General features: G+C 41.0%; 1 long non-coding RNA gene across 1 annotated transcript; it reads right to left on the bottom strand.

Annotated features, from left to right (window-relative positions):
• Positions 1 to 77,629: 77,629 nt before the first annotated feature.
• On the bottom strand, positions 77,630 to 134,382 carry LOC128410365 (uncharacterized). The gene is made up of 3 exons (XR_008329468.1): positions 134,203 to 134,382; positions 132,021 to 132,089; positions 77,630 to 77,819 (listed from the first exon to the last, which is right to left on the bottom strand). It is a non-coding gene; the product is annotated as an uncharacterized LOC128410365 (long non-coding RNA).
• Positions 134,383 to 144,179: the final 9,797 nt, after the last annotated feature.

Genomic DNA, 144,179 nt, shown 5'->3' with positions numbered 1-144,179 from the left:
TAAAAACTTTAAGGTTAACAATGAAAAGTTATTTAAATACATTAGAAACTAGAAACAGTCTAGGGAGGCAGTTGGAGTCATGGAAGACAAGGGAGTCAAAGGAATACAGTGGTACCTGGGGTTAAGAACTTAATTCGTTCTGGAGGTCCGTTCTTAACCTGAAACTGTTCTTAACCTGAGGTACCACTTTAGCTAATGGGGCCTCCCGCTGCTGCTGCACGGTTTCTGTTCTCACCCTGAAGCAAAGTTATTAACCCAAGGTACTATTTCTGGGTTAGCGGAGTCTGTAACCTGAAGTGTCTGTAACCTGAGGTACCACTGTACTAAAGGTAGAAAAAGAGACTGCAGAAAAGTTGAATGAATTCTTTGCATCTGCCCTCACTGTAGAAGATGTAGGGCAGTGCTTGAACTAACTTTCTCAGGAAGGGAGTCTGAGAAACTGAAGCAAAGGCTGGTGACAAAGGAAAAATTAATAATTAAGTTTTGCTGTTTTGACAGGGCTTGTTGAGAGCAGAGTTAAGAGTTCACTAAATTTCCAGGACAAGACTCCCTCACAACTAGTCTATCAGTAAAGATCATGCCGCCTTCCCTGGTTACTATGCAACACCTCCACTGCCCCCTCCTGGCAAGTTGACTTACTGATGGTAGAATTAACCCTTAAGTTTCACACTGTATGATCTCTGCTGCTGCATTTTCAACAGGAGTTTGGTGTGCTGTAAAGCAAAGCACCAGCTAAGGTCCTAGCAACACAGACCACTACATTAGTTTCCCCAGAATGCTTATATCAGCTTTCCCAGAATACTCTGGGAAAGCTAAAAAACAACAGCATCACAAGCCTGACCAAAGACTATCAGAATATACAAAAAGAGAAGAAAGCCTGTATATATGAAAATATGTCTCTGAAAAAAATGCACAGTCTCAGATAAGTCAGCATCTTTTGTTGTTGTTGTTATGCACCACATAATAGCATATTAAAATAGTTCCTTCTACAAACAAGCATTTTAGCTTCATATTGATTTTCAGCTTGTGGATTTAATGAATGTAATATATAATTTCACTGGATTGACATCCCAATTCTATAGGATGAAGTTAAACTGCAGCACTGCAGGTAATAACTGCAGGTCCTTTTCAGAAAGAAGTATTTGTTTTTATGTCACTGGGTCCACAGCATTTAGTCCTTGCATCAAACAGCTTACACCACACCAAGGCTGGAGCTGGCCCTGTTACTACCAACAAAAGTAAATCAGTTATGCCCTCTTGCACTACTCAGATCCTAGAATGCTTTGAGCGGCCATTATAAGCAGTTCCCCCCCAGCCACTAGTCCTCACTCTTTTGTGAGCAGTCCTTTTTGCCACTGCCACTGCTGCCCACCAAGAGGCTTTCAGAGTCAGCAGTGGGCTCCCCTGCAGGTGTGTGGACCTTGGCAGTTGCCCAACAGTGCTAACTCCTTATGCAGGTCCTGGGCTGCTTAATCATTAGAGTGGCTCAGGTGTTCCACTGAACATTCTGAAATGTACAATAGCATTTATTTCTCAAAGCAAAGGGGTTTGATCTACAGGTGTTTCCAGATGGTAGGTTCCAGAAGGCGGCTTTTGTGTTGTAGGTGGCACTGCAGAATTAAGTTTGCTACCTTTCAGAGCCACCATGTCTGCCTGCAATATGGTTGTAAGATTACTGCAAAACTTGTGAGCTGGGATACTCAGTAGGCAGGTGTTTATTGAGCATCACCATGAACACTAGACTCGACCATAAAGATGATTACCTCGATTACAGAAACAAAGATTTCAGTGGTAATATTTTAATGCATTAAGTAAATTGCAGCATAATCCAGTGCGCATTTACTTACCCCATCCTGCCATTCTGAAGAATCTGTTAAATCCAAGTGGAAACGCAAACATGGAAATGCTTTGTCTTACCCACATACGACTGTAATTTAACTTAAGCTGTTATCAGTAATTGTTTTCTTACATTTCTCATGCATATAAACTTTGACTGCAATACTTTCTAGATGCTAGTCAATATAGGTTTTACGCAAAATATGATCTAAAGCTCAACATCAAAAACACTAAGATCATGGCCACTGGTCCCATCACCTCCTGGCAAATAGTAGGGGAAGAAATGGAGGCAATGAGAGATTTTACTTTTTGGGTTCCATGATCACTGCAGATGGCGACAGCAGTCACGAAATTAAAAGATGCCTGCTTCTTGGGAGAAAAGCAATGACAAACCTAGATAGCACCTTAAAAAGCAGAGACATTGCCTTGCCAACAAAGGTCCGTATAGTTAAAGCTATAGTTTTCCCAGTAGTGATTTATGGAAGGGAGAGCTGGATCATAAAGAAGGCTGATCGCTGAAGAACTGATGCTTTTGAATTATGGTGCTGAAGGAGACTCTTGAGAGTCCCATGGACTGCAAGAAGATCAAACCTATCCATTCTGAAGGAAATCAGGCCTGAGTGCTCACTGAAAGGACAGATCCTGAAGCTGAGGCTCCAATACTTTGGCGACCTCGTGAGAAGACTCCCTGGAAAAGACCCTGATGTTGGGAAAGATTGAGGGCACAAGGAAAAGGGGACAACAGAGGATGAGATGGTTGGACAGTGTTCTTGAAGCTACTAACATGAGTTTGACCAAACTGCGGGGAAAGGCAGTGGAAGACAGGAGTGCCTGGTGTGCTCTGGTCCATGGGGTCATGAAGAGTCGGACATGACCAAACAACAACAACATAGGTTTTACATTCACGTATGTGATGGCTACATCCCAGCCACCCTAGGTACTGTGCCATCTTTGGCAAGGGAGTTCCCAGACAACACAGTGTACCATTCTGCCCAGTCCACCCTTCCCTTTTAAAGAACTTGCTGCCATCAGTTAAAGGGAAATTGTTTCTACATGACTGCCCTTTCTCCATCAGTCTGAACACTGCCTTGAGGTCTCCTTGAAGCTTCTCAAAGCAGCGTAGTTTATGCCTTCTAGGTGTGGTGGTGTTTAAAATAAGATGAGATCACAACAGGCTTATGAAACAATAAAGTTTACTTAAACAAAATTAAGAAGTTTTAAGAAAAAGTTGTTGCAATGAAAAGTTGCAGAAAACCAGTGCATCTCTACTGAAGGAAATGAACACATAAAAGGGTTAGAAGCAACACTCTATTCCTAACTATGTACATTCCCTAATGCTAGAATCTTATGCTCCTTTGTTTTCTACAAAATCTCAGCACATATTTCTTGTTGCCTTTCTCTCTGGGGCCTTCAAAAGCCAATGATATCTCATTTCTGCCTTCAAATACTCCCTTGTAGCTACTTGCAGATCTAGACTCTGCCTACCTGCCCACTTTACACTGCAGGCTCCGCTCAGCAGGTTGCAGGCAAAGGGAAGTCTTGGAGCCTTTTAATTTTCCCACCCTCAGACAAGACACATGCCATTTCTTACATACACAATGGCCTTCAGGGTAGATCAGGTATAGCAAGTTAACTGTATAATCCCCAAACAGAGAAGAAAAATATGCATTCCTATAGAATACATAACAGCCCATATTAAAGCAAACTATACAATAAAAATCCACACAAACAAAGCCCATATCTTTCACAATGTGTAATGTGCATTTAGTTTTAAACCTGGTATCTGATTTCTGTCTGATTTTAACAATATCCATACAGCCACAAAAGGCTCAAAACCACTGTGAGTGCTGTGCTTAAAAGTATATTTAGCTTCAAAAGTAGTATTTGTACTTACTTACCCTCGCCTCACCCATATTGAGGGGGGAAATTTCTAATCACACTATAGACAAAACCCCATTTTTAACATTTAGATGGTAAGCATGTAATCAAGAATCAGTTAACTTTACTTTTGTACAGCACCTGGTACAGTTTAGATGATTTTGATGATAGCACTATTTTCAGAAAATGAAACTTTTTCGAAGGTTTTTTTATTTTATTCTCAAAATCATGCTCAAAGTGTATTCTCAAAATAAATATGGCCCTCACTTCCCTCACTCTTCATTGCCCATACTTGTGCTTCGTGAAATAATCAAAGAACTACATTTACTTATCTATGTCACATTGAGGTAGCAGCAATCAGAAGAAACAATGGTTCTGAACAGTTTAGAAAAGGTGAAGATTTGCAGAGCCATGAATATTTTTGGCAGAAAATCGCCATTTAACTTAAAAACCAAACATATTTAGCACAGCAGCACAAAAGGTTTGTCAGAGTGTTTTGAGTCTCTTTGAAGCACAACAAAATATGCTGCAATTCCTTGCACACTTTATTGGGAATAAATTCCACTGAAAACCTGCATAGGATTGGGCTGGTAAGTCAGTGAAAATTGGTTCAAGTGAAGCCTTTGCATTTTCCCATTGTCCTTAGACTGGAAATTAACCCTCCAGGCATACATACTGTTCAATAGCTCTATACACTTTTAATATATCCAAAACTCATACAACCTACACACTTCCCTGGAGAAAGTTGAATTTCTCAAGATTTAATTCAGGTTCCAAGGTCAAGCTGAATAGATCTGAATTCCTTCTTAAAATGGGAGTTTCATTCCAATGAGGACTTGACTTCAATTTACTGCTCCTTCCTAATATGTAACAAAATGGCACAGAACATCGAGTACAGACAGCAAATCAAATGCAGTGACAGTACAAAGACAAAAAGAGTGCCCCAAAGTCACTATCAGATAGAAAATATTTCACTCGTGTATCTATTTTCCCCCATACACTACAAATTGAGCTATTTTACTTTGTTATTAATATCAACAGCTGACACTACAGTCCTATGCATGTCTACTCCGAAGTAAGTCTCAGTGAGTTCAATAGGACTTACTCCCAGGAAAGTGTGTATAATGTATAAAACATAAATGAGCAAAACAGTGGCTGGCTGGAAACTGAGCAGAGAAAACGTTGCAAAAGAGGAGTCCTGCTCTTTAGGACAACATGGACCCCATATAATTCTACATTTTTTGTTTTCAATTATAAAATGTTGCCAGTTCTCTTAAAGCCTAATTGCACATTGCATTAAAGCTGTGATTAACAAATACATCACGGCATATGTGTGTGTTTTTAAAAATAACTAGCAGGGAAGTGATTTCCATGATCTTGGTAAAAATCAACCCACCACCTATCAGCAGTTAGCGTTAGAGGTATGTGTGGAGAAAAATAAGGCTAAGAGACTTGGCCTCCATGCTATTTGTGGGTGGTGAAATCAGGGAGGCAATAATGCCCAATATTTTGGTGAGGGAAATGAAATTCTGCAACAGTTTTTCTACATAATTTCTCTTCTGAGAAATTTTGGCTTACTCAATGTTGAAAGAAACTAATTTTTGTTTATATTGGTGGAGGAAGAAAGAAATGGGCTAAGAGTGGAGGACTGGAAGAAGTTGGGATCAAGTCTGTTTTTTCCTTCACCAATATTCAAAATATTAAAACTGGATACATTGTGGTGCCATTGTGGTGGATGGTGAAACTGAGGAGTCCAAATATTCTGAGGGAGAGGTTGCATGGAGAAATGTTACTTATTCCTAATTGCTATGTCAGGGAAGGGCGTTATTTTAACCATGATCATTGCTAGGGAAAGAAAGCTTAAACCTCCCCTCCTCACACACTGCAGTGTCAATGATAACCCCCACTTTGCCCTAATTTTTAAAACTTCATAATGTGAATTCTAATCACATCATTAATGTAACATGCATTTAGGCCTTTACAACAGGATTTAAAAAGAAGGAATGCATTTGATTAGTTGGTCGCTTGAAGACAATTAATTAAAACACTTCTTATTTTACTGCTTGAAGAAAAACTTCATTTGTATATAATAAAATTGTATGGTTGTCACCATGCTACAGTTCACATGGCTGCCAATAGGCCTGCAACACTGAAGTCACAACACCTCGTTGACATGAGTCAGCTTCTGGTCCATGGGGACCACTAGTAGTGTTCTTAGTGATCTTAGTGATCATCCTGGGCCTAAGTTGTTTAGGGCTTGGTATACTAGCACTAGAACTAGAGAAGGAACAAAAAGGGTTTTCTTGTGTGAGTTTCTTGTGGCTGATTAGCTGCTTTCTCTGTGCAAAGGTCAGAGGGGGCAGGGCTTCTGTTGAGGTAGGGGATTAGCTGTGGGAGGAGCTTGTCAGAGCTTGTAGGGCAGCGGCTGAAGAAGGAACAAAAAGGGTTTTCTTGTGTGAGTTTCTTGTGGCTGATTAGCTGCTTTCTCTGTGCAAAGGTCAGAGGGGGCAGGGCTTCTGTTGAGGTAGGGGATTAGCTGTGGGAGGAGCTTGTCAGAGCTTGTAGGGCAGCGGCTGAAGAAGGAACAAAAAGGGTTTTCTTGTGTGAGTTTCTTGTGGCTGATTAGCTGCTTTCTCTGTGCAAAGGTCAGAGGGGGCAGGGCTTCTGTTGAGGTAGGGGATTAGCTGTGGGAGGAGCTTGTCAGAGCTTGTAGGGCAGCGGCTGAAGAAGGAACAAAAAGGGTTTTCTTGTGTGAGTTTCTTGTGGCTGATTAGCTGCTTTCTCTGTGCAAAGGTCAGAGGGGGCAGGGCTTCTGTTGAGGTAGGGGATTAGCTGTGGGAGGAGCTTGTCAGAGCTTGTAGGGCAGCGGCTGAAGAAGGAACAAAAAGGGTTTTCTTGTGTGAGTTTCTTGTGGCTGATTAGCTGCTTTCTCTGTGCAAAGGTCAGAGGGGGCAGGGCTTCTGTTGAGGTAGGGGATTAGCTGTGGGAGGAGCTTGTCAGAGCTTGTAGGGCAGCGGCTGAAGAAGGAACAAAAAGGGTTTTCTTGTGTGAGTTTCTTGTGGCTGATTAGCTGCTTTCTCTGTGCAAAGGTCAGAGGGGGCAGGGCTTCTGTTGAGGTAGGGGATTAGCTGTGGGAGGAGCTTGTCAGAGCTTGTAGGGCAGCGGCTGAAGAAGGAACAAAAAGGGTTTTCTTGTGTGAGTTTCTTGTGGCTGATTAGCTGCTTTCTCTGTGCAAAGGTCAGAGGGGGCAGGGCTTCTGTTGAGGTAGGGGATTAGCTGTGGGAGGAGCTTGTCAGAGCTTGTAGGGCAGCGGCTGAAGAAGGAACAAAAAGGGTTTTCTTGTGTGAGTTTCTTGTGGCTGATTAGCTGCTTTCTCTGTGCAAAGGTCAGAGGGGGCAGGGCTTCTGTTGAGGTAGGGGATTAGCTGTGGGAGGAGCTTGTCAGAGCTTGTAGGGCAGCGGCTGAAGAAGGAACAAAAAGGGTTTTCTTGTGTGAGTTTCTTGTGGCTGATTAGCTGCTTTCTCTGTGCAAAGGTCAGAGGGGGCAGGGCTTCTGTTGAGGTAGGGGATTAGCTGTGGGAGGAGCTTGTCAGAGCTTGTAGGGCAGCGGCGCGCGCCTAGCGGCGCGCGCAGTTTGATCCATCTTTTAGATTTAGGGGAGCTAGTCTCAAACGTTTGTTGGGGGAGATATAGGTTTATTTGGGGGGATTTATTTGTCCTGTCTTCACGCTTTTTATGATGGAGGACCGCTGTAGTCACCCCCAACGACACCTTCTCAAGATGGAGGGTGAGGGAACAGCTGCAGTCGCCTGTGGTTCCTGCGCAATGTTTGCCATCTTGCCAAAGGTTGCAGGCAGCTTTACCTGCAGCAATTGCATGTTGATTGCCCTCTTAAAAGACAAGTCCAGCAACTGGAGGAACGTGTAGCTACGCTCCAAAGAATTAGAGAGCTGGAGCTCTTCTTGGAAGCAACAGAGCACACCGTCTCCACCAAGGAGGAGACAGGGGACTCCCCTGAGAAGGAGGCTAGTTCACCAACACAGGAGCCAGATATATGGAGAAACGTGACTCAAAGAAGTAGGAGGCCCAGGGTTCGCTCTGATTGTTTAGAAATACGCAATCGCTTTGAGGTCCTTTCCCCTAGCATGGAAGACGAAGAGCAGACTCCATTTGAGGATCTCTCCCTCATTACAGTCGATCAGGTATATGAAGACGAGCAGCAAAGGCAGTCTTCAGGGAATGTGCAGGCGACCTTGGAACGGACAGCTCACGGAAGAACCCCGACCAGACCTAAGAGGAGGCGTGTAGTGGTGATAGGGGATTCCCTACTGAGGGGAACAGAAGCAGTGATCTGTGGGCCTGACAAGATGTCTCGGGAAGTGTGCTGTCTCCCCGGGGCTAAGATCCAAGATGTAACTGAACGACTGCAAGGAATCATAAAACCCACTGACAAATACCCCTTCCTCTTGGTTCATGTGGGAACCAATGACACTGCAAGCAATAGCCTCCAGAAGATCAAAAGAGATTACGAGGCTCTGGGCAGGAAATTGAAGCAATTAAATGCACAAATTGTCATCTCATCTGTCCTCCCAGTTGAACGACGTGGCCCAGGGAGAGAGGGAAAAATAGTGGAAGTGAACAACTGGCTTCGCAAATGGTGTAAACAGGAACGGTTTGGATTCTTAGATCACGGAATGCAGTTTCTTGAAGATGGACTTCTGGCAAGCGATGGGCTGCACCTCACAACGGTTGGTAGGAATGTTTTTGCAAAAAATCTCAGAAACCTCATCAGGAGGGCTTTAAACTGACTAATGTGGGGGAGGGAGACAGTGCTCCTGAAGGTAGGAGTCTATCAATTGATGAAGATGATCATCCAAATGTCATAGACCGAATGGAGCAAACAGCACGCAGACCTAGTGGTGGGAGGAAAAAATCCTTAAATAAGAGACACGGGGGAATGATTAATGGACTTCAATGTCTGTACACTAATGCGCAAAGTATGGGAAATAAACAAGATGAGCTTGAGCTCTTGGTACAGCAAACTAAATATGACATAATAGGCATCACTGAAACCTGGTGGGATAAGTCCCACGATTGGAATGTAATAATGGATGGATACAATCTATTTCAGAGAAACAGACCAGACAAGAAAGGAGGAGGAGTGGCGTTATATGTCAGGGATGTGTATACCTGTGAAGAGATCCAAGATTTAGAACCTCAAAGCCAAAGTGAGAGCATTTGGGTCAAAATTAAGGGAGAGAAGAATAACAGTGACCTCATTGTGGGAGTTTACTATAGATCCCCAAGCCAAACGGAGGACATAGATGATGCCTTCCTGGAACAGATGGCCAAGCATGCAAAAGGAAGGGAGATAGTAGTAATGGGGGACTTCAATTACCCGGATATTTGTTGGATGTCAAACTCAGCCAAGAGCATAAGGTCAAACAGATTCCTCACTGGCCTTGCAGACAACTTCATTGTCCAGAAAGTGGGAGAAGCTACAAGAGGAACAGCCATTTTAGATCTGGTCCTAACCAATGTTGATGACCTGGTTAGTGGGGTAGAAGTGGAAGGATCATTAGGCGCGAGTGATCATGCTCTTCTGAAGTTTACTATACAGCGGAAAGGAGCAGCCAAGCATACTAGGACTCAATTTCTCGACTTTAAGAAAGCCGACTTCATAAAACTTAGGGAAGTGCTGGGTGAGATCCCATGGACAGTAATACTAAAAGGAAAGGGAGTTCATGATGGCTGGGAGTTTGTTAAGAGGGAGATAGTAAAAGCACAACTTCAGGCAATACCAATGAGACGGAAACATGGAAGGTGCCTAAAGAAGCCAGGGTGGCTATCTAAAGAACTTTTAACTGAGTTAAGATTAAAAAAGGATGTGTACAAAAAATGGAAAAGGGGGGAAACCACCAAAGAGGAATTCAAACAAATAGCCAGCACGTGTAGACACAAAGTCAGAAAAGCTAAAGCACAGAATGAACTCAGGCTTGCTAGAGAGGTTAAAAGCAACAAAAAAGGCTTTTATGGGTATGTTCGTAGCAAAAGGAAGAACAAAGAAACAGTGGGGTCACTCAGAGGAGAAGATGGTGAAATGCAAACAGGGGACACAGAAAGGGCTGAACTCCTCAATGCCTTCTTTGCCTCAGTCTTCTCCGATAAAGAAAACAATGCCCGACCTGAAGAATTTGGAGCAAATGATTCAGCAGAGGAAACACAGCCCAGAATAACTAAGGAGATAGTACAAGAATACTTGGCTAGTCTAGATGTATTCAAGTCTCCAGGGCCAGATGAACTGCATCCAAGAGTATTAAAAGAACTGGCAGATGTGATTTCAGAACCACTGGCAGTCATCTTTGAGAATTCCTGGAGAACAGGCGAAGTCCCGGCAGACTGGAGGAGGGCAAATGTTGTCCCTATTTTCAAAAAGGGGAAAAGAGAGGACCCAAATAATTACCGCCCAGTCAGTCTGACATCAATACCAGGGAAGATTCTGGAGCAGATCATTAAGCAAACAGTCTGTGAGCACCTGGAAAGGAATGCTGTGATCACCAATAGTCAGCATGGATTTCTGAAAAATAAGTCATGTCAGACTAACCTGATCTCGTTTTTTGACAGAATTACAAGCCTGGTAGATGAAGGGAACGCAGTGGATGTAGCCTACCTTGATTTCAGCAAGGCATTTGACAAGGTGCCCCATGATATTCTTGTAAAGAAGCTGGTAAAATGCGGTCTTGACTATGCTACCACTCAGTGGATTTGTAACTGGCTGACTGACCGAACCCAAAGGGTGCTCATCAATGGTTCCTCTTCATCCTGGAGAAGAGTGACTAGTGGGGTGCCACAGGGTTCTGTCTTGGGCCCGGTCTTATTCAACATCTTTATCAACGACTTGGATGATGGACTCAAGGGCATCCTGATCAAATTTGCAGATGACACCAAACTGGGAGGGGTGGCTAACACCCCAGAGGACAGGAACACACTTCAAAACGACCTTGACAGATTAGAGAACTGGGCCAAAACAAACAAGATGAATTTTAACAGGGAGAAATGTAAAGTATTGCACTTGGGCAAAAAAAATGAGAGGCACAAATACAAGATGGGTGACACCTGGCTTGAGAGCACTACATGTGAAAAGGATCTAGGAGTCTTGGTTGACCACAAACTTGACATGAGCCAACAGTGTGACGCGGCAGCTAAAAAAGCCAATGCAATTCTGGGCTGCATCAATAGGAGTATAGCATCTAGATCAAGGGAAGTAATAGTGCCACTGTATTCTGCTCTGGTCAGACCTCACCTGGAGTACTGTGTCCAGTTCTGGGCACCACAGTTCAAGAAGGACATTGACAAACTGGAACGTGTCCAGAGGAGGGCAACCAAAATGGTCAAAGGCCTGGAAACGATGCCTTATGAGGAACGGCTAAGGGAGCTGGGCATGTTTAGCCTGGAGAAGAGGAGGTTAAGGGGTGATATGATAGCCATGTTCAAATATATAAAAGGATGTCACATAGAGGAGGGAGAAAGGTTGTTTTCTGCTGCTCCAGAGAAGCGGACACGGAGCAATGGATACAAACTACAAGAAAGAAGATTCCACCTAAACATTAGGAAGAACTTCCTGACAGTAAGAGCTGTTCGACAGTGGAATTTGCTGCCAAGGAGTGTGGTGGAGTCTCCTTCTTTGGAGGTCTTTAAGCAGAGGCTTGACAACCATATGTCAGGAGTGCTCTGATGGTGTTTCCTGCTTGGCAGGGGGTTGGACTCGATGGCCCTTGTGGTCTCTTCCAACTCTATGATTCTATGATTCTATGATTCTATGATTCTATGAACCTTGAACCTGGCCCAGTAGCAGATAAGAAGCCAGTGCATGTATTTTAACACTGCCATCATATGTTGGTAGTAGTCTTGTAGTTCTTGTTCAAGAGTTAGAGTAAGTTGAGAAGTAATAGTAAATGAATGGGAAAAGTAGTCTATGGAAGCATAGTACCAGTTGGACTTTGGATGTCCCCATACTGACTTTGAAGCCTTCAATGACTATGATCTGAAACGGAGCACAATCTTGGAACTTGAAATGGGAGTAAATAGTGGCAAGGGGAGAAGAGGCTTCTTAGCCGCTTAAGTATCTGTTGGGAAAGAAAGCAGCCTGGAGGGTGTGATTTTGAGTGAATAAATGGCAGGATGGGGAAGGGTTAAGCAACTCTTTCCCCATGCCACTCTTTCACTGTGGACTGGATTCCCTGAGGCTACTTTTCAATTAAAAACAAACAAACACTGTTAGGTAACATGTAGTTTGGCCTTCAGGTCAGCACAAAAATATAGGACGGGAGGAACATAAATGGAAATGAACAGAGAACAAAGCTGGAACAGATAGAAGCACTCATCCATGATGGGAATAATAAGTCTCTTTAAGAAAAACCTGTCTGTGCAAGTAATGATGCTAAGGCAGAACCACTGGGGTCATTCCAGAAAGATTTACAATAGACTTTTCCCTGAGGGAACTGGAGTAATGGAACACGAACACGTTCAGATGGACAAAGTGTCTCTGATTTCTGCAGTAACTTCTCATGTTGCTAAAATTACCCAGCACATAAAAATGTCTATGAATTCAGCAGTGACTACTACTTTATATATATGAATGATAACATATGGTTCAAGCCTACACAGAGACAGGGATTTGTGGGGAGAGATAGGGATTTTTCGGTCACCGATGGGAGTGTTTACCAGTGTCTTACTTATTAAAATGCAGACTTTCAAAGTTAGAGATGATATAGAGAGTCTAATCCACCGTGGTGATTGTATGGAATTGGGTGGGTTTCATGCATGAAGAATATAAAAGTATGATCTTGCATAGAGCCATAAATTGATAGAGGGCTTTGAGACAAGAAGTGCTAGGATGGTGGCCTTGGATTGCTCCTAAGTAAGTGAATATTTGATAGCTGCTTTTCTTAGACTCGCTAAGTGAATCGCATATTAAGAGGAAAACCCTTCCCAATAAATTTAGCTGTTATATCTATTCAACGCAGCTTCAGTTCAGCACATTTTAAGTGTGCCAGTCAACTATGGATTAATTTGCTGGCATATACACACAGTGCCATTCCAAACTTGTGTCCAAGGCACAGCATCCCCAAATCAGCAATAAAAGAACTACTGCTGAAGTCTGTATAATGGAACAGTAAGATATTGTCATCCATATTTTCCGGCGTTTTCTTGCGTATTTAGCAAAGTCAGTGATTCTACTCCAGAAGTAGAGTGTTAATTAGAAAGACTGAACTTTGGCTCTCCACTCCTTCTATTTCTGTGAAATGTGAAGGAGGAAGTGGCTGAGAAGGGGATGTTTCAGTCATTTTCAATTAGCAGTAGATTATTTCTTTTACAGTAGCCTGGTTCCTAGTTAGCTGACCAACAGAACGATGATGGCCGTTTTGCACGGCAGCGACAGTGCTGACAGGTGGATAATGAGAGAAACTGTCTCAGATTTCCCTATTAACAAGTTTAGCCAAAGCCCTCATTGGCCTTGCTAATGGATAATAGAATATTAGTCTATTGGTGAAGGCCTTGAGGAGATTACAGACAAATTTGCTTAATTAGTGAGATCTGAAGTGTTACCCCTAATGTTGTCCCATGTCTTTAGCATTCCTTCCTTCAGTTTTTTTTTAATTATTTCCCTTTGAATAAGATCTGAGACTGCATTTCCCAACCTGATTATTCTACAAAATCTGAAAGGATAATCAAGCAGCACTTATTTCAATCAAAATACACTCAAATTGAACCTAACCACAGTTATATGAATACGGCAGATCTGGTATTGATATTGATTTGCCAGTAAATCATCTGAAGTCTAAATGATCAAAAATCAAGACAGGCCAGTGTCAAAGAAACAGGAGTATTGGCATGAAAGCGAGCCCTGTTGATTGGTACAAATTAAAAGATCATTTATTAGTGATTATGCTGTATAATACTGCCATTGCCAAATGAATGCAATTAAGATGAAATGGGCCCCTGCAGCTACAGGGGTTAATAAAGACTGAATTCCTAATGATTTTTCCATTAATTATGAAGATATCCACAAAACAACCTTAACAAAGCAGCAGCTACCTTGGACCAACCTTTGTAATCTGGATGAAAAGTGTTCCCTAATTGACACATTATTGGAACAATGTCAAGATTTTGGTAGTTCTTAAATTATTACATGCCAGATAAATAATTCTCCGCAAAACTGTAGAATGTAGACTCAAGCAAAATGTGTCTGACTACAGTTTAATTTGAAGGGGGCAAATGAACCTTGATTAAAGCTTAAGGAGCTTCTAAAGGATGAAAATGAATGCCTTTTTTTTTTTTACCAGAGCAGGCATTGTTCTAGGCCTGGAAAAGTCACTAAAATGTCTTTTGTCTTCCTAATCTGATTTTTTTATTTATTTAGGTCCACAAAGTAGAAGAGAAAGGTGTATGAGAAACCAAAGGGAGAACATTCACTTTTAGAAATTTTGCCGACACATTAAATATAAGCATTATAGATGATGGCTAAAGAAATATCATTGTCTTTTTCCAGAGGGAATAATGCCATTAATGGCAGCAGCTGTAGCAAATGTTAAAAAGGGATAGAGCGTCATCCTTAGAGTAAACTAGTTCTAGATTCACCTTATTGTGTACCCACTGGAGAAATAAGTTTGGTAGGCAAGCACATAAAACAGAGTTTTCTCAGTGGTGGCTCTGTAAATTGTCGAACTAACATTTACTTGCCCCCAAGTCCTTGTGGTTTGGAAAGCCTTATCTTTGGCCATTGCCTTTTCTTAATAGAATTGGGGTAATCAAATTCAGTTTCTCTCATGCATTGATTTATCCAATCCACTCAGTGCTTCATAATCCACCTGATGTTGTATTGCTTTTATTACACTCTGTATATTGCTTCTCCCTGCATCACATGGCATCTGTGGCCTTCATATCACTAGGCAAGCCAGGAGTTGCACCATCACCTGTCATCCTGTTCTGAAACCAGGGCCCTTTTGGTTCCCTGAATCTAATCAGTATACATCTATTGCTGAACCATTTTTCATGTCTGGGGCTTTGTTGACTGACTGAATGAAGAAAATGCCTCTGCGAGACCCGCCAATACTTGAGCTCAGCAGCATACATCCCACACCTCATTGGACATAAAAACCTATTCAAGGCCAATCTGAGTGTTCTATAGATGCATGTCTACCCAAAGATCAGATAAGTGCACACCATCTGGCTGAATAGCTCTGGACATCTGCTGTAAATCTCTCTGTAATTGATAAACCTTCCCTGCCTTAGGAAATAATCTGTTTACAATTTAATGATTAGCCATCTCTCTGGAATTAATGATTTTCAGTATGTCTGAATATCTCCACAACTTCCCTGAATCCCTGCAATTGTGTAAAACTGGGCAAGGATTTCCTATCAGCTTCAGGAGCCCCTAAAGTACTGAAAGACTTGCCCCCATCACAATCCTCTGACTGCAAAATGGGTACAGAATTGTGTGGGAAGGAGTGGTGTAGCTAGCTCTTGAAACAATGGTGTCCAGTGGAACTCACTTCTTTACACATTTATAGCACAATTCTATGCATGTTAATTCAGAAGCAAGACCCACTGAGTTCAATAGGATTTACTCCCTGGGATGTTTGAATAGAAATTCAGCCTTAACCCTAATAGCAGAAGTAGAGAAACAGTGCTTCCTTGATGTTGTTGGACCATAACTACCATCATTCCTGACCATTGGCCATTCTGGGCATGATGAGAGCTGGAGTCCAATAATATGTAGAAGGCCACAGATTCTCCAACCCTGCTTTATTGGGACTGAGGGGGTGCTTACTGCTACTGCTCGTGCTCTTCAGTTTTCTATTTTCATTTTCCAATGGAAACTCTATTTTCTGTGGCTGCTGTTAAGTTTTCATTGCACTGTTTTGGGCTTTAGGCTCTTTTCATTGATTTGTTTTAAAAAGAAAACATTTCACTAATGCTCTCTGGAGCATGTTGATATTTCCTTTTTTTGGTCTCCTATTTTGGCTCCAGCCCTGTCAGCACCCACCACCAGAGTTCACTATTACAGCAAATGCTTGAACTCACAGACAATAGCTTTCAACAAATGCAAGGTTCCCTTTCTTTCTGTGTTCCTCTGTAAAAGCCTCTGAAGGTCAACATGGAACAAAAAGCTTAAGTGGTGACCTTCAGATAAGGGGATAATGACCCCACATTCTTCTCTGGCTCAGATTTTATTCCTCATACCCTCTACATCCTGTCTGATGACAAGCCCCACCCTTTTGCCCAGAACTCCACCAATCCAGCAAGCACCTCCTCCCATACCCTCCCAAGCCCGGTATGGAGCGTGGGTAGGCAAACTAAGGCCTGGGGACCGGATCCAGCCCAATCGCCTTCTAAATCCAGCCCGTGGGAATCAGTGTGTTTTTACATGAGTAGAATGTGTGCTTTTATTTAAAATGCATCTTTGGGTTATTTGTGGGGCACAGGAATTTGTTCATATTTTTTTCAAAATATAGTCCGGCTCCTGACAAGGTCTGGGGGACAGTGGACCGGCTCCCTGTTGAAAAAGTTTGCTGACCCCTGGTCTGCAGTGTTAACAGCATTCCAGCTGTGTTGGCAGCAGCAGCCATCTGTGGGAGAAGGCAACACAGAATGAATAATGGCGCCCTTCTACACTGCATGCCAGCCATCAGAAATGGGTTTAACCAAAGAGCCATGCTGTCCTTCAAGATAGCTCATTTTCTCTCTTACTAAACCTAATAAATGGAAGCCGTTTGGTTGTGACTACCTGTCTGATTTAACAACAGTGGGACTTAAGGGAAGCTCAGAATTCACTTGATGTTGTGGGACGAGTAGAGCGGCACATGCTAGCCCCACACCTACCATCCCTGTCTTTGCAGTCTTTAGTTTCAGAATATTGTCAATTGGATAGAAGGTCTGGCAGCAGATTGTCCATGGGTTCAGCTGAACTAACTTGAAATCGTCACTACAATGAGGAGCCCTGATCACACAGGGCTACTGATCATAGGGAGGCATCTAAGCAGATTTTTCTTTCTGACCTTCCTGCTAAACACCAAGAGTCAGAGTAGAGCTGGTGGAGCTGGTACATGCCTTTGTACTTTGGGTCAGGGTAACACACTCAGCCCACTCCCCCTACACACATTATCCCCACCCCTCGTGTTTTATTTGAATGCTCAGAGAAGGCTTTCATTGTGGGATTACCTTGTTCCACTAACTTGAGCTGAATCAGAGCCTCAAAATCCCAAGGTATTTTGCCTAGTACCACAGTAAATGGATGAGCAACATCTCCTGTTGTACACACTATCAGTCAGGCATTGACCTGATTCCACATCCAGAGCAGAATGTTGCCTACACAGTATCCTGTATTTTCATCATCTAATATGCCCTTGTAGATAGTACAGTAATGTACAGGCAGTGAATCAACAATAGTGTTCAAGAGAACATGAACAAAATTCACTAAACATAGACTGCTTTTATCATAGAAAGAAAGGGCAAAAGGCCAGTGATGCAATCCAGGGAGAAGAAATGCTAAAAAGTCTCTTTTATTTTGCATTATTCCAATAATGTATCTTAATTGCCCATTTAACCTTGAGGCATGAATAAGGGAGAAAAATATCAGGAAAATGCTTGAGAATTTAAATGGTAGAAGATGACCAATCAAGGTATTTAAAAACAGAGAGGGTTTTTCCCTCCATTAATGATTGTTCAGAAAAGGCCATTTAAAAGAACAAAGAGGACAACATTATAATGAAAGAAATGAACATATTTGACATCAATGTTCCATTGATGTCTAACTCATATATAAAGGCAGATTATTTGAAGTCAAAACTGGGGGTGGAGGGCAAGCCTAATGTACATAGCACAGCTTATATTTGCTTTATTTGTTACCTGGGGTCTGTGTTTAATAATACCATAATAAATGATCATAATAAATGATCCTTTAGCAAATGAAGGTGGTTTAACGTGAAAGGATGAGAACCAAAATGAAGCTTCTGCGAAATGAGGAGGGATGGGCATGCTCATGTGAAGTCAAAGGTATGCAGAAGTACAAAACATTTTAGAAAAAACAGCATCCCAATGACAACTGAGTAAGCTCAGTGGCTCCCAGAAATGTTGAAATGTTCGGTGTCAGTTGCAAGAAGGAATAGAAAACTGGGAATGAGAATGAACAGGCCTAATTGAACAAGTTACAGCTGCTATGTACAATAGGCTTGTCGTGGTGAGTGGGCTTGCACGTTCCTATGACCCTTGTGAGCGAAGCCGTCAGGAATCTCATACTCCCAGCAGGGTCACCCAAGGTGGTAAGGTCAAAGGGAAGGAGCTAGACAAAGAATGATCCAAGAAGTCCTCAACGGCAGAAGAGGCGGATGATAGAAAGTGGTATGTTACAAATGGCTGTGAAGGCGGATGAAGGCTGCAGCAGATAAGAATCTATTGGTCGTCATGACTACTCATGCCATCGGAACAGAGCCTTACTGTGAAGACTGTGCGTTGGTCAGTGTGTACTGATCTGCACACATAAAACAAATTCACGCACAGGAGTCTTCCAAAAACTCATCCCAAAGGATGCAAGGGAGAAACATGCTAGGAGGAAGGCACGCTTGGCAAATCCACACTGTGATGAGTTCCCGCCCGGAAACCAATGTCCCCACTGTAGAAGGATGTGTGGATCTAGAATTGGCCTCCACAGTCACTTACGGACTCATTGTTAAAACCGTGTTTATGGAAGACAATCTTACTCGGCTACGAATGATCGCCAGAGAAGAAAACAAAACCCATCCCTAGCATAGCTAGCTGAGTGGCTTGAACACTGAACAGCCTTTGGCCCTCCTACTGTCTTTAGGCAGTAGCCATTCCATCAACCTATCAGAACTATTTTTGCATCAGAGTTAACTTTTCCTTGTATGTGATGACACTTAATTGGCTCACTACTGAACAGTGCTTGGAAAGTTGGTTTGAAAAAGGAATTACCGTATTTTTCGCTCTATAACACGCACCCGACCATAACACGCACGTAGTTTTTAGAGGAAGAAAATCCGTAGGCATGCCACCCGTAGGCATTTCCTCCATAACACGCACAGACATTTCCCCTTACTTTCTAGGAGGAAAAAAGTGAGTGTTATGGTGCAAAAAATACGGCAGTTCCAATTCCAGTTCGCCCCCTCCAAAAAGGAGCTAATTCCATTCCAGTTCAATTCCCTATTCATTCACATGGTGTTCAGCATTTCCCACTTAATCTTCAGAATTTTGAAAGCTAAAAAAGACTAAGAAAACATCTCAAAGTACACAGAGTAATGTGAACAATTGTTTTATTTATTTCCCCCAACAATTATGATATTTAATCTTAAATAGCAGCATCAATTTTCATATAAGAAAGATGGTAAACTCAATGCCTCCAATAAAACACAGTTTAGTGCAGGGGTCAGCAAACTTCTTCAGCAGGGGGCCAGTCCACTGTCCCTCAGCCGGACTATATTTTGAAAAGGGGAAAAAAAATCCTATGCCCCACAAATAACCCAGAGATGCATTCTAAATAAAAGGGCACATTCTACTCATGTAAAAACATGCTGATACCTGGATCGTCAGTGGACCGGATTTAGAAGGCAATTGGGCCGGATCCAGCCCCCGGGCCTTAGTTTGCCTACCCACTGTTTAGTGCAATGAAACCCCTATATATGAAAATTATTGTATTAAAACTAAAATTGTAAAGTATCACCCAAAGTTTCACTGTAAAAGGAACTTAATTCACATTCAGTTCATTTGACAATTATCGGAACTACCTACAGGTGCAATTCAGAGATTTCTAAAAATTATTTCAGTTAATCCAAATTAGTTCATTCCAAGCACTGCTGCTGAATTTTGTAAGCTACTCTGGGAGCCTTTTCAGCTAAAGAATTGGGTAAAAATGCTTTAAATAAACAAATAAATGGTATGAAGTAAGTGGATTGTAATTTGTGACACAGCTAAAGGGGAAACCTGACCTTTCCCTCCGACACAATCACTAGTGGCCTGTTTAGAGGCCAGTCTCCTGGCTTTCCAGAATGCAGTCCTTTGGCCAATGTAATTGAATAGTTACCACAGATTCTTAAGCAAAAAAATTGCAAAGCACTCTACAACACTAAGGTGGAACCTGCCAGCCTCTCCTGACAATTAACCCAATTTCCACATAATGTGGTAGTAAACAGCATGAAGTTCTGTAGTTTAACATCTGTGCACACTTCAACAGTACTAGAGCGACACAATACACAAGAAACGGCTCAGTAAAAATGATTACATAAAGCCTTGGGCAGACACTGACATTGGTCAGAAGATCAAAGGCCAACAAAAGACTTCAAGAACATGAAAAAACAACAACACAGTTTTATAAGAAACACCACCTGAAGTGTTTTGTTTCTATGGTGAAAGAGAATTTATATTTACAAACCAGAGGAAGGGAAAGAACTGTTACTGGAAGTCCACTATGCCTAATGGAGATCTAACATCAAAATCACATTTAAAATATTAAGTTTCATCTTAGAATAGGGATCAAGTATGGGTCAAGTATATCATTTATAATGGTGGGAGGAGTTGGAAATTTGTGACGAAGGAAGGACAGTGTGCAACAAGGTGAGAAGAGGGTTTAAAAAAAGGCCTTATCTAGAGTGGTATAATTTATGGACAAAGTGTCCCCCCCCTTAAAAAAAATTGTCCTCCTTTCCAATATAAAGAGAAACACATGTGATAATGCCAATCTCCAATTGGTGGCTGCTTTGTTCCTCTTTGAGTTCTACTGCTGTGCAGCACTGCTGTGAGCTGAGGCATGGTTTGGCTAACATGTAATCTGAATCTGACCTCATGGCTTGTCTTCTTTCAAAAAACCATAAGCTTCAACCACAAACAAACCTAAGGTAGAGCTCATGGTTTGTTTGGAGTGAGACAAAGCATGAGCCCAAGTTCAGATGACACACTACATCAGAGTGTAGGCTTAGCTTACAGCAGTACAGCCACATCAGGACTGCAGGAAGAGCAAAGCGGTCACAATCTCCTCTATGGAAGCTTGACCTTTCACATTAAGTCATAGTTTGGCTTAGCATTCTGTGTGAACCTGGTTTTATTTATGATAATATTTCTAATTTCTAACTTGCTAAGAAAAATACAAAAATACAAAAAAATAGAAAATACAATAGAAGCATTAAAACACCATAAAATCATAAAATACAGAATGAATGACCAAATTCATTTTCTGAAATGCTTGGCAAAACAGAAACATTTTCAGCAGATGCTGAGTAGAAGAAATTGTAGGTACCTGGCATCAGTAGGAACAGTGTGCCAATAGGCCAAATGCCTTAGTTTGCATAGAAACTATACCAGCATGTTGCAGGTAATACAGTGGTACCTCAGGTTCCGGAGGTCTGTACTTAACCTGAAACTGTTCTTAACCTGAGGTACCACTTTAGCTAATGGGGCCTCCCGCCGCTGCTGCACGGTTTTTGTTCTCATCCTAAAGCAAAGTTCTTAACCCGAGGTAATATTTCTGGGTTAGCGGAGTCTGTAACCTGAAGTGTATGTAACCTGAAGGGTATGTAACCCGAGGTACCACTGAATAGAGTTCTCTACTGAAACACAAGAGTGAAGGCAAGAGGGACAAATGTAAGATTCTAGAACCAACTGCACAAATATAAAATGGGGAGGCAGTGTGGTTGCTAGTGGTACATGTGAAAAGGTTCTGGAGGTCTTAGTAGACCATAAGTATAACACGAGTCAACAGTGTGATGCAGCAGCCAAAAGGAAAAAGGAAAAAAAGCTAATGCTATTCTAAGCTTTATCAACAGAAGTATTGTGTGGTGATCAAGGGAAGTCGTAGTCCTGCTGTATTCTGCCTTGGTCAGACCACACCTGGAATACTGTGTCCAGTTCTGAGCACCACAATTTAAGAAGGATCTTGACAAGCTGAAATGTGTGCAGAGGAAGGTGTTCAATATAATAAAGGGTCTGGAAAACAAGCCTTTATGAGGAACGGTTGAGGAAACTGGGTATTTTTAGCCTGGTAAAGAGGAAGCTGAGAGGAGATATGATAGCCATCTTAATATCTAAAGGACTTTAGCATCCTATAAGATTTTGCTTATTGTTCCCAGTGGAAACAATTTTTGTTTATGGTGTAGGTTCAGGTACTGGGGGAGGTAGTATCCCCCCCCCAAAAAAAAACCAATCGCCCCTAAAAAAAATAGAGTTAAATTTGTATTTCAAGGATTTTACTGGAGGATTCATTTATGCAGTGCATTTATTAATTGGTGAATGCAAGGGGGGCACAAGAACTATCAATCATGCTAGTGCTGACATTTTGCTCAGAATATACAGATCTTCAGGATTTCATTTCCCATAAAGGTTCCATTTCCCTAAGTTTGAATATTTAGGTATCTTTGCTGACAGCAGACCACAAGGCAAGAAAGGAAATTTAGCAAGAAGACAGCAAATTTCTGTGTTTTTTTCCATTTAAAATGTTCCATTATTATTATTATTGGTATCATTATCATTTGGCAATCATGTCAAGGAGCCAAACAATGCCCCCTTCCCCCCACACATTTGCAAAATATCTACCCCTCTTACAAACATTTGAATGACACTGAGAGTCAGCCTACGAGGTTTTTTTATATTGTTTCATTTGGCACTAAGATCTCAGGAATCCAGCAAACTAGACATTTTGGATACAAAATGATGCTTCTAATGAAAGATCATATTTCAGGAAGAATTAATAGTCACATTCTGGAAAATTCATAAGCAACTATGCTATTTATTTTTTCATTCCATTCCCTCCCTGTGCCCCAATTGGATTTCTGTAACACCTTGTGCTCTATTTTTCAGTGCCGAGACTGAAGGACGGCAAGGCATCAGATGGAAATGACATTTGTTCATGGGTTTGACTTCTAAGAGGTTTACTTTTCTTTGAAAATAATAACAATCCATGCCATATAGCTGTTCCTTCTCTTAGCACACTCCAGTCATGTTTTAATTCACACTTCATACACCTTGAGAGATAACAGTTGTTGGGCTTATGTGTACATGCAAAGAGAAAGTTATAGTGCTCCAGGAGTGCTGTGTTTGTGAACACAGAGAGGTTTCCAGGTCAAAGATTGAAGCTTTTCTTATGATGAAGAGTAGGACTTCATAAGCCTTCTAGTTCCTCAGAAGTAAGTCAGTGCTATTTCAGTGGCAGGTCTGAGCTCTACTATTCTACAAAAATGTGACACATGAAGTCATTCTACTGCTATTCTTCAAAAAGAAAGTGCTTTCAGTTCTTGAACCCTCTTTGAGGGTTGATGAAGAAAACACTGAAACATTCAATCACGAGCCCTGAAATGTTCTTAAGCATCACACAGGCATGCCCAGATACAAGTTGAAGCTTTCAAAGCAAGGGACAGAATGGGGACATCTCTTTTCACTTATTAACTACAGAAGTTCAAAATTAGTTTCAGGTCACAATGTATTCTTATACACACACACACACACACACACACACACACAGTGGTACCTCAGGTTACATACGCTTCAGGTTACACACTCCGCTAACCGAGAAATAGTGCTTCAGGTTAAGAACTTTGCTTCAGGATAATAACAGGTGCGGCAGCAGCAGGAGGCCCCATTAGCTAAAGTGGTGCTTCAGGTTAAGAACAGTTTCAGGTTAAGAACGGACCTCGAGAATGAATTAAGTACTTAACCTGAGGTACCACTGTATACAGCTTTACGGTAGAACCTCCCAACATTCTGCCTTTAGGATTTATTTTTAAAGGTGGTCTTCTTGAGAATGGAAAGATACTCTTCATGTGCTCAGGGGAACAGACTTTTGGGAAATAAAACGATGGCCTGCCTAACATTAATCTCATTTTTAAAAACCCAAAATTGCCATTGGCAACCCATCCACAGAGCCTTCCATGGGAAATTAGATTGTACATCCCTACCTTACAGCACCTACAATTAGGAAAAACCTGTCTCTTCCAAAAGGTGCTTGTTGGGATGGACTGAGTCTGCACAACTTATTATTTCCTCCTCCTGTCTATCAATCTTTGAAGTGACTTACTGTGATGATGTTTAGATTGTATTCTATTTATTGATACTTTGAGCACTTTGCTGGAAGAATTATGTATATGAACGGAAGAATTATGCAAATGAACAAGCAGGTAAAGGTAAAGTGACGCGCGTGGTGCTGTGGTCTAAACCACTGAGCCTCTTGGTTTGCTGATCGGAAGGTTGGCAGCTCAAATCCCTGCGACGGGGTGAGCTCCTGTTGCTCTGTCCAAGCTCCTGCCAACCTCACTTCTTGCAGTGAGGGAACCGCCAGAATGCCCTCGGCGCTGGACCTCAGTGTCTGGGCTGAACGATGGAGGTGGAGACACTCCTTCAGGTATACAGGACCGAGGCCATTTAGGGCTTTAAAGGTCAGCACCAACTCTTTGAATTGTGCTCGGAAACATACTGGGAGCCAATGAAGATCTTTCAGGACCGGTGTTATATGGTCTCAGCGGCCACTCCCAGTCACCAGTCTAGCTGCTGCATTCTGGATTAATTGCAGTTTCCGAGTCACCTTCAAAGGTAGCCCCACGTAGAGCGCATTGAAGTCCAAGCGGGAGATAACTAGAGCATGCACCACTTTGGCAAGACAGTCCGTAGGCAACTAGGGTCTCAGCCTGCATACCAAATGGAGCTGTTAAACAGCTGCCCTGGCCACAGAATTAACCTGCGCCTCCATGGACAGCTGTGAGTCCAAAGTGACTCCCAGGCTGCACACCTGGTCCTTCAGGGGCACAGTTACCCCATTCAGGATCAGGGACTCCTCCACACCAGCCTACCCCCTGTCCCCCAAGAACAGTACTTCTGTCTTGTCAGGATTCAACCTGAATCCGTCAGCTGCCATCTATTCTCCAACTGCCTCCAGACACTCACACAGGACCTTCACCGCCTTCACTGGTTCTGATTGAAAAGAGAGGTAGAGCTGGGTATCATCCGCATATTGATGAACACCCAACCCAAACCCCCTGATGATCTTTCCCAGCGGCTGCATGTAGATGTTAAAAAGCATGGGGGAGAGGACTGAACCCTGAGTCACCCCACAAGTGAGAGCCCAGGGGTCTGAACACTCATCCCCCCCCACCACTTTCTGAACATGGCCCAGGAGAAAGGAGCGGAACCACTGTATAAAATTTCCCCAGCTCCCAGCCCCTCAAGACGGTCCAGAATGATGTTATGGTCCATGGTATCGAAAGCCACTGAGAGTTGGTCAAGTATTTTTGAGCCAGGAGCAGTGTATGCAAATCTTAAAGTACCATTGATATTTACTGACTATGTTGGGGAAATTAATCTCCTAAAACATCTGGATACACAAGATGACATGTGATGTGCAAGATGCCCACTTTAGCCAAGTATATTTAGATATTTATCTCTCCTTTTCCCTTTATTTTGAAATTTTATGTCCTACTTTCTCCCTCAGAAGAGCCCAAAGCAGGTAGGAAACTCTGTTGCAAAAGTAAACTTATCAAACAAGAAGCTACACCAGGCAACAAATACCAATAAAAAGCCAAGCCTCCATGAAAACAAAGAGCAGCAAACAGCATGGTCCAGAAGGGCACTGCTCTATTACTGTAGCTGAAGAAATCAAGCACAACCAACCAATTCCAAAACCTTCTGTAGGTTTTCACCATACATCTTTCACATGTGCCCAACAAAGGAGAAGAGGGGCTCTGTTGCACATTTAACATCTAAAAAGGTAAAGGTAAAGGTACCCCTGCCCATACGGGCCAGTCGTGTCCGACTCTAGGTGGGCAGGAGCTGGGACCGAACGACGGGAGCTCACCCCGCCGCGGGGATTCGAACCGCCGACCTTACGATCAGCAAGTCCTAGGCACTGAGGTTTTACCCACAGCGCCACCCGCATCCATTTAACATCTGTCTTCAGCTTAAAAGAGTGGCTTTATAAAACCCAGGATAGTGTCTAAAATATTTCACACTTCCTTACTGTCCTTACCAATATTCTGCTGATGCTTAGCACTTCAGAAGAGGCACTTGGAACCATTTAAGATATCTCTGCATTTGCTGAATCACACACTTAAAGAGAGTGGTCCTACCATATAAATGTTAAGACAGGATGAAATTATTAGCTTTAACACTGGTGGCAACTCTAGGCTATGTACTTAGTGGATGCAAATAAAGATTCAAGTAAGTTACCCAATTATGCAAGGAAACGAAGCATTAGCAGACATGTAACTGGAGCACTCTCTTTCTCCAGATGAGTCACTTACATAAAGTGCCACAGAATCAGCCTCTACACTTTTTTTTTCATACTACACAATATGTGGTGCCCTAAACAGGGACGCAGGTGGCGCTGTGGGTAAAAACTCAGCGCCTAAGACTTGCCGATCACATGGTCGGCAGTTCGAATCCCCGCGGCGCTCCCATCGTTCAGTCCCAGCGCCTGCCAACCTAGCAGTTCGAAAGCACCCCCGGGTGCAAGTAGATAAATAGGGACCGCTTACTAGCGGGAAGGTAAACGGCGTTCCGTGTGCTGCGCTGGCTCGCCAGATGCAGCTTGTCACGCTGGCCACGTGACCCGGAAGTGTCTGTGGACAGCGCTAGCTCCCGGCCTATAGAGTGAGATGAGCGCACAACCCTAGAGTCTGTCAAGACTGGCCCGTACGGGCAGGGGTACCTTTACCTTTAAACAATGATAATGATATAATGAAATAACTGTTAGAATTGTTAGAATGTTCTAACTGTTAGAATGTTCTAACATCAAGCCTTAAAACAGGTTCCTCCACGTTATTATTTATTATTATTAATTTAATTTCTGAATCAGTTCCTGACAGTACAATCAGTGATTTGACAGTACAATAGAAAGATATATAAAAACAAATGTGTATCCAAAACAGTTAAAACAATTACATTTTTTTAAAAAAATATATATAATATAAATCTCACTACATAGGTCTCTAAGAACCACTTTTCTCCTTTTATTCACACGAGGTCTGCATTTTCATGATATACATGCAGTGCTTTTTTCTGGGGGGGGGACGCAGGGGTACGCATACCCCTAAACATTTTGTGAATCTAAGTTTGACCTCATTGAGGGGCAGTATTTCAATATGAGTAGGAAAATGAGAGTACCCCTAAACATGTTTTTAGAAAAAAGCACTGTATACATGCATAAATATTTTGATTACAGTTTTAACTCACTGTTTTCTTTTCACCGCCTTTTATATTTTGTGGCCCAAAGTGTGCCCCCAAAGTCTGCACCCTCACTTTTCAGTTAAGAATCAGGCCAAAGGCTCATCTAATCATGTTCTCACAGTGGCCAATCAGATGCCCCTCACAACAACTGTCCTTATTGAGCAGCCATTTTGTCTAGTAGCCATTGATAAAGAAATTAATGGAGAATAAGGCTAATTCGCTTTTAAATCTATCCAAGTTGGCGCACATCATTACATTTTGTGGGAATGAATTCCACAGTTTAATTGTGTGAATAAATACTTCTTTCATGTCTCCTGAATCTTCTAACAACCAGCTTCATTGGAAGACCTCAAGTTCTACTTTTATAAGAGACTGAGGAAAACCTCTCTCTGTCCACTTTGTCCATAATGGTGTGGTATAATCTTATACACCCCAATCATGCTCCCTTTACTCGCCTTCCCCCTCCCAAACTAAAGAGCCCCTAATACTGTAACATTTAATCATAGGGAAGTTGCTCAACCCCCTTGATCATTTTTCCTCCCCTTTTCTGAAATTGTTTCTGCTCTGCAATATCTTTTCTGAGGTAAGGCAACAAGAACTATACATAGAAGTCTAAATGTGGGCTCACCCTATAGTTATACAATGGCATTATTACAGTGGAAGCTTTATTCCACCCACATATACCTGTCTATTATATCTTTATTCATCTCTATTATCACCTTTTCTCTCTTCCCCTACTCCTTAGGCCTCTTTGTATTTCTGGATCATTGGATCATAGTGTTCTTAGGCAGACAAGCTTTGACTTCTTTTTCTGAACTTTAAGCACTGAGGGTTGCATGCATGTGAAAGAGAAAATAATAATAGTAAAACAATAGTATAATAATAAACAAACAAATTATATATATTTTACCCCACCCTTCCTCCCAAAGGAGCCCAGAGTAGTAAATAACGAGGCAATGGGATACAAGGCAATTTAAAATGAATTAAAAACAAGCCAAATATTTATTTATTTGATTATGTTCATGAATCACTCCTCATAAAATATTTTGGCTTCAAGAACAAAACGCAATGCAATGTGTGGGAAAAGGTCCTGCACAATATCTCCGCAGCTAAAAATTTTGATTTTCCGCAGAAATCCTATCCTGCATATCCCCACAATACTTGCATTAACGTGAACATCCCAACAAAACATAGGCTTAAAGGAGACAGGATCCGCATTGCTTATGAGTAAATGCCAGAGAACACGCAAACATGCACAGATATGGGACTCTTGTCTTTTGTGGCTCTTAGGCTGCAGTCCTGTGCACGCTATTAGAAGAAAAAAGTCTTAAGTTTAATTTTTGCCTGGCGTCCCTTTGCCCAGCTACCAAGAATCAGCTTTGCCAAAAGACAGCACACACTCTGAACCTTGAGCCTGGAGGTGAAGAAACCTATAATTTATCTCTGCCTGTGCAGTGTGAATTATTGGCTACCTGTTTGTCATTCCTCATAGTTTGAGGAAACTGTGCTTCAGGATTGTTATGTTTAATGCATTTTACTTAAGCTATGCTTGTACTTGATTTTGCTGAATTCCGGGGCCCAGCACTTTGCCCATACTTCTTCTCTTACGGGGCAAGCGCTGGATTTTGCTGAAAAGCTATTATTGTTCAATATGGTTGTCACTCTTGACACTTAGACCCACCTCAGTTTTATTTATAAGACCGCATAGGCCCTAGTTTGTGGAACAAGACATTCAGCAATTTATGCAATCCCAGCTACAGGCGTCCTTTGCTGTCGAATAATTAGTGACACACCTTAGAACATACAGTAACTTGCCCGACTTTTGTGGGGTGGGGGAGGTGAGAGAAGGAGCAGAGAGATTAGAATGACAAATAGTCAGACTCTGGGGTCAAATGCTTTGCCAGTAGTTGCATATGTTTATGCCAAAATACATAAAGAAATGTCACTTCAGGACATGAGTGATGACAAACACTCCAAGTGGGACTGCACTTCATCAATCATTTCAAATGCACAGATTGAGTTTACCTATATAAACAAAAGCTATGGCTGTTCAAAGACTCACCTTAAACTATTAAAGCATGGTATAAATACTGTCTCCAAACAGTCCATCTGTAGAAGGAAATCAGAAAGGATGATTCTGGAGTCACGTGATTTAAGTTCATTAAGCCAGTCTTTTGTTGTTGTTTTAAGCTAATGAGATATCTCTATAAATGCAGTGATTTGAGTCATTCGTTTCTTGGTTTAGGAGTTTTGTACACCAAGATGGAGTATATCCTCACAGCAGTGCTGAAGAATCATGCCCTCTTCCCAGGAAACCAGAACTGCAGTTCTGGGAAATAGAGGTACCAACAGAAAACTCAGCACCTAGAGCAGATTTCAGTTTCCAGGATCCTCTGCAGGAAGCCAAATCACTTAATCTGATATAAAATGAAAATATGCATATAATAATATAATAATAATTTATTATTTATACCCCGCCCATCTGACTGAGTTTCCCCAGCCACTCTGGGCGGCTCCCAATCGAGTGTTAAAAACAATACAGCATTAAATATTAAAAACTTCCCTAAACAGAGCTGCCTTCAGATGTCTTTTAAAAGTAGGATAGCTGCTTATTTCCTTGACATGGGAGGGTGTTCCACAGGGTGGGTGCATCTACCGAGAATGCCCTGTATCTGGATCCCTGTAACCTCACATCTCGTAATGAGGGAACTGCCAGAAGGCCCTCGGTGCTGGATCTCAGTGTTTGGGCTGAGCGATGGGGGTGGAGACGCTCCTTCAGGTATACAGGACCTGCTCAGAAATGTACTAGGAGCCAATGCAGAGCTCTCAGGACCAGTGTTATATGGTCCCGGTGGCCACTCCCAGTCACCAATCTAGCTGCCTCATTCTGGATTAATTGCAGTTTCCGGGTCACCTTCAAAGGTAGCCCTGCACAGAGCGCATTGCAGTAGGCCAAGCAGGAGATAACTAAAGCATGCAGCACTCTGGCGAGACAGTCCGTGGGCAGGTAGGGTCTCAGCCTGCATAACAGATGGAGCTAGTAGACAGCCGCCCTGGACACAGAATTAACCTGTGCCTGCATATGTAACATCAATAGTATGCTCAACTAGCCAGGGTCTGGTTGCTTCAGCAATATCGCAGCTAACAACGGGTACTTGGAGGACATATAAAATTACATAACATATAATAATTGCTTTTTCTGTTGCTGGATTGCTGTTTTGCAATGCTTATTGGTTATATGGTTTCAGTTTTATATCTGTTATATTGCATTTTAATGAAAGGTTTCGTACTACCCGAGAACCTTTGGGATGAAGGACAGTATGCAATTAATAATAAATACATAGAAGCCTTACACTTATTCCATATGATAATAGATCAAGAGTTCTCTGCAAGAAATCACTGCACTGAATTAAACATGTGTTGTCACTTTGACCTGGAAATATTTTGCAGGGCATGAAAGTAAACTTTTGTTCCCCTTGGCTTCGCACCAGACTTCAACCATAACATGATCCTGCCTTTCTGCTTATCTCTGATGTGCGAGGCCATGTTTCTGTGTCTATTCATTCAACTTTTAATTGACTAACTCCAGCTAAAGGTATATTGCATCACTTCTTGGCAATTCCATATGTAATTTTTAATGAATTCAGAATGGGAGAGGATGCATTAGATAATTAAAATAGATATAAGAAGCATGTATAAATAAATAAAAGAATCAGAACACATTAATTTATTTGCTATTGAAAGTGAGAGAAACGTATAAGATGCTGCCATCAATTGTTGCATTTATTTATGTGTTTATTTATTTGTAGTTTAAAAGTTGCCAACAGTATGGAGGTGTTTCAGAACACAGAAACATTCTTTGTTTATTAGTAATCAAAAACTGAAGATAGTAAGTCAAGTAAGTCATTCCTTGACCACAGTAAATTATTTATATATATATATATATATATATATATATATATATATATATATATATCTGAACTATAATGCTTTATTGCATTGACACATGTAGAATGTGTGCTAAAAATAAAATCAAAAAGCACAGACACACCCTTCACACAATGAGAAAGGATCCTCAATTTGCTTTGAAGTGGTACTTCTAATGTAGCATCCTGTGAAAGACTTTAGATGATAATGTTACATTATGATGCAAAATCTGCATGGATTGTTTTTTAGGAACGTAAGAAAAACCCTCCTCCATCAGGCCAACAGCACCTCTAGCCCTGCATCCGGTGGAGACTGGTGCCCATTGGAGCTGGTAGGGCAGAAGGCAGGGAGGCTAACAGTAGGAGGAGCCAGATGAATTAGCTGGTGGAGATGGGGGACAATTATAGGCAGAGGCAACTAATTCTAATTTTGTCCACATTCTCCCCCTTCCTCCTGAATTATGTAATAGAACTGAGGAGGAAGCTGACAGCCAGCACCATGCTTGGACTGCTAAATAAGGAAACAGGTGTGCACTGGTTGGTACTAAGTTGATGGACAAATGCTGCCCTTGCACTAACAGCCTCCAGTGCCAGCATCCTGCCTGTCACAGAGACCAACCAGATGTCCTAGGAAGCTCACAAACACATGAGGGCTTTGTGACCCCCCTCTACAATTGTTTTCATAGGCATGATGGCGGATAGAGCTATGAGCCAAAGGTTAATTTCCTGCTCGGTCCAGTTCTCATATCTCTCCTGAAAAACATGAATTTTGAAAGGAATTCCCATCCCTTTTTTTATATATTTTTTATTAAGGATTTTCTTGTTTTACAGAAGTGTAGTGCCTTGTATTTTTTCTTCTTCTTCCATGTAACATTTTTACAAATCCATTTCATTTGTTGAGGCATTAGGGGGAGAAGAAAAAAGAAAGAAAAAAGAAAGGGGGGGTGGAGAGAGGGAAGATGGATGGGGGTGGGGTCGGGTGGCGGTGTTTCTATTATGTTTAATGTATGTAGAGTTTGGTGTCAGCGTTGCTTGTGTTGTTCACTTGTGTTCCTTTGGTGGTGAGAGAGGTTGGGGTTGGCCTAGGGTGTGATTGTTTGCTTGTGATTGGCTGTGGTGATCTTTGTTTTCGTGTGTACTCTTGTTAGGTCACAGCAGGATGGTCGTTTGCTATGAAAAGCGAGGGAGTGTTTCAGTGGTTGAGTGCCTGTGCTGCATGCAGGACAAACCAGGTTTAATTACTGCATCTCCGCTTAATAAGGTTGGGAATGATCTCCACCCAATATTTACCTGGTGAAGACTTTTCCAACTTGGTGCACTCCAGAGGAATTGGATTACAACTCCCATCAGCCCTACCTAGCCACAAGAAGAAGGGAGAGACCCTAACACACTTTTAGGGTTTTTTTGTTTGCATTTGCTTTATTGTAATTTTGAAATTTTTCCTAAGCTGCTCTAGAAACCTGTTGAATGATGAATAAAATAACATACAAATACATTGGCAGTCCTTCAATAGTGTGTGGGTGTGGGTGCTACAACCCATTTTCTTCGATACATATTTGATACACTAGTGATAATCTTCTGTGGTCCAATTCATAATCCTTTAAAAATGAATATTAGAATGAGATTTGGTATGAGGGCCCCTTAATGTCTCTCTCAATATTTTTGAGAAAAGCAGAAAGTAAAATTCATGTGGATAAAATAGAATCCTCTGACAACTGATGATCTAAGGACAAGAACACTATTCAGCATAATGCACCTTATTCTGTTAAAAAGGAAAGTTATTTTTTTCCTTCTGTAAATGAGACAATATGATGGGGAAATTAAATTAAATGGTGATGTTATCCCCCTGGGGCAAAACAATTCCATTCAATAAATTAATTTTACATCAGTAGCTCTTTCCTTTCTGGAAAGTGACAGTAATAACCTGACAGCTTAAAGCTTTAATAAACCTCAAGAATGGGGAGACTTCCCTCCCTCAAAGAAGAAAGAAAAGAAAAGAAAAACGCAAGGCAACGGTATCAGAAGCATTACAGCTTTTCCATGTTAATCATGAGGGCAGAAAAGGGTCTGTAAACGGCATTCTACTTACTTCTGTTACTTGAGAAAGTGAGCCACGTTATCCAACGGTTTCTGACAGAATGCAGGTGTTGGGGTTGTCGCAATTCTCCTCCTTCAGTAGGAGCTCAAAACTGCTCTGACATTTCACATTAAGGCAGCTCTAAGTAAATATTATATGAAAAGGGCAAACACAGAGAAGAAACTGCCTGAGATGGCGGCCCTTGTTATAAACAAAGCCACAGCCATCATGCCATGTCAAAGGCAGTCCGAATTAAGCCAAAAGCCAGCGGTCTTTGCACTCGGAGTTGCAGGATGACACGTTTTCAAAATGCCAGTACTCTCTGTTAAGGTCTTTCCAGATGACTGGGAAAATCTGGTGGTTTTCCCTCTCCCAGCCATAAGTGCAACTGTGAGTAATAAGATACTGCTCATCCAATCAGGTTGATTAAAACAATATTCTGTCCCTACATTGGGTAGAATAAGCTTGTAGAGGGAAAGAAGGCTGTGCTGGAGGACCTCCTCTTACTGTCCCCCTCCCAATTTCTTTTTTTCTAAATTTTCTATTTTTCTAAATTTTCTAAAAATTGAAGAAATGGGTGTTTCATTGGAGAGAAAGGCTAGCACACAAGCAAAAGCTGTTCAGCAAAGAAAAGGGTAATTGAAGTTGGGCTTTTGAGTTTGAGTTTTTATTTTATTTTTGTTAGTGCTTTTCATTTATATATTTGTAAAACCCCTGCAGGAGTGATACAGGAGATAGTTTCAGAGAGGAGGAAAGTAGATATTTAAACTGTTCTAAAAGGTTTCAAGAATGGAATGAGAGGGTTAGGTATGTGTCACCGTCCACTAGTAAGGTCACAAGTACCGATCAATAGGGGCCTCTGCCTCGCACACAGTGGGTTGACCCCAGTACTGCCTGAATAGAGGTCTTTTCATGCATCAGGATGTCTCCTTCATTTTTCTATGAACCTCTAAAATCTTCTCTGTGGGGTCCCTCAACCCTTTGGAGGATATTTTGAGGGTGTGCAGGGGACTGCAGAGAATGAAAGAGAAGAAGTTCCATTGCACAAGTAGAAGCCTGTTGCACTAATGGAATGACAAAATTGGACAACCTGCTCTCAACCAATTTTTCCTGTTATTCTATCTGTTTCATTCATTTAGCAATATTTGCATAATGCATACTAATGTATTTTATTAGTATACATGAATTGGTACAGAATAGCCATATAAATAGCAATAAAAACAGACTTTAAAAACAGTAGGCATAATAACATTACCAAAATATCGATAAAATCAACAGATTTATTATTTTTAAAGTACATAGTAAACATGCCTAAACAAGAAAGTTTTTTGCAGGTGTTGAAGAAAGTACAATGAAGGGACTTGCCTAATATTAAGAGGAAGGGAATTTTAAAGAATAGGTGCTGTCACACTAAATCAGGCTTCCTCAACCTCGGCCTCCAGATGTTTCGAGACTACAATTCCCGTCATCCCTGATCACTGGTCCTGCTAGCTAGGGATCATGGGAGTTGTAGGCCGAAAACATCTGGAGGGCCAAGGTTGAGGAAGCCTGCACTAAATGATTGATTTCTCACAAGCACAGAACAAATGTTATATAGCACTTGTAAAGCGCCGGTAACACAGGTTGAAGCAGCTGAGTGGGCACATATAATGTAAGGTGAATATTTAAGCAAGCTGTTTGAGCAACAAATTTCTCTAGTTAGAAATTGTTGTTGCATAATATTTTGAGGTAATTTATTCTTGCTGTTGTTGTTTTTTAAATGTAAACAGCACTGAGAACATTTTTGTTGTAAGGCAGTCTTGAATGGTTATAATTGAACAAATATTGTACATGGCATAACAAAGAGCAATGCAACTGGGTGGGTGGGTGGGTGGGTGGGTGAGATGGGGTCCATTTTCCCAGCAAAAAGAAAATCTTTAACTGGATTAATGGATACATTTATCAACACAATGCTTTAGAAACTAATTTTAATAGGTAAAGTTGAAAGTTAAAGGTACGCTTGTTCATTTGAGGCCATTTTGGCTCTGGTGTGTGTGAAGCAAAATAATAAGAGGCACATTCCTTACTTTGTCTCCAAAAGGGATTTTACTGAAGTGTTCATACACACTTTTATTTTAATTTAATTGACTAATCAATCAATTAAGAGGCTACTTAATCATTTTTTTAAAGCTGGATGGTAAATAGTTGCAGTTTGAATAATGAGAAAGTGCTACTTTTCTGCAATGGAAGTGCTAACAGAGATAAGGACATTTGATTGTCCCCAGCATCACTCATTCCTGCACATAAAGCAATTATCTGAAAAGACCGTACACAACATCTCATGCAAGAATAAAATAGTGGCTACTAGTAATGATGGCTATATGGAAACCCTAAGATAGGAAGCTGGATACTATTGAATACTAGTTGCTGAGGAGGAACTGTGAGAAAGGACCGTTGCCTTCGTGCCTTGCCTATGGACGTTCCAAAAGAAACTGGTACTATCAGAAAGAAGATGATGGGCTAGAGAGCCCTTTGATATGATCAAGAAGGGCTCTTTTTAGTGTTCTTATATCTCAAGATGATACAAGAGCTATATTTTTAAATATATAAATGCTAGAACATTACAAATTCCCAAAATATGAGCACTTCAAACATCTTCCAGAAGTTCACTCAAGAATATATCCTGTTGTATATGGATTGTCTTTTAATTATGTGTCAGGTAACTGCCATCGGAACTAGAGGAGGAGGCAAGGCTCCACAGCGATGCTGGAGAAGGGCCAAGCAGGGAGAGAGGCAGCTCTCCAGCTGGGGAAGAAAATCAGTGTAACACCAGGGATAGAGGGGGGCCGATGGGGGAAGCGGAGAGGAGGCTCCAGGACTCCTTGCAGGAGACCAGCGGGGAGAGCACGGGTCCTCCGCTGCCCACACCCACCCTGCGCAGAAGACTTCCGCGCAGGAAGAGTAGGCGGCGACTTGGCGTCAAAGAACTTCTTTGCTGGAAGAGGTTCAAGAAACGCCCACTGACGGATTCTGCTAGCGACTGAACAGCCACGGAGAGAATGGCTGTCCAGACAGAAAAGGTTTAACCAGGCAACCTAGCCCAGAGCGGCGGTAACTTACGCACGAGCAACCCCTAAAACCATTACATTATGCTTTGGGCTGAGGGTGGGTTATAAGTATCTTAAATACAATACAAAGTAAAAATATCTCTCTGGTTTGTGTAGAGTTTCTGGCAGTCCAGAGCTTCGGTCCAGAAAAAATATGGATAAAGGATGTCACCTGACAGCAGGCAGTTTCTACAGCATGACTCCAAGGGGAAATAAAGGACTCAAACTTTATTTTTCATCCTCAAAGCCAAGCTCACAAGTACAAATATTAACCCTTCGCCCTAGAATAGGCTCTTTTCTCATTCTTCTCATAAAAACTTTATGTTTCTCCGAAAGTATTTTACAGCAGTGACAAAAAGCACTCTGACAGATTCCAGTAGAACGCTGCCATGAGAAAAACCTGGGAAGGCAGCCAAATGAAGAACAATTCGCCTTTCTCACCCACTCCACGCTATGACATCATCTCTTGTACTTCAGTGCTTCAACAAGGGAGATGGCAAAAAAAACCCCAACCTCAGTAATCATCTGGCCAAAGGTATAGTGTCACTTATGGTTGTTCTTCCCATTTTTCATTTTTTGGAAAATGACACCGACAAGTAATTTGAGAATGCAGAATGTCCTTATATGAAACAATAAAGAAGTGCTCAATTCCCCCCCCTCCATACAGAGTGATTCTACTTTACATGTTACCTTTGCAACATGGGAGTCATTGCAGCACATATTTGTTGGCTACTAGCACAGGCTTTGAGTAACATCTGAGGAGCCCAATGCAATGACTTCACTGCATCAGCCCTTCTCGAAACTGGGGGAAATCTGGATGGATCCAACATCCGAACAAGGCACCAGTGTGTTAGTACTGTTCCCCAAACCCATGTAAACAGGCCAGGCTTGTAAAATGTCCTATTATTCAATATGCTTGTTAGCTGTGCTGTATAACGATGAATTGGGAATTGTATTTACTAAGCTACAAATTGCTAGGATTAGTAAATAATGGCTCTCTCAATCTCTCCCTTAATATAACCAGAGAAAGGAGAAAACCTATCAATTTCAAAGCAGCAATTATTCTCTCCTGTTAATGCTTTTGATAAGATGTAAAATCACTGTTATTACAAAGACATCCTTCTCATGCCATGGAAGAATCAAACCTTTGGTAAGGAGCCTTAACTAAGCTTAACAGGGAAAGAACTGGAGGCAAAATGCATTTGTGCACCATGTGAAATCAGCTGTGCATGGAGGAACTCTGTGCACTGTGCTGGCACATGTATAGAGCCTATGCTCCTGTACGCCCCTTCTCAAATGTGTGGATGTGGGACATGATCTCTGGGAATAGTGGAGGTGGGAGAAAATAGAGTGGTCCTGCAACCCCCTCATAAATTGCCTGATGAGGTGTGGGGGGGTCATCTGAACACTACAGACATCCAGGTTTAATAAAGAATCCAGATTGGATTATCAACATATTATAATGTTTCGGTATGCAGTAGAACAGCAAGCAACTTCCAATTCGGAATGTTTCTTGTGCCATTGTCTATCTCTTCCATGCTCACCTTCTCCCTTGTAATTGCAAAAAGAAATGATGGTGAGATTTTCAAGGTAAATAATAATAATAATAATAATAATAATAATAATAATAATAATAATAATGAGACTGGTATGAATGTCAGAAATGTGCCATCTGAAATCTCAGCATTTTCTTCATATGGGATTACCAACCAGTTTGTTAAATATGTTGAACAACAAAGCATATCCAAAACTTCACAATGTTTTCCATAGTTCACATTAAATTAATTTCACTGCTCAGAGCTGCTGGAAAGCATGATACATGTGGTCATGCCCTATTTCTCCTCAGTGACCAACCAGATTAAGACAATAGCATTAATGGCTGTAATGGTTCTAGGGGTTGCTCGTGTGTAAATTGGCACCACACCTGGCTGGGTTACCTTGGTGAACTCTTTCTGTCCGGACAGCCACTCACCCGTGGCTGTCTCAATCGCTGGCAGAATCCGTCAGTGGGCGTTTCTTGAACTTCTTCCAGCAAAGAAGCTCTTTGACGCCTAGTCGCCGCCTACTCTCCCTGCGCGGAAGCCTTCTGCGCAGGGAGGGTGTGGGCAGCGGAGGACCCGTGCTCTCCCCGCTGGTCTCCGGCGAAGAGTCCTGGAGCCCCCTCACCGATTCCCCCATCTGCCCCCCTTCTCCACTGGTGCTACGCTGATTTCCTTCCCCAGAAGATGGGCTGCTTCTCTCCCTCCCGTGACGCTCTCCGGAATCCCTCTGGAGCCCTCCCTCTCCCTCTGGCTCCGATGGCAGTTCCCTGACAATGGCCATTGATGAATTTGTCTTATAAATCCAAATAATCACATTTTTGTGATGGCAAATTCCATCTATTATTTATGGATGAATGGCAGATAGATCTGCATGAACCTCACTATGAAAATATCTACCACTATTAGCTCCCATCCTCCTACTATCATACAGCTCACAAAGCATATATTCTATGCTTGGAGAGCATTGTAAGCAGGGCAGCATGGTATGTGGCAAACTCATTCATGAAAAGTGTCTTCCGTGCATGTATTTTCCATAACATGATTTTCTAAAGTCCCTACTTGGTTATTAGTAGTGATGGTGGTTGCTTTAAGAATTCCAAACCAGTCCTAAAAAGCAAGGTAACATTTCTTAATATTTCTCTCTATTAAATTTACAACAGTTTTGGAATTTAGTTGTGGCCAAGAATCAGCATGTGGGGATGTTTTGTGAATACTGCCATCTAAAAAGATGTTGTCTCCATGTACTCATGAATTTTTAACTTCCTACCATTATTTGAAGGGGGGGGTGAGAACAGAGTTCTGTAAATAAAAGCATTGCTCAAAACTCAGCTCTGTATTGAGAACCTACTTTATTAGCTGCGGGCCTTTAGTACCACAGTAAGATTTCTATATCATAAGCATCACCCTATTCTTGTTCACAAGCAAAGCAAGAACAGACCATTCCTTCCATGAATTTGTATAAACTTCTTTGTTCACTGAGGCAGAAGCCTATTACCTCAACCTGTTGCAATAAATTCCATTTTCTTACACACACTTGCCTGGGCATAAGTTCAATTGAACACATTGAGTAGGCATGCATAGGACTGCACTTTGTCTTTTGTGTACTATTTCCTTGGACTTGCTGCCAATCAGTTTCATTGTGTGACCCACCAGCTTCCACTAATGAGAAAGAATAAAATAAGTTACGTTGTCTCTCTATTATTCACTCTCTCAGGTCCTAATTTTATTAGTTACCTCATATCTCCCATTTATTTCCTTTTTTCTATTTGTGTACCACCCATATAATTTGAACATTTACAAATCCAGTTCAAATTCTCAAGCAACGCCCCCCACATACACAATAAATCCAACTCTAAAAAGCACAACAACAAAAGTAATCTAAAACCAACAGCCGCTAAAACGATTCAAAAACAACAGAAAAACAAGAGGAAAGAACGTGGTGAAAAGATTTAACTCACCAGATAGAGATATCTACTGTGATTAAAACTTGCATTAAAAGGCCTGAAAGAGCAAAAAGTGTTACCAGAAAAGCATAATATAAATACTAAGTGAGCCTCTCTGAAGTCTTGGGGTATCACTGCTGAAAAGGCTCTGCCTCATAACCACCTATATTAATCAGGGAACCCTAGAGAAGGGCACCTCAATTTTTCCTCTCTCTCGACATAAAGCATTGTCTCTTACTACACAGAGATGGGGAGGGATAAGGCAACATTGAGGTTTCCATGGTGCAAACACACCAGTAGTTCCAGATCCAGGGCATTCGCACCATGCTGACCTTGGTACCTGGCACTAATAAAATTGGATCTCCTCTTATATCTCCTTATAAGCATGTCTTGTGGAGTTTGGGCTTTCCTTTAAATGGCATCCTTCACAAACAGTTTTTGAAGCTCTGTTCAGTTTCAAAAGGGAATATGCAACAAAGAGTTGCCATTAAAGGGACAAACAAGTTCCCTTGAGGTTGCAAAGCTGGTTTTCCTGTTCTTTGGATCCCAGTCCAAAGAGCTGGGTAGCATCTGAGTGTTCTAGGTAGCTGACAAGACTCAATGAAAAAAGTAAGTGTGGGCAGCAAATCACTCAATCACTAAAGCCTACTTTACATATTACATGTCTAGATGGCACCAAGATATATTTGGTGCAGATCTGAAAATATAAAGCGTGAATGCAACTATTCTATGTATGGAAACACATCTATCACATGCAGTCACCAGGAAGCCCTGGCTTTCCGCAGCTCCCTGTTGAGTATTAGCTCAGTGACAAACTTCATTGTCCTTCTGTAAAATTACACTGTGGTGTTTATTTCTTACTTGCATTGAGAACCTGCCCTTTACCCAATGGTTCCAGGGCTGGTTAGGAAAATGGCACAATTAAAATGAGTACAATCTACATGAAAGTCATAAAATAAAACCACAAAACAACCAGTGAAATAGCAGCAACACAGAGCAATGCAGAAGACTGAAATGGCCTCTTGAAATAAAACTAATGGCTAATTTTTTGGGGAAAGAGCTGCCCAGAGACTCGCTGCGTTTTGCTTTGTGTGCCACACTGCCTGTAAGGCGAATAATCAGGAGCCCATGAATATTCAAACTTTGAATATTCAAACTTTAGTTTCCCATTATTATTAGTTCAATTTAAAGACAGAGGGTCAAGCAGCATGACTGTAAAATATATCTGTCAAATAACACTTATCCTCTGAAATGTATGCCTGTTTGAATACTATTACAAAGAAATGTCTGAAATAAAATATCAAGCTGTGTAGAGACTAACCTGACATTACTGAAAACATGAGTGGGCCTGTTGTATGCCTTAATCTGATTGATCTTTCAAAAGAAATAAAAGCCTGCCGTCTTCAAATATCAAAAAGTGGCCCATAAATGGAAACAGCGGGGCATGTTTGAAACTTAGATTTGCGATCCTGTAAAATAGTCAATAAACATTCCAAGGAAAACATAGGAGGGCAGTTTCTATGAGTGTGATTCCTTTTACTTGCCATGAAATTACCGCTGAACTCTTGTGGCAGAGAGGCTGTGGACAAGGCCTGAGCATAAGAGACTCTGAAATCCAAGAAGCAGTGTGGGAGGCTTAGCATTCTTTAGCAGTTTTGAGGTGCTCATGGAACATGAGATGAAATACTACAATCAAGTCAGATCTACTAGCATTTGAACAAGATACGGAAAGCTCTGGGGAAAGGGTGGCTAACCTGTGGCCCTCCAGATACTGTTGGACTACCTGTCATTATCCCTGACCATTGGCCATGCTGGTTCGAGCTGATGGGAGTTGGATTTGGAGTCCATGAAGAAACTGAATTGTTGCATGCTGTCCCAGTCTCTGAGTGGTATGAAATCCCAGGAGTTGTAGGCACTTACCCAAGGTTCGTGCTTCCTCAGAGTGAGGAGCAATGGAGGCTGTGGTATCTTTAGAATATATAATTTACACATGTATGCAATCTAAGCCACGGTGGAGGGATGGGCAACATTAAATGTCAAGGGGGTCTTACTTCTCCCATAGCTGCAGTCTTGGATTCCAACATAAATCAGGCATAACTTTGTCTCCCAGCTGCCCAGCGTGCAGCCTGCCAGCTTCTAGATCACATAACTCTCAGCTCTGGCCTTTGTCTTTCTAACTACTATTGAGTTGAGGGAGGGCGGCCATCCACTTGTTATCTGGCACAGAGCCACTCCCTTTGTTACCTTAATGGCCCATACTTAAATAGCCATTACCTCACCATGAAACAAGCCTAGCTATTCCAGGAATTTAATCCATGCTGGAATCAGGAATTAGAAGAGGTCTCAAGCATGCAGCCTACCCCACACCAACTCATAGCAGTATCTTTACGAGGAGAAATTCTTTCATTTGAATTGTAAATAGTTAATTGTGTAAACAGTTAACTATGTAAATGCGGGGGGGGGGTTGGTTTTGTGGGGTAGGTGTGCATGGTTTTGGGGGAAACAGGCCCATGTGTTGCTGGGCCAGTTATGAACCACAGACTGGAGGTTGCCCTATGTTAAACCAACAGCTAATTAGGGTACCCTTTACTATCCGCCACACTTAAATAAAAGCCTGGCTAGAGGACTTCATTTGAAGTCTTCTCTCAGATTCTCTGCTCCCCTGCCCCCCCCCCCCCAGTTATCTCCAAGCAACTGCCAGTTGCTGACACATTGTCTTCAGCTTTTCTAAAAGATTGCTGCTGGAGTATTCCTCGTCTCCCCCTTGCAAACTCTTTTAGCTTCTACCTTTAGTGATCTCAGCTTTAAAACATTGACTCTCATCATCTGCCTTCTGCCACAAGGATTCCTCAGCTAATAGCCCCTTTCTGGACACCAGAAGCTGGCAGCAAAGCTATTGCTCCAGGTCTCACAACATGAAAGAACCATGTTGTGAGACCTTCAGATGTTGTGAGACCTCCAGATTCTCGCTCTCCTTTTCTTTTCAGAGTCTCTTCTTAGGTTCCCTCAACAGATCTCTCTGAAAGACTGTCCAACTGACCATTAAACGTTGCTGAGCCCGGCCTTTTATTACGGCCAGCCAGAGTCTTCCAGCCAATCACCACGTTCTTACCACTCAGGATCACAGAATGTTCAGGTGAGCACTTTTTCATGCTGTTGCATCATGGGAGCAAAGATGGCTGCGAGTTCACCACCAGTCTGAAGATGCCAGTTCATACAATTGGTTCCTCTATGACCAGGCATAGGCAAACTTGGCTCTCCAGATGTTTTGGGACTACAACTCCCATCATCCCTGACCACTGGTCCTGTTAGCTAGGAGTGATTGGGATTTGTAGTCCCAAAACATCTGGAGGGCCAAGTCTGCCTATGCCTGCTCTATGACTATGCAATCCTAACCAAGCTATAAACCCAGTAGACACCTCATACATATGGCTCAGTTGGTAGAGCACGAGACTCTTAATCTCAGGGCCATGGGTTCAAGCACCATGTTGGGCAAAAGATTTCTGCATTGTAGCGGTTTAAACTAGATGATCCTCAATGTCCCTTTCAACTCTTCAATTCTATGATGTATGAGCCAGCCCTATAACCAGACACTTAGAGTAGTTTCAGAGCTGCCTTTCCCATACATTGTTGTCACTGAGCTTTCAGAGACAAGTTTTTGGCAACTTGTCAGAAGCAGAGGCACAGGAATTTATCAGGTGCAAGGCTTCTTCAGAAAGTCAAGTCTCATGAATGCCACTCAGACCCTCTGGGGAGCTGGCAGCAAAGCTCCAGGTCTCACAACATGAAAGAACCACATCAACAGCATTATGCTTCAGCATTTGCAATTAATAAATTCACTTCCACCATGGCAATAACACTGGCTCATAAAAATGGAATCCTCAAAAGTAATTTCTGTGTTTTGGGTTTGCCCCACACTTCAACTGTGCCACTGACTTCAGTGAAGGAATCTTGCTTTGACTGTTCTGTTGTTTGGCCTGCAAATGTAATCAACATTTAGCCTATAACTCCTTTAATCTTTCTTTTCTCAAGACTCTCAGGCAGATAAGTAGCTTTGCTGATAGCCTGACTGGAGGGCAGGGCAATGGATTCATCACCCCCGACCAATATCAGCATACTGGCTCAGCCACAAACTTTAACTTTATATCTGACATTTACAGGAGTTGATAAAATGTGAAAAGGGGTTCCCGTATATCGTAAGAGAATCCAGTAATACATATTTCAGTTTTTGAAACATAAAATCTAGCATACTGCTGTGTTAAATTCTCATATCAAATGTATAGACGGTTTTTGAAAATATTATATTCACCTTTCTATTCACCCAGGCTTTTTAAATTACTTAGGTTTTACACTCTGGGACTCTTCGATTTAAATTGAGTTTTTAATTGTGTTTCTGGTTTTTAATTAATTGCATATCTTTTTTATTGCTTTATTCTGCATATTTTATTTTTCCTTATTTTCCTTATTTTCCCCTACCTAGAAAACTCCTGTTAAATGAGGACGGGGAGTTATATAAATCTATATAAATAAAATATTATTGAAATACTTTGACACAGGACAGAGTAAAAAAAAAGGGAGGGGAGGCAACCAACTGACTATTTGGCACTCATACCTCTCAGACCTGATACTAATGGATGGCCCCACTTCAACATGTTTCTATTCCCCAGGCAATAGGAATAAAATATCATTCATAGGACACTGTGTTGTATTTCTGTAATATGCTCAGCTAGCTTTAACCTAGAACAACTTGTCACTAATTCAAGTCATTATTCCTAGCAACAAAAGAGACCCTTGGAAGTTTGATTAAACAAATGTAATAATGAAAAGTACATAGAGCCCAGCCACTGTATGAAAATAGCAATTTAATAATCTCCAAGATTGTTGTTACAAGACTTCCATGTGTACGGCATGGAAATCTTTAAACTGGAGTCAAAACATCCTGAAAAGTGACAAGCTATATGGATATAAAATACAGTGGCATGGAAATATTATTCCTCAGAGCCTTTTGTGTGCTTTACAAAAGTGGAAGGTTTCTGAGAGATTATCTCCAGTAATTAGAAGTTCCTGGTTGTGTTTACATGGTTAGCAAGTGTAAAATATGATGACCTGCTGAGGATTTGCAAACTGCTAAGTTATAATGATGGATCGTGGGGAGAGGACATGTAAGATTTCTCAGACTTCTGCTGGGAATGCTTCAAAAGTATAGCATGTTGTTTTCCCTGGGGTTTATAACACCTCTTCTGACTTAATCGGCTTGCCCCTCCTTTTTCCTTTTCAGCTCTCCAGGAGAATATCTTTTCCTTTGGAAAATCTCATGATTTTCCCAGTGTTAGAGCAGTTAAGGGAATAAACACCTTCCCCCAACTGAAACCATTAGCTTAGAAGGAATGTGCCTTCTAATAATACAAACCATGGTATCTCTCTAAGTACCTTTAATTTAATAGTTCTGATAATCATTTTATGGGTGGGTTGTTTTTTTTTAATGCTATCACATGAAAGAAAGAAAGAAAACTGGAGATTCCCTAGAGTGGGGGCATCACTACAAACCAAACTGCAATTTATTTAAAATTATTGAGAATAAATTATAAGAAGTCTAGCAAAGCCTCTCTTTTTTTTGCATTTAATTTACATTCTCATGGCACTTGAGCAAATTATTCTTCTTTCCTGTGATGGGATAATGTATGCAAGCCATGTTCACTTATTTTATACAGTAACATTTGAACAGAGTTATCACTGTATGTTTGCTCTCAGAGAAATAAAGCAGAGAAATGAGTAATGCTTCTTTACCTCCAGTCTCTGCTGCACAACGAATAATACCCAGGGGCATCATTTGAAATGGGAGGTGGGAATAGCTTTGCAGATCCTGACAAAAGAATGAAATGGGGAGAAGAGGTGAAAATGATTCAGGCCCAACTGTTTACAAATGTAAAAGGTAAAGGTAAAGGGACCCCTGACCATTAGGTCCAGTCTTGGCCAACTCTGGGGTTGTGGCGCTCATCTCACTTTATTGGCTGAGGGATTACAGCTTCCAGGTCATGTTGCCAGCATGTCTAATCTGCTTCTGGCGAACCAGAGCAGCGCATGGAAACACCGTTTACCTTCCCGCCGGAGCGGTACCTATTTATCTACTTGTACTTTGATGTGCTTTCGAAGTGCTAGGTTGGCAGGAGCAGGGACCGAGCAACAGGAGCTCACCCCGTCGTGGAGAAATTTGGAGAAGTGCAAATGTTGAAGGCTAATTGTGTTTTGCGTCACATATTGTTTCAGAAAATGCGAATTAGGTGGCTTCACCTTTAAATGCAAACTGAATGGAATTTCTCCTCCATCCCTAGCCCAGCTAGTCATCTGGTACAGCTTCCTTCACTTCTAGCTCATTAGCCTATCTGCTGTAGATCCTCCTCGTCTGCTAAATCTTTTAGAAAAGAGAATCCACAATGGAAGGGCATGATTGTCCACCAGGACGTTGCTTGCTTGAACCTTCAGAATAGGAACAAATGGACAAAGGTCTGCTTGAGGCACACCCAGTTTGGTTTTGCAGCATAAATGAACAAATAGAAGGCAGCTCTTTTCTCTAGAACAGCAACAGTTTATGGAAACATGGGTACCTGTTCACCCATGCCATGCCTAGCAGAATGAGCGAAAAGAGGCTACCTTAACAGTGAAGGATTCATGCTGGGCACCTCTGAAACAAGTTAGCAGGTCTTTGACCTGGGAGTCCTATAAATATATAATTTGACTTAAATTGTCATGTAAAAGTCATGGATGAAGACCAACGGTCAAAATGCCTTCAGTTTATATATGATATAATATCCATACTTTAGATGTTGATAGTACTGTACATGGTGTGCAGCCATTCTTTTTGTCAATAGGAAATATGTAAGTATTGATATAAATAAATTAGCGAATGTAGTGTGGTTTATTGTTGCTTCTAAATCTGACATTTTGTCTATTGCCTGCCCTGCAACCCACGGATAAAATTCTTTCTTTCTTTCTTTCTTTCTTTCTTCTGTGACTGTATTTATATATCAGACTAAGAAAGTGCTTTAACATTTTACAGATAGCACCAGCCACTTATTTGTGCTAATTATTATTCATGCATTAGCACCCATTAGTCTGCACTTTTTTATATAAAAAAAGGAGGGGGAAGGGAAATCAATCAGCATTCCAATCTTGCTTTCTTAGCAGAATGTCATTATTGTGGTTTTCAAAATCTGGCAAAAAGCCTAAGAAGAGACCCTTTTTGCCACTCGGACTGTCTAATCCAGACATCATTATTGATCAAACTGACATACACCTGCCAAAGTTGGTTGAAACCGTGTTCCATGAAAGACAGGGATCTGGAGCTGTCTGTTTTTCCTTCAGAATCCTTATCAGCAAAAATAATGGGGAAATCAGTATATGAAATCACATGGAGAAATACCGAAAAAAGAATACAACCAATGCTATAACCGATATGGCTCAGGAATATAACTGAATGTTAACTCATGAGAAAAGTGGAAAATGAATTTTTTTAAATGATAGAGATTATTTTAAATTTCAGTACTAGTGAACTAATTCTTTAGAACAGTCACTTATTGCCTACTAACTGAGAATATATTTATATGAAATAAATACCCTTAAAACACAGTATTATAAGTTGGGGTGGGGAGAAGAGATACAGTACACCTAAGTGCTAAACTAGATGTCACCCTGAATATATGACTGCCACTTGGGGTTTCACATTTTACATTCAACATGTGTACAATCTGTGAACCTATGTATATAAATAGGTGAACTGTATGCTCACACAGTTATTCACATGTAATTTTCAGTGAGCAGAGTCTGTGTATACAGTAGTTAAGCTGTACAAATCAATGTGCACACTCGTTTATACAAACACTTGTACATGTGTAAAGACAGCTTGTGCCTGTGTCCAGTGTAATGTAACCACAGAAAGCAATACTTGTGCGATTAGCTCTTCTTCCATTCTAGAAGAACATACCTTTTGTCATGATTCAGCAGGGGATATAAAAAAGGGGTGTGTTTTTTTAATGAAAAAGCTGCCACCTCATCTGTAAAATCATGCCACCCCTTAAAATCATGTCATTCTACTGCAGAGGTGGAAAGCTGAAATGTCATCCTTAATGCCTCTTCTCCCAGGCTGTTGGCTAATTAAACAATCTATGGCCTTTTAAACAGGGTGGAGGGGTTGTATTTGTTTGTTATTATGGTGTGCATTTTTGTGATTTTATATTGTAAACTGCCCAGTGATCCTCAGGTAAAGGGTGGTAAAGGGACCCCTGAACATTAGGTCCAGTCGTGACCGACTCTGGGGTTGTGGCGCTCATCTCGCTTTATTGGCTGAGGGAGCCGGCATACAGCTTCCGGGTCATGTGGCCAGAATGACTAAGCCGCTTCTGGCGAACCAGAGCAGCGCATGGAAATGCCGTTTACTTTCCCGCTGGAGTGGTACCTATATATCTACTTGCACTTTGACGTGCTTTCGAACTGCTAGGTTGGCAGAAGCAGGGACCAAGCAACGGGAGCTCACCCTGTTGTGGGGATTCGAACCGCCGACCTTCTGATCGGCAAGTCCTAGGCTCTGTGGTTTAACCTACAGTGCCACCCATGTCCCATAAAGGGTGGTATGGAAATTTAATTAATGATAATAATTTGAGAGAACCACCACTTTTGTGGATTTGGGTTCAAACCATATTACAAAATGTTGTCTGCTGTATTTTCCTTTCTAGTGTGGTGATGTGGTTAGAGTGTCATAGAACCTGGGCAATCCAGGGTCCAAATTCTCACCCAGCCATGAAGCTTACTTGGTGATCTTGGTGCAGTAACTGTCTCTCAGTCTAACCTACCTCACAGGCTTGTGGTGAGAGAGAGAGAGAGAGAGAGAGAGAGAGAGAGAGAGAGAACTGATCCAATAATCAATAATTCTGTCTTGGAACTTAAAACAACTTGGGGAAGTGCAGAGTGCAAAGCAATATTGTAATTCAACAGTTTGCTTAGACCAAAACAATACATTCAGGCTTAGTGGAAGAACACAGTCCCATTAATGTCAATGATGATAAATGACGTTTATTATTATTGGCATGGGGGAAAAAAATTAAAGCTCACTGAATAAATCTTTTAGTGGTACTCCTTTTTCTCCATGCCTCATTTGCTCCATTCATTTCCTCTTCCTCTCGTTTCATCTTGTTTTATTCTCGACATTTGCCCCAATCCAGTGATTTCTTATGGGCAGCGGAGTTCTGATACACATAACAAAGACCTTTAGCCTGCAAAGGCTTCGGCATTAATTTGAACAGAGGAATCATGCTGACATGTGCACTCCTTTGCATGCATGAAACTTGTTTCCTTTGCTTGCCTGGAATGCGTCCTTAGACTTGGATCATGCTTCTTGCTTGCTAGACTAGAGTCTAGAGGGTGTGTGAGTGAGCTTGTGTAGAAGCTAGCTTGCTGTACAAAGGTAAAATTTGCATTTTGCTCCGCCCATTTTTGCCCCTGAGCACACCACCACCACTAGCATGTAGTCCTCAGAAGGTTGTTCAGAAAGGAACACAGCCCTCAGGATACATAAAGTTCCCCACCCCTGCTATAGGAGTAGATCAGGTTTCCTGTTAGAGATGGTTGCTCTCCAACTCATGGAGAATGATGAGAGCACACTCATAAGCACGCTCACTTGCATATCCTTCTTACTCACAACATTTGAACAGGGCTTTCAGTCATGTACAGTGGCACCTTGGGTTAAGAACTTAATTTGTTCTGGAGGTCCGTTCTTAACCTAAAACGGTTCTTAACCTGAGGTACCACTTTAGCTAATGGGGCCTCCCGCTGTCGCCGCACCACCGCCACACGATTTCTGTTCTCATCCTGAAGCAAAGGTCTTGTGGAGTCTGTAACCTGAGGCATCTGTAACCTGAAGCAACTGTAACCCAAGGTAACACTGTATACCAGTTGGTGTCACACTTTAGCATGAGAAGGACTGCATACAGATGTACCCTGCTCTTAAATGACACATATACAGTCTGAATGCTGATTGCTTCTTCCTCTTCCCATTGTTTCAGTAAGACTGGCATCTCTGTTGTCACTGCTTATAAAGGGATGCTTATCTGATCAAATGTTTGTTTGGCACTAGATAATCATCATTCCCTCTATATATTTAAAATCAGCCGAGACAGGGGAAGGCAGCTTCATGACGGACACAAGAGCCAGCCAATCTGTGCTGTGCACAGCCCTTTTCTTCGCAAATCGGAATAAAAAGTTTCCCCTGGAGAGAAGGCTGTGCAGCTGCCCAGTACATGGCAAATGTGCTTCTGCAGGGCCTCAGCACCACAGCTGGCTTGCTGCTAAATCTGTCTATATCTTTACACACAAAGAGATACAGAAACAGATAAAGGCTGGCTTGGTTCCTATAGGCTGGGACACAGCAGGAGAGAGGAATCTGATTTTCTCTTCTCCTTCCCACCCCCGACCCCATTGCTGTTCCTGATCCCTATGTAGGAATGGTTGGTGTTTACTGCTATGGGGGAAGGTAGGACTTTAAATCTGGCTGCTCTGTAACACTGAGGGGGGAATCTGCCCTCTGCCTCTGACCATGGAGCCCAGTCAGGGATTTAATAATGAGGTGCTACTAAATCACAGATCTTTGCAATTCACAAGGCTCCTATCACAAAGGTAGTAGTTTAATATGCAGGGCTTCCTTCCTGAATCTTTTACACAATGCTGTTTTACATGAATAATAATAATAATAAATATCATTATCACTACAGCTCAATTCACTAGGCTGGGAGGGTGAACAAACAAAAAAGTAAGATGACCCTTATGAATGCAATATCTAAGCATGAACAGATTAAACAACCCCCACCAGCCAGTCATTAAATCAAATAAGAGCATTTGTTGTAGTTTTAAAGCTTAGATTTACAGTCAGGCAAATTTTGTAAAGAGGCTGGTAATACAGTGACGTCCAATGCCACTGGCCTTTAGAAAGCTGACAGTTGCTGTAAAATAGTCATTAAACAACCTCTAGAAGAGACTCATCAGCAGATGCCCTCAGGTGAAGGAGAGAGAAAGCTGAGAGAATGAAGGAGAATCTAATATTTTAGCATGACTGAATTAAACAGAGCATATTATGTTGATTTCCAGAGTCAGCCCAGTAATTTAATTTTCATAGTGATTCCTTTGATTGTAACAACCATTTTATGAAACATTAATATATATTTTAATGTAGCATAAATTCCCATTCCATTTTATTAAAAAAAAATCAATGTTTACAAATTTGCTCACCATTAGTTCTGCAAATGACACATAGAACAAGGTTTTGTGTCCATTTTTTTTTAAAGAAAACAAAGCATAGTAACCCTGTGACTCTTAGGCTGTATCTGACAATAGTTGACAATGAAGTTGTAAAATGTGAACTATGCGTATATAAGAATATCACCCCCAAACACTTCTCAGAATAAAATGTATATGCATTTTTTCTTTGTGAGAGGTGTGTGTGTGTGTGTGTGTGTGAGAGAGAGAGAGAGAGAGAGAGAGAGAGAGAGAGAGAGAGTGTCAGGGAAAGATAATATGTTTCTGTTATCCCTTCATGCTTCCCGGTAAAACCCAAGAACAAAATAACAAAACGCTCTTTTCTGACCGCTTAAAAAGCAGGCCTGTAAGTAACAGAGAACTCTTCTGAGTTGCTGATGTTGGAGATCACTGCTGAGAACTACCAACATCAAGGGAATCTTCAAAAGGATCTTCAGCACTGCCAAAAAAAGAAGAAAAGGTGAAAGATATGGAATTCCAAAGGCTTTCAGAGTTGTCTTCAGAAGCCAAGAGCATCCATTAGAACTCAATCCCAGCAGTCTAGTTCAGCCTTTGTGACCCACTCACTGAGGTAACTTTCAAGTGGGTCAGCAGTTATGAATGTCCCAAACTGAACAGGAATTAATTTACCTTTTTTCCAGTCCAAAGGTGGGTGGGACTTAAGCACTTAAATGTACCTGGCCAATGATCCTTTTTACATCTCAAAGGGTGAGAAGTGTTCCTGGCTTTTACAAGAAAGTGAGAAGGGGCAACAGAAACATAATATATTTCTCTCACACACACATTCTGTTGCGCCAGAGATGGGGTACCTATGACTCTTCAGGTTGTTGGACTCTGACTCCTATCAAAACTGGCCTGCATGGTCAGTGGTCGAGGACTATGGGAGTATGGAATGCAACAACATCTGAAGGACCACAGGCCCCCACATCTTCATATTTGGCAAATCCTCCATACAGAGACCAAAACATGTGGAGGCTCAGTTCTTGAGATCCTCCTCTACTCTGAGAGATAATTGTGGGAATCAGACCTCCCCATGCAACAAGCACTCATTTCCTCTCAGCTGCATGGGGAAGGGGTATGTGTGCCCTTGCTCCTACATGCAAAGCTCCAATCTGACTTACCTAAATGCCAATTAAATTTGATGGGGCATATATAGGATTGCACTCTTAGTGGAGGTAGTTTTTCTGCCAGGGGGAAAGATGACAAATGTTTAACCATTTTCGTTCATCTATTTTGAAGGCTGGGTTATGTGAACAGAAAGGGAGTGCATAGAGACAACGTGCACAGGAGCTGAAACCAAGAGGGATTAATTTTGTGAGGCCAGCACATTAGACCGCCTTCGAGTTCCCAGGATAAACAACAAGACCAAAACATGAATGTGGATTGAATCAGGCCACAACTTTATTGAATACAGTAAAGTAAGCAGGGTTGGCATAGCATTGGGGTAGGAATCTGTTTGCCCAATAAATCTTCTGATATGAAGTTTGATACACCATCCCAGCCTGCCTACTGGGGAATCCCAAGGGAGTTAACCAGTGCAAAGGAGCCAGCACATCATAGGCTAATAAAGTTGGAATCCTACTGACAACCTGAGGTGAGGCAACACTCATTCTGAGCTTGGAATGAGAGCAGATACTATACACCTCAAGCTGCTGTAGAGAGTCTCCCCTTATTATTTGAGCTTGCCCAGTGTAATTTCTGCCCAGTTTGTGACAATTAAATTTGGTTAAATGCCTAACAATAACTTGCCCTCACCGAAAAAAAGGAGAAAACCTCTCAACCAAGGGCCAATTGTGAAAGAGAGTAAAAATCCTTTTCAGCCCTGAAAACCAGTAGCCACATAATGTCTCCATGGAAGACTCTAAAACCAAGAGATGGAAGGAGAAATGGGAAATCAAGCGATCAGGAACAGAGTCTGGGCTGGTGAGAGGTCTGCACCCCTCCTAGATCTGGTGTGGCCACATGAGAAGTTGAGGTCCCAAAAAGATCTTGAGGAGGATCCATCCCCTTCTTGGTCATGTTAGCCGCCGTCCCACCCTACAAGTCAGTCTGAGTAATGGATTGCCACAGGTATTTAATTAATTTATTTGGAGGAGTTTTAATCAGTCATTCAGTGAAACTATCAGAGCATCATATGAGATTTTTTTTTAGAAAATCAATATATAATCCCAAGCAAATTAAACAATCAAAAATTTAGCATAGAAATTCAGCAAGAATGTATAAAATCATAATTCACAGTGAATGATAGAAGCCTGGGTATATAAAATATTTTCAACTAGCAATGGAATGACATCACAGCTGGCATCAGGTGAGTACCCATGGGGTTGGCAGCTTTCTGTAAGCAGGATGTTAGAAATGAAGAAAACTAGACTAGCACCAAGGCCAGATATTTTGTCAGAGTCATCCTCCTCCTCACCAATTACCCTTCATCCTAAGCTCTTGGGGAGGGTTACAAACAATTACAAACTGAAGATAAACCTGGTACCCTCCAGGTGTGTTGATTTACAAACTTCCATCAGCCCCAGTTGTGCAGGCTGGGCTTCATGAAACTTGTAGTCCAAAACCTCTGCTGGGCAGCAGGTTGGGGAAAGCTGCCTAAAGTGGGGATTACCTTAAGTCCCATTGATTTCAATGAGCCTTAAATTCAACTAGCATACTCTGGATCAAATTACTTGTCTACAGAAAACTCAAACAGTATTTACATAAAGTTTTTCCACCTGACAAACTTGGGTACATCCTCTAATTACACCAAACACATTAACCCTTTATCTTCCATTTTAATTAGTGGATTTAATTAGTAAACCAAATTGATTTCCCCATAAGTAAATTAGAAAATTCACACTGCAGTCTATAAAGCTGTTACACTTTTGCAAATGAGAGCAAGGTAAATGTTGTGAAAGGCATTTAAAAGTGGAGAGTACATTCAGAATGACAGATGACATAGATGAACTTCCTTTTAAAAAGGGAAAACTCTGACCACGCATTTTCTAAGTTTTATCACAAGTAATGCATGGAGTGGAAGCAGGATTCTTCTTTGCATAAAATAATGTTTCCTGCTCAGCTAAGATTCTCGTCTTACGGAACCTTTTTATAAGGTTCACTTTTTCAATAACATTTTCTTTTTATAAATACCATGGCTCTGAAAGTTAGATTTCTTCTGTTGATCTTTTTACTCTTACGTATCAAAAACTTCTCGGTAAATTATAGATAAAAAAGCATTTTTCAGCAGAATGAAGAGAAAACAGCAAATAACGCTAAATACAGTCCCACAGTCTTACAAAGTGCAGCAAACCACTATGTTGATATAATTTGATACTGCTGTCATCAGTTAGCAATAGTACCGTATTTTTCGCTCTATAACACGCACCCGACCATAACACGCACGTAGTTTTTAGAGGAGGAAAATCCGTAGGCATGCCACCCGTAGGAATTCCCTCCATAACACGCAGAGACATTTCCCCTTACTTTCTAGGAGGAAAAAAGTGAGTGTTATGGTGCAAAAAATACGGTAATTGAAAATAAAGCTCTTATGCTTTGTTCTTAGGCTAGAGTCTGCTGCACAGTTGCACATATTTCAATTCCAGTGAAATTGGTGCACTGGATTACAACCAAACATGGCTGTTCAACTAAAATCAACACAAGGCTGCAATCTGTTTGAATGAATGAATGAATCTTTATTTGCGTCAGCCATCGGCCATAGCAATAAAACAACAATACGATATACAAATAATAGAAATAAATAGTCAATTATATAAAATACATTTTAGGGTTTTGAATCAATCTGTTTAATTAGGAGTAAGCTCATTGAACTTATTGGAACTTACAGGTGAGTAGATAGGATTGTGTTGCTAAAGTATAATGTTGTGGATGCTAACTTTACATCCTACTAAGCCCACATCCTTCCTTCCCATGATTAATAAAATGAGAAAATCGTGGTGCCAGAAAGGTAGCTGGTGTGCCTGTGCTCAGCTATGCTTTCTCTGAAATTTGCTGGTTGCATATAATCGTTATATTATATAATGTGTATGTGTGTCCATACAAACACACACACACAAACAAACACACACACATCTGCTTTTCTTGCGGCGTTGTTTTTGATCGAAAACTTTGTGGATGTTTGTGATACTGCTGAGAGCCTATTGGCAGATGAGCATCTCTTGCTGTAGTCTCCATCATTATTTGCCTGTCTTGTCTATTAACGAGCACTATCATCCCATCGTAGGATGACAGCTGCAACACGTACTCAGGCGCAATAAACAGCTAAATGAGGCGCGCAGCAATTTCACTTGTCACCAGAGCCCTCGGCACGACTGGCTGCACAGCTTGATGCATAAATTCATGAGGCTGTTGCATATGATGGAGTATGCCTGGCTGAAAGAGGTGATGGATAGCAGGGCAGCTAAAAATGGCCATCACCTTGACTGTGTCAGGACATTTTTTAAAACTACCCCATCAGCTTTCTTGCATTCTTACTTGTACACTATCCTCAAGCTAAATGCTTCCTTGGGGACTGATCAGTGACTTTCCCTTAAAATGTAAGATTTTTTTTTGAAAAGAAGTCCAGAGTCAAGTTTCTTCTGTTCAAAAGCTGAGTACACAATAAGACTTATCACAACAAAATGTTTATTTAATTTTCTGCAAAGGAAATCAAGCACAAAGCAGAGCCAATAGGCTGCTGGACAATCAGAATGGAATGGTCCCCTAATTTGGGGGAAGGGGGTATTGAATCCAATTGAGAAAATGATTAGCTTTTTAAAAAAAACAAAACACAAAAAACCACACCAAAACCCTGCAACATAAAGAGCACAAGATTTAAAGCAAACTGAAGGAAGATTCAAAGCATGAGACATCGCTAAATTGCATTTGAAATTGTGAAATTCTCTGATGTGATGACACCGGAAGCTTATCTTACACTCCTTTAAGGGATGTTCAAGCACTGATTTTTTTAAAAAAATTGAAAGGTTTTATCATTTGCCCTGTGGATTTAGATTTTTTTTAAAATGTAATTTAAATCTAATACACAATTGGGTATGCTAGCTACCCATATACCACAAGTAAACAATTCAAAATCATTTATCATGGGATATTGATATTTGTGGTTTTATTTTGCTAACTCTTCTGTCTTATCTCATGATGTGTAGTATAAAATAAACTAGAAGGAAAAACACTATAAGCTAGAACAAAAAGCAATATTCAGAAACATGTTAAACTTGAATAGCCCCCTGTTTACTTGGCTGCAACCTGAGAAATTAAGATCTCAACCCAGAAATTGTAATATGTGGAACTTATTCTTTGCACCATCAGCTTCTGCCATAAGGTTTTAGACTATAGGCATCCACTTCAGTAGGAGGGTTCATACAACCTCTTCTATGCATTAGTCCAACCAGGATTCCTTCGCAACGAGGAGCTCTATATGTATACATAAGTGTGTGCTTACAGCCCCTACATATGCCAGCAGAACATGCAAACAGTATGGGTGCAAACACTGAACACATCGAAAGTGATGGTCAGGGATACGTTCACATACGTTCTTTCAATAGTGTCATCTGAAAACCACATATCTCCTACTCAACTACCACATCAGCTTAATCTAAGATGAAAACTGCTGGGCGTGGCAGCCAAATGGTTTACAACCAACAAGTTATTGTAAATATCCTAAATATCTGATTTCCCTCAGTCTTAATTTTTTTTTTTTGCAATGAATGCAATTAATGTGCACTTTTTGTTATGTAAATAGTGGCTGTGGAGGTGCTTGAATGAACAGCCTCAAGGCTAAGGGAGGTGGGTTGTTCAGAATAACATAAAATACAACATCCTTGTAACTTCAGATTCTGAACTGACTTGGATTAATGGCTAGTTCCAGGAGGCAGCAAAGCTTGGCATTGGGGGAGGGGCAAATCACACTCCCCAATAGTGCCGCCATTATTACTTTTCATGACACATCCAATATGGTCAGAGGCTGGGGAGATTGGCTGGTTTACATCCTGGTGGTTAATCTGTGACGCTCTAGATGTGGTAGACTCCAGCCCAGCCATTTTACCCAGTGGTCAGAAATGATGGGATTTGTGCTCCAACCATCCAGGGGCCCTGTGTTAGCTACCCTTGCTTTACACATTCCCCATTTTCCAGATGAAAGGGGCTATTTGGCTGAGGGCTACCAAAAATCCTGGCGCCAACAGGACACATAGATGTCACATCACAATCTGGGCCACTCTTCCCCAACCTGGTGCCATCCAGATGTTTTTGATTACAATTCCCATCAAGCACAGCCAATGAAACATCTGGAGGGCACCAGGATGGGAAAGGCTATCCTTAGTAAATGAAGGGAAATTAGGTCCACGAGATAATCCGATTAGATGATAAAGCTACAAATAAGAACCACTCAGTAATGAGAGATCTAGATGGTCTCTGTTAACAAATATGTCTACTTGCTATTTATTTTAAAATATGTTGGGGGGGGCAGTATTAGGTTTCATCTATATTAACCTATTACTTGCTTGGCATCCAAAATGAAAGCAGAAATTCTGTTTCTACAGATGCAGTGTTTGCTGTCCCGGGGAAATGCATTATGCACCCTCCATCTATGTTACTGGAAGTCACCTAAGGAAGACAAATATAAAGGCAACAAAATCAATGAGGCAGTTTCCTGCAAAGCTTTATGCATTAATCTCTATCACACAGAGAAATATACACCAGTATAAGGGAAGGAAGTCACTTGTTCTATAATAAAAGAGAAAACCCTTGGTAATAAGCAATTAATAAAGTTGTCGTGATTAGTTATGCAACTATGAATCAATGTTTACAATAAAAATGATTATGTTCATAGTTTTTTTGTACCTATCATTCAATCATGCTGTAAAAGAAATCTATTCTTTTTAAGGTTTTCACAATATACACTGCTGATTCTCATAATATTTTTATATAGTGCTTGAAGAAAAGGAATTTTTGATTATTATCTTTTGCAGGGCCATATATGAAAGCAATTTTCTGCTGTAACTTTTGATATTCAGAACATGTCCCCTCTCCTTTCACTCAGCCCCAGTTCAAAGGTCTTTATGCTTATTCTCATGTTTCCATGGGAAAACATGTTTCCATATGTGTTATTGCATTCTACTGATTTGCCAAGACGCTTTTGGGGACAATCTGCCCCTACCAAGAGGAGAAGGACAAAGACCCTTCCCTTAGTAACCCTTTATCCCAACCACCAATATACTATTTTCATTATTATTTTACTGATTGTTTTTAGCATTTTAAGTTTCTGCTCAAATTGAATCTGCCCCCTCATGATGAACAGAAGATCTAGTACTTTTGATGTGACTAGTCACACAGAACAGCTATAATTCAAGGCATTCTAGATTGTTATCAAAACCTTTCATGGAACTTTATGCTGCAAAGTTACGTGTGATTACAATCCTACCATGATAAACAATTTCAGGGCGCAGAGCAATTGTGAAGTCTTATTGTGCTAAAGCACGATGATTTTAATGGGAGTTATGCTGGCAGAATTAAAGCCTTAAGAAATGGCTGGTTTTTGCTGATACTGGCTGTGCATCAAATATTTCAAAAAAGTGTCCTTGCTCTGTGTCCTAAACCAACACTTGAGTTCCTCCAACCCTACCAAGAGATTTGAAGATCAAACCTAGGGGCCAAACTCTACTCTCAGTTACATGTTCACCTGTGTAAATTGACAGCAGCATTTGCCCTTGGGACTTTAAACTTGATCTGATATTTGATGGGCAGTCACTACATCCATCTGAACACCAGAGTGATGTGCTCCTGTCAACCTGTGAATCACAGGAACTGCCACACTTGTTTGGAATGAGGAAATAGCAGCATAGAAATAGCTCTTGAAAGCTAGCTCATGCCTTCTTCCTAGCTTGAATGCACAACTTTAACAAAAAATATAAAGAAAGAGTCATGTATCAGTAATAAAGCTGTTGGGCAGCCTGATCCTATTCAGTTATGGAAAGAGGGACTGTGCAAACTATAGGCTTGTGATGCCACAGGTAAAGTGGGTTCCTGTGCTTAGCTAATAATGACCTCTCCCAATTAGCAGGCAATCTTTGCTCTCCTCTCCAACAGCATCCTTACTGCAAATGTTCCACCAGGGCCAGTGCATTTTGCTGCCTTAGGCAGAGCAATAAATAGTCCCCACCCCATCAAGTACCCAAGTATTTTGGCACCAGAGGCACAAGCAACTCTCAACATTCCAGGTAGTAAAAATACAATTTTAAAAAATGCTGTATTTTCATGATACCAGAGTCAGCTGCCTGATGCCTTAGGCTCAGCCTGCCTAGCAGTAGGGCTGTCCCTGAAGGGATCTGAAAAGTATCCTGTCTCTTTGCACTCTTTTCACTTGGCCTTGCTGAGGCAGTGCCATGTTGCACCAAGGGTAAGGGGCAGGCGCAACAGCACTGACTGTTGTTTCTGTGCTGCTGCACATGGGAGGATGTGTGCCAAGTCATAGCACCATTGGCCGAAAACAACTATGTCCTCAGAATGAGTCCACAGTTCAATGCTATGAGATATACTAGTGGTGGTGAAGGAGGTTCCATTCAATATAGGCAAGGCCAAGGATGGGGAACCTATGGCTTCCAGAGGTTGTTGGACTACAATTCCTATCACCCCAGTCCATTTTACATGGTGACTGGGGATAATGGGAATTGGAGTCCAACCATATCTGTAGAGCCATAGGTTCTTCTTTCTGATTTGCAGATCAGTTAAGATGGGGATGTTGATAGTGTGTTTCATTCAAGTCGACACCAGACCCTTATAATTGGGAAGGGATGGAGGGTGAGCCACTTCCCTGGCAGGCACTTACCTATCACACTTACCCCCAAAGATAAGGTTACCAGAAATGGGGGAATAATAGAGGCAAACAAAATCTAGAGGTTTATAAGCCCTCCACCTCCCCAAAGGATGTTTCTAATGTTTCCCATATGAGGTGGATGTTCTCCAAGAAGAGAAAACAATAGTATAGCAGTCAGCATTAATCAGCGGTGGCTGGTGCTCACTTGGACTTAGTGGAATGGAAGCAAGGGCAACCAACAGTCAGACCCAGTGACAATCAGAGTCCATCTTCCTCCCTATTGTATTTTGCAAAGGCAATATTGAGAATTAGAAAGAAGCGGCTGGCAGGCAGTGGACTGGCTGCAAGAAAGAAGGCAGGTGGGTACTGGACAAGGGCAGGTTGAGGTGGGTGTGGCATTGCCCCATTCACTCTAATGGGCCAGCTTCCACTGGTTTTCATTATGAAGAGAAGGTATCCCATGAGTAAAACAACAGCAGCATACATACACAATTTAGACCAAGATAGTAATGCTGTCTTGCTCCCTTTGCAGCAAGCCAGCATCATTATTTCTGTCTTCAGCTGGGAAAATCTCCATCCCTTGACGGAATACAGGAAAAAGAAAGTTGACTTTGTCCTCTTCTTGTAGACTTCCTGGGCTTCTGACTGGCCTTTGTTGTAAAGAGAATGCAGGGTTAGATGGGACTTTTGTCAGAAAAAGTCTCCACACACTCTCAGAAAAGTGGAATGATAAAGGAATGTAATGTAGGTTATATGTTCTAGAAATAAGTATTACATTTAAGACAGCAGATAAAAGATTTGAACAGAAACATCACAGAAGTAAGGATGGGAAGTCAAAACGGTAAGAGAATATTGAATTGAAATTAAATTGAATTTGTTAAATTGTATGAAAATCAGTAAAATTATTAAAAAGGAAAGAAAAGTGGAATGTCGTAAAGCAGTTGTGGATGGAAAACTGTATTCCTGGCATATTGTGGGGTGTTGTTGTTGTTTTTAACAAAAATCATGCTCCTGCTAACATTATTCTGAAAATGGATCACGTCTTGAAGGATAAGCAAACTTTAGTGCTGGACATTTTCTGCTCTCAACATGAGATCTCTGGTATGTGTCCCCAGAGTGCCAGAACCTGTTTACATTCCTTGCCTGCCTGCAACAACTGTAATGGAAGAATCCAGAAAAGCCTTGAGCATTCTTCCCATTGAGAGAGACAGGAACAAAGCCTTGCAGGGCTAAGTAGTGGGTGGAAAGTAAATAGGTTCATATGCACTGGGAGCACAAGTACCGCAGGCAGAGGAAGCAGACAATGTAAAATAACTATAGCTAAATGGCACGCAGGTGGAGGGGGGAGGAATCTATTTACTAGCCTTCCTCTAAGTGTTGTGCTGTTCAGTGAAGCAACAAAAGAAACAGTGAAACATATAAATAGTGCAGGGAACCTTCTTCCCTGCAAATTACACACTTACTTGACCCACAAGAGCAAGGTCGGAATCAAAGTTGACTTCCATGTGATGAAGATGAAAGCAAGTCAGCTCCTCACCCCAAAATGTAGATAAGGAGAGGAACCACCCCAGGGTTCAGGTTTCTGTGATGAGTCCTACAGAAGCTTTAATCTGAACCAATCACTGAGAGACCACACATCCCAGACCCATAAATTTCCTTTCCTGCCAAAGTTCACTAATAAAACAGTTACAAAAAGATGACCTTACACATGAACATCCTGTTGTGCAACTCTAGCCTTCCATTTCCAAAGTGGTAAACAACTGTACTCTCCCCATTACTTAATTAAAATGTAAGCGATTTCTAGTTTCATTCCAGCTTTTGTATTTCCCACATGTTGTATTCCAGAGACAAATCTCTCCACTTGCTAATCTCTTTCTTAAACATTGATAGGCATATATGAACACAGTAACGTGACTGAGCTTTTACTAAACACCAGAGTTACCACCTAAATGATCGAAGGAGTAAATTTATAAATTTAGAGCTGACCTCTGTGTTTAAAACAAGCCCCGGTATTTGGGAGACCACCCCAAGCTCATAGGAGCCCATTTAACAATTCCTAGCTGTGTCTAGCTAAGCTGTTTGTCTGTGAGCTTTCCATAAAAGCCTATTTCTGATGCATTGCTGCACTGAAAATAACACAATTACCTTGTAAATAGGATTAGATTCTAATTGGGAACTGTGTTTGTCACAGAATATTTGAGCCTCCTGTTATGTAATGTAAGTGAAGAGTTTTACCACAGAGAACACTTCAGAGTTGAGGGAATAGCAGTGAGGGCTACAGTCGCTGGAGTCACATTCATTCTTTGTTTTGCACTGGTTACTCTACACATTAATAGCTGCTGGTAGGGCCTTAGTCTACTAGGGAATGTCTCAAGCCTCACAAATCTTCTAGAATGGAACAGCCTTGAGAGGCAATGTGGTAAGCAGCAAATGCATGTGGAAATAATGTTCACCAGCTTAGAAGAAAACAGTTGCTGATTAGACAGAACACTAGCATCCTGGAACTCCTAAATGTTCAGAAATTACTTTAAGAAAAGCACAGGATATATTATTTTATTAATGGCTGTTGTTTTCAGTTTTTTAAAAAAACAAGAAATGGGGGGGGGGGTGTTTTGAAGAATGGCAAAGGTGGAGATGTAGAACTGGGTCAACTGAGAGAAAAATCTCAGTTGTTTTGGTTTCCTATCAGAGAGATGCATAGCATGTTGTACAACTGGGGAGCTGTTCTGATTTTTGCTATCTGACATTTCATATTCGTCACTGCATTGTAGAATACCATCATGTCCTAAAGGCACCTGCCCTCTGAGAATCAACTCTGTTTTGCCTGTGCCATTATTACAGGCCTAGTGTATCTGATACGTGATTGAGGCCTCACTCATAAATAAGATGCACTATAAATTTAAGTCCCTGCCTTGTTTAATCCCCCTTTGCCCACACAGCTAGGAAGCTGAACGGAATTTATTGCCTTGTGTATTCTCTCTGATTTATGCAGTCATGAAGCTGCTGCATTTCCCTCTGTTTGACATTATTTTACATTTCATAATAAGTTTCTTCATCACATTATGCCAGCCACCTTTGAAAATGTAGTACTTGGTGTCTGTCCTGTTATTTATTTATTTATTTAGATATCTAGGCTGCTCAACCCCGGAGGCTCTTGTGGGGTGGGAGTTGGGGGGGTATTGCCAAATTAAAATTTGATAGAAATTACACACTGTTCAAAACATACATGTCTATACAACATTTCCTGCCCTTTACTGTCTCATCCCACCTACTTTCATTTCCCTTCCTCTCACCAAGAAGAACCCTTTCCCATGGTTCGATCCGAGTTTAGGCCTTCCTGACAATTGCATACAAACAAGAAGGGGCATACTAATCTTCTCATCGCCACGTTCTAGGCTGTCCACAACATCAGAACATTTTTTTAAAACCTTCTCACCAGTGGTTGAATGTAGGGATGTGTAAAGTAGGGGAACCTTTAATAAAATACAGGAACACAGCCCCCAAAGTCCCATCAGTTTTAGGCAAATCATTTCCCCTTATAGGAACGTAGGAAGCTGCCTTACACTGAGTCAGAGAATCGGTCCGTCTGGCTCACCATAGTCTCCAGTGACTAGTAGTGACTCTCCAGGATTTCAGACATTAGTCTCTCCCAGCCCTACTGGGAGATGCTGGGGATTGAACCTGGGACCTGTTCTACCAATGAGCCATAAAAAGGTAAAGGTAAAGGGACCCCTGACCATTATGTCCAGTCATGTCCGACTCTGGGGTTGCAGCGCTCATCTCACTTTATTGGCCAAGGGAGCTGGCGTACAACTTCCAGGTCATGCGGCCAGCATGACTAAGCCGCTTCTGGTGAACCAGAGCAGCCCACAGAAACGCCGTTTACCTTCCCGCTGGAGCGGTACTTATTTATCTACTTGCACTTTGACGTGCTTTCGAACTGCTAGGTTGGCAGGAGCTGGGACCGAGCAATTGGAGCTCACCCCTTGCGGGGATTCGAACTGCCGACCTTCTGATCAGCAAGCCCTAGGCTCAGTGGTTTAGATCACAGCGCCACCCGCGTCCCCCAATGAGCCATAGCCCTTGTCTAAAAGGGTAGTGGGGAAAGTACTGCAAAAAGTATGGGGGCAGGCCCCATTAGTATTTCTTCCAACCTACTTTTGCTTATTTACCAGTCACAGAAGTGAGACATTTTGATCACGACCCTAGGTTCTAGCTATCCTAATTCTTCCCTGATGTCTGCAAAATCAACAGTTCTCATATTACCATATGCAATCTTGCCAGTAGTCACCATCAGTGCTGGATTTATGTATAAGCTAAACTAGCTATAGCTTAGGACCCCACTCTCTTGGGGGGCCCAAAAAAAATTAAAGGAAAAAAAAATGGATGTACATTTCCAAAATATAAGATAAAAAACAAATAAAATAGAACCTACATACAGCAACAGTGTTTTGTGTTGTGCAGGCTCCTATGATGTAAGTAATGTTATTAATATACTTCTTCGTAATTGTATATCACTATTAATAGACTTCTTCTTAATTGTCTTTTAGTTCAACAATTACTTTGATAAAATACATATTTTGTTATGTGCAAATGGCTTTAGATACCTATTAGGTGCATAAATTAACATATAGCATATATTCAACACTAAACAGCACAATTTGTTGCTGACAAAGGACAGCTGGACATATAAAAGGCCCCATTACCTTCAGTAGCTTAGGGCCTCATCAAACCTAAATCCTGCCCTGGTCACGATATTGTGTAAAGTATTCCAACTGAAGCCATAATAGTGTAGACATTATTACCTATTGCCTTGGTGTGCAATATTTGTGTGCCAACCCAAGGATGCTAGTTCTCTTCTTCTATTGTCTTCTCTCCAGTCAGATGAAATAATCTTGCCTTTAAATTATGCAAGTTCTTCTGATCGAGGATAGCAAGTGTCATACCTTTGCATAACTAAAACAGGAATAGACCTCTGGTGTAATTTATTATAATTTAGAATAGAAAATAATTTTAGTCATCATGGAATCCAAGCAAGCACACACTAAAATGTGTGTGTGTGTGTGTGTGTGTGTGTGTGAAAGACAGTGGATTGGATCATGCGATCCCTTAAGTTGGATTTCTCTTATGGGACATTCCTACTGGCAAAATGGATGGTAATTCCTGCCAATACTCCCTGCCTCCTACACCCTGTCCCCAAATTTGCTCTGAAGGGTTGGTGGACCCTCCAGAACACCATGTGAGATGTCACCAGGGGCTGTAGGGAGAAGGGGAATTGGCAAAAATCACCAATGGAAGCCTCTGCAGGATCAAAGGTTCTTCTCTGAACAGAAGAAGCCCTTCTCTATTCATGGAATGCCAACTCAGGATCAAAGCCACTGAATATAAGTAACCTAGTATCCTCAACTCTCTCTAATTCCTGGCATCAACAGCTTCAACTTGATCCTTGCCCTGTGCCTTATTACTTTAGCAACATCACAACTTCAGTGGTGATTTACAATCCTCTCAAGGCTGTAGAAATCTGTAGTGCTCCCCTCTCCCCAATTCTCAGTTGATAGTATCCACCCAATCTTAGGCTCTGATAGATAAGGAAGTATGGAGGAAGAAGCTAGAAAAATAAAATAAGACATCTGATCAAACAAAAAAAATCTAAGCAAAACATCAGACCGAGTGATTTTTTTTTTTAAAAAAACGACTCTTCGTGACCCCATGGACCAGAGCACTCCAGGCACTCCTGTCTTCTACTGCCTCCCGCAGTTTGGTCAGGCTCATGTTTGTAGCTTCAAGAACACTGTCCAACCATATTGTCCTCTGTCGTCCCCTTCTCCTTGTGCCCTCCATCTTTCCCAACATCAGGGTCTTTTCCAGGAAGTCTTCTCTTCTCATGAGGTGGCCAAAGTATTGGAGCCTCAACTTCATGATCTGTCCTTCCAGTGAGCACTCAGGGCTGATTTCCTTAAGAATGGATACGTTTGATCTTCTTGCAGTCCATGAGACTCTCAAGAGTCTCCTCCAGCACCATAATTCAAAAGCATCAATTCTTCGGCGATCAGCCTTCTTGATGGTCCAGCTCTCACTTCCATACATAAATTAACCAAATTAATTGACTAAATTAAAACACAAATAGCAAGGATTTAAGAAATATGATTAGGGAAAGGAAGAGATTAGATTTGAGATATTAAAAAAAATAAAATCAGAATGCAAACTAGTTCTAGTGAAATCAATTAGTGTTTTGCTATAGACATCAAAAGGAAAAAGAGTTCACCCTCCATGTGATACACAATTGCCTTTAAGGCGAAATAAACCAGATATGATACCTGATGACTTCTATTGGACCTCAAGAATTTCATGGCCTATCTGAACACATTAGCTCTCTTTGTTCACATGGAAGTCACAACTGACTCATGTGATTCTTCAGAGTTTTCTCAACATTTACACATGCCGTCCAGAAGAGGCATGTGATACAATTAGACACACTGTCCATTAAGAATATCGAAAGTGAAGTCAGCTCTCATTGCATAATACTCTATGGTCAAGCTATAGCTGGTTTAACTATGTCCAACATTCAGAGGCTTAAACTATGTACAATCATATTCTGTTTGCAGATAAAAACCTACAGCTTCTTTTAGAATGAATGACTAAAATAAATTCATGACTCCCCCCCCCCACCTTATTTTTGTTTGTGCTACAGAGATTATCCTTTTATCTCTCAAATCCTATGCAATCATTTCCATTAATGCAATGATAGCTCCTGGAGAGTGCAGAGATCATCAATCACAGAGTCCCCTACTGTTCCTCTCAACCAGCATACTGCTCATATACCCCAGCAACTGTCCGCCTTTTGAAACTCTCTTTCAGTCCAAGGAGCCGTTGTATGTGCGTGTGCATACGGTGTGATAAGTTAGTCTGACAGACTTTCAAATGCCAAAGCATCTTAAAATATATAATTATAATTTAAAAGTAAACAGAATCACAGTGAGAAAAAAGAAATATTCAGTAATAATATACAAAACAGATTATTGATTCTTTCAACTTTCACAGATGAATATCCTTGTTTAGAAGGATGGGAAGCTAGGATATAGACCTCTTTCTCCTCTTCATGCTGTTAATAAGATTATTTATTTATTATGAATGCTTGTTACCCAAATTTCACAAAAAGTTCCAGCGTAGGTGTAAGAATAGAAATAACAATAATAAATATAAAATCATATATAAAATCATATATAAAATCAAGATGCATATATATATACACACACACCACCAAAATAAAACTACCCACCAATAGAAATTTCACATCCTGCCATTCCCAAAAGCTTGGGTGAAAAGTTGGGTCTTGTGTATTGATGCAACGTGGGTGTCCAGGGGGATGTGGGTTCTGGAGTTGGGAACCACTACTGAGAAGGCTCTTCTACTTACTGGCATTCCTCAAACCTCAGAGTGCTGTGAAATTGCTAACAGCTCCCAGTTTGGAGTGTATGATGATCTTTCAGGCGTGTGGTACCCATGGGCAGAGTTTGTGCCTCAGCATCAGTACTGTCAAAATGGATCATCTATTTGCTTCTGAGTCTGCATTTTATGAGCTAGTGGTAATGACCCCCCCCTGCAACCCATATAGTCCTTTCTCCTGCCGGTTATGGACACTAGGAAGTCTGTTTTCATACAAAGCTTCCTTCCTAGACCAGGGCGAATAATTTTCTTTTACTTACAATACATTTTACTTTTCTAAAACTGTGCTGTTAAATTGTACTGTTTTAAAATGTTGATGTCTGCCACACTACGCTCCTTTGGGAGGATACAAATGTAATAAATAAAAATAAATATATAAAGCTTACTCCTTCGTGGAAAACAACCTTGACCTACAAATCAGCTTTCTGAACAGTTGCTGAAGGTTAGTAGATTCTCTGCAAAATTGCAGCACATTTGTTAAAGAAAAAATAAATCCGGCTTAAAGAAATTTGAGATGCACTTATTTAAAAATCCAACTTACTGTATTATGAATACTCCAACTTCTGAATGTACCATTTCCCCAGTCTCACTGGGTATGGGAGGAAGAGCACTGGGGATTTTGCCGTTTGCTGCAAACCATTTAATATAATGCATATGTCAAACTATGTGGTCAGTGTATTATTTTTAAAGACAAAGCCGTTAAAAGTGTTATTAATTTACAGTATTTCAGTATTAGCACAATTTAACAATTGGTGGGAAGCAACACCTTATCTAAGTCTCATTTCTACTCTGCAATAGCTGATACACTGTACATTCTTTTTTCTAGATTGTATCTTGAAATGTATATATATAATGTATAAATCAAGAACAAATTTTGCATTTTAAATGTTTTGAAGATAACAAAGAATGACAGAGAGCAACAGAGACACCTTTTATTATAGATAAATTACTACTATATTGTTACAGAGTTTTGAGAAAGGCTACAAACCTAAGCATATTTTATTTGGAAGTAAATGTCATTAATATCAGTAGAATTTCTTCCTGCAAAGATGTCTTTATGAACCATATATGCCTGGTGCTGATTGACCTTGCTACCATATCCCTATCTTTATGCAGTTTTTACTTTGCTGTCTTATTTGTTATACTGTGTTGTTACAGTTTCAGAATTTTTTAAAATGTATACTGAAGATGATTCTTTGCTGTAGATGTACAAATTGTTGTCAGTATGGTTTATTACATTGTTATTTGACCTGCCCTGTTAACATTGGTGAAGGGCAGGTCTAGAAATCTAATCAACCAATGAGAGGTTCCAGCAAGCCAAAACTATAGAAAACATGCACCCAGCAAAGTTGAGGGATGTCAAAGTAGTTCCACAAACAATTAACACAAGCATTTATTTAACTGTATCTGCAGCAAATCAATCTATTCTACATTATTCTTAATTTGCAGCCATTATGGTTGAATACTTTGAGCTGCATAACACACAAGGAGCTTTCTACACTAAAAATTCCATGTAGAAACTGTGTGGTACCCATGCACACTGCCACACATGTCTGTTTCACTGTATGTACACATGGGAGGAACCACAATCAAGGAGGGCTTTCTTTTGTGTGTTTGTCACACATGATACTGTTGTGCAGATGCAGTTTTTGCACAAAATACTCATTCAGGTAGGCAATCCTCACTTGTGCTTCAATCCAAATACAGCGCAGAACAGAAGGTATGTACTGCAGGTACATACATACCTGTAATAATTTTATAATCTTAAAACAGGTGGAGGAAGAACTAGCTGGTTGGAGCAGTACAGGAAGGATGAAAGAGAGGTGGCAAGGTGCCTTGGATCAGGTAAGAAAAGCTACCATCTGTTTCCAGCCTAACAAGAAATGAGCTAGTCTAATTTGTGGGGGATAGTGTAGTGTTTAGGTGATTTGTGATGGGAAAAGCAATATTCCAGCTCCTAACTTTAGGAGCTATTTAAATCCATCCATCCTGCAAATGATATCGGCAAAATGTTCATGGGGTCACTTTGCTTTCCATAACTTAAGGTTTCAAATACAATATTTCATTCATGTGCCTCTTCATTCCAATAAGTGTCCCCAACGAGTATCCTGCGTTATAAAGACAACAATACAGACAGTGATACTATTAGGTAAGCCTCCATTGGAATAATTGAGGGATTGCAAATGAGAGAAGAAACTCATTGTGATGCCATTTTCCCTTCTTCTTCAGTCTTTGTGACAAGAATGAATACACTCTATACCATCATCTGTTTCCCCAACCATTAAAGATTGTTAAGAAAATGCATGTTTCCAGATCTCATTACCATCATATTATGAACCAGGATCTATTAGGAAACTATTCCCTCATCTGCAGTGAAACTGAGAATTTGCCAAACATTAATATACGACAGAAAAGCCATTCTCATAGTGGAGACAGGAAGGAAAATGGTATGGCATATATGCATGTTCAAAGCAATTGTAAGATAACAAAAAAGAAGAGCCACTAATAAAATGATATTTAGTTATAATGCAGAGGAGAAAATAGTTCAGAATGAACCCACAATCTTAAGACATCAATTTTGCTTCTTAACTTTGAGGAGCTGCAGCATTTAAAATGTATTGACTCCTGCAGAACGAAAATCCTTCTCTAAGCTTTGCCTGAGAAAGTTAAATTCCTCATATGACTTTAGTGACTTAAGTGTCCCTCAGAATTGAGCCTCAGGTTTTATTCAGGTACTGTGGTAGCGGCTGAAAGAATAGAAGTTTAGAACGTTTCTTTGACATAACTTTGAAAATTGAGTATATTTTTAAGGAATTGGGAAAGTAATTGAAAGGAGAGAAGTTCTGCTCCAAAGCAAAGTAAAATTCCAGAACTTTGTAACAATGGAAAGTTCCAATGGGATTATTTCTGGCATTAATAATAAAAAAAAACCATATTGGGTTACGTGTATAATTAAAGAAGCTGGAGATTTGGAGAGCTGGAATAATTTCGTAACGTTTAGACTGGTGAACCTTTTCCTGTGAAGTCTGGGTAAGCGGTTGGGACTCCTGTAAACCTTAAAGAGCCATAAGATGCTTCATGGTTTTGGATTTCTCTCCTGGTCCAATAACTGGGATATATCTAATAATGAAGGCAGTGGCTATGAGCAGCAATTGCTGCCATGCATCATCATCTGTCTCCTCCTAGTTTCTGTCTGTCTACCATGCTCTAGTTTCTGCCCCCAAGGTTTCAAATATACTGGAAAATTTTGTTCACAACAAAATGGTGGCCTATTTTCACCCAGCTATATTCACCCAGCTTAGTGTGCTGCCTCTCCATTATTCCTTCCCTTCCAAAGAAAGGCCAATGAAAGAAAGGGCAATCCAATGGCAGAACACTTGTTTGGCAAGCCTCATGTTTTCTGATAGAGTGCATATCTGAATGAAGTGCATATCTAAAGTCCCAGGTTCAGCCTGCAGACCAGTAATGGATATCTACTGGCAGGGGAAGACCTCTGCCTGAAAACAGCTGCCAGACAGAGTAGATAATGGTGGGCTAGATTGAGCAACACTCTGGGGTAACTTCATTGCAGGCCTGACCTGCTGGGAGCCTGAAGGGCCCTGCCCTGCCTCTGTCCACCTGGCTTGGGGCACGGCCTGACAGGCTCCGTAAAGGACTGCTGCAGCTGGGCAGAGAGGGCTCTGTTTTTGTCTTTTTGTCTTTGTTTTTTTAATTCCTGACCATAACACACACATATTTTTTAGAGGAGGAAAACAAGGAAAAAAATTCTGAATGAAACAGTGGGTGTATCATTTTTGTGCTTCATGCTGTGGCCACAGATATGTGATTTGACGGTGAGTTTGGGGTAGCCCAATGCAAAAATCCTGAGAATCCATGTGGATCTGTGCTTTGTAACCACGTTTTTGCACCATTGCAGCCCCAGGCAACAGTGGGTGCATGATTTTTTTGGTGCAGGCTGTAGCCATGGATATGCTATGTGATCTGATGTTGAATTTGGGGTGACCCTATGCAAAGATCATGAGGATCCATGTGGATCCATGCTTTGTAACCACGTTTTTGCACCATTGCAGCCCCAGGCAACAGTGGGTGCGTGATTTTTTTTGGTGCAGACTGTAGCCATGGGCATGCTATGTGATCTGATGGTGAATTTGGGGTGACCCAATGCAAAGATCCTGAGGATCCATGTGGATCCGTGCTTTGTAACCACGTTTTTGCACCATTGCAGCCCTGTTTTTGCATCAGATCATTGCTATGTGATCTGATGGTGAATTTGCTATGTGATTTGGGGTGACCCAATGCAAAGATCCTGAGGATCCATGTGGATCCGTGCTTTGTAACCACATTTTAAGTGGGGAGGGAAGAAAAAACATAGAAGGGACAAGGAGCACGAGAGGGGTGTGCGGAGAAGCAGCTGGCTAAGAATGCAGGAGAGGGGTTTTACCGGAGGGAGGAAAGGAAGGCAAAAGTTCCCCTCCACCCACCCACCCACCCAAGCCAGCCAGCTCTCTCTCTCTCTCTGTCTCTCTCTCTCTCTCTCCCCCACCTGCATGTTGCCTGCGAGTCCCTAGGAATTAGAAGGAAGGACTCTCTGCTTTCCCCTCTGCTTGCCTGGAGGGGAGGGGTTTTCTCTGCTCTTTGTTCCGTTTGAGCAAACACAGTAACGAAACAGAAAAGGGTGGGCAGTAAGACCCTGAGGCAGAATGCAGGAAAGCAGCAGCTTCCTCTTTTCAAGGCTTCCCTTCTCCGGACGATTTGATATTTGCCTGATTTTTGTCTTCACTCGCACCAGTCGGCTCCACACATTCGCTCAGTAACACGCAGAGACATTTCCCCTTACTTTTTAGGAGAAAAAATCTGCGTGTTATAGAGGGGGAAATACGGTAATTGAGAACTAGTTGCAGTCTCACTCTTGCTTTGCTAGCAAGAGTTGTAAATTTCGGTTACAATTATTGAAATTATCCCAACTCCTGCTGCTTCCTCACACAGTGCCTATCCTGCCTAAACCCAAAAATGACACATCTCTAAAATAAGGCAGATGCCAACTGTGATGAGTCTTGGATACTTGCTTAAGACCTACTTGTTTCCTCAGACTTTTGCTAGCTGTAGTAGGTGGAATATTGTAGTAGTAATAGTTTATTTACTAAATATTTATAAAGCAATATATAAATATGTTAAAACAAAATAAATAAGCCAGACCCAAATCTGCCTAGCTTCAGCAAAGTTGTTGTGTGGTGTGCTTTCAGAACATAATATGGTTCCAGGCTTTTCTCACACTGCAGGCCTAATCCTGAAGGGTTAATTACATGTGTGTGTGTGTGTGTGCGCGCGCGCGAATTGCCCTTGCTGGATTGGGACATATGCATTTACTTCAGGACTCCTGCAGAGATTTTATCTGTTGTGTAAATACGGCTAAAATATTACTATTGAGTGTTAGCCAAGCCATTTGTGAGCCTATAAAGTTTGATTGATGGTTGCTGGGGAAAAGGACTGAAAGATCTTGTACCTGAAGATGATGGTTTATGATGATGTTTAAAGCCTTAACAGCACAACTTGCTTCTATGTAAGAAAGAACTGGTTTTATTACTTTGACCAAAGGACATTGACATTTTGATTCCATTAAAAATAAAATAAAATACAGTTCTGTATCTATCACAGCAGGTTTATTTTCAGAATACCAAAATTCACATTTTGCCATTAATGCAAACGTTGAATTAGCGCACACACACACACACAGAGAGAGAGAGAGAGAGAGAGAGAGAGAGAGAGAGAGAGAAACATGCGTGTGTGTAAAATGAGATTGTCATGATAGGATAGAAGGAAAGAGGAGGCTGACTGGTGGAAACTTTGATTTCATAACAGCCTCTGGACACTGTTGGCCAACTCTTGCTGTCTGGACCACCCCTCTGGGGAAAAAGTAAAGAAGCAGAAAGAAGTGGGGGAGGTGAGAGAGAGACGGGGGGGGAGAGAAGCACAATTCTGAAAACTCCATCTACTTTTGCTCTAGTCTGCCTACTGCCAGTAGGCATAGCTGCCAAGCGTCCCTTATTTGGAGGGACAGTCCCTTATCCCAGCGCTATGTCCCGCTGCTGTCCCTTATTGATAGATGTCCCTTAAATTTCCCGGGTTTCAAAGGAAGCAGCTCCTCTCCCTCCCTCCCTGCCGGCCAGGGAGGAGGGAGGCTCCAACTGTGCTTCTTGGCTGCCCGGCCCGCCCCCCTCCGGCCTCCTCTCACCAGCCTCAGCCCCTGGGAGCCCCTCCCCACCGGGACTGGCGAGAGCCTCGGGCCCTTCTGCTGCCATCCTCCTCGCGGCTGCCGAACTGAGCGTCTCTGCCTGGGGCCTCCCCTCTGCCCGTCGCCACTGTTCCCACTCCTGCTAGGCCGTACTGCGGCTGTGCCGCCGAAGGACCCAGATGAGATGGGCAGCCTGGCATGGCCTATGAATTGCTGAGGAGCCTTGAGGGCAACCATAGAGAAAGCAGTTCAGAGAGAGGAGGAAGAGGAGGAGGCGGAGGCGTTGGCAGGTGTTGCAAGGGCTACTAGGGAAGGACCACAAGTGCTTCTCCCATAGATTTGTAGTGGTAGACTAGCATAGATGGTCTGATCTGCGGGTTTACTTCGGGCACTATTTCCCCCCTCCTCCCGCCCCACCTGATGGAATTGAGAGCTGCAGATGGAGCACGATAGAAAAGATACAGAACTGCAGCAGCATCTTCGTAGCTTGGACTTCGTTTTGCGTGAAAAGTGGTTGCTGCTTGTAGTTATTTAATTGCAGTGTTTCATCGGCTGGTGTCTTGAGCAGCAACCTCTGGAAATGAAGGGCTAAAAACTGGAGCTGCTCTCCCAAATTATCTGGTCCCTTTTAACTTTGTATTTCAGCTGGTTGACTAAAATCCCTTATTTTGGCTGCTGGTCCCTTATTTTCAAGGCTGCTGGTCCCTTATTTTCAAATCTGTAAGTTGACAGCTATGCCAGTATGCCATCTCCAACAGATTTCCCCCCAAGGAAATGCAACCACGAAAAATATTTTTGAATGCCTTCTGATCATTTAAAGTTGAAAACATTATGCTCAAAGCTTGTCAGATTGAGTAAGAGCATCATGTTCAGTGCTAGGAGGGATGCATTAGAAATATACAAAATGTTGCATGTAGAGTTTGGTGCAGCAGACATGGGTAAGTTAAATTTTGTAATAATAAAAATATTATAAAAAAGAGAGAGTTAGGGTAGTCATAGTCAATCAGTTTAAATGACCTTTTAGTGTGATTGACGTACTTCTGCCAGAAGGATAGGAGTGCCGCTAACAGTACAATCCTATGCATGTCTATTCAGAAGAAAATAGTGCTGCGTTTAATAGGACTTACTCCCAGGTGAGTGTGCATTGCAGCTCAAATCTTTTCCGCCGAAAGAATAAAATGTTCTATCAGCATAGTGAAATTACACTGGTGTCACATTGCTTCTACTATTTAAATGTGTTTTTTGGGGGGGATTAGTTTGTTTTTGTTTTTGTTTCTGTATGCTGTATTCTGCATTCTCATTTTGTATTTTTTCTGTTGTGAACTGCCCTGGGATCTTCAGATGAAGGGTGGCATACAAATTTAATAAATAATAATAATGTTGAGCCAGTCTTATGCAATACCAGCAAATGCTACGACCACAGTACTCTGCCAGCAAAGATGGGAGGCTTATGGGGGAGTGGTGACAGCCAGGGATCATAGTTTAGGTACTTTCATCCGATAACACAGAGATTAGACCTGCCTATCAATAAGAGTGCAATACGATGCTAATAAAAGAGGTGATGTGAGTCAAAACTTTCCCATCAGAGTCAATGAAGAGTCCAGGTTGACTGCTCCTGTAGCCACATAAGATGATCCAGTTTTAACAAATTGAAAATCCAGTTCCAACGAAAGCTTTCTGTGAGTCTAAAAATGGGTCAGAGAAGGGTCCCCCACAAAAGCCTTGTCCCTGGGTGCACTGGGTGTGCCTGCTCCACTCCTGACCTTCTCACATTGAGAAGGAAGATCTGAAGGGGGCTTCTAAGCAAATTCAACTGAACATGCTGAGAAGACTCTTCTCACATAAGGGTTCCTGATACATGAGGAAGCTTCTACCTGTTCTGGACCTTCCTGGCCCATGTGGGAAAGTGCAAAATCTGCCATGCAAGGGAACATGTTCCTTCCTTGCTATCAGCTGTTGCATGTTCAGGCTGAATGTCAGAAGGCAGCTTAATTCAGCAGCCAAGATGTAACCCTTGTCAAAGGAATACATTTCATATACACTCTGCCCCCAGCACACACTATTTCTGGGTCACCCAAACTCCAGACTTGATTACGTAGTCCAGAAGGTTTGTTGTGGTGTGCATGACCATCGTTTCTTAATATGCCCAGACAGGGGATTTTGCTAATAGTAGTAATGCTACAAATTGGAGAAAGTTTTCATTTCTCTCTTTCTCCAGAATTATCATGCCAAGCATTAGTTGCAGGTCCTTTTACCAAATCATCAATGATGCTTGAAAACACAGAATTTCACATTTGGAAGTGAATGTCATCTTCATACCAAGTTGTATCTTAGTGCATTCTTCTCAAGAGGTGTCTTTAGGTTCATGGGAAAAGATTACATCTAGGCTTTCAGTTTCATAGGCCATGCACTCCTTCTTCCCATTCCTAGTTCCCAGGAGGTACACTGATCATTTAGGACTGAGTTCAGTGGAGATTGGTCTATTTTTGCATCAATATCTGCATGAATTCTTTATTTTGTATGTGTCACCAAGCACCTCATTCAGTATCATGTACCTGTATTTTCCCCAAGTACATGATGTTTTTAATGCTGGACAAAGCCAGCTTGTTTTCATATCACTCATATACCCAGTGGGAAGTCTAATCAAGATGGTTGATGACTCCTACGATTCCAGTGGTTCCCACTGTGCTCAAGGTTGCAGTTTATTAGTTTGAGCACAAATGTGAACTTGAAAGTATGAGCAAAGTGTTCATGTAGCTAATAGATGTAGATGTGCTTATATGCATTGCCTATCAGAACATAATGAAACTTTCTCTGGTGCAATATTGGATGCACATGCAACATGCACTTAGAATCAGCGATGCAATTACAACCTAATATGTCTAAAGTAACGTGACTGCAACTTAGCTAGCTGGTGCATCAAGACTGCTCTCTGTTTCAACATTATGAACCTTCTGATATATATTTTTTCTTTGCTCCTGGGTCTAGCTGTCAAGAATGCCGTTTCTACATGTGCTGTGGAAGGAAATGAGGGGCAGAAGGGGCTCATCAGCCTGTGAAGGTAGCCCAACTAGGAGAAGGAAAACTCTGATTCTAAACCTCTGCTGCCTTGCAAGATATCTATGGGAGAAGAAAAGGCTAAGGAGTAAACCCTACAGAAATCCAGAGTGGAGTCCCTAAGACAGTTGGATCGTCCCTTTTGGGGTTGCTATATTTTGAAGAGCAAAAAAGAGGACACATTTGCCCACTTCTACTTTTAGCTACTTTTAGGGACGCAGGTGGCGCTGTGGGTTAAAGCCTCAGCGCCTAGGACTTGCCGATCGAAAGGTCGGCGGTTCGAATCCCCACGGCGGGGTGTGCTCCCGTTGCTCGGTCCCAGCGCCTGCCAACCTAGCAGTTCGAAAGCACCCCCGGGTGCAAGTAGATAAATAGGGACTGCTTACTAGCGGGAAGGTAAACGGCATTCCGTGTGCTGCGCTGGCTCGCCAGATGCAGCTTGTCACGCTGGCCACGTGACCCGGAAGTGTCTGCGGACAGCGCTGGCCCCCCGGCCTATAGAGTGAGATGGGCGCACAACCCTAGAGTCTGGCAAGACTGGCCCGTACGGGCAGGGGTACCTTTACCTTTACCTTACTTTTAGCTATGGATCTCTATGACTCTCATATTACATACCAGTGAGAAAGAGGACAACCAGGCCCTGCATCTTCAAAAGCCTTAACACTTCAGTCCTAAAGGTGTGTGCATGGACATTAGTCCTCTTTGCTTAAATGAATTTTTTCTTCAACTTACTCAGCATCATAAACCTAAGCAAATGTAATTGTTAAGAAGCCCAACTGAAATAAAAGACATTTTATTTAATACTAATATCCCACTGGAATATATACATTCCCCTAAGTGAATATAATCAGTACTAAAAAAGAAAAAAGTGTTCTAGAGTAGGCACACTGGGTTGTTGCCAACTAAATTCTACTCAAAGTAGACCCAAAGGACCTAGGTTAGTTATGCCCAGTGCTCCCCCCCCAAAAAAAATGTTTAGGGGTACTCTCATTTTGACTCAAGAAAATCACCATTTTATAGTTCAAATCGGGGAAAATAAATACAGTAGATGGACAAAAGTACAAAGATTCACAAAATGTTTAGGGGTATGTGTACCCCTGTGCCCCCCCCCCCAGAAAAAAGCACTGGTTATGGACTAGTGTTGAATCCATCAAAGATAGTGATGCAGTGTTAATATTAAATGAGCATTCTGAAAACAAATTAAGGAAAATATTTTTCTACAATGTGTAACATTTTTTATTTAAAAAAGAAAAGAAAAACATTTTCATTAAAGAGGGACGGTTCAAATGCAAAAGCAAATATTTTATTCTCCTGAATATCTTGGCTTCGGAGCAGATCAGTTTAAATAATCAATTCCTCTCTCGGATAGCAGATCCTTGAAATATCAATTTAAATTTCTTCTTATTCAGAGACCCTGATCCTTGAAATATCCTTGTCTTCAATGCCGGATCTTTTGTGCCCATTTGCCTTCCTAAAGAGGAAAAAGGAGGAAACGCTGTGATTTTTGAGATATAGCAATGTGACGCAAAGTGACAAATGGGAGAAAGTGCCACAATGAAACATGATACATTGCAGCATTATGCAATGCTGATACCTAAAGAATCTATAATAGGGTTTTATTTTTTTAAAAAAAATGTTTTGGCTGTACTTGAGCCCTGGCTCTTTGCTGCTAGATTAAAAATCCACAGGAATACTCCTACCAACCCCAAAAGCAAAATACTATGCTTTATCCTATTTCACTTATGCCTTGTTACAGCAGGTTCTGCGCTGCTGAATATTTTTGTATGCAAATTAATTAGCTTTCCTGCTCTTGTCTGTGTTATTACATTAGACTGTTGGGATCTCCCGGTTCAACACAATAGAAATAATGAGAAAGCAAATTGATAAAATCAAGAGCATCAATATACTACAGCTATCTGATAGTCTAGCTATATGCAGTATAAAATTTATTCGGGGGGGGGGGGGAGAAGCAACATGACAAAAATAGCATCAGTGCCTAGTTAAGCAAGGAAAACGGAGAAACTGTCAATGGTCATAACCCCTAAATCTGTCCGTCTGCAGTTGCTTCACCCATGTGCACAGCCATTTATTCCTTGTTTCTGCTGCAGCAGCTCTTGGGTAGTGGAAGTTAAAGGATCCTGATCTATAAAGTGGAACTCCAACTCTGGTAGCCAGTGCCATAAATGCACATATAGTTGTATTAGAATGCAACTGAAGCATCAGTACAAAGTATACAAGTTTTTAATACTTCAAAATAATCCTTGGTGCTTCCAGCATCCTTTTGCATAGCTCTGTGTATTACTGTGGGCTTTGGCCATTGTCATCTCTTGGAATCTGAGGGGCCCTGGAGCAGTGTCTAGGAGGTTGTCTGTGGATTTAAAATTGAGAATTGATTTTATGGAGAAACATATAACACTGAAAATTTCCAATCTGTACTAACAACATGGAATTTATCCTTACAAAACAGGATCCCCTCATTACCCATGAGGAAGTAATCTGTATCTCATCAAGATAAACACCAATAGCCCTGTAATAAATCCCCTGTATGCTGGAAAAGAACACATAGAAACTGATCTCTCTTATGACATATATCTCCTCTTGTGAAGAGGGATAATTCACAAGTGTCGTAGCCACAAATGAATTATTATATCTCTTCTCACAAGTGAAGATAAATGTAATAATGGAGATAAGCAATCATGCTCACATAGTAATGGTTGCGTGTGCATTTCTCTGTGTTATATATAGGAAGGGGAAATATATTAAATACAAAATTAATGAAGGAACTGCGCTGTTTTTCAAGATTCTTGTAAGTTTAGCTTAGAGCTGTAAAATTAGAAGTTTTCAGAAATCTTGTCGGCTGGAGTGGGGGAGGAAACTTAAGCCTAAATGCTCTCAACAATATCTCATCATATCAGCAGTAACGATAGTGAGAAGATACATGCATGTATGACACACATCTCTGTATAATCCAAAGTAAGATTACAAAACAATGACATCTGAATTATTTTTCTCTCTTTCTCTCCCAGTCTCATGCACATACAAGCTGCATGATATTACAGAATGTTTGAAGAACAGTGGAGGTTAGAAAAAGAAAAGTGTGACAAGATAGTATAAGTTTTTCAAACAGTCTAAAAACAATTAGTTGTCTTCAGCAACAAACAAAAGGGGGTGGGAGGAATGGATGGATAAATAAATATGCAGGACAGTGACAACAGGACATGAAACCCTTGCAAGGAACTGCCAAAAGCTGATTGCAAAAGTAGCAACGTGAAGCCTGTTAAATTCCAGATTGATCCACAACTGAACTCACCAGGAGTGCAATGAGCTGTAATCTCTGCGCTGCTGAGATCATTGTACACTGTGCCAGCGTTCCATTCTCATTCCAGAGATCGGGAAATGCACACTCTTCCCACACAGACTTCTAGAGTTTTACCCTCAGTACAGGTGCAATTTCAAGTGATCAAACTAAAAATAAAAAATAGCAGAGGAACAGGATGCTGGGCAGTTGAAGAAAGAAACGTCCACAACTCCCTCAAGATGGCTGAAGTTGAAAGGAAGGGGAAATAAGGATAGGTCTCATGCTCCTGTTTCCATTCTTTCCTTTCACATGCCGACTTGAGTAGTATTGCTGCTAAATTCCATTGGGGGGGGGGAAGGTTTGGTTGCAGATTTAGTGTCCAAGTGTCCCCAAACTGCAAGGTGGTGGGCGGGTGAGGCGAGTGCTGTTGCTCACAGATCCTGCTTGCATGCCTTCCCAAGGCATATTAGGAGCCTAGGTATGTTCTTTGATCTGGCAGGACTCCAGGATACCCAAGTATTGGCCATAGTCAACAGTACATTTACCGGTTCCCTTACTTTGATAGAATCAGCCATGGTACCTCATCTGGACTAGATTGTTTTAATGTGCTCTAAGTAAGACTGGCTTTGAAAATGTCTAGGCAAATACAATTCATTCAGCATGCAGCCTCCAGACTCCTGTTATGTCAGCTTCTGGATACCTTACCTGTGCAGCTCTGATGCAATCCTAGCCTCAAAGGCTCCCTCATATTTCCAAACCCAGAAACATCCACTGTTGACTGAGCAAGACAATTTCCGAGCAAACATAGTGTGTTTGCTTCTATGATCAAAGATTGCATTCTTATGTAAGCACACAGAAGCTCAGAAGCATCACACACATTTAGCACGAGCGTAAACTTGTGCCTTGATCCTAAAGTCAGCAAGGCATTCTATGGAGGCTCAGCCCATTTATTGTAGTGAAATTAACATCAGTGCCTGTGTATTTTAGAGTGGCCCTTTAGAAAGGTTCAGATGGAGAGTAACAAACTGAAAATGTCAACAGTCAGTTTCTCAATTGTATCCCCATAGGAAATTACATAATTTACTAGCCTGGGTATAATTAAAAAACAAGAATTTGTTTTAATAAGATTTTGTAGCTGATTCTAAATCTCCCTCAGAGGAAAATATATTTAAATAATCAATATTGCTTTAATATAACTGTAACTCAAGTTCCTGAAGATATTATTCTTTTAACCTGGTGCAATGCTTTATGCAATGAGTTCAAGTAAAACAGCTAGGCTTCACTATTATTCTTGTTACCCTTTTCATACTAGGCTCTCAAGGCAGCAGGTCTCTTTGTTACCAGGCCAGGGAAGGAAGATCAGATTGATGCTATGCTGGGAGTGCTCCAGCTGGAGAACAGCCTTTACCAAAGGTATCATGGACTTTGAAGAAGCACGAACTCAGGGTGAAAAGGAGAAACGAGCTAAGAGGAAGGTACCGTTTGGCAAACCCTCACTGTGATCAACTCCCGCCCAGAAACCTATGTCCCCAGAGGATGTGTGGATCCAGAATTGGCCTCCACAGTCACTTATGGACTCACTGTTAAGACTCTGTTCATGGAAGACTATCTTACTTGGCAACAAGTGACCGTCAGAGAAGAAGATAATCACATCAGTGGCGGTTTTTATACAATACAGTGTATTGCACAATAAGTACCTGGTGCATATTTTGCTGACTTCCTAGTTTATTGGCCTGACATCTGGAAATTATGCTCTTATGCTCAACACTTCTACTCATGTCAAAACACGCTGATTCCTGGACACAGCTGTCAACTTTTCTTGCGAGGAATCCTATTTGGAATAAGGGAATTTCCATTTTAAAAAAGGGGAAAGTTGACAGCTATGTTCCCGGACCATCCGTGGGCCGGATTGAGAAGGTGATTGGGCTGGATCCATCCCTTGGGCCTTAGTTTGCCTACCCATGTCCTAAGACATGTTATACATGTTCCCCATAGACATGTTATACATGTTTTCAGAGCAATTCAATTGTTTGATACTGCTTATAGAGACTAGCACAAAAGGAATCTGCTTACCTTACTGAATTTGTAAATGGAAATGATCTTCTATTTTTTAATTTATGACAGAATCTATTGATGTTAAGAACATTACCAGTGGCGTAGCGTGGGGGGTGCAGGGGGGCCGGCCGCACCAGGCGCAACATCTGAGGGGGGGGTGCACTCGCACTCACAGCTCTCTGCCCCTACCTGGCTCACTCACTCTCTCTCAGTTAGGGGGCGCAAATTACTTGCCTTGCCCCAGGTGCTGACAACCCACGCTACGCCACTGAACATTACTGTGTGTTTTAATAAGGAACCCATTCAGGGTTTTAAAAGGAATAGTAATTCAGAAACTTGGTGTACTCAGTATTGCACATAGATAGTTACAATATGCTGAACTATGTAACATATTGATGAGTGGTCACCGGCTGTATTACATGCCAAAGGACAATGTCTATAAATAAGTTTTATTGATTTATTTTAAAAAGCCCAACTTACAGCCACAGGAAGATAAAAAATAATTAAATTACTGAAATTACTGAAATTATTAAGAGCTGCCACTAAAATCCCACAGAAGCCTGGGATTTTCTTCCTAAGCAAAAGAAAAAAAGAAAAAAAAGGGAATATCTAGAAAAGTCAAAATAATTTTGATAAAACTAAAAGGAAAACCTTCTTTGGAGCTTTTGCACTCCTAGGTTATCATTGGATGTCACCTTGGACTGGAAATCATTCCCTGCCTCTGCATTACAGAATATGGTGGAAGCATGACTTGCGACATTATTTAATTAATTTTTGAATTTATATACCGCCCTATACCCTATATGAAACACATTCCAGTTTGGTTTAGAAGGTAGTGACGTCTACAAGGAACCTTCTCAACAGCACAGATCTTACCTAGAGAAATGCATAAGTAACATATTGTAAGTGTCCAAGGTTGTTCCTAAAATAGTTTTAACCTGAAACATAATCTCTTGCTTTTCTGGACAAGTCCAGTTGAATAGTAATATAATTAAAATGTGTAAGGACATAGATTCATTCATTTCATTTCATTTTGGCTTTTAACTTCTATACTCAACAAAGAATCTTGCATGCTTCAGAAACTTGCAGAACATTTTAATCAATTTGAATTGTTCTAACAAAAGATATTACCTTTATCTTTTCTCTTTTTTGTCTCAATAATCTAGTGAGTCAATTAATCGCTTTGATTTCACAAATGGGCAGGTTTATCTAAATGAAAATCTACTTATACATTCAACTATATTGTTGGCACCCATCTGTCTTGGGAGACAATGGAAGAGTATGTCTTTGGGGGTGAAGTCAAACCATTGGAGAGTTTCAGTGCCTTCTGTAGATACCAATACAGGAGAGACATGTTTTGTTGCAGGTGGGGCCAATAAAGGCATCTGGTTTTGCTGCTGCAGTTAACATCAATGTACAATGCCTGCTTTGCTGGGAAACAGGTCATGCATCCATAGCAGTGCCCAGTGGAGAAATGACTGCTGGGAGGAGCACAGAGAGAAGAAACACCATGGTGCCTGCCTTCATCTGCCCCAGCTGCAACAAAACATGTCTCTTCCAAATCAGTCTCTACAGCCACAACAGGCATTGTAACCTTCCAACAGTTTGACTTCACCCCCAAAGGCACACTCCCCCATTGTCTCCTGAAACAGACAGATGCCATTCATTTTCTCCTGCTGCAATACTTTGTAAATATGGGGGAGGGGTTAGTGTAGTAGTAGTAGTAGTAGTAGTAGTAGTAGTAATAATAATAATAATAATAATAATAATAATAATAATAATAATAATAATAATTTTTATTTATACCCCGCCATCCCCAGCCAAGGCCGGGCTCAGTAGGAGGTTTTGGGGAGCAGTCATTACAAGGGCAGTGGGCAGAAGGAAGAGTGCTAATGGCAGGGAACTTGTCATTAAGGAATATTTTTATTCCAGTAGGCTTTTGCCTGCCAGGCATCTGCTGCAAAGGTCATGTTTTATCTGTAGCTTCTCCCTTGGCTATATTTTTTAATGTCACATTTTAAATTTATTTTAATATATTTCACTTGTGCCTTTTCTTTATATTTTGACAACAATTTTAAATTATTGTAAGCCGTCCTGAGTGGCTCATGGGCACCAGCAGGGCAGGGCAGATGTTCTTGTATCAAAAAAGAATAAAATACAATCTAGCCTATACTTTTTTAACAGTCTGGTTGCAAACAAACACTATACGATTAACTGAGGTTTAAACAAATCAAGTAGAAATAACATGGACAGTACGTTTTAAACTAAATTTTAAACATCTGGTGAAAATACTAACTTCCTTTAAATTACATCTGTTATTAGCAATATGGTAAGATGGCTGCTGTAGCTTTGTGGTAGAAGATATGCTTTGCAGGTGAAAGGTCCCAGTTTCAATCCCTGGTAAGTCCTGTAGCGCAAAGAAAGACTTCTACTGTGGTACCTTGGTTCTCAAACTTAATCTGTTCCAGCAGTCCCTTTGACTCCCAAAACCATTGGAAAACCAAGGCACAGCTTCCCATTGGCTGCAGGAGCTTCCTGCACTCAAGCGGAAGCCATGTCGGATGTCCAGCTTTGAAAAACATTCGCAAACTGGAACACTTACTTCTGGGTTTGCGGCGTTCCAGAGCCAATTTGTTCGACAACTAAGCCGTTCGGGAACTAAGGTACCACTACATTTGAAATCCTAGAGAGCCTGCCGCAGCTAGCCACTGTAGAGCAGACAACACTGAGCTTGATGGATTAATGGTCTGACTCGATAGAAGCCAGGTTCCTCTGTCCTAACTGAACCACTTCAGACTACTGGTGAGGAATGAGGCTGTGAATAAATGTTATGTCATCTGAAAACAATGTGTCTGCAAACCAAACGATGCTTCCTGAAGAACAGGGCCAACTCAGTCACTTGATCCATTTGACATTAGGATCCTATCAGAATTGTTCTTTTTGATGCCGGATCTGAGTATCGGGGTGGCAACTTGAATAAAATGCTGTGGGACCCAGGTAAGCCTCGCCCTGCATAATCAATCACATGACACGGTGCACACACACCATGTGAATGGCAAAGCCCATCAACTTGGGGGTGGGGAGCAGCCCCCATAAAATTACTGTTAGAAGGCTCTCTGTTAATAAAATCATTGGATAAGTGTCTGAACAATGTTTGTGTCCCAATAGTAGCTTCCAGACTTTCCAAGGCCCTTTGCAAAACAGCATTAAAATGGGCCCTGCAAACAGGTATTAATGTGTAACTTGTTTAGAACCTTTCCGTATAAAGGATTCTAGGAACTGTAATTTTGTGCAGATGTTTTAGAGAGCCTAGCCTTTATAAATAACAATGCTTACTATTCTCGGAAGTAAGGCTGCAATCCTGTGAGCACTTACCTAAGAGAACGCTACTGAATTCAGCAGAACTTGTTTCTGAGTATATTGTATTTTAATTATCAGTGACCTTGACATTTATTTTTGGTTGTGGCCCTAATGCATTCTTTAAAAAGGTAAATTGTTAAGAGCAAAACTGTAAACAACCAAGCATTCTTCTATAACTCGAAGTGCACCCTTTTCACCCTCTTTATGTTGCAATGTGTCTTTTTATCATAGTGTGCGTAGATGGAACCATAGAACAAAATGCCCAGTCAACCCCTATGAATGCCATGTTACAGTTTTGTACGGAAGTAGTCATTCAGACAGAATGTGGGGTGAGTGGGGGTGGAATAAAAGAAAAATAAATTGACACCTACTTTATGTTATGAATTTCTATGGCAAACCTAGAGGGATGTGACTTAAAATATCTAGGAAATAAATCCCCTGAAAATAAGGTTTAGAATGGAAATGCTGACAGACATTTAACGATAGCTGAAGTAGCTGGCACTGCTATAATAAAGGGACTTATATGGGATTGGGGGGGGGAGAATATGCTTCACAAAAGCATGTGGATTTTAGGGTAGAGCTATATGCAAAATCAATGTAAAGATGCATGATAATATGCCTGAGTTATTATGATGCAATGGTGTCTGCTACAAAGAACCTAGAAGCTAAGATATTTCAGATAACTGGAAAAGAATTTAAAGGAAAAATACAGCCAAAGCAAAACACTTTAAAGTCTCATTTATTTCAATGGGGGAGATGTAAGCATTTAGCACTGCAATGCTAAATCAGTTAATCACTTAAAACAGTTTTGATCAGCTAGAAAAAGATCACAAATTAACAAGGCATTTTTTTAAAAAGTGCTTTTAAAAACCTGCAGTTGGCAAACACTATCACAGAGAGTCTTCCTCTCTCATTTTTAGCATGGAATTTTGTTTTGAAATAACAGTAGAAATACAGGCAACCAAAAAGAATTTAAAAAAAAGATTACTAAGTAATTAAGGGGGTAATAAAATAATTGATTAGCAACCTGAAAGCATCATGGATAAGCCTGTGGGACAATCAGAGTGAAACATTCAAACATTTTATCCCACGGACTACTTGAAAACTGCTGTTGTAGCAATTACAATGTGCTGTGCTGGGTGCTGTATGATTTCCCGAAAAACAATTGTTATTATACAGCCTATTACGTTTACGTGTTTTTTCAAGTGGATTTGCGTAATATAGGCATTCTAGTGGTTTTGTATGATTTTCAATTGCATTACTATTTCTTCCTTTATTTCTTGTGTTGCACCTTATTGTATTACAATGTGCATTCCACAGAATTCAAACTGTAATACAATATAAGAAATAAAAGAAGCAATTAAAAAATTCAACATGAATATTTAGTGCGGATATACCATGGACCACCTGAATGAAACCTGTGAACCATTGGTATTTCATGGACCACAGTTTGGGAGCCTATGGTCTTTGGAGAATCTGACTAACCACTGAGAGTATGGATGTGTATTAAGGTATTACTCAGAAGTGAACCTTACTGAATTCAAAGGGACTAACCTTCAGATAAGTGAGCATAGTTATTGCAGCCTAAATTATTTAGGAAAAAACAGACTATATGGATGGGATGTAACTAACTAGTCTTGCAAATGGAAGTTGACACAGTGAGTTTTGCTAGTGTGATGGGGCTTCCTCACACCCTTCCTGTGCATCTGTACAACCCCTAAAATTAGCCTAGGTGTGTGTGCAGCAAGCATAACCCCCAGAACAGCATGCTGTGGGTATAAATCTATTGCTGTTTAGAAAAAAGACATCTTATCCCAGTTGACATCAGCTGGGACACAGATGTGAATGCTCTATGATGTTTGCTTTGGAACTACTATTTACCTCAGGCATCAAAACACCAATGCAGTCATAAATATCTACAGAGATGTAAGCCCCATTGAATTGAATGGGGCATATTATCAGGTAAATGCATACAGGGTTAAGAACTTGGGTTAAGAACTTAATTTGTTCCGGAGGTCCGTTCTTAACCTGAAACTGTTCTTAACCTGAGGTACACTTTAGCTAATGGGGCCTCCCACTGCCGCTGCGCTGCCGCCACGTGATTTCTGTTCTCACCCTGAAGCAAAGTTCTTAACCCGAGGTACTATTTCTGGGTTAGCAGAGTCGGTAACCTGAAGCGTCTGTAACCTGAAGCATCTGTAACCCGAGGTACCACTGTATAGGATTGCAGCCAGGAATGCTCTGAAAAGATATCTCTACAAGCAGGTATACAGATATAATTATTCCACCTCTGTGTGGAATATAATTATTCCACTCCCTAGCAAGGAGAACAAGGAGAGCGAGTTGCAGTCATTGCAACCTACTGATCAATTCTTCTTTATTCAGAATTGTTTAAAAACTAAATGTTTGCCTCCTTCCTTTCTCTGTTTCCTCTCCCCGCTGCCTCTACTCCTTGCCCTCTGCCAGCAGCTGTATACGACCATCAGGTCTTACTGGCGTTCCAACAGAATGAATAGTTTAGAGATGTAGCCAGTCATTTAAATATTCCTGTCTCTCAATAATAATAATAATGAATCAGGCTCCCCTCAAATAACTTCACTTGGTAATCCTTTCATGTCTATTTGGCTCCTGAGCGATTTCTGTAGAGCATTGTCTGTAGGGAGAGGATGCAAAGCAGGAGGTGGAGGTGGGAGCAAGGGAGAGGATGTCTCTGAGTTTCTTTCTTTTCTGCCTACAAAACCCAACCCAAACTGTCAAGGTGACAATCCAAAACGATAATCAAAACCACTTTTTACATTCCATCTTGTAACTGCCGCAGGCAAGTTTTAAAGGAGATGCTAACAAATCCCAAAGAATATCACGTATTAAATATTTGATACACAACTAGCTATGTATACAATAGACATCAAACTTACATTACATATCCCTGTAATTTCTATACCATAGGTAAACAGCTGCTTACCCATCAACATCTGCTAGATGTGAATTCTGTAAGATTGGATTTTGTTTACATTTTAGAAATGGGTATTGTGGAGAAGGAAAAAAGAGTTTTCTTTTTTTTAAAAAACAATCCCAGATACTTTTTTATAACCATGGTGGGGAAAGTATTTTGAAAATACTTTTACAAAAAAGATCTTGCATGTTCACACATTTTTCTTTAACAATCATTTTGCATTAAAAATGCAGTCACTTTTTCCAATTTCGAAGGGTAGGGTAGGGGGACATTAGCCTTTAAGGAAGAAAAAATGAAGGAGGTATCAAATATTTTAGGCAAATTTCTTTTCCTAGAGGAGTTCCTCCCTCCTGCCAGCAACAACAAATTTACTATATATATATATGTGTGTGTGTGTGTGTGTGTTTGTGTGTGTGTGTGTGTGTGTGTGTGTATGCTTTAGTGGTTTAAAAACATAACAAAACAGAAAACCAAATCAAACAATATATAGCAATTAACAGAAAACAATTAAAAAAACACTCCTTATGTACCAAAAAGAAAGACACAGAATTAATTTCATCCTTTACTAATTCTATTGTGTTTTTATATGTTTTTCAGTCTCGTCCTTGGATTCCCAGAGTCAGGATGAGTTGCGGAACGTGCATGCTTCTCAAGGAAGTAGGTCCTTCTACTGTTGGGGTCTCATCTGGGCTGGTGCCTGCTGGTTGTCCCTCTGATAGGGTGGGATTAGATCCTGAATTCTACTAAACTCATCAAAATGGATTACCAACTGTTCCCCCTAGAGCTATGTGATAAAGGCCTCTTGAAATTCTCCACCCTATTTGTGAGCAGAGAAATTGAAAATTCAGTTTCACTGAATTTCTCTGGCACTTTCTTCATCGTAGGGCCCACCATTAGCTGTGGTGATGCAATGCAACTGGCAACAACAGTGTTGTCAACCTGGCTGTCATTCTGCATCCTCCACAATGCCCTAGCATCATATGGAAGGGTAGATAATGGTGGCCACTACACACACGTGTCCAGATTCGATTTTTTTAGCCCCTCTTCTTTGAGCCATTTAGCTCTGCTCCATGTGCTGCGTCAAGCTATGGCACCCACAGTTCCCATGTCTGAAAGAATTCCGTATTCATTTGATGCTCTGAAGACCACGTGGAACACCAAAGTGTCTACATATCAAGCCAGTAAGGTTGATATGGACCATTGCAAAATATTTCAATAAATTAGATTAATTGTTTAATCATACATAATGGTGTTCATATAAATCAGGCTCATCTGGCTTGGATCAGATTCTCCAGAAAACTGCAGAATAGCTGGGCTTAGTCTAAGCCAATCTGAACTGATTCAGAACTAGTGCTTCTTTTTTTCTAAAAAATGTTTAGGTGTACTCTCATTTTCCTACTCATATTGAAATACTGCCCCTCAATGAGGCCAAACTTAGATTCACAAAATGTTTAAGGGTATGTGTACCCTTGCGTCCCCCCAGAAAAAGCACTGTTTAGCACCCATAGGATTCTTGAGACAGGATACAAATTGTAACCCCCTATCCCCAAAACTATTCTCTCCCTCTCTTTCTAGGGTTCCAAGTCACAAGGAAAGAAATATGTGTGTATACAGGTCTTTCTGGCCTCATAATAAACATAGGAAGATTGGGTACTGTGTTTCTGGATATGGCTATTGTTGCATCTACACGAGGATAACTAGTGACATTGAAAGTAGGATAAATGCACCAGTTAGGCAAGGAGGGAAAGCCCTGTCTTGCTGAACTCAACAAACAAAAGGGGCAGATCTACCTAAAGGAGATGTGGTCCATTGCGGGCAATGTGTGAGGCTGTGTAGGAATGTGTTCTTACTAGTCCACATTGTTCAGGAGTGGAGTGAGCTCTCTGCTGAACTAAGTGTCATTTCCAGATGCTCATCATGGTTAATGCCAGGCGGAATGTGCTATAGAAGATTGCACTAAGGCTATGTCTATTTTAAGATGAAGTAGAAAATGTTAGCTAATGGATCTATCACAGTCTTAAAGTCTGGTTTAGAATAGTCCATGGTTGATTTAAATGCTATTATAATGCGGCCCATTGTCAAAACCATTCAGAATCTCATTTTCTTAACAGACTTTTATACAGTCTTTAACTTGACCATCACTAGACTTCTGGAAGATACTGAAACATTACACTGATTAAAGTTGGAAGACATGAATAGAGATTAGGATATTCTGTTCACACTCTATATGCTTTTAAAGATCTTCTTTAGAGACTCTGAAACTGACCGATTGGAGGTTGAATACTGTGCTAGGAGAATCCCAGAATATTTACTAATTTTTAATATTTAAATATAGAGTGCTTTACAACAACAGGCTTTTAAATCATGATCTTCATAACATTTTAGAATCTTATTCTGTATAAACCAAGGTATATGTCAGTGTTTAAAACTGAATAGGCATGAAAAATCAAAGACAGGAATGGGATTTAAAAAAAGAAAAGAAAAAAGAAATCTCAATGTTTGTCGGCACAGATTCCCACCCCCTAATTTCTGCATTGCTCCTTAATCTTGACAAGAAACAAATTTAGTTTTAACAGTTCCGCTAGAATATGAACAATTCTTGTGTATTATATGCATTCAGCAATGCATGTAGCTATCTATACTTACATAATAATCATCATAAAATAATGCTGCAGAAATATACCACATATGGCTTTGTTGGCACTATATAAAAAAATATACAGAACTTTTCTGCATACATAACTTTTGTATGATCCTATGCATTCTTGGAGTGGGACACGGGTGGCAGTGGGATGCGGTGGTGCTGTGGTCTAAACCACTGAGCCTCTTGGGCTTGCTGATCAGAAGGTCGGCGGTTCGATTCCCTGTGGCAGGGTGAGCTCCTGTTGCTCGGTCCCAGCTCCTGCCAGCCTAGGAGTTCAAAAGCACATCAAAGTACAAGTAGATTAATAGGTTCCACTCTGGTGGGAAGGTAAATGGCGTTTCCGTGTGCTGCTCTGGTTTCGGTGTCATGCTGGCCAAATGACCCAGAAAAACTGTCTGTGGACAAACACCGGCTCCCTCAGCCTGCAAAGCAAGATGTGTGCTGCAAACCCAGAGTTGTCTGCAACTGGACTTAACTGTTAGGGGTCCTTTACCTTTTTTATGCATTCTTGGAATTTAAGCTGTAATCCTGCCCACTTACTGTACATACCTGGAAGTAAGACTCATTGAATTTAGTGAGACATTACTGAGTGGACAAGCATACAACTGAGGCTAACTTCTGAGTCACATAGACTTATATTTCAAAACAAGAGTTAGACTTAGTAGCTCTATTAGTAGACCCCGGCTGGAGCAATGCCTGTCAGCACCACTGCACTCCGCAGAACAGCATCATGAGCATGTTGAGTCTGCCTCATTTTGGAGTAGAGTCCCCTTTTAAGCAGGATTAATAAGGGACATGTGCCAGGCATCCTATTTCACCCACTGTAAATGAATGATTCAGAGCAGAGGGTATATGTACCCCTCACAGAAGCACACAATCTGAAGCAAATCAAAAATAGCTGTGTATTTCTAAATGGCCCACCCCTGAAGCTCGAAGCTCTAATTCCTCAGGCAGACTTTACTATTATATTGCAACACTTTTATTACTTTTAACCCACATTTATACTTTGCTAGCTCAGTTTATGATAGTATTTGCTTCAGTCAATTGCTATCTGTGTGAAAGGGACCATTTTTGCCGCTTGCTGAAAAGTCACTTCAGACTCCTGTTGTCAGCTGATGGTAAGCACAAAACCAATGCATATTACGTACATGACAGAAACTAGAATGTCTTTAGGAATGGGAATCAAACAACAATTGTGACATGGAGTGCCTCGTAAATACATGGTGCCTCCGTTAACATTCTGCCTATCAAAACATAAGATACCTTGCTTGTGTAGGAGCATTTTAAGCTTCAGGACACAGGCAAATAGCTAACTTAATGTGAGTTAGAAAGAAGCTTAGCTATGGGTATGTTATTCCCTAATTGCCAAAGGCAAGGTTTCTTGTACTCCCCTCTCAAGCAGCTGGTTCATCAAAAGATGCTAGATTAAATTGATAACCAGAGTTATTGAGTCAGAAGACTGTGTGATGTAAATTAAGTAAGTCTTTGCTTAGCATGAATTATCGAGTACCATGCTTATACATATACTAATCGCCCCCTCTCACAAGTCCATATAATGCTAACCAAATTCCTGTGACTGGAGAAGGGTATAGAATATTATCCCTCCCCCCCCCCAAAAAAAAGCACAGTCCTCAGATTTGTAGCAAACAAGCCCTTCACCAGAGGTTCTAAACATAGAGGGAAAGTAAAATATCACATTTCTGACACTGGGAAGATTAACAGTGCCCATACTGATAAAATAACATTCTTATTGGGCAGTGGTTCTTATAAGTGGGGATCAAGCACTGAACATGGATCCTAGTGAGGACTCGGTATGATGGTATCCTAGTGCCCACTTTCCTCTTTGTTATGGGATGCTGGGATGGAAACAGATGTTAACCTCTGATGGGAACCCAGAAGGACTGCATTATTCTCACCATACCTGCTGCATCTGGTGAGACATCATTTTGAGAGTTACAAGGGGGCGGGGGCGGAATTACCTGCACTATTCTGTGCTGTAAGACTGCTTAACATGGGTTGTTTTTTGGGGTGGGGGGGCTGTTTCTGTTTAAGTGAGAATATCACATATAGAGGTCATGGTTTGTTTGTTTGTTTGTTTGTTTATGACTTCTATCCATGTATTTTCAGTAGGGTAATGTTATGTAATGTATTAAGCAACATTCTCCACTCCAATTGTAATAGAAATGACTACAATGTATGTATGATACATTTATCCTTATGTTCAATGCACCTTCATGTTTAGAATTACGTAAATGAAATTGCATTCCTGACTTGCTTTTGTGCCATTAAGAGGCTCAAATGAATATCTTGCCCAGGACTATCCAACCTCTATGGCCACTGATTACCCCATGCATAAATTGAGCAGCCCATCATCATTATTTTTTAACAATGTACAGCATGCATGAAATCACTGAATTAGAGTATCTGACTTCTGACACCAGGAATGCAAAGTCCCACTGAATTCAGTGGGATTGAATTCTTCAGGCTTGAGATTCTAGCCTTTGACTGATCAGTCTTGTTGTTACCAAACATGTTTTCTGCTTCATAGTGATAAGCAATTAGAATAAGAGAATCACAGAAGTGTAGAGTTGGAAAGGACCATGAGGGGCATCTAGTCCAACCCCTTGCAATCTAGGAATCTTTGGCCCAACATGGGAATCACACCCACAACCCTGAGATTAAGAGCCTCATGCTCCACCAACTGAACTATCCAACACATATCTTTGATCAACAGAAAATATTCTTTGGGGACATTTCTCTTAGTTGCCATTTTGTGAGGTCCTGTTTTTGGAAAGATTCCTGATCCAGAGTGCACCAGTTCTGATCAGATGTGAGAAATTTGGCTTTATATGGAGATGGAGGAAAATACCCAGCTACAGGTAGCAGAGACTAAACCACTCTGTTTGTATAGCAATATAATCCACTGGAGTACCAGTTTGATAGCATCATGTAAACCCAGCCAATAACTCCTTTGGGGATATAAAATATGCAGTGACTTATGATAAAGTTACACGATGCTGACAAGAGGTTATAGTGATGCTTAGCAATAGCAGTATTGCTAATTACATTGCTATAATAAATAATACTATTAGTTCTTCTCTAGCATAACATATCCTTATGGCACTGTAAATACAGATAACAAAGCCAAACAAATTTGTCTTCTGACATATGACAGTGTGATGACAATGGACACAGCAAAAATGCAGGGCCTAAAATGCTCAAAAAAACACTTTCAGACACTGCTACATGGCCCCAAAAGTTTACATAGAGATTTACAATTGGATACTTTCTAATTAGACACATGCAATGAATACAAATCAGCATTCCTGATAGAGTAACATCTGTTCCAAAGTAAGTTGCAACAACAGTTGCACTTCCTTTATAAACATCTGTAGCATTTCAGCTCTTCAAAGATGTCAAATTCATTTTAAGCCAGGACTTGCTTTTTGGAACTCTTAAAAATGCACAGTGCCATATTTTTCACATACTGAAGATACAAAATGTTCTTGCATTTTGCAATTCAGTGTGGGTGCATGTAGATACACACAGACACACACACACAGACACACACAGACACACACAGAGAGAGAGAGAGAGAGAGAGAGAGAGAGAGAGAGAGAGAGAGACCCTTTCTTAATTAAACTTTTTTTTTACATAATCAGCCATAAAATCACTTTCTATATCCTTGGATAAATCAACATTGTTGGAAAATATACTCCAAGCTCATTTTTGTTTCCCATGTCTAAGAGTGATAATTACTTTTTGCCCTTTAACAAATCATGACCTAAGTTCAGAAATTATCTTTTGGAGTAGCCCCTCACATGCTTCCCCTGATTAATACGGAGGAAATTCAGAGAAATTCCCTGTGATTAATCCACACAAAATGCTCTTCGCGACTGCTTTGCCCCTAGGAATCAGACCGCAGATCCCGATGCTGTAAGGCAACCTCACAACAGTAAGGTTTTAAACAAACGTTGGCTGTGGAACTATCCAAAGCACCAAATCCATGCTGTTGATGAATATCAAAGGAGATTACATAAGGATGATACAAAATAACAATCTTGCCTTGGATGAAATTCTAGATTTGGGGGAGAAAACTGTGAACGATTATAATAGGAAATAATAATGATTTTTTTTTAAAACCCCTCTGTGTGTCTCCAGAGAGAAGCCGGAAAGGGTTAACGAAAACGAACCCTGACAATAGTGGAAACAGTTCTTCATTGTGTGTTGGTTCACTGCTCCACAGGGCATAGCAGATGTTGTGTCTGGTAGTAAGAAGGGCCCAGGAGGTGTGAGCTGTCAATCACTATTCCTCTAACTACAGACTGTGCTATGGATATGAGGCAGGACTAAAACAATCTGTCTCAGCTGGGGTGTGTGAGGTATCAATAACCCTTGGCAGAGGTGTCAAGAGCCTTGCTGGAATCAAACTACCCTGCTGACCAGCTGCTTAGCAAGTTAACAAGCTCCCATTCACCATTCACAGGCCTCCCAGTGCAACAATTAACACAACTGGAGAATGACTCTGCTCGAATCCTTATGAATAAAGCCTTGCCAAATCTACCGGTTATTACTGATGCGTGGATATTTTACTCAGGCAGATAGACAGGGAGAAGGGAAAGACACGGCGTTGCAATAGCTGAGTGGGCTGAAATGAAAACCTAATTTTGACCCTTTAAGGAGCAGTTGGAATGTGATCGATATAGTAAGAAAATGAGGGGGTGGGGAATGTTTTCACAGGTCAGCACAGTTATGGGGTAGCGCAACAGAAACTGCTGTGTGTAAACAGCTTATGCAGAAGCGAAATTGTAGACATAAAGACAAATCATTAAATAGGCTGGCTGACCTAAGCCGGGAAACATTTGCACAAGTAGTCGTCTCCAACAATAATACTGCAGTTTTATGCAGCTGATGGAGGAAAAGGCAGCATAGTGGAAATGTAAAAATCTCTCACATAATGCCCTTAGATTCCATATTAAGTTTAGCTGGTATAGATTTGGATTCCTCTGCAGTAAAATAAATGAAGTTAGGATGTGAACTATGATATTGGTTGTTTTTCTTTATTTTCTAGGTTTCTCTGTCCCCCGTAAGATATAGTTTCCTGGGTGGCTTTCAATATGTAAGTTTTTTTAAAAATTAAAGGCGGAGTATAATATTAAAATAGAAACTACGCAAAATACAACACAAGCAAAAGCGTTAGCTATGTACTACATTAAATCTTACAATGTTACAAAAACGTCACAAAACGATTTACTTTCCATGTGTGTTTGCAAGATCAAAACAAAGTTTTGGATCACATCCAAAGATGTTTTTATTTTATATAAGGTCAGAAGGCTCACCAAGGGAAAAAGTCTCAATTTTGCAGGGGGTTATCTTCAGATCTTTATGTTCTTTTTCTAAACTCCAAGCATAGTAAAAAATGTTTTTCATGTGTCCTCCTCACTGTATTTCCCATTTAAAAAACAACAACCGAGAGTATTTGAAGCAGAGTGAAATGGCTTTAGGTTTGGGGTGCTAGTTGCTTAATTTTTCTGGTTTCATTACTGTAAAAAGTCTAAACTATTGTGTCTGCCTATTATAAATAAAGGAAGGGTCAAATAGAAGAAAATATTAGCTTTAAACAGAGTTGAGCAACATATTAGCTTCAGACATCTAATACTGTTTACCCTTATTTTGACACAAAATAGTGCTGATAGCCCACAAGACCTCTTAGGGCAGAGCTTTTCACACAGCAAAAGCTGTTTTCTACTACAAAAGCACAGCAGCTGTGGCTCCTGCAGATACTCTTAAAGGGCGATATAATAAAACCCTGGGAGGGAGTAGGTCGAGACAGGAGCATGAAATGGACGAGATGAAGATCCTTTGTCACAGCCAAACAGGCTGCAAAGTTACTATAGTAACATGCAGTATTACGCTCCAGGTGGATTGACTTAAAGTTGCCTAAACAAAAAAAAGAGGTTAATATAAACCAAACCAATAATTATTATACATAATTTACCAAACTGTTTGCCAAGATGCTATTATTTCTTCATTTAACCATACCAGAGAAGGCAATGTGAAAATTGTTGTCTGTGATGGCAGGGCAAAAACAAATCTCCTTATTCCCATTGTGGAAACAATATGTGGATGTACAGGAAACACCTCATTCCTCCTTTATTCACACAGGAGTTGATCACACAAAGTTGCTGTTTTTTGGCTGAGAATCATTTATTTTCTTTGATTGTCTTCCAGGAGTGATGAAAACTCAGCACCACTTTGAAAATGAATTCAAACTGCAGTTTGGCTATTAAATCTTCATCAGTTTCTTAGTCCCAAGCAGCAGGCCTAGGTGCTTTATAACACCCTAAAATGGAATAGGCCATACCTGAAATGCACCCAATCCTTAAAATAAACAAGAAATAGGTGGTAGGTCAAAAGAAAGATCAAAAATTGACATGGCTAGCAACGTGAAACCATCTCATCAGGCAATATCTATCAAATAGCACACTATCTTCTTGTGGTATATTTAATGTAGTCTAGAGTGGAAGATATTATTTCAGGTGCAAAAATATCTAAGGCAAGTTGTTCCCACACTCTTTTTTCCGCCCCAGACCACTAGGAAATTGCTGGAGATCCTGATGGACCGCTTAATGATATTTCTGTCCGTTATAGCAATTGTAATGTGCTGTGGTAGATGCTGCATGATTTATAATTGCAGTTTTACAATGATCACCTAAACAAAGCTTGCAGGCGACAGTTTGGGAACTCCTGTTCTATGGCAATCAGTGGACACATGAGTAGCAGGCATGATGTAAAACAGAACGTAGTGATTTGAAGGGCAGATCAAAACATTCATCTAGGGTCGTTCAGCCTTTGCTGAAAAACTAATCTTTCTGTTTCGGAAGTTTCTGAGTTAAGAATATTAAATTGAAAAAGACACCAATGTGATATCTTTCCTCTGCTTTGGAATTTCAGGGATGTTCCTTTACTTTCTCTTCCCTGAGAGAGCAATGCTATTTATCTACTTCATTCTGCAGGGAAGTGTAACATGCCTAATTAATATTTGCACACTGGGCTGTTTTGTAGCATAATGAAATAATATTCCTAAAGTGATGTGTAAGTGCAAATATTGCTAAACCCGTTAATGGTAAATATTGGGACAGAAGCTAGGCTGACAGCAAGCAAGCAAAGCGCTCCATCCCACACACTCCATTCACACAGATACAGGTAGAATGGCATGATACGGTGTGGTCCAAGGCTGAAATGCTCTTTAAAAACACCCGTGTTACCCCCAAAAGGGAGGGCTTCAATCATTCTTCCTGAGTCTATTTATGACATTCATTCTTAATTAGATCTGGGGTTTCCAACAAACTTGCTTGCGACTGAAACCATTAAGGCTGCAGTGCACCCTCTAAAGGGGAATGGGAGGCACAGCCAGTGGATCTATTCAGTGTGATGTCTGCTGCTTCTGCTGCAATACAGCAGTTGCCTCCTCCACCTCCTCCTCCTCCTCCTCCTCCTCCTCTCTTTCTGTGTGTGTGTGTGAGAGAGAGAGAGAGAGAGAGAGAGAGAGAGAGAGAGGGAGAGAGGGGACAGACAGACAGACAGACAGACAGACAGACAGAGAAACATCGTTCTTGAAATACTACAGAGTCTGGGGAAACTGCAAACCAAATAAGAATTCGTCATCAAAACCACTTGGGCAAAATGTTTTAAAATGGTTGCTATATTTTCATATACTTATTCTAAATTCAAATGCCTTCTTTACAAGGCTCAGGGTCCCATGTGCTGCTTTTGAGGGGCGACACAGGCTTCTGAACATGTCATCTCCCAAAGCTAGAAGGAATACCAGAAATGCCCCTTTTAATGAGTGAGGCCTCCACAACTCAGAATTAGGGGATTTGTATGTTAAATCTGTTGGGCTATTGTATGCGAGAATGTGCCTAGTTTTCTCTCTGTGTAACTTTTAACAGTTTCATAAATCAAACTGAGATTGATTATGAATTAATTTCTAAGGTTTGCCCATGTGCATCCTGAATCGCTAAGCAGTGATATTCTGCCATCTTTGTGCATGTTCAAATTTTCCTCATAGAATGATTTTACTTTAACCCTTTAGTTAAAGTATTTACTTATTGTAGAATATCATAGGTCATTTAACCTGAAGGATAAAGTCATACATTCAGATATAATCAACAGTACAGCTAGACACCCTATTCCTAATAATGATGATGATGATGATTTATTTATACCCCGCCCATCTGGCTGGGTTTCCCAATGGGCATTTTAAATGTAGGAAATAATTTTGTTTACAGTGACTGCAGTGGAAACAAAGTTTTTGTTGTAAGTTCTTTGATACTGATTGCCTTTCCCAGGCCTAATACTTAGTATAAAATGAAGATTCTTTAAGAATATGGATGTATGTGTGTATGTGTGTTCAAACACTATGAAATGACTTTCAAGCAGTGTAAATTAATAGACATCTACTTGGAAGTAAATCACACAATGGATTCCCACCCCCCAGGTAAGTGGGTATAAGATTGCAATCTAAGGCTTCAGATTTAAACAAAAATTTCATGTATTAATTAATCTTGATAATGTGTATGTTATTAATACTTAACTTCATTCACTCTGATGAAACTGATAACTGTTTTGAAGATTCATATGAAATTGGCCCCACACTCTAGAATGAAGATGTGAGACGGAACTGGGGTTAAAAGTCCCAACCTTATTAAATAACATTTTCTAAAGAGTTCAATCATATGAACCCTTACCTGGGAGAGCCATTGAATTCAATAGGACTTATATCTGAATTAGCATGCAAAGGATGCACTGAGTATTTGCTTGACTAAAGGATTTCTGCTACCTTTATCAGAACCTTTTGAATTTCTGATAATGCTCTTTAAAATAGTTGTTACCATTTCAAAATACATGTTCTATTCTTCTAAAGTTCTATGCTTTAAAATAAGTACTCTAGTCATTTTTATAACAAGCCAGTTCAAACATTGGGTTATGAAACTCACTTATTAAAGAAGCCTGAATTCGATCAGAAGGTCGGCACTTTGAATTCCTGTGACAGGGTGAGCTCCTGTTGCTCGGTCCCTGCTCCTGCCAACCTAGCAGTTCAAAAGCACGTCAAAGTGCAAGTAGATAAATAGGTACTGCTGCGGCAGGAAGGTAAACGGCGTTTCTGTGTGCTGCTCTGATTCGCCAGAAGTGGCTTATTCATGCTGGCCACATGACCTGTGTTGGTGGAGTGATGCTGAAGCTGTTCTGGACTGGATGGAGAGAGTCCCTCACCCCACCCAGTATCTCCCCACCCCACCCCAGCACTGCATATGAGAAGGCACTCTAGGTTTGTATAGGATTGCACCCTAAACCAAATAATTAGCACTGAAGGTCAACAGAATACATTCAAAGCCATAATCCACATGGCTTGCACACATGTATCCTCTTTTAGAGACATGTGCAGAATTGCACCATAAGCAGAGTTTGTCAAATTCCACCTGATGACTAGAAGTCACTTTTGTGTACTTTCAATGTGGACAATGCTGCTTTTGGAAGATGCCTTTTGAGTTAAAATTAACAGCTGAAGACTTTCATAGGAAAGTGCACCTGATGTATGAAGTTACTGCAGTTAACAAGAGGTATATTGATGATCTCATTTGGGACAAAGCATTGGCGGAACATGAACAAAGGCTGCAAAGAGCTCTGGAATCAACCAGACGAGCAGATGAAGAACCGAATGCAGAAAACATGTCCAAAACTTTCACACTTCAGTGAAGGACTAGCTGAATGGTGTACAAACAGATGCCAATAACATGTATTTTATCTCATGTGATCCCACCAAAAAGAAGGAGAGATTATATGCCAGATATTACAGCTCAAACAGTTGATGACCCTTGCTGAAAAATAATGCATAGTGCGTTTGGAATGTGAATTCCAGTAAACAGCTTCTGTACTCCAGTGTTTATGCAAGAAAACCATATTAATTTGAAAACTCTCTCTAATTTGAACCATCAGAATTTAGCAGAACATTACAAAGAGCTCTCTACCAGGCTCTTCGATTAAGGCCCAGGTGGCTTTTTGAGAGGGCTTTTTAATAGCCTCTTAGCGGAAAGCATTAATCTCTCCTACCATACCTCACTTAAAGGACCATTTCTGTGGGTCTAGGAGAAAAACTACTCATTTAACCCTGAGAGTGCAAGTCACAACATGAAAAGGGTAGTTGCTCTCTGTCGCCTGGAGGACAACCCAAAATTACACCTGTCCCACAATGCTTTCCTGCCAGGAACTAAAGCTCTTCAAGGATGGATGCTGACAGCATTATCAGGGCAAACTGCCACAGCTATATTCTGTGTATCTTGCTCTACTTCCACACTCAGCACAAAAGCAATGCATGAGCTATAGCAAACAAACCTATAGACCCGATTTGTATTATCCACGAACTGCATAATTAGTCTAAGCTGTTACTTGTTTATCTGCTGAATGTTCCCCAGTGATGGAACAAACAGGAACTGAAGAGAGGTTTTGATTGCCTGCAAAATACCTGACTACAGCAAATGGGGTGGACCAGGGCCAAGAGTGTGTTACTGTATCCCCTAATAAATAGTGACAACTAGGGCTGTATTTTTCCCACAGTCATCATAGGCTTCATGATTTATCTCTGAATGTGACACAGCTATTTCTCCACATTAATAAATATTTTATGTTTAATCATAAGATATCTACATTTTGGACAATGTGAAGTGAAATATGTAAAATATTTACCATGAAATATGCATTTCTTTGTCATTGGGAGGGAAATTACAGCCCTAGCAATTAGACTACTGTGTCAGGCCTTAAGCTTGGCCCCAGCCAGCATGATGCACCTAAGGGTATAAGTACAAACCTGCAATGGAAGTCATATCTCCAAATATGCCAGTGCAACAGCCGGAACTGAGACAGAGTAAACATATACAGAATATCGCCCCTTTAAGACTGATTTATGGGAATGGGTTAGAAACTCAGAAATAATGAGCTTACATATAGCTGTCTCCTGTTAAGGCTTCAAGGCCAGTGTGACAAGGGTGGAAGACGTGAACACACATGGTGTAAGTTCCCATAAAACCTGGGTTGGTGGAAGGTCTCGGCAACCAGCCAGGCCAAGATCAGCATCTACTTGGGCTTTGACAGCATCTTGTTCCTTTGCCAGCCTATGGAGACTTAAGTGTAAGCGTTTATATTAATTAGCTGGATAAGTTAGTGTTTGTTGTTTTGTTATCTTCTGAGCCATTTTAATCTGTGTAATTATTTGGAGTTTTTCTCTCTTGTAGAGTTTTGTTTTAGTAAAGTCTGAGTATGACTGTATGAAATATCGTCTGGTCTGAGTTCCTGAACCCTTTAATTTTGACCACGCTGTTCGGAGCAAGGGTCATCCACCACAGGGAGGGACATCCAATTTTTCCAAGGCGAGCAGTTTCTGAATGCTGTCAATTGCTGTGTCGAGACCATGTTTTCCCATGAGTACAGTTCTTGATAGTGCTCTGTCCATTGCACTAGGGTAGCCTGGTGTGACACAAAAATTGTTCTGTACCAATTGCTTGGTGGCAACAAAGTCCAGCTGGTGCCAGTGGCCTGATCATGTAGAGAAATTAGCCATTTTTTGAGTTCACATCCAATCCAAGCAGAACATGTTCAGTTACTCAGATTATGAAACTGAGGTTAAATACTTGCATGTGATTTATAAGCTCTTCCTGCATTTCTCACAAATCATTCAACAGAGATTTCTCAAGGGAAAGAGATATTCTTGTTTCGAATCCCTTCAACCACTGCTGCATCACTGGATTCATGGAGCCTAAGGGAAAGGCAGTTCTGATTAGGGATGACACAGAAATTTAGTTTGGTTCACAAAAAAACAAAAACAAAAGAAACCTACAATATGTCAACTGAAAAGTGTCTATCCTTCAAAATTCGCACTTCTCTGAAGCTTGCAATATTCTTCTCTAACCATAAATGTACATTAGGGAAGGGTGTGCATAAAATTTTACATATTAGTATATTATGAGTGGTAGAGCATATTAAAATGCTTCATGGTTACTTTTTAAGAGAAACTGCAAGAAATGTAGCAAACTGAATTTAAGATTGGAAAAATGAGAAACCAAGAGAAAATGAAAGCAACAGATTTATCCCTCCATAGTTCTGGTCTGAAATGCATATTTCAGGTGTGGTGAGGCTAAGGCTTGGAGAGGAGTGAACAGAGACTGGAAGGAGAGGAAGAAGATGGTGCTGTGGTGAATCTGGAAAAAACCAAAGTTAATCAGGGACTATAATACTTAAGGATCTGCTTTATCAAGCTGTGGCTACATCTAGTCCAGTACTATCAACTTGAACTGCCATTGATCCTGCATACAGTACTCTTCTTCAGCCTTACTACTTGAGGTGTTTTTAACTGGACATGTCATAGACATGCCTATAATCTGCCTGTGAAGCTACAATCAGGCTCTCGTCCACCCATTTAGGCTCAGCAACACTGGCCAGACGATTTCTGCCATTCAGAAGGAAAACCAAATAGGCTACCTGACTTAGATTTATTAGTGCTCTTATTTCTAATTATTATTATGGAAATTTATAGACCACTGCACAGCAAAAAAGTCATGGAAGTCTTGTACAATATAAAAATAAAATAGGTATTTGTCTATAGTATAGATAATGATAGTATTTCATGGCACCACATTGGGAGTACTGCTCCAAATATAAAGAACACACTGAGTCTCCTGACGAGATCCAATGGAGGGTAGGGGAAACAAGCACAATCTGAAGCAAACCACAAGTTCTAATTTAATCAATTTCTTCTGCTGGTTGATAACTGCTCCAAATCTTCCGTTTGCAAACCCAGCTGACTGTATGAGCCATCAAGACTTCTTTCATTGTTTTTCTTCTACCCTAAAACTGTAGCTTCACTCTTCTAGTTGTTTTACTATGCCTTTTATAAGATGTTCACATCACCTCTTTCTTTTCTTTTCTTTCTTTCTTTCTTTCTTTCTTTCTTTCTTTCTTTCTTTCTTTTAGATTGTTACCCTTGTTAATTAGACATTAAGCTATCTCATGCTGATTATTAGGAAACAACAAAAAACCAACAACACCAAGGATAAAAGAAAATACACATAATGTCTAGAAGATGCATGATCCCTGTTCATTCTTACAAACGTCCCACCTGTAAAGGTTTAAATATTTTGGAAGGATGAAAGTCAGGTGTAGAAAGAAGATATAACAGATCTGAGAGAGGACTATTCAGGGATGAGATCACATTTAACTGATAAATGGGCAGCTGGGACACACTGTCAGAATTTTTCTTGTAATTTAGGGTAATTTTCTAAGACTCCTTATATTTATTTTATAATCTTCCAGTGGATAAACTTTATGAGATTATTCACTGATTACAACCCAATTTAAGAATTATTTGCTATTAAAAGTTTGCTGAACCTGGTTCAGCAGAAGCAGCTAGAAAAAAAAAATCCATCCCAACCTCTTTGGTTAGATATGAGACAACAGCAACCTTTCTTATTTCTGTGGGATTCTATTTCATTCTTGCAGGCTTAACTTGCCATTGCGTGAACAAAGAAAATACCAGACAGAAAGGGCTCCAGGCTAGCTCCTTCCAAAAGGATTCGACCTTCGAAATACTATCAATATCAACCCTTACACCCACCCGGTTAGCACTTTTTAATACATTCGCTGAAAGCCATTAATAAAGCAACAGTCATAGTCTGGTTCTTAACCATGTGTCACACTGAAATAAGTTCATGTAAATCTGTGAACTGCACGACAATGATCAAATTAACAGTCATTTCAGGGGGGGAAATGCCCCTCAGGCTGAAAAATAATTAGTAGTCTCTCACTCTTTTCCTACTAATAAAAATCACGATATTATTGTTGACTGTGCTAATAAAACACCTTCTGTGACCCTGATGTAGCGGTGCAAAATACATGGGCAATTCCATTGTGCAGACCTCACACCTATTTTATTTGACATTTCTGCTGGTTCCCCCGCCTCCCTCTGGTTACGTCTAATTGTCAAAATGCAACTTCTTTTGCTTTGCTTTTAATAATTCACATCCTAAAGCAAATATCAGTTTTCTAGCACAGTTCTTGTAGTTTGTATTTCTTTTATATGAGATAATTAAAGGGAACTTGCTATGGAGAGAGCTGTTTTTTAAATCGCTTTTTCTAGGCTGCCCATGGAAACTTAAGCTGCCACCTGTCTCAGTAAGAACCTATGAAGGAACAAATAAAAGGAAACCCCTCACTATCTTCATGGCGGTCAATATGTAGTAAAGAAAGTTTGCTAGCGCTTGTGAAATCCACACATGCACAGAACTACTCCAGCCACTCCAATTGAAGTACCTATCAGCACTATTTAAAATTTATGTAGCAGCAATAATGGTGCTGGACTTTTCACATATTCTGCAGAAGCAGATCCAGGTTTGCCAGCAAGTGTACGCTCAGTGTACAGCAGCAGCCAAACCTCTATGACACAGATATTTGCAAACACATGTTTAGCACATTTACTCCTTGCATTTTACGAGTATATGTAAAACACCATAGGCGTAAACCTAAAAATGCAATACGTGATGTGGTACTGAAAAGTGATTCTAGGAGGATTTATGATCTTCCGCGAGAATGTGATCAGGCAACATAGAGAGGAGAAGTCTGTGTCATGGTCTTCCAGTCGTTCCATCAACGCAAGCATTTTGGCTTACCTGACTGAACGACCCCTCCTTTCCTCCTGCTATGCATTGTTTCAGGGGTTTCCCCAACCTTCCCCCAGAGCCAATTTTGCAGGGAAGGAGACGAGGGAAGCCCTATTGCGTAAGTGGAAGTTCTAATACAAGGCTTCTGCTGGCAGGACTCATTAGTTGAATCCCACCCTAAGTGATTATGAGCATGCAGCTGCTTTTATTTGGGGGATAGCAATGCTTAAGTCTGCTAGCAATTCAGTCATTAAATCTAGTTGCTAGGAACTCAGAATTCTCCTCACTAGGAAGCAAACTGATTGTGGACATGAGTGCTATACAGAGTGCCATGAGTATCTACTCTCTGCATGCTGTCAGGGAGTTATGTTGGCCATGGTAGATGGGAAAGCCATGTGAAGACCTTGCCACCCCAAACAAGAGCAGAGAATATGTGCACTGTGGAAGGTACTTGTACATGGTGCATTGAAACAAGCCAAGTCACATCCTTCAGGGAAAGTAAACATTTGCTGTCTTCTTATGGAACAGGGTAAAGGTTTTCAGTACTTAGGAATTTTATGAACAATTAGCGGAAGAAACATGTCTAGTTTACAAAAAATGTAGTTATGGATCTTTCAAATTTTGTAACATTTCACTGGTACTATAATATCATCCTGTCCAACTTTTATTGGGATGTGGGCATACGTGACAACAAATAGCTCACCCTAATGCCTTCCTGTGGGCATTTACCTCGACTGAATGCATACTTCATAGGAACTGGAGCCTCAGAAATGTAGAACTACTCCCCATGTCCTCATAGCCACCTGTGAGTTATTTAGCATAGCATTTGGTTTGTGCTTAGTCTAATTGCTCAGGATTAGGCCTCTGAAGCAATGCAAAATTCACAGGTTCCTCTGATAAAGCTTAGAATACTCCGGGCTCTTTTCTACAAATAGGATTTTAAGTAATTTCCATCTTTCAGGTGTTATCAGAAAACAAATATTAGTAAACAGCAGGTAGCAGGTAAGTGGCAGTGGGGAAAATATCTGTTTAAATTCCATAGCATGTTGAGTAATTAATGTAGGTACAAAATGAGAAGATGTGAATTGCACAGAAAGAAAAGGAGGCAGAAAAGTAATTGCTTCACTTAGGCTTGAAAAGTACTCTTCAGGAATGGAATGAAAAACACTCTACTCAGTGGGAATTCTCTCAAATAAGTTTAGCATCTTGGAAGACTGATCCCCAACTTATCAAAAGGGGGGGGATTACAAGCACCGTATAGTATGAAGAGAATGAATCACTGTGAAGCAGAAGAACCTGTTTTATACAGAGACAAGCATGAGTTTGCTCCCCTGTTCGCAAAGCTGAAGCTGATCATGGTTACCTGACATAGACTTCACAAGGACATGCAGTCATGTCTTGTATTCTTGGATGTAGGCTTAAAATAGCTGTAAACCAGGGTGGAGAACCTCTTTGGCCCAACAGCCCAGATCTTCATCTCCCTCCATCCCAGAGGCCACCTTTGACAACCACCTGAGGTCCCAATAGCATCAGCCTTGCTGAATGAGTTCAGCCTTGCTTTCTGCAGGGATCGGCTGCTGCATCTCTACCACACTTGATGTCACATATGGTGTTGGGTTGGGCAAGTGGGTGTAATTTTGGGAAAACAGCTTGGGCCAAAAATTCCCCACCCCTGCTGTAAACAATATAGTATAAATTAGACATAAGAGCCTGACCAAGTGAAGCCACACACCTGCCCAACTAGCCTGAAGAAAGTCTTCCTCCAGCCTAGCATTTGCCTGCTTGTTTACCTACTAACAGGAAAAGAACTGGCAATGAGTTGTGGCTTAGCCTCTAACACAAAAGCAAACACAGGCGTAGCCAGGCTAGGTTAGGACCAGTTTCCTTAATCTAATTCTGTGTATCTAGTTTAATCCCATTATAATATAATTATAATTCATGGGTTCAACTTGACCTCTACACTGTGGCTTAGCTAACTTCATGGCATCATGTGCTCGGCATTGTTCTCTACCATGCATTCACCTTTTTTGTCCTTCAGACAAGTTCCAGCTCAGTGTTTTCATCTGTAAAATGGCAAAATGTTTTCTAGATCCTTAATTCCTTGATCATATAATGCATACATTTCAGCTAGTGCCTGTGGCTTGGTTCACTTTCTAGCTTTGCGTGGAGATTGTTTCCTGCTTTTTAATACTGGCAAATATAGTCAGGAGCGTAGTAGCATACCCCGAGCACCAGCATTTCTGCTGCTTCCCTGGATGGAGCAGGGCAGTGGCAGTGAGGTTGGGTCCACACAGGCGCACCAGAAGGAGTGTTGCATTGGTCTCATCATTGTACCCACACATCCCTGGCCACACTGCTGGTCATCTCCACCCCAGTCTCATGCAGGTAAGCAGCAGAAACACAGCTGCTCCAAGGGTGGCTTTGTGGCTCTGTCCCACCACAAATGCCTGGGGGTGAATGGTACTGTTTCTTGGCACATGCAAAATAGTTTTATGTTGCAGGAGTGTTTTCTGTGGCTCTGTGCAGAGACTCATCTGCTGCAGCTGCCCAGGTACCAGAATTTTACTTCAAGACTTGGAAATACTTTAGGGAAATTAGCAAATAAAACTCAATCTTTGCTATATATTTTTCAGTTTTGACTTCCTTAGGTACATGTGGAAAATCAATGATCTGCTTATACTTAAAATTATACAATTGCCAGGCATCACTATTCTTTGCTAGATAAGCAATCTGACCTGTGTTGTTGGGGAGTCCTCAGTACGGATCTCTTTTCTGCCACATATTTGGTTTCTTATCATCCAAATATCACAATACACTGCATATCTGTGTTAGCTGTATGGCTACCTCTTTCTCCTTTTAACATTGGCTTAGAGTTGAATTGCACACAGTTTTACTCTATTGTAACATTTCCATAATTGTTATGTTTGTGAATTGTCATGCATCAACTCTATAAAGTTCTTCTTCTTGTTTGGAGATGTCAGAGGTTACAAGGGAAGGCTGGAAGGCCATTTGTTGGCATTATTATTATTATTATTATTATTATTATTATTATTATTATTAATGTGCTCATAGTCAAGTGATCAACAATCAATAGAGTGCTCAACTGGCTGACTTTTCTATCCTGATAGAAGAATGGGAAAATCCCCTTCTGGCATGATTTGATGTTTGGGGAAGAAGACCTTGGTCTCTTGACCTCTCTTTTGGTTTCCTATTACAGTGGTACCTCCGGTTACATACGCTTCAGGTTACATACGCTTCAGTTTACAGATTCCGCTAACCCAGAAATAGTGCTTCGGGTTAAGAACTATGCTTCAGGATGAGAACAGAAATCGTGCTCCAGCGGTGCGGCGGCAGCAGGAGGCCCCATTAGCTAAAGTGGTGCTTCAGGTTAAGAACAGTTTCAGGTTAAGAACAGACCTCTGGAATGAATTAAGTACTTAACTTGAGGTACCACTGTAGTCTTCAGCTCACCTCCCTCTCCAAACATCTCACCAGAAGTATAGGACCGATAATAAATCAGGAGAAAATATATTTGGTTAAAGAAAGCCATTAAACAGGTTAGCTCCTTTAGGAGTGCAAGCATTCCATTTTGGAAGCAGCATTGCATTTGGAATAACAGAGGCTCTTTTGTACTGACAGTTCAGAAGAAAGACCAAATTCAGCCTGTAAATGTACACAAAAGCTTTGCTATTACTATTAAAGTAATTGCAGGGAACTGTAGTATCTATTCCTTTAACAACTGTCTGTTCAGCATGGCATATGTGCAAAGCAAGTGCTGGAACAATGAAGATGAATGAACCATGATCACAGGTAAAATATGACATGAATAACTATGTTAATTTCAGGTTACTTTGTAATTTGAATGTGCTATTGCGAGGGGCAGATTAAGGAAGCAATAATTTTAAAATGGCACATCTGTAAGATTCTGAGAGGTAATGCTTTTTTAAAAAAAGAAAAAAGATACTAAACTGAACTGACATTGTCTCTCTGTGCTTCATCTATACCACTCATCTAGCTATTCATCTATACCACATCTCAAGTCATTATGGCTAATAATTCCTAACTATTCTACAACCCATTTTCTTTCAACTTCAAAATTCACAAAGGTAATTAAGCCAATTTTGGGGGGGATTAAAGGGGGGAAAACATAACTGGATTGCTGCCACCCCCCAAAAAGTTTTACTATACCCTAAGGATGACGGGAAAGGGGAGAAATCTGTGTGCATAGCAGTAATATTATTCCTTATGTAACATTCATTCCTGCTAGCTAGCTAAGCTCAAATTAATTGTACTGACTAAACTTTTCTTCTTGGAGAAAATTAAAGATATGCTGTTGTCAACACTTGAGCATAACCTTGCCGACACTTAAACGCAGAGAAGGGTGTGACATCCTGGCCTAGCTGCCTTGTGCTAATTAATCACTCTGGTATTTAGGACCATTCAAGCAGACAAATTAATGGAGAATAATTAGTGTATCTTTGTTCCAGCTCAGCTCTACGCACACACACCACACACTCTCAGGGAGAGAAAGGAAGCACGAAGAAAGTGAGCCATTAGCATGCACATAGTTTCGCTTCTGTTCAGCGCATTCTGCAGAGATTAAGAGAAAAGCCAAATTAGCCGCCGTGTGACTTGGGGTTAGGGCATCTTTGTGCTCAGAGAGCCCTCTGCTTGGTGCTGGCTTTCAGAAGTGAGTTGTTAATCCTGAAGTTAAGGTTTCACAAAACACAATTAAAACTGTCCCTTTTCTGTCTCGCTGACACATGCACATAGGAACAGCAGCCTATGAGAGATAAAGGGGGAATCACCAGAGTTGTTCTTTTTTCTTTTTCATTTTAAATTTGAGCACTGTAGTGGAATATATCTACCTACCCCTCTTTTTGAGACTTTCCTGCACCCCAGCCATAAGCTTTGCTGGGCAAAAGGCAACATGTTACAAAGACATACGCTATTACGTTATCCCTTTGGCCATCCACGACGCATTTCATTATTCTGCTAGCTCCCACCTCCATCCTTTCCATAATCCTTCACAGAGCATGTAAAACTACACTTCCCCCAACAAAACCACCAAATTTAAAAATGGGGGATGGATCACTCAAGAAATGTCTGCAAGAGTAAAGGGGTTAATAAATGTGCACAATACTTACCACTAGCGACACAGAGAGCGCTACTATTCAAAGTGTATCACAGGCACTTTCAACTAAGTGGCAGATATTTTTTGTATATTATCTTTAAGTCTCTCCTGACATAAAGTGTTGGGTAAAACAATACTGAGGACCTACGGTGAACAACATTCAGGTCACTCTGACTCTCACCTGTTATATTTAGTGCCCCCCAAACCAGGAGCTGAGGCGAGTGTTTTATTATGTTGGGTTTGACCACCAAACAGGGTCGGATCACAGAAAACAATTACATCCCTATCCTGATATCTGCACTGACTCTCTTTCCCCTTCCTTACACAACTGAATGAAATGCTTGAGCCTAGAAAACCATAAGCAGATTAGACACAACTTGGGATGAGTGCATTTGTCAATTTTACATTCTTTCAGCTTCTCATCTTTTTCTGACCTTAAGTTCAGCTTGCTACATTTCCATATCAGCTCATAGTTGTTGTTATTGTTATTGTTGTTGTTGTTTTAAAAAAACCTTATGAAAATACAATAAGATTTTAGGGTGACTTTCTCCTAATACTCAATTCTGTAGGCATGTAGTTTTTATATTGCAATTTTACATTATGACCAGCCCTGAGATCTGTGGATGAGGGGCAGCATACAGCTGTTGTTGGACTACAACTCCCATCATCCCTAGCAAGCCGGACCAATGGGCAGGGATGATGGGACTTGTAGTCCAAAAAACAGCTGGAGGCCCAAGTTTGGGAAATGCTGTGCTAGAGAGAAAGCTGATAGGGAGCAGCAGTACTAGTTCTTATGGTACCAGAACTCCAATGACACTGAATGTTGGGAGATTTGGGACAAAACAAAGAATTTCTTTTTGCAGCACATAGCTAAACTACAGGTAGCCATGGCCACCTTGTTACATGGCTTTAAAAGAGGATTAGGCAAATCCATGGAGGATAAGGCCAGCAGCCATGAATGCTATGTCCTACTTCCAATGTCAAAAACAATATGCCTCTGAATGCCAGTTTCTGGGGGGCACAAGTGAGAAGGGTGCTGTTGCACTCAGACCCTGCATGGGCATCTGGAGAAGAAAAGGATGCTGGTCCAAAAGGGCCTCTGGCCTGATCCAGCAACACTCTTCTTATGCCCTTATGAAATTAATGTGCCCATGGTTCTGAACTTTTAACTAGCAAAGGAGGAGAGGAGAGGAAAAGCCACACTTAAAAACAAAACAAAACACCTCATTGATTCACAATAACCCTTCAAAGAAAGAAACCTCTGTTCTCTCCTCGCATACTGAATGGCTGCCTGCAGGAAGGCCAGATGCCACTCAAAAGGCCATCTTGCCAGCCTGGGAACAGGTTCATCCTATATATATGAAAGTACATAATTCCCATTTAAACGCAAACTTCCCGTGTGGGAGGGGCTGGGCTGACACCAAGGCCACCTGGCCATGACTAAAAGAGCCGACTCCATATGCAACAGCGGCTGAGCAGCAGAATGTAATTTAGCCGCACCACTGGGTGCAGAGGTCAATGATTTTATATTAATGGGGATCACTGCAGTTCTAAGCTGTGGCGTGCTTTGAAATAAGTGTTGTACAAGGCAGCGAGGAGAGCTCAGCAGAGGAAATGAGCTGTTTCGCTGTCTGCTCATGCTTAACAGCAAGCACCAGGACTTCTCAAAGTTGTAGCAAATATAACGCCTATCATTGTCTGTTAAGAAATGAACTGCCTCACCCAAGGCGCTGGTGGGTTTTTTCATGTTTTTCCTTTTTTGAGTTAAGTCATTAAATAATGATCATTATTCTCGTTACCATTTCTCTTAGTGGTGTAAAAACACAAACAAGAAAAACTCATCCAAAGGCAGTCTATGCATATGAGATAGGAGATTGGATTGTGATAGATTTCAATCTCTGGGGTTCATTTTTTCACTGGGGATGGGATGGGTGTTGTTTTATTTGGGGGCGGGGGTGTTTTTAAATGTTATGTTGTTAATTTGTATTTTTGTATTTGTATTGATATCTGTTATATGTTGATTTGGATTTCTGTATTTGTATTGATGAGCTGTGGGATTGTTTAGGGGCTTTGGTTGGGAAGCTTATTATTTATTAGTTTGTATACAACTAACTAATAGCTAATGTTAATCCAGACTCTTGAGAGTCCCATGGACTGCAAGAAGATCAAACGTATCCATTCTTAAGGAAATCAGCCCTGAGTGCTCACTGGAAGGACAGATTGTGAAGCTGAGGCTCCAATACTTTGGCCACCTCATGAGAAGAGAAGACTCCCTGGAAAAGACCCTGATGCAGGGAAATATTGAGGGCACAAGGAGAAGGGGACGACAGAGGACGAGATGGTTGGACTGTGTTCTTGAAGCTACCAGCATGAGTTTGACCAAACTGCGGGAGGCAGTGGAAGACAGGAGTGCCTGGCATGCTCTGGTCCATGGGGTCACGAAGAGTCGGACACGACTAAACGACTAAACAACAACAACAACAATGTTGATCCATCCCTGTCATTAGAGACTCAAGTGACTCCTGCAGCAGAAAGCACCTTTTATCAGCTTAGCTAATACACCAATAGAAACCGGTGCTATTTTCTTAGAAAAAGAGGTGCCGGAACTCACCATGAATGCCTCCCTCTTTCTCTTAGAATGGCGATGGCACCCACAGTGAGTTCCAGGTGAAAATAAGCCCTGGTAGAAACCTTACCTGGGTGGGGATAGCTTACTCACAGTCACCCATGTACTTCAAATTTCTAGACTATTGCAATGTGTTGTGTCTGGGGCTGCCTTCAGAAGTAGCTCAAAAGCTGCATTTGGTCCAGGGAAGGGCTGCAAGATTAACGGAGACTGGGCATTTTGACAATGTTATGCATAGGCTTTGTAAACTGCCCTGATTCTCAGTCCATTTCTGAGACCAGTGATTAGTGAATCGGTCAATTTCCAGCCTGTTACTTTTGCATGAGTTCACCCATATGTCTGTTCTTCCTGCATCCCATTATTCAGGATTAAAAAAAGAAAAAAAGAACACAGAAGAAAATGCTCATTTTGAAACACATTTTAATACATTTTTATTTGTTTGTTCCAAGAACTGCACTGAGATATTCAGGAAGTGCAAATACCAACTAATAACTACGTTCCAATCTTGGCATTAGTCTAGAAAGTATGGATCAGGTCAGTTCACATAACCTTTCCCTACCGCACAGGACTTTATGGTACATTACTTACATTGTTGTTTAGTCGTGTCCGACTCTTTGTGACCCCATGGACCAGAGCACACCAGGCACTCCTGTCTTCCACTGCCTCCCGCAGTTTGGTTAGATTCATGTTTGTAGCTTCGAGAACACTGTCCAACCATCTTGTCCTCTGTCGTCCCCTTCTTCTTGTGCACTCAATCTTTCCCAACATCAGGGTCTTTTCCAGGGAGTCTTCTCTTCTCATGAGGTGGCCAAAGTATTGGAGCCTCAGCTTCACGATCTGTCCTTCCAGTGAGCACTCAAGGCTGATTTCCTTAAGAATGGATACGTTTGATCTTCGTGCAGTCCATGGGACTCTCAAGAGTCTCCTCCAGCACCATAATTCAAAAGCATCAACTTACATAATATATGTGAAATACTGTGAGCACTTAAGAAATAACATACTAAATATTGTTCCACCTACCCCAGTCTCAAAGCTGTGCAAGATTCCAGAGGTTCCAGGCACTTACCCAGGGTTCATGCTTCCTTTAGGAAAGAGGCTCAGCAGGGACTCTCTTTATAATATATGATTTATTCACACAAATATACAACATGAGCCTATGTTGGAGGGTTCTCACAGCATTAAAATCCCAAGAAGGTCTTGTGGGATGTAACATGAGCAGTCTAGTACAGCACTTCCTGTTTGCCCAGAGTAGACATGCAGGGGGTGGGGGTGTTACTCCACAGCCAGGAGGACTTCCTGTCACACCTGGTCTGGAGCTTCCTCCCCCTGCGTGTGACCAGGTAGGTGGGCGTGACCCTGATGGGGGCTGGTCACGCAACCATCTCCCTCTTCTTCCTCTTGATGCCATGCTCTTTTGATGCCATTTCTTCTCTTGGGCTGCACTGCTGGCTCTCTGACAGCAGCAAATGGGCCCATCCTTACAAGGATGTAAGCCACACTGTATCAGTAACCACTGGCAGAGGAAGAGCAGTGCAGGGGGAGCGTACCACCTCCCGGCAGGGTGCCATCATGGCTGCCACCCGCCCGCACTGGGTGCTCCGCCCCTGCAGATGGCGTGCCCCGCCCCCAGGACGCGCGCCAGCCCCACCCCCGCCTGCTCTCCGTCCCCCGGTGCCAGAGCATAAAGCTCCGCCACTGCCTGTAACTACATGCTAAAATCTGCCTTCAGGGATCCAACTGTGAACTGAATGTGAGTAAGCTTCTTATTACTTTTAAAAGAAGTTTCTTGTGTCTTTATTCTTTTAGGAGGGAATCAAAGAAATTTATCCAATCTGAACAAAGCCAGATTGGATTGCTTAACTAAAGAGATTCAAATGAATCTGCAACTAGCTTCTTGCTGTGTAAAGGGGAATGAGCTCTGCTATATATGACTCACTAGTGTGAATTTGGGAAGGATAATATTTAATCAATATATCCTCGCCTACTATCCACAACATTCCCACAGGTCTTGCTTCTCACATAGCCACAGCCTTGAATTCAAGCAGAGATCCAGCATGGCTCTCTCTCCTGCTTGCTGCTTTGATTCTAGGTCACATCACTGCAAAACTCCATGCTCAACTCTCACCTTTATCTTTTTCTAACTACCAGCCAGTTGAAGGAGTTGGATCCACACAGATCCACTTTCCTTTGATTCCCTTAATGGTTCATCACCCAGGCTATCACCTCAACACAGGAAGCTAGTCTGGCTTATATTTTAACACTTTCAGGGTCCAGGGGGTTCGAATGGTCTCTGAATACAGTCTTTTTTCCTCCCCCACAAACTCATGACACTATAAACATTATTAAGCTGAGTATTATGGGACGCGGGTGGGTTAAACCACAGAGCCTAGGACTTGCCGATCAGAAGGTCGGCGGTTCGAATCCCTGCAACGGGGTGAGCTCCCATTGCTCAGTCCCTGCTCCTGCCAACCTAGCAGTTCGAAAGCACGTCAAAGTGCAAGTAGATAAATAGGTACCGCCTCGGAGGGAAGGTAAACGGCATTTCCGTGTGCTGCTCTGGTTTGCCAGAAGCGGCTTAGTCATGCTGGCCACATGACCCAGAAGCTGTACGCCGGCTCCCTCAGCCAATAAAGCGAGATGAGCGCCGCAACCCCAGAGTTGGCCACAACTAGACCTAATGGTCAGGGGTCCCTTTACCTTTACTAAGCTGAGTATTGAAAATAATCAGTAAAAGCACAAAGGCAGGTCACTGGCCTATCTAGCTGAAAACTGCACAGTGAAGGACTTCCAATCGGATCGCGAGGTGGAAGCAAGCGGGTTTACCCTGGGAAAGGGATACCAGCTTCTAAGAGGCAAAAGGGGGCACCGTAGCCCCCCAATAATCCCCTGAAAGGAGATTTAGGGGTCAGGATCCCGGCGCTGCTGACGAGCGGTTCCCCCGGTCGCCAGGTACTCTCTTTTTCTAGAGGGGACGAGAGCGACGGGGTAGAAAGGCTGGCAGTGGGACGCCATTGCTAGCCTCCAGAAGCGAAGCCCCGAGCTTGTGCACCGGAGCGATCGGCTTTTCAAAAAAAAGAAAGAAATCAAATCAGAAACCTTTAAATGGATTAAAATATAACTAATTCAGACCCAATTCAAAACAGATAAGGTGGAAAACAGGAGGTCAGCCTTGTCTGGATTCCCAAAACTACACAGGGATTATTCTCAGAACGGAACGGAACTGTGAGTAAAGACAAACGGGGGTTGTTTCGGCGATAAGATTTCTCTCTCTCGTGGACTTTTATTTCTAACTTCTAATAGGCTCCAAGTAAGGAGTGAAATTACGGAGGGGAGAGACGAGATAAAGGTTTGCTTTTTCTTTTTTGTTTTTGTTTGTGTGGATGGATTAAACGTCGGGAAAGGATCTTTGGATGGTTACTTACTTTCGATTTTAAAAGGAGCTACACAACAAGTAAGACTGTTTAAAACTCTTGGAACTGTATTCACCCTCTTCACTCTGTACTACCAGAGAGATGAAGATATAATATATCATTTTTCCTTTTTTTTCTTGTGTGTTGGAGTTTTAGTGTTTATGGGACAAGCTGAGTGTTTTTTTTAAGCGGTTTGGACTTATAGGAGACTGCATCCCCACTCTTTTGTTGGGAATCGCCATTTTGATTTCCCGAATAGATGAAGCTTGATTTCCCCTCTTTTTAAGACTGTGGATTGTGAATTGAGCCAAAAACTCCTTATTGGTTATCGCCATTGGAGGCAATGAGTGTAAAGAAAATTAATATGAGGGGGGGGATGGGCAACATATGAGAAGTTAATTGAAAAAGCAGGAAGTAAATGGAAAATAAGACCATTTGAAGAGGTTAAAAAATATGTTAATGATTGGCTGCACTATTTCCAAATTAATGAAATGTTTAAGAAAGATATGTTACAAAGAGGTTTTGCTGATAAAGAGTCCAAATTTCAGAAAGAAATATTGAACAATGAATTTAAAAGTCTAGCAAGAATATATAAATTACTGTTGGAATGGTATACAAAGGATGAAGAGGTGAAATCGGTTAAGATTGACTGGGCCAAAGATTTTGGGTATAACATACAAATAGATGACTGGTTAAAACTGTGGAAAGATGGAATAAGATTTACGGCATGCACTGCTATAAAAGAAAATGTAATGAAAATGATGTATCGATGGTATATGACACCTATAAAACTAGCAAAGATGTATAAGATAAGCAATAAATGTTGGAAATGTAGAGAAAGGGAAGGAACTTTCTAGCATATGTGGTGGGACTGTAAAAAAGTTAAAAACTTTTGGGAAATGATTTATAATGAATTGAAGAAAATGTTGAAATATACATTTGTAAAGAAACCAGAAGCGTTTTTATTAGGAATAATAGGTAATGAGATAGATAAGAAAGACAGGAAGATATTTTTATATGCAATGTCAGCAGCAAGAACTTTGATGGCCCAGAAGTGGAAACAAGAAGAGTTACCTACGATTGAAGAATGGAGAATGAAAATGATGGGTTATGCGGAACTCGACAGACTAACAGGAAGGATCCGGAACCGACGTGATCAAAGATTTACAGAAGATTAGACGAAATTTATTGATTATATGCAAAAATTAAGTGATAATCAGATAACGTTTGTAAGCTTTAAAGAAGTTCTGTGAAGAGAAATGTAGGAATATTGTTAGATCATAAAGGAAAAATTAAATAATATGGTGATGTAATTTAAATTTAAGAAATGTGGAGAAAGTAGTAGGAAGGTTTTTCAGGCGGGAGGAGGGAAGTCAACAAGGAGGAATTTGGATGTAAAAAAGATGTTTTGGATGTATAATTTGTTATGGAAAATGAATAAATATATTTTTTTTAAAAAAGAAAACTGCATAGTGACACCTTTCTTACACATTTTTTTAGTGCATGTCACACGTGTTGAAACTGTTTCTGTTGTTTTTTTGCATGTGAAGAAAGAGCCTGATCTGGGTCAAGTTAGAGGAAAAGTTCTATGGATAGGGCTTAATAAATATAACTCTTAAGAGAAGCAGACAGACACACGTCCTTTTAAACAGATCTTTGTCCCTGTACTTGACTGCCACAAAGTCACATGGCCAGTCCTTTTATACTGGTGACTGTGCATGTTCACTGACGAACAATAAATGAGAGGGAAATACCACTGATGTTTGATGGAATGCTAATTCGATTGATGACCAGAACCATCACAAGGAATAAGTAATGAATTCAAAATAATAGGAACACTATTTCAAATTCCACATATTCGATGGCGCGCACACACACACACACACAGAGAGACAGAGAGACAGTGTATAATATTTAGGCACAAGTTTAAGGCAGTCTAAATGCCAAAAGAGAAGGAAATGCTAAACAGAGCAATATATTCCCATAAGGGCCAGAATGAAAGCCTTCAGCATAAGGTATTAAGGCAGAAACTACTACAGCCAATTATGCTGGGAACATAACTGAGGAATCAACCAACAAACCAGAGATGAGTTACTTTGATTCAAGCAAATGTTTTGTAGTTGGAAGTTAATCGTCATGTTTCCAATGCCAGTGTGGGGTTGTGATCTGCAGACTGAAACTGGGAATGTGAATTGAAACCAATACAAAGCTAAGCAGCTGGGGCTGCGATAAATGGCAAGCGAAGGAGTAGACGAACAGGAACAAAACACAGCCTTTGGAGTTTGTGTGAAAGATGCCTTTCTGAGACAATGCCAGCTCTTGGAAGCCATATCTCTGTCTCTCACTGGCTCAGTTCTTGGTTATGAAGTCATGACTGCGAAGTTTGAGGCTGGTTGGTGCCAACATTAGATTATGGTCATTCTACATTGTAACAGGGACACGGGTGGTGCTGTGGTGTAAACCACTGAGCCTTGGGCTTGCTGATTGGAAGGTTGGCGGTTCGAATCCCCACGATGGCGTGAGCTCCCATTGCTCGGTCCCTGCTCCTGCCAACTGAGCAATTCGAAAGCACATCAAAGTGCAAGTAGATAAATAGGTACCACACCGGCGGGAAGGTGCTGCTGCTCTGGTTTGCCAAAAGCGGCTTACTCATGCTGGCCACATGACCCGGAAAAACTGTCTGCGGAAGCGGACAAATGCTGGCTCCCTCGGCCAGTAAAGTGAGATGAGCGCCGCAACCCCAGAGTTGTTCGCAACTGGACTTAACTGTCAGGGGTCCTTTACCTTTACCTTTACCTTTTACATTGTAACTTCATGATAAAAATTGGGAGGGTTTAGAACTGTACCCATTAACACACAGCTGCAGTTAACAGCTGATATTTAGTTGGTGCTAAAACATTCTGCAGTTTGCACAAACATTACTTACTAGTTTACCTTCATTAGAACTGCAACAGATAGTTAAAGCTCCAACTTTAACAAATATATATTATACAAAATATTACCAGCAAAAATACCAGCACTGAAATTAATCTACATACAGTTCATCAAAGATGGGCCCCCAGTCACCTTAGCAGTAATAAGAACTAAAGAAACACAATCAAATACAGAAAATATCCAGTGATATAATCTACTCTTTTTCACTATTTTGCAGAATGATTTAATGCTACTTCTGCTTTTGCTGGTGGCACTTTTATGGAGAATTTTTGCTTTAAAAGGAATTGTAAAAAGCTAGAAGATTTTAATTGTGTGTAGTATACTTTGGATAAAAAGATTACTTATAGCTTTTTTCACTGCACATCACAAAGCCATATCAATTGCCTGCCTTTAATATCCACTTTTGAAATAAACAAATTGCTTATTTTTTCACAAAAGCAATCAGCTTTTTGTACAGGGGGAAAATGCACCTCCTGTAATAAAAACGGATGTGTGTGTGTGTGTGTGTGTGAGAGAGAGAGAGAGAGAGAGAGAGAGACAGAGGAAGAGATTCCTGATGCAAAAATAAAACGATTATAGAATGATAATGCTTGGAAGAATGAAAACACTGGATAAAAGCAGAATATGAACGAAGAGTTATCTTGATGCAATCTGCTAAGCTTTGCTTTTACTGATCATGTAGAGAGAGCTCTGCTTTGTGGCCATGCCCCTCATAAGTACAGCATCAATATTTTTGTGTGGGGAAATCAGTAGCAGAATTAACTCTCTCCCCTGGTCTTAAATTACAAATGGAAGTCTCTATTACTATTACTATTAAAAAATTCTGCCCCACCTCTCCTCCCAAGAGAGTGGCAAACACACAAGCAATAAAACAGTTTAAAACTTTGAAAAATAATTCGAATGAAGATGCAGACTGGAAAAATCTGTCCTTAAAAGACTTATTGGAAGAAGATCTTCAGTAATCATCAGAAAGACAACAGAAACAGCATCTGTCTAATATTTCAACTTCCAAGCAGTGGCAGCATCAGAAGAAGAAGAAATATTGCAGGCACAGAAGGGGCCAAGTCCATTGTCAGTATAGCTTTGTCCATCTTGCTAAGAGCTCTGAAACAGAAATACTGCATGTCTCACATCCCCGACGATCCTATCCCCAACATTTTTTCTTTGAGGTAAGTGTTCTTGAATTTGATCAAGTTGACTTTCAAGTAAAAGAATTTATAAAAATAAATAATGCCATGGGAATTTGCCCAACCCTGCCATGGAAATTAACTTTCAGAGATCTTAGAGGGGCACTTAAAATAGAAGCAAAGTTTTAGACCCCATCAAACCTATCCTCTTTGGGGGGCTTTGATCAGTATGTGGACTGAAGGAGAGTTTTCATCTTTCTCCCTCCCATTCCTGCTAGCCTCCAAATCACCTTTTCCTTCACTTACCTCTACTGATGAATGGACAGCAGTCATATCAAAAATATAGAGAGGGATCTGGAGAGCCTTGAAGTATGTGATGAAAGCTACATACTCCAAACAATCAAGCAGCAGCTTTATGACCATGAAAAACAGCGTTTGTCTCTTCACACTCCAAGACCCTGTTCTCTGGAGGCCCTAGGCATAACTACTTCTTACGGATTTTGTGCCAATCACCTAAAAGACCTACTACTTCCTTCCCGAGGAAGAGTTTTATGCTAGCAAGACTAAATGCTTTCCCCTCTGAAGTTACCACAGGTAGGTAAAGGTAAAGGGACCCCTGACCATTAGGTCCAGTCGTGACCGACTCGGGGTTGCGGCGCTCATCTCGCTTTATTGGCCGAGCGAGCCGGCGTACAGCTTCCGGGTCATGTTGCCAGCATGACTAAGCCACTTCTGGCGAACCAGAGCAGCACATGGAAACGCTGTTTACCTTCCCGCTGGAGAAGGTAAACCTATTTATCTACTTTCACTTTGACGTGCTTTCGAACTGCTAGGTTGGCAGGAGCAGGGACCAAGCAACAGGAGCTCACCCCATCGCGGGGATTCGAACCGCCGACCTTCTGATTGGCAAGTCCTAGGCTCTGTGGTTTAACCCACAGCGCCACCCGTGTCCTGCGCCACAGGTAGGTACTCACAAATTCCTTATCAAGCCCGCCTGTGTGCCTGTAATCAGGGAGTACCAGATTCACTGGACCATATTCTTTTGGACTGCCCTTTGCACAGCAGACTCCACAAACAGATGCTGAGCAAGATATGGGGCCTGCGACCCCCGGCTCCAAGAGAAAGCCAAATGAGGTTCCTCCTAGCGGATAGGAACAAGGACGTTACAAAGATGTTACTGCCCCAGTGGCTTCCTTTTTAATCTCCATCTTACCCGAAAGGGTTCTTAATCAATCATCCCTCTAAGGAATAGACAGGGCGAAGCAGAACAATCGAGTACCTTGTGATCCTCGAGAGCCTCACTCCTGTCCCTTTTAAATTTATCCTAGTGTTTTGAAATGCTTTAACTCGTAATGTCAATAAAGGTATTTTCATTGTATTGTATTGTACATTTCTTTTTTTTCCCCTCACCACCATCCTGATGTGTTTTGCAGTGTGTCAAAACCATCAGTGTGGTGATCCTTCCCAAGTTACTCCTGAGCCCCTTGAATTGGCTCAGGAAATGGCCCTGTTAGTTCCTGATTTGAGGAGAATAAATTGAATAATTTTTGGACCACTCTGAGAACAGAGAGTCCACCCATTTCTAAGAGCAAGCTTTGGGTTGCAGCCAGAAACCCAACAGTATAGAGGTGATGTGGATTGGTAGTTGGTGAGTAAAGGTACTGGGGAAGTGGCCTATTCTGAATGGGTTGGCTCCCCCCCCCCAAAAAAATACAATGTCTGTAATCTTAGGGCACTCCTAGATCACAGATTATTGCTGGAAACCACATGGTTCCTGTGCTATAGAGTGCCTATTTGCAGCTACAGCTGGTTCACTAGTTACAGCTGTCATTCCTAGGCAAGGATAGCTTGGCCTCAGCGATGTACATATGTTTCAGTAGTATTTAGACAATTACTATGCACTCTTCATGAAGCTACTCTAAAAAGTTCACTAATGCAAAATGGCCGCCACCAGGGTTCTGATGGTGGCAGGTAAAAACCATATGACACTGTGTGTTTTTTAAAAAAGGTCTGCACTAAGTGCCTATTTGCAACTGAGCCTGATTCAAGGTTTTTATTCTGGCATATAAAGTACTGAATGGCTTAGGGCTCAGATACTTGAAGGACTGCCTCCCCCCATCCTGCCTGTGAATTGAGATCGGTTGAGCATGCTATCTTGGCAACTCCAACGCTGACTGCAGCTTGGGGATTTGTGACCTTTCGGAGGGCACTCTCAGCAACAGCACCCCAGTGATTTAGCACATTTGCCCTAGATGACCAACTGGTACCAATGCTGTATATTTTGCGGTGTCTGCTAATGTCCTCTCTATTTCAGCAGGCCTTTAAATGCTCTCCCTCTATAGTGATAAGGGGTGATGTTTCAGTAAACAGTCCTGCATTGTTTTGTTGTGTGTTGCATTATTTTAGTGCCGGTTGAGATTTGGGACCCAGGAGAAGCAGCAGAGTGATATGCTGTGGAAGTAGCAGACATACCCAGAGGGCAGTGGTGCAGTGGAGGGGGAAAGTGGGGAAGCCCTGCTCTAGTGCTCTTTTCAGAGCAGAACTAATGATGTCATCTCCTGGAGTGGTAATTGATGACTCTTCCTTGCTCTGACAAGTGAATGAAGTGATAACAAGGCTTTGAGGTCCTTTTCTTTGATGGGGTCTCTACTTTACACTAGCAATTTAAAGGGCAACACTTCCTTACAAGATTGTTTGCATTTCTAATTAAAAGCCTAAGGACACATTTCAGCCTGCTGAATATCCTTTGTTAAAAACCTATTTGTTTTGTCAGTTTAACCTCTGCTGTCAGAAATAAGCACCGCTGGGTTCAGTGGAGCTTACTTCCCAGGTAGGCATGCACACAACTGCAGCCATGCTACAAAGGCAGTTGTAGCATTAAAGCAGCAGCACTGGTGTTTATGGCACTACAGAATCCTTCTGGAAAGACTTGTTTTCCTCCCTTCATTTGTGTAGGGCAGGTATGACCAAACTTGGCCCTCCAGCTGTTTTGGGACTACAACTCCCATCATCCCTGACCACTGGTCCTGTTAGCTAAGGATGATGGGAGTTGTAGTCCCAAAACAGCTGGAGGACCAAGTTTGGCCATGCCTGGTATAGGGACATTTCTTTGCACAGCTGCCTGCATTTTTGGATTCTCCTTGGGTGACTAAGGACTTAGGGTTCATAGAATCATAGAATCTTAGAGTTGGAAGGGACCCCCAAGGATCAACTAGTCCAACCCCCTGCACTGCAGGCTTACCAGTAGTACATTGGGGAAACGATCTAGGGGTCTTAGCAGACCACAAGCTTAACACGTCAGCAGCAAAAGCACATTTTATAATCCCATTAGGCATTCCATTTAATGACCACCACAACACCGGGATGTGGATCAAATCCCATATGTACTGTGGTTTTTGCTTGACTAATCTTAGATAAATTAGCACATGTGGAATCCTGTCTCCCCACCCTGCAAAATCGCCTATAATCCAAAGAACATGGAGGCTACTATTAAGGTCCTGACCCAACTCTTATCCAAATCAATGGGATTCTTTTGACAGTCTCCTAGGGGAGCCAGCTCTAGCTACTACAACCAAAGGTCTCACCTACTTAGCACTCACTCATCTGTCCCAGCTCAGAATTTCACACTTGAAGCCACTTAACCACTTGGCACTGGCTGAATGCATTCCCATTAAGAGAACATTTTACAAATGTTGTCCGATTAAGCAGTAGTGTTGCTGCTATTCATTATCGTAAGGGATAAATCAGATTCCTGGGAAATGTGCCAATAAAACAGTTTGCACTGTACTTACATATTTGACTCTTGATAGATTTAAGGAAAATGTCCTCATGTTAGTATAATAAAAGCCCATTATCAGTTTAACAGCAGAAAACTTGCATTCATTTTTCAAGAAGATAGCAGCTTCAAACACCAGTTGCCTTTTCAACTGAACAGCTAGAAGTATGTTATGAAGAAATCTACTTGCCATCGTGAGAGAAGAATGGCACATTGCGGCCATGTTTTAAATGTAATTTCTGTTCCTAACCGAGAGGGCAACTTTGCTATAATAAATCACTTTACTCATTGTTAAAATATATTTTTGGGCACTAACCAGAAATTAGTTAGTTAGTTTTGTTTTTAAAAGAAACCCCCTTCATCGGACACTTTGAATTTGCGTGGACAGGCGGAGTCCCCAGATCCTGCGCGGTCCCCCCGTCATGTGGAATAATGACTCAAGACAATGTGCTATGGGATTAAATTGGCCACAACTTTATTAAATTTCAAATGTGGGTAGACCTTGGCTCAGGCATTGGGCGTTCTCCCTCCCCAGTCCCCAGCCGGGGACCTAGGGAGCTTCAGGGTTATCCAGTGTGGGGGGGGGATGGGCCGGCTCTGGAGAACATATGTTCAAGCAGAGATAGCCGCCCCCGTAACGCCACCGCCGCAGGGGAGAACAATGACGACATTTCGGCGTACGGTCAAAGCCTCCCTTCAGAAAACCCCTTTAACGGGGAACCCTGGTATCACCGCCGCAAAGAGGAAGATGGACAAAAGGATTCCGCCCAAGGCCTGATACCGCCAAAGTTGTGACGTTTTGCTACGGGAAAGGCGAAACCTGCCAATGCAGGGAAATTCCTTTCCAGCCCTTTAACAGCGACCTTAACGTAGCAGCGCCCGCATACCTGTGAAGAAAAGTTAACCTGCAAAACCTGTGAGGAAAAATTAACCTGCAAAATAAGACATTAACTGAGGGTGGGTAGGGTGGGAGAAGCTCTGGAGCCAAGTGAGAATTCCCAGGTAAGATCCTCCCTCTATTGTGTGGGCAGGTAATCCCTCCCCTACCTGGCCTGGTCTCCTTGGCAACGCTTCCCCCAGGTGGGATTGGACAACTGACTGAGGTAGGCGGAGACCTCCAGGTATCCCTCCTGAGGGAAGGCAAAGCCAAGCCTATGCTGTTGGAGCCGCTCCAGATCTAGGGGCTGCACGCGTCCACGCAAAGGGCGCCCCCCGTTTTAAGCGGGAAGCGGTCATTATTACACAAGTTTGAAAACCTGTTACTAGTCAGTATTCAGGAAACAAGCTTTGCTCCTTTCTCCACACTTATTAATAAATAACCCAATTAATTGTTATAGCCATACCACATGGTATCCCCCCCCCCCCAGTTTACAGAATTCACAATACAGTGGTACCTTGGGTTACAGACACTTCAGGTTACAGATGCTTCAGGTTACAGACTCCACTAACCCAGAAATAGTACCTCGGATTAAGAGCTTTGCTTCAGGATTAGAACAGAAATCATGCGGCATGGAGGCAGCGGGAGGCCCCATTAGCTAAAGTGGTACTTCAGGTTAAGAATAATTTCAAGTTAAGAACAGACCTCCAGAACGAATTAAGTTCTTAACCCGGGGTACCACTGTATATTGCAAAGGACCCAAGCAATTGAAGCCCTTTGTTAATAGAGTTTATTAACTCTTACATTAATATTCTGTTGAACAGAGTGCCAGGCAACTTGCTCTTAAGACTGTTGTGTAGATTTTGTTTTTGACAGAGTTAATGGGTATTTGTTGGAAATTGCCTATGAATCAGTAATCACCAAAATGAAAAGTTTCACCTTTTGGACTGCATGCAAACCATAGTAATAGTAATAGTTATAGTAATAATAATAATAATAATAATAATAATAATAATAATAATAATAAATATTCATTTATAGCCCATATTTTTCTCCAGCGGGACTCAAGGACATTTGAAGCACATGGTTCCCCCTCCCCCAAATCCTGGGAACTGTAGTTTGTTAAGATTACTTGGACTTGCAGCCCTATGATAGGTAAACTACACGTCCCAATATTATTTTGGGAAAATCAAGTGCTTTAAACATGCTTAAAATATATGATGTGTGTACACAGAAACTGCTCATTCTTACTGTCCAGACATTTGGGAAAGAAACTAAACCAGCAATTTCCCTCTTCTCTAATGAACTGTTCCTGCCATTCATAGATTGTCTACTTTCCCATTTTAAAAATATTAATTTCTGAAAGCTGTGTCCTTCTGCAGAACTCCTAAAAATTGAGCACAATCAATCTCACCCCCTATATTTCATAATATAAGCTAAATAAAGGGAGAGACATTCATTTGCACCATCAATTTACCATCATCTGGGGAGGAGTGGAAGGAAAGGAACCAAGCACACAAAAATGTGTTTTACAGGATTATTGAAACTATCAAGAAAGAGTTGCAATCATGAAAAGAGAAACAATTACAAATTCAATCTTTCTACACACAAGAAAGCATCAGCACAACTCAGTAAAGTTAAGTACTTTTAAGACCGATATGCTTAAATATCATCCAGGGGACTGAAAAATTCTAATTTTTGCCTGGATCTAGCCTCTTGCATTTTGGGACTTCATGCTAACATTAGCAGTTAAAATGAAGAGGTGGGAAGGCATATATTTTTTCAAAGGGAACTTGAAATTGGATGGTTGCAGCTGCAGTGCAAGGCGGAAGTGTTTTCTAATTCTTTAGTATGGCAGGCAATATTCGGAGCAGAAACAACAGCTGCCAACAGGTTTGAACAAAAATTACAGTGCAAACAAAATGCAACACCAAAATGAGTAAGTAATTCTAGGCTATCCAAGCTAAATTGCTATGGCTGGCAGGCCTAGTAATACGATGCTCTTGAGGGCTGTGTTGCATTGAAATGTTTGGTGCTGAGGAATGGGACTCATCAAGGGAATCTGTATTGCACTCTAGTGTTTTCTGCAGGAATGGAGAGCCACAGAGCTAACAAAAGAGAAATCAAACAAACATAACAAAAAAAAAACCCCAGCACTCGTTTTCCCTGAGCTGCCTTGGTCAAAAGGGAACCAACTGCTCACATAAAGATCTGCTTAAATTAAGAAGCAAGGCAGGTGAACAAGCCTTATTTTAACAAAAGGGGGGGGGTGAGAAAAGAATCATCTTTTTTTTAAGCTTGTAAGAGAATCAGCAATGTACATTCTCTCTCTCCTAGGAGGTATCTTACTGAGCTCTGTGTGTGTGTGTGTCTTGATGAATACCAATTATTTTATTTTTAGGGTGGGGGATGTTTTAAACAAGGTTTTTTAATTAATGGAGTTCCTTCCCAACATACATGGAGTTAAACTGTTTCCATTAATAAGGACTTGTCTGGATCAGATGAGCAAAGTCACCAGGATTTTAAAGGTCTTCTAACAAACACTTGCAAAAGTTTGCTAGGGAAAAGTACATTGAGGATCCAGCAACAGAAATATTTTGAGTCTGCTTCCTAAAGATAGGATAGGGATCAAATTTCTAATCTTTCCCTACTCCATCCCTAACTTTCATTCTCCACCCCTCCCACCAGTGGCGTAGTGTGGGTTGTCAGCACCCGGGGCAAGGCAAGTAATTTGCGCCCCCTAACCCGTGGATTTGCGCCCCCTAACCCGTGGATTTGCGCCCCCAGATGTTGCACCCGGTGCAGCCGGCCCCCCCTGCACCCCCCACGCTACGCCACTGCCTCCCACATTATTCTCTCTCTCTCTCTGGAATTATTGGATTTGAGAAGTACTCGTTTACCTGTGAAATATGCATGTTCTTCTTTATGTATAACATAGAAATGGAAATTTCTATATAAAAATCAACAGTGAAGATTCAGGTGTTTCCTTCAGATTTCTCTTGGACAAATAATTATTCTTCGCACAATCCAGGGATTCTGTCTCCTGCTATTACCATTCTACCACCCTTCCCCCACCCTTAACATTTGCTCTGATTTGTTTTAATGCCTGCAGCATTAAAATGTCTTCACTGTCATGGTTTCTAGCTTGAGATGTTGCATTCTTGCTGTTGTTGATAATCTCATTATAAGAATTAGAGCCTTTTCAGGCAGTCATCTTTTTTTTTTTCATGCAGCAAATATGCAACTGATGCACATTTGTTATGTGGAGTCCGCAAACCTTCTCTTAAGGGAGCACTGTTGTGAGAAAATATCTTATCTGTAGCTGAGAAAAAGAGATGGCTATGGGTGGAATTCGGTGTCATGATAAGGCAATCATTCCATCAATGCAAGCATTTTTCCCTGCCAGATGGAACTATCTCCCCTCCCCCCCCCACATGCTGTTCTGAGGAGGGGAGGGGAGGAGAGGAGGGGAAGTCCCATTACACATTTACAACTGCAAAAGGTACCCCTTCAACAGTCTTTCATGACAGGACATAACTGTTTCCCCATTCTAAGTGACGATAAGAAGCCTTGCCCTCTTTCTGAACTGGCTATGTGATCACCTTGCAACATGGCTATGCGATCTCTGCTTGACTGGTCGCAGTATTTCCTGACAACAAGAAATTGTTTGTTTGTTTTTTTAAATGAAGGTCAGATCGATAGGAAACAGCTGTTTAAAGAAAAGGGAAGTCAAGTTGCTCTTTTAAGGGAAGAAATTGATCCCTCTGGATTCTGGAAGTTCCCCTTCCACAGGGGAACTAGCAAAATGGTCAATACTGCAAAAAAATGCTCCACAATTACTAACTTTTTGAACACTCACATCACGTTTGAGAGACTTTTGTGGTTTTTGTAATCCCCCAATTTCTGTGTAATTCCCCAGTCCAAACACCAAGCAGATTTTGCGAATGGTTCCAGTCTAACTTGTGTTCATCATTTCCCCCTGTTAGAAAATAAATGTAAAAGAAGTCTATTTCCTATTCTTCTGTACATAATTTCAGGCTAGATCATACCATTCCATTCCAGATATAAATCACATTGTATTGCATATACTATGGTGCCCAGCATATGTGTGTTTGTGTGTGTGTGTGTATTCCAACTTGTTGCTTGCTTGTGGTATTTTTCTATAATAATAATATCGCTTTTAACAATCATCTACAAAGATCCTTAGTTCTGTTGGAACTGTAATCTGAGCACTTATCCATAAAGCCAATAAATTAAATTAAATAATAACTTGGGTCCTTAAGTACCTCTGATTTTGGAATTAAAGCTGCAAAGGTTGTGATTTCTATACACAGGAGTTATCTTAAATGGGCCAAATTATATAAGTTTATAAATTAAAAGACAGATCTTAAATCACAAAAAGAGCCTAACCAAAGACCTCTGAGCTTTCAGGAAATATGGAAGGAGAGTACACAGGGAGGAGAGGAGGAAGAGGAGAGGAATTGGCCTGCTCAATCCCTAACTCTCTTCCTCTATAGGGATATTTTAGGAAGAAAATTGAAAAGATTAACTTTTTCGTTCCTACTCACCAGATCCAGATAGCTATAAAATGCTCAGGTTCATGTCTGGACATCAGATCCCAACTATTCCCTCTAGTGCTATACAGTACAGCAAGGGGAAATCTCCAGGTAACATGAAAGAAAAATATACAGTGTGTATTCCACCCCCCCCCTCCTGAGCCCTATTTCCACCACTATCAAACCTGAACAAGGTTCCTTTTCCAGGCTGTCTGAATTGCCAGACACAAGCACTGTAAGGAATGGTGACATCCTGCAAGACTTAGTTGCAGATCTCTCTATATAACGATACTATTAATTTGAATCTTTGTCATTTATAACTATTTTTTAATAAGCTGATTTCAGTTGAGCCCTGATTTCAGACAGATGCCCATCTGTCTCAAATGAATTAACATGGAGCGAATTTTCAAGAGCTACAAATATTACTATTATATTTCGGCACTTCAAACACATTAAAAAGAATATATAAAAAGCTGATTTAGACACAGGAAGGAAATGTACGATTTACATCCATTGTTGGAACCACTGAAGCTTTAGAAAGCTTACTTTTAAAAATGGGGCTTATGTTGGTATGTATCTCACTGTTGCTTTTTTTCCCAGAAAGAAAAGGGGGGGCCCACATATAGCCCTACCTTTATTTCAAACACTTCTGATCCTCAGAGCATTAAATGTCCTTGCAGAAGATCTCATTGTTCACAAGGACTGTCAGGGCTGTTAATTACTCAGGTGGAGTTAGCATACAGCTCATTAAACCATGTCAAAACTTTCAGTCCTGCTGTACTGTATCATTCCCTTTAGGGGATCTCCTATCAGTATAATTCGATCGTTAAAAATACATCAATTCATATCATAATCTTACACATAGCAAAAAAAGGGGGGAAGGCAATTGTTACAAAATGATTATAATTTCATCCAAAAAAGTGCTGCAGTGAAGTCAAGTGTATGTAATTAACATACAGCGGGTGTATTTTTGTGAAAGGGTTTGCTGGTAAGCTGTTTTTACTGCCTGTTATCTTAACTGTCACAATGCTGTACAGGAGCAAAAACTGGGATTGTTCAGAATATTAACATTTCAATGGCACTTTTAAAAGAAAACCCACATCCATTTGTATAACTTCAGCTGCAATCCTATTCATTCTTGAGTGCATGTCCTATTAAACTTCTGAATCGTTATGTAAAGGATTGGGCTGAAATTTTGGGATCCCACTGTTCTGAGATTCAGTTCTGTTTTCTGTACAGCACCCTAGAAACCTCTGGCACTTAATAAACATTGAGTAGTAAATGGACACAGATGCATCAGCCTAGGCTCATTCAAATTTACTCATAGGTCTTCTCTCTCATTTCTCATTAATCTGCAAGGTTTTTAAAGAAAAAAACAAAATACGCAAGAAAGTTCACATATAAATGTTATTTAAAAGCATATTTTTAAATTCATTTCCTCTTTAAAAGTGCCTTTTCTAAAACATTTTCTCTTTAAAAGTGCTTTTTTGGAATGCACTTCAATAGGTGTTTTTTAAGCTAAGATCTCAGTCAGAAAATGGGCCCACACAGTGACAGAAGCAGATCTGGAAAATTCACATTAGAATTTACAGAGATTCTCAAGCATTCTTAGCCACACAATGCACAGCTTTGCTTATTTATTAAAATTATCACACCTTTCCTCCCAAAGAAGCCCAGGGTGACACACAGATGTGGTTAAGCCCGATCCCATTCGATTCAATTTGAGATCTATAGATATACATAGTTATTCTTCCTTTATACACTGATTAATGCCACAACAGACTTTAAAGCGGTTCACAAAGTAATAAAAGTACAAAAAACAAAAGGCATGTGTTCTTAACGCACCACCCCAGTTAAAATCAGGGATTTATATATCGGGCCTTGGGAACCAAATTGATCTGCAGCTTCCTTCCAGCCTGCTACAGTTTTTGCATTTTTTAAAAATAAAAATTACTTACTCCCATAACCCATGAAACTGATAAATGCTCCTGGCCTTCTCACAATTTAGACCAATACTGCTCCAAATATATTTAAATATATTTCAGAACATGTGGAGATCTGTTCGCACACTGAACACGGACCAATTTCTTTAAGCCTCAGACATTATCCAAAGAGATTATGCTTGATTTACCTTTGGTTGTCATGTTGTCTAATGTCAAACGAAATTGATACAATTCACTTCTAACATATTTTAACAATGTTTAAAGACACTTACCATCATTGTTTCTACATCAATCCTGTGAGGTAAGGTCATTCATTCTATTGCTAATTTATTGATCTGAAACTGTGAAACAATGACTTGGTTAATACCACATACGAAACTCTGGACTAAGCATATACCGGTAATTGAACTAAGGTGTAAGGTTCAGATCTGTATGTTGTAAAAAGCGCAATAAATAGTGCACAACCGAGTCACGCATTTTCTGGTTGTACTTCTGGCTTAATGTGCAAACTGCCAATTCATGCATATTTCCTTTCACAGGTTTACATGTCCACTGTGAGTGTGCTTTGGCTTCCAACACGGTGCTCCATTGCGCCAGAAGCGGTTTAGTCATGCTTGCCACATGACCTGGAAAGCTGTCTGCAGACAAACGCCGACTCCCTTGGCCTGAAAAACGAGATGAGTGCCGCACCCCATAGTCACCTTTTAATAGACTTAACCATCCATGGGCCCTTTACCTTTTTTTAAAAAAACATGTGTGGAATTCACACATTTCTCCATGAGCAAAATGCGCACACCTTAAAAGCACAGAGAGAAGGGGTGTAAGGGACTTGAGCATCCCCTGTTGGCTCTTGCTTGTAACTTGGGAAGCTGTCTGAAGGCCAGTTCTTTCCCTGCTGTACCTCACTAGCTCCTAAGATGCACTTGACTGTCCTTTTAGTTTTCATATTCTTTTCGAGGGTGTTTTCCAAGGAGCCCTTGAAAGAATCCCAAGGATCAGTGTGGGTGTAATTTAACTTTGGATAGAACCAATTACAGAAATACCTAGGACTGTTGCAATACTTGTTGGGGGCTGTAGTTGTGGATTTTTCAAAGAACGAATCAAGTACTTGATCCCGCACCTTTGGCAATTGGCCAAATAAGATCAGAAGAGCAGTCCATGTGCAACTCTGTCCATGAGATGTGCTTGAAAGTTAACAAGAGCTGCAACCCAAGCCCAATAATATACCTACCAACAGGCAGATAAAATATGTTGAGCCTATCATAAAAATGTGCTGCCATCTACTGCAGAATATAAATCCACAATCTGGTTTTTAAAGTCTCGTTTATATTATTATTTTCTGTTTGTGTGTGTAAACTTATAAAGTGCTGGGCAGCCTATGCTCCCACTCTATGCCTGAGAAATTCTTCTCTTTGCTCATAGAACATCACAGAGAACCATTAACAAGTGTGTGGGGGTCCTCCCCCCTTCCCCTTTTATTGTATCTCACAAAGAATTGTGTATTGGTAGAAGAGTGATAACCTACAGATTTTTCATAGCCAACCTTCAGGTGGGATAATGCATCTTCAAAAATATGAACTTGAGTTAAAATATTAAACACTCACGTCTGTCTCCGACAGAAGAAATGACAAAGAGTCATACACTCCCGGTAAGAATGACCTATAAGTGTTTTCTGTTTTTCCTCCTACAGGAGCAGTTAGTGTGGAGTGCAATGAAGCGGATCAACAATATGATTCAGCCTGTCTCTGCAGCTTCGTGGTGAAAGAAAGGATAAACTAAAAAACTACCCTCCTACAGCTCTTAGTTCTCGCTTCCCACACTTTAACATCCTCTGTCACCCCTGGCGCTGTTACTGACCCATGTTAAGCTAAACTAAAGGATGATAAGTTTGCTGCCTTTGCCCTTGTCCTGAGGGGCTGCACATTATCCTATCAAGCATCAGAAGCCATTTCGATGGGATATTTGTCAACCTACCCATCCTTTTTAGATCAAATGAAATGGGCAGCGAATTAAAAAAATGTCATTCTCTAAAGGAAATGGATGACGGCTTTTGTTTCTAGTAATAAATTGGTGCCATGGCCTGATAACACTATTTTTGGTATTATATTTGACAGGGTTACTGTTTCCAGTTCATTTAGGAAATAGCAAAGGAAAAAGTTTTTATATCCTTTTAATAATGATGATTTATTTTTAGAGTGATATATAGAAGCAAGTGCTGGCAAAAGGGTAGCAGATCCGGAGAAATTGCAACCTTGGCAGTTTATTAATTAACAATCATGAAGCCATCAATTTTAAGAAAAGAAAATAACCATAAAACATGGTACAGATGTGAACATTTTGATCTTCCTTCCCAATTTCATTATCGATATATATTATTCCTTAGGTTTCTTTTTCTATTGTTTCCACTTATTTTCTAACACAATATGGACTCGTAGTGCAGTGTGATCTATATACCTTGGGCTAAGGTCAAGGAAAGGAACCATAAGTCACTCCCTTAAATGAATGCTTCAAAGCGAATCTTCTGTATGTAACAGCAGTAAACAGAGATCAGAGGCTGACAGGCTTCCAGCCTCCAGAATCAACTTGAGTTTTAATATTCTCCAAGAATTATTGCTGCATCACCGGATGACAAAATGCTTGCTAAAATGAGATAAAAAGTAAATATTATTCAGCCATGTAGGAATTATACATTTGAGGTTTTACACAAAAAGCACTGAATTGAAAATTAATTCATTTTAAAATGCATCAGTAGATATGCTTGTGCCGTATACTGACAGTGCAATCCTACATATGTCTACTCAGAAGAAAACTCCCATCAGGTTCAGTAGGTAGAAGGTGATAGGAATGCAGTGCAATTCTATAAATGTCTGCTCAGAAGAAAGCCATATTTGAGTTCAGTGGACATAGGGATGCAGCCTAAGGACCTCTATGCAATGTTTTACAGCTAAGCAGATTTTCTAGAATAATATGTAGGAAGCAGAGGATGACGGCTGAGGTGGCATTTAGAGGCCACCAAGGAGCTGAAATAAGGAGGAAGGAACGTCTGGGCTGCCCCTGAAGATGGCTCAGAAACTTCAGCTGGTGCAGAATTCAGCGGCCAGGTTGCTCACCACTGGCTGCCAATTAGCTTCTGGGCCACATTCAAAAGCACTGGTTTTGACCTATAAAGCCTTAAATGGCTCAGGACTGCAATACCTCAAGGACCACCTCTCCCCATATAAACAGACCCAGACTCTCAATCATCATCTGAGGCCCTTGTGTGGCTGCTCCATGAGAGGTCCAGAGGATGGGAACACAAGAATGGGCCTGTTCTGAAGTGGCTCCCCGTTTGTGTAATTCTCTCCCAAAGGAGGCTCCTCTGGTGCCTTCATTGTACATCTTTAGGTGCTAGGCAAAAACATTCCTCTTCAACCAGGCCTTTGGCTGATTAATATTCTATGGCCTTTTAACTGTGTGGGGGGGGGAGGGGCTACTGTGTGGGGTTTTTTTGGTAACTATTTATTTTGTTCTTTTATCCTGTATTTTTATCTTGTAAACCACCCTGAAATCTTCAGATGAAGGGCGGTATATAAATTTATAACAACAACAACAACAACAACAACAACAACAACAACAGCAACTTATTCCCTTATTTGAAGGCCAGAGAGACACAAAACAGCAAGGGTAGCTGGAACATGCAGGTTCTGACTGGCTAGGACTGCCCAGTGAGGATGCCACTGGCTTTAACAGAATGTTCTGGAAGCTCCTAGCCAGCCTCAGAAGTAATGGACCAGCACCATGCTGAGCCCAGTCACTCTCTGTTTCACTGCTACCTCATGACTCCCACCACCAATTGTGCTGTTCTTTACCCTCCGTGGTCACCACTTAATAGAAATGCCTCTTGCACACCACCTTATAGAAACATAGGAAGTTGCCTTATACTGCATCAGACCATTGGTCCATTGAGCTCAGTATTGTTGACACTGACTATCAGCAGCTTTCCAGGGTTTCCTAGAGGCACCAGGGGTTGCACCTGAAACTTGAGGCATAACCTCTGCTGGCTAGAAGCAAAGCTAGAAGCCTGGATGAAAATCCTAAAATGCATTTCTCTACCAGTTGTCTCTGCAAACCTTCAGCAATGAGTCATCTAATGTGAAGATGAATGGGGGGGGGGAGTCCTGATCACAACAAAGCATTCACATTCTCCCCTAATACAGTGTTACCTTGGGTTAAGTACTTAATTCATTCCGGAGGTCTGTTCTTAACCTGAAACTGTTCTTAACCTGAAGCACCACTTTAGCTAATGGGGCCTCCTGCTGCTGCCATGCTGCTGGAGCACAATTTCTGTTCTCATCCTGAAGCAAAGTTCTTAACCTGAAGCACTATTTCTGGGTTAGCGGAGTCTGTAACCTGAAGCGTATGTAACCGGAAGCGTATGTAACCCGAGGTACCACTGTACTGATCTTTCCAAAATAACTATCAATTCAGGTATCACGAGTGCCCTTATTAATAGAGGCTAATCAGAGTTAGTTTCACAAGCAAGTTAGCAAAGAGTTCATATGCCAGAAGAAAATGCTTTTCCAAGCTGAATCTTCAGTGGACAAATGACAGGGACCTGAGAGAAGCATTCCATTTTTACTTAAGGAGTCAAAAACAAATGGCTAACAGCAACAAAAGCACAGAAATATATGGTCCTGCACCTCCAGTCCATTTTTCAAGATACACACCAATGGACATTTGAAATCAGATATTGTCCCTTAGTCACCATTAGTCAGATGGTGAAAGCACCACTAACCTTTCAGGATAAATTGCAGCCCCTTGCCATATCAACACATAAGCAGTGTAAATATTAATAGGAAGTTTCTCTATTGAAAAGTGTCCCATTTAAGAACCATTTTCTGCTTTTCCAAATGTTTGTTTTCTTTTATTTCAAACAGACTAGCTGTGATAGCTCAGTCCATCAACTCTTAATCTCTTCGTCATGGTTTCAAGTCACACGTTGGGCAAAAGATTCCTGCATTGCACGGGGTGGACTAGATGACCCTTGGAGGTACCTTGCAACACTACAATTCTATGATTCTGTGACTAACAGCATTTCAAAATGAGGTGATAAATTTAATCCCTTTAACTTTGCACATATTCTGGATTTCTTAAGGTCTTATGCTTATGGATTCCTGTACCAATGAAGATCGTTCAGACTCAAGTGAATGTCCTCACTATGAAAACCTGTGAGATTTCAGCATGATACCAAACTGAGTCAAGTACATTCTATGGCCACAGGAACTCTATGCATGTCAGTCCCTCATGTGCCTGTCTGGCAATAATGCATTGGTGATTTTGCCTGGAAACCCCACAGCCTTGTGGTAGGGGTGAGGAACATAGAACAGAAGCGCCAAAGGTTAATATTAGTGAACAAGCAGGTCAATCTGAAAAAAGGTGGTCTTTAAGATATTTTGGTGGCAAACATTATGTGTGCAAAAATGCATAGAAAGAGGACATAGTGAGCAGGACTGGAAACAACTCACGCCTAGGTACCATATTGCTGTCAGTCTCTGTAAGCCTCTATATGTCCACAAAATTATATAGAAATATAAAGGGGGCAGGAGAAAGTGTGTGGCTTTCTAGAGGGGGGGAAACCCTCATTTGGAGGTTGTGCCCCAGTGAACCTAGTGGAAGAGTCTCCACTCAGTACATGAGCATCAATAAATATTATTTGGATAAATAATGAAGCCTGTGTTTATAGTTTCTATAACCTCACACCTACCTGCTCTGAAGTTTCAGTCTCTGCCACAGTTCTTTTATATCAGCAATGCCATATGTCAATCCCCAGTCCCTCTTGGTGGTTGATTGGTAAGAGGTTAAACTTTTAATATTACTTATAACCATGAGATGTTCTATTAACGGGAACATACCACATGGTTCAAGGATGTTTCATTCTGGAAACTGCTGTTATGTTAGGCAAGACTGTAAAACCAAGTTTTATGTGAGCTGTTCTGTAAAATACTAACATCAAGATAACTACATGAATCAAAGCCTACAGAACAATTTATTATTTGATTATATGGCTGGAGACTTTATGGCTGAAAGCCTCTAAACATGAGCTGTGATCACTTTAGTGTACAGATACTTTAGGTCAGGATTAACCTACTCTAAGTCCACACCCCCCCCCAGCTGCAATCATGCAAGATTTAAGGGACAGTTACCTAGTTTGGAACCATATGTTGCTACTTAATTATAGGGAAATGAAAGGAAAGTGAAAAGGATTCAAAGTCTAGAGAGTCTAAGGCCAAAATTCCTGACTGGAATTTCTCCTAACCTGAGGCATTGGATCTTAGGGAATCGCAATGCCCAGGGATAGGTCACCTCTTAAATTCATCATTTTGGGATGAGTCCTCAGAGTGTTAATTGGTGGTGGAAGGCTAAATATCAACAGGTGAGCAGCTGAGCCAGGCTGTATTACATTTGTTTGAAAGAACATTCTTTTGTTATTTAATTCTATCTAAAAATACACTCAAGCAGTGCTTGGAGTGGGGTGAAGTGGGGTGCCATGCCACTTTCTTTCAGCTACACTTATAACCACTCTATACCAGTTTAGGTGTCCTGTTATGGCCTGAGACTCACAGGTCAACTGATGGAAGCAGGGACTCTGACTGGTAGGGTCACTTTACCATGGATGGATGGATGGATGTGGAAAGTGCTGGCTGCAACCTTCTTACTGAAGGCAAGCTGTTGTCTTGGCAACAGATGTGTAGGAACTCACCATGCCCCCGAGGAGAGTGCAAAAAATGATATCAGCACTGTTGAGCCAGCAAGGGTGCATCTATTATGAAACTTAAGCTTCACGGCCCCTAATCCCAGAGGGGGCCCAGATGCGACTTTAGTCCACATAGCTTTAAAAAAATAAAATGGGTCTAGTAGAGGTGGTTTGAGCCACATGACTCAAATTGATTTGTTTTTTTATTGTATATGTTTCAACAATTCCAAAGTTTGAGAGTCAGTAGCACAGATGTTTTAAAGGTTGTTGTAAACAACCCAAATGAAGAAGATAGCAGTGGTTACCAAGACCTCATTGCTGGTTGTGAGGGGGTCCCCATAACAGTTCAAGCTTCAGGGCCCCCAAAATGTAGGTCAGCCACTGTGACCCAGTCTGTGTGTGTGTGTGTGTGTGTGTGTGTGAGAGAGAGAGAGAGAGAGAGAGAGAGAGAGAGAGAGAGAGAGAGAGAGAATTGTGCCACTCTTTTCTGGTTTGCTCATATCTCACTGTGTCATGCTCTGGGCACAACAGTTTAAGAATGATATTGACAAACTCAGATGTGTCCAGACAAGGGCAAAAAATGATGTCAAGGGAACTGGAAACCAAGACCTATGAGAAAAGTTGAAACAGTTGGTTAAATTTAGCTTGATAAAAAGATGGCTAGGAGGAGATATGATGGCGAATAAATTTTTGTTGTTCCAGAGGTTAGGGCTCAAACTAATGGGATCAAATTACAAAAAAAGAAAAGAAAAGAAAAAGGCCAGGATTCTAAATATTAGGAAGAACTTCCTAACACTATGAGCTGTTTGATAAGTTGTCATGGAAGATGATGGTGTTTCTTTGTTAGAGGTTTAGATCAGTGGTCAGCAAACTTTTTCAGCAGGGGGCCGGTCCAGTGTCCCTCGGACCTTGTGGGGGGGCCGGGCTATATGGGGGCGGGGGGAATGAACAAATTCCTATGCCCCACAAATAACCCAGAGACACATTTTAAATAAAAGGACACATTCTACTCATGTAAAAACATGCTGATTCCCAGACCATCGGCAGGCTGGATTTAGAAGGCAATTGGACCGGATCCGGCCCCCGGGCCTTAGTTTGCCTACCCATGGTTTAGATCAAACAGAGTCTGAGTGGCCACTAATCAGGGATTTGGGTGTCAAGAGTCTCTTGCCTCATTAGGGGAGTTGAACGAGATGAATTTTGCAGCCCCTTCCAAGTCTATGGTTTTATAAAGCCTGTACTACTAGACAGGACTCTCCTAGCCACCACTACACCTTTTCATTACTTATTGGGTGAAGAGAGGGAGCAGCAGAAAGGGCCAAGAAAAATCTTCAAACTTCAGCCAAGCACAGACAATTGTTCAGGCAAATGCACAATTCAACCCACACATGCAGGGATCATGAAACTGTGGTCCTTGCACATAGGTGCATCCAAGGTCTTACTACAGCCTGAAGCCTTCTGTGGTTTTTACATGACCGTCTGTAACATCTGTAGATGACACTGTGTGGGTCTGTTCAGGATGGGGGTTGATCCTAATCGTGCCAGGATCAGCAGGGAATCTTCTAGGCACATCATGCTTTCAATCTATAGGCCTCAATGATTTGTAATTAATCCCCTTTAAAAATTGATTGAATTGAGAATATCCAGAGGACCTCCTTTTAATTAATCAATTTAAAAGATCAATTACAAATCAGATTTGGGAAGACGGACAGAGGGATTCTGCCCATCACAAGTGCATATATGATCACTATAGAGATGGACAAATCAAAGTTAATATCCATTGTCTTTTTCAGATATCTTTAAAGAAAACCAGGCAGAAAAATATTTTTTCCCCTTAAAAGCCAAAATATGTGCTAGATTAAAAAGAGCATGATTCAAAAGTGAAGTTCTTTAATTCCAGCTGGAGAGGGTAGGTATGTGTTAAACAGTTAGACCCTCCAACTCACATCAATGGGATTCAAACAGTGATAAGATGCAAAAGAGAATAGAATTCCTATACCTTTAGCATTTTGTGTCTTGCAGAGATTGAAGACAACGCCTGCTGGAAAAAAATTCAGACAGTGAAAAAATTCTAGACACTTAGTAAAGTTATAGGGTTCACGTCGTCCTTTGCATTTGTTCAACCTAGTTTCAGAACACTTAATGGTATTCCTTTTATTTAACAAAATGTATATCCTGTTTTTTTTTATTAGAAAATAGCACACAAGGTGGCTAACAGCATCCAAAAGTGCAATATCAAGACAATTAACATTAAAACATTAGAGTAGTTTTAAAACACCCACATACCAACAACAGCTTCTTTATGGTAATGATAGAGGCAGCAAACATTAAACTACTTCTTCTGGAAAATGGGGGTCCACTGCAATAAATGAGATTAACAAAGTAAGTTGTTTGAAGATTGCAGTCAAATAAATATTTTATGGAGTTTGTGGATTGCTTGCTAAAGGCCTGCCATATACCATTCCCTCAAAATATTGTAAACTTGGATTTATGTGCAAAAAATGCACTTAATTCATTTATGAATACAGAAGGACAACACATAAGGGTGGAGATAGATTTGCTTTTAATCAACAACCTCCCCTATCCTTTAGTTGATCTCTTAACAGATAGGTAACAGGAAAGAGATTTCTGAATGCTGTGCAGAATCTGACTGAAAGGTCTATCATGACTGAAAGAGTTTCTGATCCAAGAAAATGGGCACAGATACCAACCTTCTGATTTACCTTCTCATATTCTGATTTACAGCGATGTTTGGTGATGGCAAACAGGCATCAGATTAATAATATAGAAGTACAAATGTAATCTACTGAACCAAGGTAGGCTAGGCAGATACACAATATAGGTTAAAATATACCAAGGTAAATTATGGAAACTAGCTGGCCTGGCTCTGCTCACACTAAAAGTCATAAAAAAAATTAGTGGAAGAAAAGTTAAGCATAAAAAATCAGCACTTTGGGAAACACTGACAATTTTATTACTATGGAATGTCCTCCTCAAAGAGGTATGACTATAACTGAGACTGCCCTAGGTTAAGACATTTTAATTGTGTGCACATTTTAAAGGGTTATGCTGCTTCAGACTGTTTTTAGCTTCTTCCACGGATGGAGAATGTGTGGCCATCCATATTTTGCTGTACTACAACTCCCATCATCACCTTGACCACTAGCATGCTGGCTGCATCTGATGGGATTTGGAGTCCCAGGAACATTTGAATGGCTCCCATCCTTGCTATAGCCTTTTGTTGCTTCTCTGCCAGTAAATTGTTATGAAGGATGTTACTGTATTGCACATTTGCACGTTGAATATTTCTTTGTCTTTTTTCACCATCGTTGGATGGAGAATGCTTTAGAAATATTTCCAATAAACACATTAAATCTACTCCATCCTAGAAGCAGTAGTGAATGTTAGTGATGCATCAGTTGTTAAGGAAACAAACAACTATCTGAATTTTAGAAGACATCTGAAGGCAGCGCTGTTTAGGGAAGTTTTTAATGTTTGATGTTTTATTGTGTTTTTAATATCCTGTTGGAAACCTCCCAGAGTGGCTGGGGAGGCCTGGCCAGATGGGTGGGGTATAAGTAATAAATTGTTGTTGTTGTTAAGTGATTGAACCCAATGGAAGTCCAACTCAGAGTGGACCTACCAAAGTTCATTAATTTGAATAGGTCTACTTTGAGTAAAACTTAGTTGGATAGAACTGTAACCATTTATATTGGGTGGAATTTGACATCGTTCTAAGGCAACTGCTCCCCCAGGACAAGCATTTCTGCCTGCAAGGTGGATTGATCCTACCTCTCCCCACAACACACCGTTCTGGGGATTCTTCTGACTCCCCGTCCTGAGCCAATTTTGAGGAGCGAAGGGCTTCCACTGGCAGAATCTCATCCATTATTCTTAGGTTAGGTTATTTTACTTTACCTGTTATTCCATCAAAAAATGTTCAAATGTCTATATCTCAATGGGGCAAGGACAAGGTCAGAGGTGAGGGGCAGGGACTGTGCGAGGGAAGCGAAAAGGGGGTTGGGAGAGGGGAAATAGTTATCTCAGATAAATCTCCAGTAAACTACTGATAACAACAACAACAACAACAAAGTATTCAGGAAGGAACACCTTTTGTCCTCACTCTCTTTAGAATCAACTTAACACTGAAAGCTGGTAGTCAGAGGAACAGGGTTTGAACCCTCAGAACTTCTCTGTGCCCTTGATGAATGTGGCAAAGACCAAAGTGATTCAGAGAACTCTGAGTTCAGCCATTTAACTGTGGGTGTGGGTTAAAGAAGAAAGCTGTATGAAACTGCAAGAAGCAAAATCTACTTAATTCAACAATTTTGGCATTACTACTTCGTCTCTGGCTGTAAAAATACATTGTGTTTTCTTTGAGACTAAAAAAAAATGGTAACAACTTGAAAGCTTGTTTTTACTTGTAAAGACTTCGTACACTTGCTTGTCCAACTCTTTTTCATCTCCTGGTTTTTTGTTTTGTAAAAAAATAAAATAAATCCACAGTGTGTTACCTGAAAACCAACCTTTATTTGGCAAGAGATGTCGTGCTGAATTCTAAAAAATGAAGGAAATCACAACTAAGTGCAGATATTTTTGCCTGAATGGGAAATGCAATTTTATTTTTTTCTGTGGGAAATTCTCTCTCCCCCCCTCTCTCACCCCACCCCCCAAAACTTGCTTATAAGTGTGTGCACAAAATGCTTTTCTCAAAATAATTTTGGACCAGATCTAGACAGGTTGATTATTTGAACTCAGTTATCATTTAAACCAAGAAACCAAGTTAGCAAACATCTAAGCCCCACTGATTTTAGGGGCAACTAAGTTTCACTAACTTAGTCAAGAACCAATCCTTTGTGCTTGTTAAAATGATAGATTATAGATTACTTCTACGTGGTTCTATAAACTTAGGGTTGAATTAACTGTATTATTCTACCATGGAGAGGGAGCGGGGGGGGGGGGGAGGAGAGGGAGAGAGAGAGAGAGAGAGAGATTGATTATAAACAAGAAGAGAGTTAGGGAAAATATACACATTTGTGTCCCTGTTCCAGTTTTATCTCAGATTTATATTTTCCTATGTCTTTGTTTCCCATTTTAGGAAATGACATTTGTATAGGGAATACCCTTTATCATATGCTAAATTCTGGAACACCATTTCTCTTTCCACGTGTAAGCCAATACAACCACCTTTCCAAATATGCCTGGGCAAGGCTATGCATTACCAAGACACACTGTGAAAAACTTTTTTTAAAAAAAGGCAAAAGCCTTCCCCACCCCATAAATATCATTTCACCAAGAGGAGGGGGAGGGAGAAAAGAGGAGGTGTGAAAATGCCTTGAAAATGCAAAATTAAGAACACAAGTCCGTAAGGACAAAAAGTTCCACAGTTGCGATCTCGCTCTGAACTGTGACCCGCGCTTTGACTGGGCACTAACTGCAGCATGCTTGCCTCATCAGCCACCGTCATAGCCACCCCAGGGTATAAATCTCCAGCAGGGAGCCAGCTCCATTTCCTTCATCCTCAGCTACACAGCAGCCCACTGCCTCTTCTACGCTCACTGCCGAGACCCTGCCGAGAAATCAGCATGCAACCCAAGAAAGCATCCTTTCCTCTGGAATAAAAATTAATATTACTTGTCATATTTCATGTCTGAGCTCTTTTCATGCTTTATCCTCTGGTAATGAGGGCTAAATTACC

This window comes from Podarcis raffonei, chromosome 3 (assembly GCF_027172205.1).
Source record: "Podarcis raffonei isolate rPodRaf1 chromosome 3, rPodRaf1.pri, whole genome shotgun sequence".
Classification (NCBI taxonomy): Eukaryota; Metazoa; Chordata; class Lepidosauria; order Squamata; family Lacertidae; genus Podarcis; species Podarcis raffonei.
This window is presented reverse-complemented; position numbering and strand designations above follow the sequence as displayed.